This window comes from Trichosurus vulpecula, chromosome 3 (assembly GCF_011100635.1).
Source record: "Trichosurus vulpecula isolate mTriVul1 chromosome 3, mTriVul1.pri, whole genome shotgun sequence".
In the NCBI taxonomy this organism is placed as follows: Eukaryota; Metazoa; Chordata; class Mammalia; order Diprotodontia; family Phalangeridae; genus Trichosurus; species Trichosurus vulpecula.
In genome coordinates this window covers 188,684,856-188,799,703 of record NC_050575.1, presented here as the reverse complement: position 1 = coordinate 188,799,703, position 114,848 = coordinate 188,684,856, and the positions used below count along the sequence as shown (strand labels likewise).

Genomic DNA, 114,848 nt, shown 5'->3' with positions numbered 1-114,848 from the left:
AGAGTTTCCTGAACCTGAAGTCAGGAAGACCTGGGCTTGAATCATGCCTAGACGTTAGCTGTGTGAACCTGGACATCAAGAGGGTGTGGTGCAGCCAAAAGAGCTTTTGGATTTGGAGAGAGAAGACTTGGGTTTCAGTCCCATTTCTGCCACTTATTACTTGTGACTCTTTTCAAGTCGTTTAACTTCTCCAGGCCTTGATATCTTCATCTGTAAAACAAAGGACTAGATGGCTTCTAAGAGCTCTTCCAGGTCTGATTCTATGACCCTGTGATAACTCTGAGCCTTAGTTTCCTCATCTGTAAGAAAGGGATAATAGTACCTACTACACAGATTTCTTGTGAGGGTCAAATGAAAGGTAGATAAATAGATAGAGATGTTATCTATCTGTCTATAGCACTTTGCACACCTTAAAGCCCCACGTAAATGTGAGCTATTAATTATCTTGCCCCTAGGGAAGGAAAAACCTCAGCCTGACGTGGGCTTAGATGACACAGTCTGCGATTTAATATGGAGTTCCCTCTGCTTCTGGAAGCCATGGTCCTACTGCCCAGTCAGACTTGCACCTAACGGAGGCTGCTGAGGAAGGTCGGTAATGGAGAGCTCAGTTTGGATTTGGGGAGGCTGACCGTGTTGTAAGTGACCCACGGGAATAGCCTCTCTCTTCAGGGAGCTGAGACAGACACGGAATCGTACCAATAGCTCTTCTGTTAGATGCCAATAAAGCCTGAATCTGACCTGGCTCACTGAGGGAGGGAAGAGGAGAGGCCACACTTTCCTTTACAGCCTGAGATGTGAACAGTGGGCTTCTTATGTGCACCTTGTAGACAAGGAGTGTGGTCACTGCACAGAGTCCAGAATCGTATGTCACTTCTGAAACTCTTGGTGTTTCCCTTTTCTGAAAGAGGAAAGTGACTCTTCCTTTGTTCATCAGCACAATTTATTGGACAACTGGTTGCTTGGTTGTACCGTCGTGTAGTTTAAGTTCCTGCCCCTCATAGAGCTTACAGTCTAATTGAGCTAGCACCCACATGAAGAGTTAAATAATGGTACAAGAGATTTCAAGACTACCTGATTAGCTGCCATGCCAAAGAGTGGGGACCTGCAAGTCTATGCTCCAAGAGAGGAGCAATTGCTGCCAGCCACTTAGGCTGTGTGGTCTGTCAGACTGTCCAAGGCCATCCACTGGTACGTGCAACAATAGCCAGACTTTCCTCTGTTAGCAAAAAAACATTTAAAGACAGATATTCCTACGTGTCACCTTCACCTGCTGCCCCTGTTAGTTACAACAGCAGAGAAAGCTTTCCTTGCTTCAGCTTTGGCCAGGGCTACCTGCCAGCAGGACAGCAGGGCCACAGTGCCAGGCAGACTGCAGGGTGACCAGCTGTGAGGGGTTTGTTCTTTGTGCACTGAGAACTAGGCTTTAGCAAGGAATGCAGGGGAGCATGGGGGAGGGTATCCACACGGGGTCTTACATGATTGCCAGGACCCAGATCACTGATCCACCAGCTGCTGGGGAGGGGACTGGGCCTCTCGAGTCCACTTGATCATAGTCTCGGGGGAGCGATACAAAAAGATGAGCTTGGAGAAGAGCTGCTCCTCCAGCTCATGGTCACCCATTTCCCTGACCAGGAAGATGTCTGTGCAAAGCTTGAGGATGCGGTCCACATTGGGGAGTTCCTCATACATGATGGATCGGGAGATGCCATTAAAGTGTTCCCGGATAAACTTTGCAACAACCATGACAACAGACACATACAGCCCAACAATACTGGAAGAGAGAAAGCAAAAAAGTCCTTTACTATGTGATTGGGGACAATCCAGTTGTTGCTACAATTATTTTATTTCAGGTATATGAGAACTCCCTCTGTAGATGGGGATCCCAGTCCATCTATAACTTAGTTTCAAAGTACTTGTCCACAAGTTTCAGAAGCAGGATATGAACCAAGGTCTGTCCTGACTCCAAGTCCAGCACTCCCATACAAAGCTACTGCCTGAAATTGGGGTGGCAGGGAGAGGGGGTGGTGCGTGGCACTGCTGAAAGATAATAAATTGGGCCCAAAATTGGATAGAAAAGGAAATGTATTGATTACATTTGGGAAATTCTGCAGTGTTTCCCAAGCTGCCCTGGTGCAACAACCTAACTTAACAGCAAAGCCCACAAATGTTCTGGTGAAGCTGGGTGGTTGTGAATCTAGGAACACCTCAATTTCTGAGGAATCAAAATGCAAGCAGTCCAGTTATTTCTAAAGACAAACAAAAAAAATGCCTTTATAGTTGCCACTGAAGCTAACTAGGAGTTCGAATTTTGTGATAAATACCAATTTGTATTTTTGTCATATCCTTCTGAAAAGCCCATCTGTCCTCTCATTTTTGCTCACGAAATCCTGGGAAGGGAGGGAAGGACCTCTTCTTATTTTATGGGTAGATATATTGAGGCCCCTGAGAAGTTTAATGATTTGCCCAAAGTCATCCAGCAGGTGACTAGAATAGCCAGGTCTGGAGTCCAGGGTTCCTCCCACTAGATGACAGTGAACACTTGGATATCAGCCTTCCGTTCATCTTCATTTATGTTTGTGTTCATTGCCCAGGGCTCACTAGGCACTCGGTGTTGTCGATAAAGTCTGGTAGATACTTTTTATTTTTCCCGTTCAGACTGATTTCTTTAGAGTAGGAAAATTCCTTAGTGAGGAATCTCTCAATGCAGATCAGGACCGTCTCTGCAACTTCCAGCCTTAGGAAGTTATATAGGAGAGCACTAAAGCGACCTGCCCAGGGTCAACTCAGCCAGTACGTGGGAGAGGAAGGATTTGAACCAAGGTCATCAGTAAACATTTTTGACAATGCCCTTAGGTAGTATACTTACACATGTAATATAGAGGCTCTTCCTAAAGCTCCATACACTTTTAAACTTTGATAACTTAAAGTTCTAAGGATCAGAGACTTGAGTTGTCTTGGCTTTTCCTTTGTGTGACTAGAAAAGTCAGTGCCTTTCTCTCTGGGCCTTTCCCCGTCTATAAAATGGATGAAACTGGACTCAACCCCTAAGAGCTCTTCCAGCTCTGACACTGGTTTTTTGTTTGTTCTAGCTTTAGAACTACCACCTGCCTTATCAGCACTGCCTAGCCCTTCTTTGGCATCCTAAGGACAACCTGGGCCCTCTCCAAACCGGGAAGCTCCCCCAGGAGTTACTTGATTTCTTACCCATATCCTGCAAGGAAGCCCAGGCTCTGGGGGCTGACTTTGTCATTGTAGATAATAATCTCGAGGTCCCGACTACAGCCTTGGTTCTTTGCACAGCTGGGTCTCCACTCTTGGATTACCCACCACTCAGTGGTCCCAGAGCCTGAGGATGAGGCATTAGCTTCCAGTTGCTGCAGTTGGATAGTGATATTTCGGTAGAAAGCCAGCTTGTCAATGTCCTGGGGTTTTTCAGAATGGACTGAAAGAAAAGAGGGATCCACAAAAGATTTACTCCAAAACAGACTAACCTCTCCTCACTGAGTAGAAGTCAATCCTTCAAGGACATTGACTCCATTCTCATCCAAGCCTGAAGAAAGTCCTGAGATTATACCTATGTATCATGCACAGATTTTCCATGGTATTTCCTTATCACTTTCTTTCCAATATTTTGGCCTTAGAGGCAGCCATGTTGAAGGAGCTAGAGAGCTGGTCTTAGAGCTAGGAGAATTCAGGTTCAAATCTTACCTCTGACTCACTGGCTGAGGGATCCTGGGCAAGTCACTTAGCACAAGCACTGTGTTCTAGACAGCTCTCCAAGCCTATAGATTACAGAGAAGGTGCCAACATGTATTGGTAGAGGGAATTTCCTTCATCTGGGAGTTCTCTACATCAGTGGAATCATCAGTCCAGTCCTTAGACCCTTTCTTAATCTCACACAATTTACTGATGGCACAGAGAGACTGTTATTAACAACCCACATTTCTGTAGTACTTTGAACTATACAATTTTCTTTATAAAAGCCTTATAAGGTAGGTAGTATAAGTATGATTCAGTCTTACAAGGAAATGGAGGCACACAGGTGAAGTAACTTGCCCATGACAGCTAGTAAGTGTCAGAGGAAGGATGCAAACACAGGTTTCCTGACCAGAATTTCTACACTATTTGGATTGTACCCAAAGGCCACCAGCAATGATGAAGACAAGGACTGAGGTCTCCTAAATTCCAAACTAGTATCCCTCCTGTCCTAGGCAAATTGCTTTTCTTTGATTCTCAGTTTTCTCATCTGTAAAATAGTCCACTGACCTTACATCACAGCAGGGACTCAATTTGAATGAAATGGTGATTTGGTTTAAAATGTATTTTTGATGGTGTCAGCCATTCAAGAAAAATATTACCACTTGCTATGTTGAACAAAGGTTTATTATATACCTACTATGTGCAAGGCATTGTGTAAGCTTTGTAGTTTAAAATTATTCTAGTTCAAGCTAGCTCAGTAAGTGGTTTTGGTTGGGTGGGGACTACTTTGCTTCACTTTATGATTCACTAAAACAAATGTAGTATGTGGGCAGCCATGGAGTGGTGGAAAGGGACTTTGATCTTGTATTTCTATTGTGACCCTGGGGAAGGTAGTCCACCTCTCTGAGCCTTAGTTTCCTGTGGTGAGGCCAGTTTAGTGGGTAGTATTCCGTAAAACCTGAATCAGAGATTTGTACTACCTACCTCAATCAATAAAGCATTTATTAAAAAAACCTACTATGTGTTGGGCACTGTCCTAGGTGCCGAAGGTACAAAGACAAAAAAGGAGATAGTCCCTGCCCTCAGAGAGCTTTCTATAAGGAAGGCACTTTGTAAATTATAAGGTGATTGAGAGGTAGAGAAATGCGAACAACCTTTCCTATCACTTTCCAAGGTTTGTTATCTAAGGTGCATCTTGTCCTGCATGGTTTGGGTTCACAATTCAGGCTGATTCAGGTCCTTGTCTCTCAGGGCTGTGGTGAGAACTAAATGAGAGACCAATGGGAAAGCACCTGGAATATGTCACATTTCTCTAAGAAGCATGTTAGGGCATACAAAGTGCTTTGAAAACGTACATGGCAAACAAAATTAATGCCACTAGGTGAGAAACAGAGTGCTGGACTTGGAATCAGGAAAACTTGGGATTCAAAACTTGGCTCAGGCTCTTATTAGTTGTTTAACCCTGGGCAAGACACTTAACTGAGCCTCAGTTTCTTCATCTGTGTAATGCATTCGGCTGAACTTGATCTCTAAGGTCTTTTCTAGTTTTGAGTCTATGATCCTATAATAAGGGAGGCTGTGATCTAGAAAAAAAAATCTTCATATCAGGTATCTCCAATAAAGATGGGATATCCAAGATACATAAACAGCTAATAGAAATACGAGACCAAAGGCATTCCTCGAAAGGTAAATAGTCAAAGGATATAAACAAAGAGTTCTCAAAAGAATTGCAAATTATTAACAATATTAAATAATACTCAAAATCATTAATGAAAAATGCAAATCATTGTGAAATCTAGGTCAGTCTACAAGCATTAAGCACCTAATGTGCCAGGAGCTGTGCTAAGCACTGGGGATACAAACAAAGGTACTTCAACTCCCCCCCACCCAAAACAAAACAAAACATCCAACAGTCTCTGCTTTCAAAAAGTTCACTGTCTAATGAAAGAGCACACACACACACACACACACACACACACACACACAAACTATGTACAAATAAGATAAATAATATGTGGATAGTCTCAAAGGGAAGGCACTAAGATTAAGGAGGACAGAGAAAGGATTCTCCCAGAAGGTAGAACTTTAGCTGACACAAAGGAAGCCAGGAAAGCCAGAAGGCAAAAATGAGAAGAGGGAATGCCAGGAATGGGGCTCAGTCAGCGAAAATGCTCAATCAAGAGGTGGAGTATCATGTGCAAGGAACAAAAAGGAGGCCAGTGTCACTGGATCTGAGAGTGTGAAGAGGGGAGTGAGGTCTAAGAAGAGGGACCAAGTTTTAAAAGTCTTTAATAGCCAAGCATATATTTGATAGTTGATCCTGGAGATATCTGGGAGCCACTAGAGTTTATCCAGTAGGGGGTAACATGTTCAGACCTGCACTTTAGGAAGATCAATTTGACAGTCAAGTGGAGAATGGACTGGAGTGGGGGGAGGCTTGAAGCAGAAATCAATCAATAGATATTTCACCAGTCTGGGTGTGAGGTGATAAAGACCTCTAACAGGGTGGCAGTTGTCAGAGGAGAAAAGAGGGCATAGACGAGAGATGTTAGATGGTAAAACACAGGACCTAGTCACTGATTGGATGGGGTGGGGTGGGGTGGGACAAGGGTAAGAGTAAAGAGTTGAGGATGGGTGACTGGGAGGATGATGGTACACTTACCAATGATAAGGAAGTTAGGAAGAGGGTAGGGTTTGAGAGGAAAGAGATAATGAGTTCAGCTTTGGATATGTGGAGTTTATAATGCCTGACATGCATTTTGAGATGTCCAATTGGCAGCTGGAGATTCGAGACTAATAGTTAGGAGACAGGTCAGCACTGGACAAGTAAATCTAAGAATCGTCTGCACAGAGATAATTTAATCCATGAGAAGTGAGGCGACCAAGTGAAATAATATAGAGGGAGAAGAGAAGAGGGCCCAGAGCAGCACCTTGAGGGACACTTAAGGTTATAGGGTGTAACATAGCTGAAGATACAGCAGAGGACCCTGAAAAGGGGGAGTAATGAGATATCAGTGTCACAGAAACCTGGAGAGAAGAGTGATCAATAGCATCAAAGGCTGCAGAGAATGAGGAAAGAACAAGCCACTAGATTTGCAATTAAGAGATTATTGGGAGCTTTGGAAAGAACAGTTTCAGTGAATGAAGGCAGATTGCAGAGGGAGAGGAAATTAAAATGGAGGCACCTGTTATAGACAGCTTTTTCAAGTTTAGCCATAAAAGGGAGGAGATATATAAAAATAAAATATATCAATTAGAAACTATTCTTAAAGAAGAAAAGTAGGTCAGTTAGGTGGCACAGTGGATAGAGCACTGGCCCTGGAGTCAGGAAGACCTGAGTTCAAATGTGGCCTCAGACATTTACTAGCTGTGTGACCCTGGACAATTACTTAACCCCAATTGCCTCACCCTTCCCCCTCCCCCCAAAAAAGTTCTAAGATAGGAGTGGCAGCGTTTCCCAAGAAACAAAAAATGAGAAGAGGAGAGAAAGAATCATAGATAAGGAAAGCTTTGAAAATTGTATATTGAATATAAATATACTTGAAAAGCAAGCTGTGCACAAAAGAGACTCACATTTTCTTATGTAACCCTATTCTGGATTCTGAATGGAAATAATTGTTTGGTTCAAGAATTTTTTTTCAAGGGAAAAAAAACATATCAAAAAAGAGTTCAAGACAGCATGCAGAGATAGAACATAGTTACAAACCAAAACCAAAACAATTGTTAGTCCTCTCTGCTGCCTCCCAGGGCATCAGAATCAGTGATATGAGCAAGGCCACACTGATTTAGATTTAGAAAGATTCGTTGATTTAGATTTGGAAAGGATCTTAGAAGACAACTAGTTCAGGACACTTGTTTTATGAAGGAATAAACAGAAGCCTCTGGTGGTAATGTGACTTACCTAAGATCACACGAAAAGTGAAAGAGCCAGGATTCATCCCAGACCCTTTAAATCCAAACCCCATGTTCTTTTTGCTACCCTTCATGAAGACCTCAGAATTAGTAGTACAGTTCCCTGACCTCCCCACACCTCTTCCACTCATTCTATTCTCTGCCTTCAAGATTGCAGTTGTTTTATGTGCCAAAGCAAATTATTCCTTCCACTTTAAGCAAAGTGTCTTCCTCAGCTGGAAAGAATCACAAATGTGGCCAGGTTCTGTTAGGGGCTCAGTTGGTTCAAAAGCAGACTAAAAGGTCCATAGGAAAAGAGGCTCCATTAGTGTTAGTAAGAACAACAAGTTTGGGGCCATATATGAAGCTGAGCATTGGACTGAATGCCTTACCAACTTCCAACCGGTGAGCAATCTTAGCTTCTGTTCCAGCTGTTGTCCTCAGAGCTTTGGGAATCAAACCAGGAAGAGTTCTGCAATGGGAGAGAAGAAAAAAAAAATTCTTAATTCATTATTTTGTTTTACTTCTTATAATGAGCACAACATAACATATGCTGGTAAGCTGATGGTAATGCTATTGGCTACTTAAAGAAATGAAATTATTTCTTACATCATCTTCTTACATCTCAATCCCTACTTCCCCTCCTCCTCTTAAACATCAATTTAAGAGTAACCAGGGATCCTTTAATTTAGAAGTCAAGAGTTTGGTAACTAGATTCATTCTTTTTCCATATAATGAGATGGAAGGCTTCCGGCATTCAGTTGCCTGGATTTTGAGGTACTAGGAAGACCAGAAGCCACCTGGGTCAACCCTGAAACCTGACTGAGGTACCTGTCATATGCAGGAAGCTTTAAATGCCCAACAGGTAAAGTGGAAACACTGGAGTTTATTGAGTAGGGGAGAATGAAATCATCAGATTTTCTCTCTAGGAAACTGAATTTTGTAGCTGGGTAGAAGATAGACTGGAGTGGAGAGAGAGCTGGGGTCAGGAGACCAATTAGAAGGTGATTACAACAGTCTAGATGTGAGGTGATGAGGATCAGAAATAGGGTGGTGACTGTATGAGTGGAGAGAAGGAATGCATATGAGATATTGTGGAGGCAGAAATCAAAAGATTTGGTAATGGACTGGATTTGTGGGATGAGTGAGAGTGAGGAGCTCAGGGTAATTGCCAAGGTTATAGGCTAGGATGACTGGGAGGATAGTCAGGTTCACAACAATAATAGGGAGGTTTGGAAGAGGGGAGGATATGGGGGGAAAGATAATGAATTCTATTTTGTATTGTATTAAGTTTGGGATGCCTATGTGACATCCAGTTTGAGATGTCCAAAAGGCAGGTGGCAATGTTAGACTAACTCAGGAGAGAGAGAGAGGCTGGATATGTAGATCTGGGAATCATCTGATAACTGAATCCATGCGGCTGATGAGATCTCTAAGTATAAAGCAAAAAGAGATCAGGGCAAAGTCTTAGGGAAGAGCCACAGGTCATAGGTGTGACACTGATGAACAAGCAGCCAAGGAGATTAAAAAGGAGCATTTGAACAGATAGAGGAACCAGGAGAAAGAAGTGTCATGAAACCCTAGAGATGATCAATGGTATCAAAGGCTACAGAGAGGTCAAGAAGGATAAAGACTGAGAAAAAGATTTGACAATAAAGAAATCATTAGTAACTTCAGAAAGGGTGGCTTCAGTTGAATATGTCTGAAGCTAGATTTCAGAGGGTTTAGAAGAGAGTAGAGGAAGTAGAAGTACTTAGTATAGATGACTTTCTCAAGTCGTTTAATTGAGAAGGGGAGAAGAGGTATAGGATAATAACTAGCGGGGATTGTCAGATCAAATGAAGGTTTATTTAAGGATGGGGCATGTTTGTAGGCAGCAGGGAAAACCCAATAGATAGAGACTGAAGATAAGACCATGAATGGGGTCAATCTTCTGGAGAAGACAAAAAGAGATAGGATCAACAGCTCATATAGAACAGTTGGCTTTGGCAAGGAAAAGGGCCACTTCTTGATCCAAGACTGGATTGAAGGAGAAGATTGTGGAAGAGGAGTGCTGAGTGATGAGAGGAAGTGCAGGAGAGGGGGAGGGAGGAGAAGGGAGGGAGGGAAAGGCTCTTGAGGAATGACTTCCATTTTTCTTTTTCAGGGAAATATGGGGCAAGGTCCACAGTAAAGGGGGTGGGGGGAGAGGCTACTGTAGGAGGCTTGAGAAGAAACAAGGCTAGGAACAGTTGCTTTGGAGATCGAGATAGCAAATTAATTAGGGATGAGTAGATTCAGTTGAGATTAGATAACATAAATGTGTAGTTGGACCCATTCAGCATGGTTTCATGATTTCTTTCAGCTCTTTCCCATTCCAGGATGGGCATAGGTGCAAAATAGATGGATGGTGGGGATAATCCTGGGGTGGGATTTGGCAGGGTGTGGTTGGCAATAGAACAAGATGATAAGAGATTTGAGAGTAGATGATATTATGGAATTGGGTTGGTTAACCTAGGGGTTGAGATTGGGAAGGGAGGAGACTGTAGCCAGTGTAAGCATAATGGCCTGGGAAAGAACTGAGGAGTGGAGGGAATGAAGGTCTCAGTGAGTATGAAGAACAAAGTTAGGGTATAGACAAATATAGAATGATAAAAGATCATGATTGGATAAAGGAATTCTGGGAAAGTGAATGTGAAAGAAAACACATACCCATGGGTGATGGCAAGATCAAGGGAATGACCATCTCTTCATGTAGCTGAGGTGAAGTCAAGAAGTAGGTCATAAGAATTGAGTAGACTGAGGAACTAGGAAATTAGGGCATTTGTAAGATGAGAGCAGGACATAGAGAGGAAAGACTCTGAGCCAGGTACTGAACTCATTAAGGAAGGATGAGAAATGTCTTAGGAGTCAAGAGATAACAACCACTAGGTTATAGAATGGATGATAAATTTGGATAACATGAAGAGGAGAGTCTAGAAATGGCAACTGGGGGAAAAGAGTACTCTGATTCTCCCACTGTGACCTGATGAATGAGAAAAAGCCTAGTCAGTACTGGAATTAGGATGAAGGTATTATTAGAAGGGAGCCAGTTTTCGATGAGTTCCAGAAAAACGAAAGAAGAAAGGAAGAGGTTTAAGATGAAGAAGGTTTGTTAATTACAGAGCAGGTATTCCAGAAGGCACAGTGGAAGGTGTGGGCTGATCCAGAGTGGGACAGTGGGGTAGGGCTGAGTTTGTAAGAGAGCAGCCTGTTGGGGTAGAGGGACCTCAGTACCTGGGGGTTAAGCATCACTGGGATGGGGCAAGTATAAAAGGATGGAGTGTGCTAATCTTTGAGCAATGAGTCTAAGCAGAGTATCAGTGGTTAGAGAGAAGGATATTGAGAGGTTCATGATTAGATCATTTGAGGTCATCCCTCAAGGCCCAGCCTTGTAGCAGGTGGTAATGTGTTCTTGGAGGCCACCTCATGGGTAAGATTCCTGGGAACTATTAGGGGAGGGTGAGGAGAGGAGTTCTTTTTTTTTCTTAGTGATTATTTAATATATTTAGTTTTCAGCATTGATTTTCACAAGAGTTTGAATTACAAATTTTCTCCCCATTTCTACCCTCCCCCCCACTCCAAGATTGTGTATATTCTGGTTGCTCTGTTCCCCAGTCAGCCCTCTCTTCTGTCACCCCACTCGAGGAGGGGAGTTCTTGAGCAATGGGGATGAGTTTGCCTCAAACTATCCACATCCTCACGTGGGACCCTTGTGAAACATTTGTACTTTCCTTGCAACAACCTATGAGATTAATGGTGCTAGTATTATTATGATTTTATGAAGAATGGCTGCTGTGCTTTGGAAATGAAAGGGAAGAAAATGGAAGAACAAAAGAAAATCATTTTAAATGGTGGTAGAAAATAATATGCCAGAGGTTGGAGTCTTCAGAGGGTAGAGGAAGAGACCCTAGGTTCAGTAAAACCCATGTTTTCTAGTCCCAAGGATGTATTGGAAAAGAAACTTCATTGAGTATTTTAAAGGGAATAAGGACAAGAAGCAATATTGGTTTAAAGAGAAGTTGGCGCATCTACTAGAATCACCAAGTCCCATGGTTATAAAGGCCCACAGAGATCAGCTTAATCAAACCATATACAAATGAATGCCCTCTGCAACATTTCTAACAAGCAGTCATCCAGCCTCTTAAACTTGGATGCTTCTAGTCATCAGGAACCTACAATTCACTTTGGGACAGTTCTGATTACTAATATGGCCCAAACCTGCATCTCTGCTACTTTCCCCCATTGCTCGTAACCTTAAATCCTAGTAGTAGTAGCTGCCAGTTCCAGTTGGGCAACACAGTTCCTCCCTCCCTCCCTCCCTCCCTTCCTCCTTCCTTCCTTCCTTCCTTCCTTCCTTCCTTCCTTCCTTCCTTCCTTCCTTCCTTCCTTCCTTCCTTCCTTCCTCTCCCCTTCCTCTCCTTTCATCCACATAGGGAATCATACCCCTAACTGTGGATGCTCTGCCCAAAGGAATATAAATTTTGATCACTGAAACCTAGTAAGATATCTTGGAGTTTATGGGCTAGATTCCCTTTTTTAAGGACCGTGCCTTAAAACCAAATCACTCTGGCTCTCATTGGTTGGCCAACAATAGGTCCAGCCAAAACCTCACTTTGTCATTGTTTGGATTCTGATGGCTCAGAGTGAGTGTAAATAGTAATTGTTCTGTTTCAGCCAGAAACCCTGAGGATCTTCCTCTCCCAGACTGATTTTATTTATTTTTTAACTCGGTAAAAGAGGCCATTCCTTGCCTCATTTTTACCTAGCCTTAATCACTGAATGGGCATCGCCTCAGATAAACTGAGACCCGGAACGACCTTAGCTTAAAAAGGCCAAGGCCTCCCACTGCCTCAGAGCCATCTTCAGTTATCCTGATCTGTGTCTTGCCACTGGACCCAGATGGCTCTGGTGGAGAGAGTGAGGCTGGTGACTTTGCACAGCCCTGCCTCACTTAAATCCAATTCATTTGCAAGTCATGACATCTCCTTCCTGATGTCGTGGTCCTCTTCGAGGATGAAGGACAAAAAACAAATGACAAATACTAAAGGGAAATCTGAATTTGACCATACTCTGTCTATATCAGGAGACACAGAATTAGTGTCATCAAGGGAAAAGAGGATAGAAATTCAAAAAATAACTTTTGCTTTCTGTGGCACCCACACATATTCTGTTATGCTCAGCAAAAAGGCCACAGCTTAAAGGAGCTACACAAAGAGTCTGGAAATACCTACATGGGCTCGTTCCTGATGTGGGTAAGCATTTGGACAATTTGGTCTCTCATTTCCTTATCTTGGTAACACACGGTGTACTTGCCGGATGCTTCAACATTCTTGACTATAGACACATTCCTGAAAGGGGAGGATGAAGTTCAGCTAGGAATGCTGAGCTAGGCCCAGCTAAAGTCCACAGGGTGGAAAAGGCTGCTTCCTGCCCCACTCCCAAGCTCTGACTCAAATTTTGCTTCCAGCCTCCCAGCCCCAGCTGCTGCAACCAGGCAACCGAAGGGAAATGAAATCTTAATTGCTTCTAGCCTCAAAACATGAGCTGCTCTAGCCCAGGCACATCCTTGGGGACACCCCACCCAAGCTGCCCCAGCACACATGAGCCAGAGGAGATGGGGAGTGGCCACAGAGAAAGGACCCTGCTGGAGGAAGCTTGTTTTCTTCTCCATTCCCTACTCTTCTTGCCTCAGTCGAACTTGGATCATAGATAGGATTAGTGCTGGACGGGGGTTTTATGTTTAAACCTACTACCACCACCCCCTTACTTTATGCATGAAGGTGGGGGTGGGGTAGGGGAAATTGGGAGGACCTGCCAAAGGTTTATAAACAATAAATAACAGGGCTGGGATGTGAACTGAGGTCCTTTGACATCACCCCTAAATTCCTACACAGGATAGAAGTAACTGCTTCCGAACAAATTAAATAGGCACATTGGCTAAAGGTTAAAAGGTACTAGAAATTAGGCAGTGTGGTAAAAGGGGGAAAACCTCCACTGGATTTATAATCGCAAGACCTGGGTTCAAATCCCAGCTCTGCCACAAATGGGTGACTCTACCCACCTCTGGGGAAAAAAGCTGCCTGAATGCTTTCTGACACTGACTTGTAGGTCAGTAAGCAACTAAAGAATAAATCAAAACTACATTTATTAAGTACATTCCTCTGTGTAGAACCGTGCAAGAGATTGAAGTCCCTGCTGAAGATCCTGAAATATCTGCCTTTGGGGGCTCAGACATGCAGAAAATGCCCTGGATGGGATAGACAGTTACCTCTGAACGGTCCACAACAAGGTGACATAGAGAGCTGTGGCTGTGGAGAGCTCGGTGATCATGGCTGCCCGGTTGGCAGGGCTGATGTTCCAGAGCAGGCTGGCATGACTTTTGATCTTTGCCACAATGATGTCCTCGGCATGATAGTTTGATATGAACTGCATGGCAGCCTGGGGTTTGGGGAAGGGAGGAAAGGGAAGGGAGAGCAGGGAGTGTGAACTGTTTAATACTAGGACACAAGCCCTAGACCATACAGATCATCCAGGGGAGATGGTCCTCAACAGGGGTTTGTGAATGGTTTTTATTTTTGTATTTTGATAACTATATTTCAATAAACTTGGTTTCCTTTGTAATCCTATATATTTTACCTTATGCATTTAAAGACATTATTCTAAGAAGGGCTCCAAAGGCTTCACCAGACAACCAGAGGGGCACATGATGCAAAACAAAGCAAAACAAAAAACCCAGTTAAGAACCTGTTACAGTAATTAAGGTGGGACTCTCTACTGTTTTCTCTTGGAATGCTGAAGTAATCAAAGACCTTTGATGAGTCTTGCTTTTCAAATGTAATGGCCAGCAAAGTGGACTTTTTGCTGTCTTTGTTTTGGAAGTGCTGCTCAGCTCTAAGGAATCTTTGATTGAATTGAGAGTCTTTGATGACCTGCTTACATCAAGGGAAGGCCTAGTTCACTGTGAGTTTGAGTCTCATGGTTGTGACTCCCTTAGACCCTGAAGAAGCATTTAGGTCACGTGGGCTTGAGTCACATGGTTGTGATGCCCCTGGACCCTGAGACATGTATATAAGATCTGAAGTTGGCATTTTGTCTTTGGGGGCACACTTATTAGAAGAGTGTTGGTGATTTGGCCAGACAAGACTCTGGGTAGCTGTTAGAGCCCCCCCTGCTTTGAAAACCCAGATGTTGGTACCTCTCTCTCTCTGGTAACTATGTAATTCCCTGATCAGATTTCTGTGTGTTTGCTCTTATGTAATATATGCTTGTAATTTCTGTTTGTATTCTCTCTGAAGTTCAGGGTGCTGGCTTTTCCTCCTGAACTAAATGAATGGTATATGTATATTTAATTAAAGTGATATTGTTAACCCCTTAAAGTTGCTTTCCTTAGAAAAGCAGATCAAAGAATCTGTGCTAGCAGCTCTCCTGTGTGCTGGTGTTATTGGTCTCTCACCCCCACAACATCTGCTACAACATTACAGAACCCCTGCTCTAAATCAAGCCTTTCACTATACCGAAGCAGATAGGTGGCTTGGTGGAGACTGTAGGACTTGGAATCAGCAAGACTGGAATTTGAATCCTGCCTCAGACACTTAACTATCTGTGTGACTTTGGGTAAGTCATTTAACCTCTCTCAGGTTTAAATTTTCTCATCTGTAAAATGGGAGGTAATAACAGCTCCTCCCTAACAAGGCTGTTGTGAGGATCAAATGAGGTAATGAGGGAACATATGCAAATTACCTGGTAAGCCTTAAAGGCATATATAAATGTTAATGATGATAATGATGATACAACTGAGGCCCAAAGAACAGAAGAAACTTTGCCCAAGGTCACCTAGCAAGTTAATGGCAAGGATGATAATAGATCCCAAATCCCCTGCCTTTTAGCCCAGGGATTTTTCCATCATGCCGCATGAAGAATGAAAGAAAAAAAAAATCAAAATGCAAAAGCATTCTCTTCTAATTCGAAAATACAAGGTCTCTTTAACCATCCTTAAGGGCCCTCCAAAAGAATATACAGACTCCTGAGGTGCCTTCTTGGTGTTTGGCTAGGCAGTTACCTTCCCACCACTAAGAGAGCTAAGATAAGGGAGAAAAGACCAATGGAAGGAGAATCGAATTCCTCATGAGCGGATGATTTCTTGGTGCTTTGAGAGGCACTTACCGGATGGAAAGCATACTGAGCTGTCAGGTTGTCAAATGCTTCCTGAGAGAAGGGGACAAGATTTTGCTGCTGAGAACTCATGGTAAAAAGAGTCTAGGGAAAAGAAAATGACATTGAAGTGCATCCATTTGGTAATGGTCATTCGTTAAGTATACACAGTGTCCCAAAAGTTTTAGTGCACTTTTAAGTTGTAATAGCTATTAAATAGCTTTAATATTGATATTTAATATTGAGGTTGAATAGTTTTGAAAAGCTTTAGTACTGATTAACATATTTTTTAATAGCTACTAAAGCTTAAAACCACACTAAGACTTTGGAGACACTATGTATACTAAGCATCTACTTAGTGTATCCAGCTTTGGGCTACTCACACCGTGGAGACACAAGGAACCTACTAGAGCTTCAGGGAGAATCAAGAGTCACAGAGGAGACAAGACACACACACACACACACACACACACACACACACACACACACACACACGTCAAGTGACAAAAAGATATGTTCCAATAATAACTTATATTTCCATTGTGCCTTAAAGTTTATGGCACACTTCTTTCACAACAACCTGGTGAGGTGGGTAATGGCAGAATGACTATCTTCATTTTTGAATGAGCAAACTGAAGCCTGGATTAGTTATGTGGTGTATCCAGAGTCCTTAGAGCTATGACATGCTGGAATCTGGACTAGAAGCCAGATCTTTGGACTCCAGTTCTCACTCGATTTCCCACTATGCTGTGCTGTCTTTTTTCTATGCTTTTGGATGTGAATAGGTGCTAAACTGTGTGGTTCTGCCCCTAGGTGGTGAGAAAAGAGGGTTATCAGTGTGTGCTGGAGTAGTCAGAGATGGCTATGGGTCCCAAAGAGTGCCCAAAGAGGCAGTAAGGAGGGTGAAAAATTCAAGTAAAGAAGATGGATGGGATAAGCAAAGACTCCAAAGCCATATTGGACGTACTGTAAGCAGGAACACAGTGAGAAGACCCACTTGGTTGGAGTAGAGGGTTTGATTTACACAAGAACGAGTGAGAAGGTTAGGAAAGATTGGCTGGAGACAAATAATGGAGATCCATGAAAGCCAATCTAAATCCCACTCCCCCACTGCCACCATTTTCTTTGCTCCTCTCCCCATTTCCTTACCTCATAACCACTGATGGAAATTTTGATGGAGACATCTAGGGGCTGGTTGGTCACTCCCCCTACTGACTTCAGCAGAGACATGAAAACCAGTGGGAACCACATGAGGAAAACTAGTGCCAAAGTAATGACACCGCCCTGTCCATACTTCACGATCTTCTTCTTCCGCTGCCCTGGTAGATGGGGGTATTTCTACAGAGGAGAATAAGGGTGGCCGAGGAGGAACAGAGAGAAAGGGAAGAACACAGTTACACCAACTAGGGACGTGAAGGCCTGCTCTCCTTGGGCTGGACAAAAGCAGACTGGCAATAATAGTTTAAAATGGCAGGGGCAGGAAGGGTGTGTAATGAGGGAAGGTTGATCCAGGGAATTCCATGAGCCCAGGAATAATCATGCCCAGGGTTGAGGCCTAGTTAGGTCCAAGCTGAGAGCAAAGATAGCACAGTAATGGCTATTGGTTAAGTGTGGAAGGATTTAGGCTGAGCTATCAATTCCTTAAACAGAGTGTTAAACAGAGATCTCAATGACAGAGATGGGAGGGGCTCAATGCCAGGGTTGAGGAATAAAGGATGAGGGGAAGGGAAGGGTATCATTTTAGGAAAATAGAACTTATAGGTGGAAGGAAACCCGTTTCATTTTACAAATAAAGAAACTGAGGCAAGAGGGAAGATGTGTTTTACTCAACATCACACAGGAATATTTTTCAAACAAATAATCTGACTCCCAATTCATCACTCTTACCACTCTCCTACACTACCTCTCCATGCCTCCTCGATGGATAGCAGCTGATGGGAATGGGTTGGAATTTACAGAATGACAACCAGCCTGGTTGGTAACCAGACCGTTCCACATCAGGCTTTGCAATGCGCCACAGAAGCAGCCAATCAATCTCACATAAGGCAATTACTATGACGTAGTTAGGTGGCACAGCAGATAAAGTGTTGGCCCTTGAGTCAGGAGGACCTGAACTCAAATCCAAACTCAGATGTTTACTAGCTGTGTGACCTTGCACAAGTCACTTAATCTTGTTTGCCTCAGTTTCCTCATCTGTAAAATGAGAAGGAAACAGAAGGAAATGGCAAACCACTCCAGTATCTTTGCCAAGAAAACCCCAAATGGGGTCAGAGTTAGACATGACTAATCAACAACAAAAAAAAAGTTGGGAGGCAGCTTTGTGGCTCAGTGGATAAAGCACTGGGCCTGGATTCAGGAAGACCTGAGTTCATATCCAGCCTCAGATACTTACTAGCTGTGTGACCCTGGGCAAGTCACTTAACCTCTGTTTGTCTTAATCCACTGGAAGAGGAAATGGCAAACCACTTTGACAAGTATTTTTGCCAAGAAAACCCCATATGGGGTCACAAAGAGTCTGACATGACTGAACAACAACATGATTGCACACCTTCTCAGATTCCCTCCAGCATTTCATGATGAAAATACTGGCATACAGGTCCTCCAGGCAGATCCAACTAGACAGGCTGAGGACAGTGTCAGTCCATATCCAGTCCATAACTGCTCTCAGCTCCAAAAGGAAAGGCACAATTCGAAAACTAGAAGAGGAGACAAAATCCTGGGATATCTGCTCCATACCTGCCATCTCACCCCTCAAAGTCCCAAGAACTGAACTCTGATCCATTGCTTGAAGGGAGGAGAGTTGTCACTCCTAGAGCAGATGTTGGTCCCCATTCCAGATGTTTCTAAACCATCTTACCATGTTTACATTGTTATTCTTCCTATATTCCTCTGAATCCATTCCCTATATATGGAGGAACCTCAACAGGGAAAGTGTATTTGCAGGTGAACCAGCCAGATGGTGGTGCACCCCAAGGGAATGTTTGTGAAATGCAAAAAGCAAAAGAGAGGAGGGGCAACAAGGGGAATGCATATGGCACACGATTATTCTTAAAATCATTTCACAGAATCTCAGAGTTGGCAAGGACCTCAGAGGTCACTTTGTCCAACCCCTACTGGAACAGACAACCCTTCTACTGGTTATGGGGAGCTCACTACCTCCCAAAGCCGATATTCCACTTTTGGACAGCTCCAGGTGCTAGGAAGCTTTCCCTTTATATCTAGCCAAATTCTGCTCTTCTGAAGCATCTACCTACTGCTTTTATTTCTTTCCTCTGGGATCAAGAAGATCACATCTAATTGCTCTATCTCATAACGGTCCATCAGATATTGAAAATAAAAGTGTCCTGTTTCTCACTTTACCCCCAAAGTTCTCTACTCCAGACAAAACAGCATCAGTTCCTTCAGCTGAGACTCATGTGTGTGACGTCTTATCGCTGTCTTGTTTGCCCTCCTCCGGCTACTGTCTGCATGTCAAAGTCTTTAAAAATATGTCATCCAGAACTGAACCCAGAATCCTAAATGCTATTGGACTAGGATAGAGGAGAGCAGGGTTATCACCTCCCACATCCCAACTTCTGTTCAGAATGTTTTTGGTCCTGCAGCCAAAACTCACATTCACATTTTGGTCTTCTACATGATAATGTTGACTCATATTGTTTGCACTTCATAGAAACCCCCCAGGCCTTGTTTGTATCTGAACTGCTGCCTGGCTTAGTACTATTCCCTTGGAGGGATCTGCCCTAGAGTCCTCCCATGAGTAAGTTGTGAGTCATCGAAGACAACAGATGTTACTCAATTGTACATTTGGACACCAAAAATTTCACTCTAGTCCCTATGTCCTTTTGGAAAAATCATGGGATGGCTGAAGATTCAGTTCTGGCATAAATATCCCTGAGATTTTTCCTGTAAATAACCATGACAACACAAGGTTTTGTGGAAGGCATGAAGTCTTCTTATTTACCCTTGAAATAGGAAGAGGTTAATAAAATTGAAGTTTTTGGTCAGAAAATTGCCCAGGATACGATTTGGGTAGCCACATTTGATCTGATAGGCTGACAAGCCAAAGTAAATACATTTGACCAGGTACCAAATCTGAGCCACGTAGTTTGCACTGAACCTCCTGCAAGTAAACAGAAAAATCTGTTATTGTTAAACTCCTGAAACCTCAGTTTTCCGCCTGTGTCATGGAGAGAATAACCCCTGCCTTATTGTTGTGGTCTGGAAAAACTTTTTTTTTTTCTGATTTAATCTTTCTCCATCCAATAGGCTCTCTGTGCCCAAACCATGCCCCCTCCTCCTGCCTGATAACTTCTCTCTCTAGCTCTGCCCCTTTTCTGGGAAGCATAGCTAATTAACATTTCCCTACCGGAGGGGTGGGAAACCAATTAGACTTATGGCATGCCCCAACCCACTTCCCCATAAAATACCAGAGCAACCCTCACCTCAGAGCCTCCCTAACCTTGGAGCTGCCCTGAAGCATAGAACAATGTTGAACTGAGGAGTCCAAGACCATTTGTGAATTCCTCCTTCTGCTGTGACCCGAAGACCATAAGGCCAAGGCTTTTGACATCATCTCTGTATTCCTGCCCCAGTCCAGCTTTATAAAGCTTGCCCTAATACCCTTTCCTAGTTATCCTAACTCTATTCTCTGTGTTCCCTTGGATGGCTAAGTCACATGGCCTTCCCTTTTCAATGTTCCCTTAAATGTGCCCCAAAAAGGAGCCTACTGCTTTTAGCATTAGGCTCAATGTCCCAACTGACTCTTCCATCAAGTTCTTTTTAGTCCCAGAAACAGATCCTCTGAAAGACAACAGCATAGGCATTTTAGATTTGGAAGAGACCTTAGAGATCATCCATTTTACAGAAGATGAAATGGAAACAGAGTCACAGGAGTTGAAGTGATTGATCCAAGGCCATACACATATTGAATAGGGGTGCTGGGTCTTGAACACACAGGTCTCTGAATTTGATCAAAGTCTAGTACTTTTTCTGCTAGAAAGATAGATAGATAGATAGATAGCTATATGTAAACATGAACAATATTGTGATAATAATTGTTCTTTGTGTGATGGAGAGGGAGATGTGGCAATCCTTATACTGAACTATACCATTTGAATGGGTCTTTTTTGGTCAGAACGCCTGGAATCCTCTTCTACTTTTAATTCTTTCTTTAAATTATTATAATAAACTTTTAATCTATTATAGTATAGCATTATAGCCTTTTAATTCTTTTCTTTTCCATTTCTAACAAAGGCTTCTCAGTGTAGGGAAGGCACTATAATAGGTGTTAACATCATAGTTTACCCAGGCAAGTACTTTCTGTGTTAAGTTTATTATTCCCCTGACTTACTTAACTGGATCACTAAAGGTCATCTAATTAGCTCTTTACTGACTTCCCAGCAGAAACCAGGGAAAAATATATTCCGCTCCAGTCATAGGGCACTGCCAGTGGCTTTCCCAGGAGAGGCATGGTGGTACTCAAAGGATGACCAGCCTCCAGCGATCTTTACCACAAGACATTAGCACCAAGCCTGGTCCTGCCACAAAGCCATATCCCACCACCATTATTAGATCCTGAAAATCTTCAAGTACCCACTCAAGACAGTTTTCCAACCATGACTGGAATGCTCTCCTTCTTCACCTCCACCTCCTGGCTTCCTTGACTCAGCTCAAATCTCATTTTTGCAAAAGGCCTGTCCGTATCCTCCCACGGCCTGTGCCTTCCCTCTGAGATTGCCTCCCATTTACTCCATAGACATCTTGTATGTATATAATTTTGTATGTTGTCTCTCCCATTAGAATGTGAGCTCCTTGAGAGCAGGGACTTTTTTTCCCTTGCCTTGTATCCCCAGAGCTCGGCATGGTACTTGTCATATCATAAACCCTTAATAAATGCTTGTTGGCAAATTGAATGAGGTTTGAAGCTAAAAAATGAAGACATCTCCCCTGTCCTGCTGCTATCTAGGAGAAATCTTCCAGCCTCATGACATTGAGCTTATGACGGGTTCCTTTGAGCAAGTCAAAAAGATTGTACCTCTCTCATTTCAGTGAAAAGTTTGTATGGCTCAAGGAACATTCCTCCTCCTTGTTCTCACTGTGCACTCAGAGGAGTGCCTTGCACATAGTGCTTAATAAAAGTCATTAGATTCAATTGAGTTGAACTGTCTATACTATTCATACTTAACCACATGGGAGCATTGAGTACTTTGGGTTTTTCATGTCCTTGGAAATAGAATGAAAGATTTTCCCCTACATTGATTTTTTTTGTCCCCCATCAGAAATACCTCTTGGTTACTTCAGGAAGAATGAAAAACAGCCAGAAGTGAACTCCGATGACAAGGACAACCTGAAATACACACTTGCCATACATGTTCTTTCTCAGGTAGATGGCACGGTCCACAACCATGCTGCCGAACTGGATAAGGATCATTGCCAAGAAAGTTTCTGGCACCTGGTCCTCAGAAAGTGTCTCAGAAAAGTCAGCAGCTGAGTATTTCTAACAAGATGAGAGATACCGGTTAGAAAAACACAATCTTCAGGGTATATGGAACAGCTGGTAGAAACAACCCACCCAACTGAGTTAGTCCTCCTTAGATACCTTCGTGATCAGGTCACAATCTTGGTCAGAAAATTTTAATGGCTCTCTAGTTCCTATATAATAAATGCCAAACCCATTATCCTTACATCTAAGACAACAGGATAGAATGATTTTTAGAGTAAGAAGAGACTTAGAGGTCATTCAGTTTAACCACCTCATTTTACAGAACAGGAAACTGAGATCCAGAGAAGTTAAGTGGTTTACCAAAGATCACCCAGATTGTAAATGTCAAAGCTGGGATTTGAACCCAGGTTTTACGTTTTAAGTCCAATGGTCCTTCCTCCTCCTACTTCATACTCTCAAACCCTTCCACGATCATTCTGCAACCTTTCTCTTCAGATCTGTGTCCACTCCTACCTAACATAAGCCTCTGCTCCTACCAAATTGGTCTCCTCACAGTCCCCTGGCTGTACCTTACACTTCACTGTTATATCTGTGTCCATACCATTCTCTCAACCTATAATGGCTTTTATCCCTCTCTCTCTATTGAAATTTTTTCCATCCTCCAAGGCCCATCTTAAGCACTAACATCTACATTAAATCCTCCCAGCCTGAGGTCAACTCTCTCTATCTCTGTTTCTCTCTGTGTGTTTCTGTCTCTGCCTCTCTCAGCTGCCACAGTACTTTCTGTTCAATAGAATGTAAGCTCCTTGAGGGGACGAATCACTTTTTCTTTTTACTGTGCATCCCCCATACTTAGCAGAGTGCCCTGCACACAGTGTTTAATAATAATCATTAAATTAAATTGAGTTGAATTGTCTATACTACTCACTTAACTACAAATTATAGTGCCTTGTCTCCTTCCTTCCTTCTTTCCTTCCTTCCTTCCTTCCTTCCTTCCTTCCTTCCTTCCTTCCTTCCTTCCTTCCTTCCTTCCTTCCTTCCTTCCTTTCTTCCTTCCTTCCTTCCTTCCTTCCTTCCTTCCTTCCTTCCCTCCCTCCTTCCTTCCCTCCCTCCTTCCTTCCTTCTTCTCTCCCTCCCTTCTTTCCTCCTTCCTTTCCCTTCCTCCTTTTTCCTCTTGTTTATACCTTCCATACATTTCCTCAAGGACAGAGACTATATTCCTTTTTCATCTCGGCATTCCCACAGCTTAGCAACACTTTTCACTTATTCAAAAGCAAGATGAAGAACAGTCAGGAGTTAATGCCAAAATGTCTCAACCAAAGTAAGCGATTAATAAATATTTGTTGAATTGAATTCTCTCCAACTAAATTCTATAACTCTTAACATCATGAATTGTGTCTTCCTCTTTGTATTTCCCACATTGCCTAACACTGTGTTCTGACCATGGCAGATATTTAGTAAATCCTTGATGATGACAATGGGCAGAGCTGTAACCAAAGTTCTGGTGCCTTGGGCAATCGGTACAGAGTGTGCTGGCAGCCTGCTTAGGACTAGAGAGCCCAGAAAAGACCTAAGGGAGGGAATACAGAGGATCAGGGTATAGAAGGAAGCAGGTTGCCTCAACTCAAAAAGATTCTATTGCTTCTTTCCTTTCCTCTCCTTCTCTTACCCCAGACACTTGTCTTGGTGCCTCCAGAAGTTGTTCTATTTACTCCCATGGTGAGCCAGTAGTAGGAAGCACAGAGCATAAATAGAGCTGAGGGGGAAGGACACAAATAGGGAAGGAAGAAATCATAAGCAAGCCGATCTGCCAGGACAGCAGAGAGTGATCATCAATGCCCAGATGGCCAGTGGCCACCACTTGTCCTGCTTCCCAGCTTTCACTTTAATTAACAATAGAAGCAAAACAACTTAATATAAGCCTTGGACATAGCACAAAAAACAACAACCATTTCAGTAATGGAATCTGCAAAACTGGCATTTGAAGCAAAAAGATTTCTTTGCTGCCATTCAGCAAGCCAAGGGCCAGACTCTTCTTGCAATGTTCCCAGTTCACCCTCCTTAAAAGTGTGGCAGTAGAGGGGAGCTCCAAGGCTCTGAGAAGCCCCGGGGGAAGCCAGAGTGCTGAGTCATGCAAGTTGGAAAGAGACTGTGCTTACTCCAAAGGCCCAGTATCCAAAGATGATGATAAGAAAGTTGATGCCCTCCACCAGGAACATGAAGGCATAGACATCACACACGGGGCTGAATTCTGGGTGGATGATGTTGTAGAAGAACTGTCTGATGGGCCAATGGATCTGGAGGGCACTAGGGAGCCAAAGGTAAATGCAATGATGACCTATACCTGAACTATACAGCTCATCATAGACTGTCAGAATAGAAAAGGACCTCATGGTACAGTCAATATCTTCTTCTCACCATCATATAGGGCTTCTCATGTCTGCTAAGTACTTTACATATGTTAACTTATTTGATCCTCACAACAGCCTTATCAGGTAAGTGCTATCATTATCCCCATCAGCCGTAAACTGAGGCAAAAAACAGTTAAATGATTTGCCCAGGATCACACAACTAGGAAGTCTCTGAGGCAGGATTCAAACTCAGGCCTTTCTGACTCCAAGTCCAACTTCAAGGATGCTGTAGCCCCATCTTTAGCAGCTACAGCTCCTCAAGACCCAGAAATGACTCCTAAAAGTTCTGGTTACCAAAGTCTATGGCACGATCAAATGGTTCAACATCAGAAACAGATACGGTTTTATCAAGTGAAATGATATTAAGGAGGATGTATTACCAACCGTATTGCTGTTGCACCCTAAGGACTATGGGATCTTTCTGTCTTTCAGCTGAAACCATTAATATGTCTTATTTCACACATTAGAATAAGAGTTCTTAGAGGGCATAGACTATCCTGCTTTTCTATTTGTATCTTTTGTACAAAGTAGGTGCTTAATAAATGCCTTTTCATTCATTCATTTGATGAATGAATTTGAGCTGGAAGGATCCTTAGACCATAAAATGTCAGAACTGACATTAATCTTAGCAATCACCAAGTCCATTTTACTCCCCCTATTTCTCAGGATCACTGCCCAAGGGTCACTTGATGAGATAGTGAAAACATCAGAACTTGAACCCAGGTTCCCTGATTCCGGGTCTAAGGCTCTTCTTTCTATCCTTTCCTCTAACAAAACCCCTCTCAATTACGTTTGAGTCACCAGCTTTCTGGATTTCACCAGCTGTTTCTTCAGCATCCTTGCAGCGAGCAGCCTTCCATTGATTGGAAATTTCCTGAACCAGCTCCTTATCTTCCTGGGTCTTCTGTCCTGGGATTCCTCTGAGAAAGACACAACATAGCAGCAATCTTTCTTCTAGGATCACTTTTGGAATCTCTCTCTCTCCCCAAATCCTAACCTACTTGAGTGTAACAATCTGGCTTCTTTTCTGCTGGAGGGAAATGCACATGCCTGATTTAAGGGACAGAGCCATATTCTTTAGAATAAAAGTCTCACTTTGCAGCCCCAGTCTTGCTATTTATTGGTCTATAGATGCCTTTCAGAATAAAGGCAGGGAAGTGGGGTGCGGAGAGGGGGAAATGGGGTAATAGGGGAGGAGTAAGGACCAGAGGAGGCTAAAAGACTGAGAGCCTAGCCAGGAACAATCCTCCAGGTCAAATTCCAGTCACAAAGGAACTTTTCCAAGGGGTACTCCCATTGTATTATGCAACTAGAGACTGAAGATGGGAAGGAAATGATGCGGGGGGGGGGGGAGGATGATTGGATGTACAGCTAGATAACAGAATCATCTAATCTGGGGGTTCTTAACCTATTTTGATATCTGTATTTCAATGTAACTGGCTGCCTTGGTAACCCCACGTACTTTATACATTTAAAAACATTATTCTGAGAAGAGGTTCATAGGCTTTATCTGTCCATTAGGCACACAAAGTTAAGAACCTTAGATCTAATCCAACCTCTTGACTTACCAGAAGGTGAAACTGAGGCACTGAGAGGTTATCACTGTAGAGCCAGTTTTCAAACTATAAAATGAAATAGTCTGAGCCATCCTGGTGTGATAAATAGGACACTGAACTTGGAGTCAGGAAAATTTGAGTTAGATCTTACTTCAGACACTTAGCAGTGGTATATAACCTTGGAGAAGTTACTTAACCTCTGGGCCTCAGTTTCCTCATCTATATAATTGGGGGATTAGAGGCTATGGCCTCTAAGATCCCTTCTATCTCTATTTTTTTTGTCTTTTTCCCATTATTTATTTAACATTTTTAGTTTTCAGCATTAATTTTCATAAGAGCTTGAATTACAATTTTTCTCCCCATTTCTCCCCTCCCCCCACTCCAAGATGGCATATATTCTGCCAGTTCCCCAGTCAACCCTCCTTTCTGTCACCCCACTCCCCCCATCCCCTTTTCTCTTACTTTCTTGTAGGGCAAGATAGATGTTTATGCTCCATTGCCTATATATCTTATTTCCTAGTTACATGCAAAAACATTTTTTTCCTTTGAAAATCTGCTTTTAAAACTTTGAGTTCCAAATTCTCTCCCCTCTTCCCTCCCCACCCACCCTCCCTAAGAAGGCAAGAAATTCAACATAGGCCACATGTGTATCATTATGCAAAACCCTTCCACAATACTCATGTTGTGAAAGACTAACTATATTTTGTTCTTTCCTATCCTATCCTCCATTATCCAATTTTCTCTCTTGACCCTGTCCCTTTTCAAAAGTGTTTGCTTTTGATTACCTCCTCCCCCTATCTGCCCTCCCTTCTATCATCCCCCCCTTTTTTTATCTCCTTCCTCCTTCTTTCCTATGGGGTAAGATACCCAATTGAGTGTGTATGTTATTCCCTCCTCAGGTCAAATTCATGAGAGCAAGATTCACTCATTCCCCCTCACCTGCCCCCTCTTCCCCCCCAACAGAACTGATTTTTCTTGCCACTTTTATGCGAGATAATTTACCCCATACTATCTCTCCCTTTCTCCCTCTCTCAATATATTCCTCTCTCATCCCTTAATTTGATTTTATTTTTTTAGATATCATCCCTTCATATTCAACTCACCCTGTGCCCTCTGTGTGTATATATATGTATATATATATATGCATATTCCCTTCAGCTACCCTAATACTGAGGTCTCATAGATTATACACATCATCTTCCCGTGTAGGAATGTAAACAAAACAGTTCAACGTTAGTAAGTCCCTTGTGATTTCTCTTTCTTGTTTACCTTTTCATGCTTCTCTTGATTCTTGTGTTTGAAAGTCAAATTTTCTATTCTTCTCGGGTCTTTTCACTGAGAAAGCTTGAAAGTCCTCTATTTTATTGAAAGTCCTCTATTTTATTGAAAATCCATATTTTGCCTTGGAGCATGATACTCAGTTTTGCTGGGTAGGTGATTCTTGGTTTTAATCCTGGCTCCACTGACTTCCAGAATATCATATTCCAAGCCCTTCAATCCCTTAATGTAGAAGCTGCTAGATTTTGTATTATCCTGATTGTGTTTCCACAATACTCAAATTGTTTCTTTCTGACTGCTTGCAGTATTTTCTCCTTGATCTGTGAGCTCTGGAATTTGGCAACAATATTCCTAGGAGTTTTCTTTTTGGGATCTTTTTCAGGAGGCAATTGGTGGATTTTTTTCAATTTCTATTTTACCCTCTGGCTCTAGAACATCAGAGCAGTTCTCCTTGATAATTTCTTGAAAGATGATATCTAGGTTCTTTTTTTGATCATGGCTTTCAGGTAGTCCAATAATTTTTAAATTATGTCTCCTGGATCTATATTCCAGGTCAGTGGTTTTTCCAATGAGATATTTCACATTGTCTTCCACTTTTTCATTCCTTTGGTTCTGTTTTATAATATCTTGATTTCTCATCAAGTCACTAGCTTCCACTTGCTCCAATCTAATTTTTAGGGTAGTATTTTCTTCAGTGGTCTTTTGGACCTCCTTTTCCATTTGGATAATTCTGCCTTTCAAGGCATTCTTTTCCTCATTGGCTTTTTGGAGCTCTTTTGCCATTTGAGTTAGTCTATTTTTAAGGTGCTGTTTTCTTCAGTATTTTTTTGGGTCTCCTTTAGCAGGTCATTGACTTGCTTTTCATGGTTTTCTCACATCACTCTCATTTCTCTTCCCAATTTTTCCTCTACTTCTCTAACTTGCTTTTCCAAATCCTTTTTGAGCTCTTCCATGGCCTGAGACCAGTTCATGTTTTTCTTGGAGGCTTTTGATGTAGGCTCTTTGACTTTGTTGACTTCTTCTGGCTGTATTTTTGGTTTTCTTTGTCACCAAAGAAAGATTCCAAAGTCTGAGTCTGAATCTGAGTCCATTTTTGCTGCCTGGTCATGTTCCCAGCCAACTACTTAACCCTTGAGTTTTTCATTGGGATATGAGTGCTTGTAGAGTAGAGAGTACTTTGTTCTAAGCTTGAAGGGATGCGCTGTTGTTTTCAGAGCTATTTCTATACAGCCAGCTCTGCCACACCGGTGCTCCTCCTCCCCCAAGAACTGCCAACCTGGACCTGACTCAGATCTTAAGCAGGCTCTGCACTCCTGCTCAGATCTACCACTTAATTCCTCCCACCAGGTAGGCCTGGGGCCAGAATGAACTGCAGCTGTAGTTCTGTAGCTGCACCACCTCCTCTGTCCCGGGGGCGGTGGCCTAACCGCAAACTCCTTTCACTCTGTCTCCCACAGTTTTTCCCACTAACCTTCTCTGTTGTCTTTGGTGTTTGTGGGTTGAGAAGTCTGGTAACTGCCACTGATTCAGGATGCTAGGGCCTGTTCTGCCAGGCTCCCAGTCTGGTTGGTCTGGGTGCAGCCCATGCTGGGCTCTGCTCTGCTCCGCTCTGCTCCCAGCTCCATGCATGATAGACCTTACCCAGTGACCATCCAGGCTGTCCTGGGCTGGAGCCCTGCTTCCCTCTGCTATTTTGTGGGTTCTGCAGTTCTAGAATTTGTTCAGAGCCATTTTTTATTGGTGTTTGGAGGGTCCTGGGGGAGAGTCCTAGGCAACTCCCTGCTTTCCAGCTGCCATCTTGGCTCCACCCCCCTTCTATCTCTATTTTTGAAACCTAGGTCCTTTGACTTCATATCCTTCCCTCATATATTTCTCAAAGAAGCTGAAGGGGAAGAAGTAGGAGAAAGAGGAGAAGGAGAAAGAAGGAAGGGAGGGAATTGAGGAGTTGGTAGTGAGGAAGCCCAGCCAAGATTGCTAAGAAAGCCCCTACAAGGAATGAGATTTGGGGAATTATGAATGATGACATAAATCTTGAGTTTTTAACAATTTCTTGTTTTTTCAAAGCCCACCTGCATCCAACGGTGTTTGTCTCTTTCTCCAGAAAGCCCACAGAGAGGGGGCCGGCTGAGGAAGAGGATAAGACTCTGCCTGCCAACTCTGGGGACAGTCCCCTGCCTTTCTGCTGCTGTGTCTTTGATTCTTGGACTTTTTAATCTTTTTCTTTTCTTTGCAGTTAGCCTGGCCAGAGGACGGCTCATCCCACAGTCCTAGACTCTGGATGGAGGGAAAAAGGAAGGAATCTGAGGATATATTTTACTGATCTCCCTCCCTCCCCCTGCCTCAGTCCAAAATAGACACACCCTTGGGCCTAAGAGAAGGACAAGCTATGGACGAATGGGGAAGAGCCAAAGATGACACTGCAGGATTCAGTGGGGGGACTCAGAGGCTGAAGGAACCCCAGGAAAACAACCCATGAATCTCAGACTGGGAGCTGTGGTACCCCTCTCACAACACCCCTTCCCAGCCCCAGCCCTGCCACATAATTCTGCTCAACTAAAAATGGATGTGTAGTGTTATAGAGAATATCTGAAATTCAGAGGTTGAACAGGAGGACTGGATTGAAAATATGGTGGGATGCCACCCCACTGTGAGAGAAGGGAGCAGCATTACTTGAGAGCTTCTGAGCTCTCTGGGGGCCAGGCTGCCCAGGGGATGAAGAAGAGCTTCCCCAGGCCTGAGTCTGATAGAATGATCCACCCTTGGCTTCCTTTAAGCCCCAACTAAAATCCCACCTTCCACAGGAAGCCTTCCTCAACCCCTCTTAATTCCAGGGCTTTCCCTCTTTAAATTATTTCCTATTTATTCCATTTATAACTGACTTTGTATATAGTTGTTTGCACATTGTTTCCCTGTTAGATTGTAAGCTCCTTGAGGGCAGGGACTGTCTTTTGCCCCTTTTTGTATCCCCAGTATTTGACACAGTGCCTAGTACACAGTAGGTACTTAATAAATGTTGATTGAATGAGTGAGTGAGTGAATGAATGAATGTCCCTGGAAAGGGTGCCAGTACTTTGGGGAAGGCAAGGCAGGAGAGGGATCTAGCCCCTGAGACTCTGCTAGAAGGCCATGCCTTCCTGGGAATGCCTCTGCCCACCCATTGCCAGGGCTGTTTTTTTCCTTGAAAGCTTTTCTTCTTAAACCCTCAAAGTCAGCTAAATGTCAGCAGCTGGGCAAAGACCATTGGACCAGGAGTCAGAAGAAGTGGGTTCTTGTCCCAGCTCTGACACTAACTCTGGACCACTGTCTGTACCATTGAAATGACAAGTCTGGTGCCTACCCTCGATCTCCATCCCATTCCCATCCCCTTCCCTCTCCCTGGGATTAACTAATTTTGGGTTAGGGCATCTGTAAAATGAGAGCAATGCCTACCTCACTGTATGAGGTTAAAAGGGGCTAGAAAACAGACCTGTGATTTCATTGATATAGGGGAATTACAGCTTAGACAATTCCCTCTGTAGATACAGGTCAGAACTTAGTCTACAGTTAGTAGTCTTAGAGCTCTACTGAGAGCACTGAGCCATCTAGTGACCATCCAGGGTTACATGAACAGGCCTTGAACCCAAATCTTCATGTCTTAGAGACCAATTCCCGAACTCCCAAGACCAGAACTACAGGATTAATTAGTTTAAATAGGAAACTACCAAATGGCTTGCTTCCTGGGGGTCTTAGGGGGATGGGAAGCCTCCCCATCAACGGTCTCATGGGGTGCCCCCTCTTTGGTAGTGTCTGTCTCTTCCCCCAACTGAGAACACTCTTCATTAGGCTTGCTTGTCCTGGCAAGGTTTGTAATTCATGCTACAGGTACAAAAATGCCTAATTTATGCCTATGGCAGGGAAAGAAAGAGGGTGTGTGCTCTGAGGTGTGTATGAAGAAATAGCATAAGGAAAGAGGAGAGGGAGGAATTTCTTTGTATTTACTTCCCGTCTTAAAGTCAGAATTCTGGGTATTCATCATTGCAAAGAAATCTCATTGAAGTGAGCTTTTGGGGAACTTTAGTTTCCTAAGGATTCCTGGCACCAAGCCCAGTGGGATTATATAATATAGTTAAAATAAAAATTAAAAAGTCCAGAAACAAGCCTGATTTAAAACTGTCTTTAACACAGACCTAAGCACCAAGTGAAAAACACCAATGTCTTCAGGCCAGGCATTCTGACCAGGAGTCAGAAATTCAAATGTATTTAAGTTTCAGTCTTAAAGGCCTTTGGGTAGGGCAAGCAGCCAATTTTGTGTCTCAGCTTTCTCATCTGGAATATGGGTGTTAATTTGAGCCTGTTTAATGTGGGAGCTGTGAAGTTCAACTAATTAATTTTTTTTTCATTAAAAACAAGAAAGATCTAAAAAGCAAGAGTTGCCATAAAATGATAAAATGAATGAAACCATTTGCAAAGGACATATCCTCTTCTGGGACCACTTACCTTCAAGACTGACCTATGATAGAACAAAGCCAACAGTTGCGCAAGGTCATAGTGGACATAGCCACTCTTCTTTTCAATCCCAGCTATATTTGGCAGAGAAAATGGCTTCTCTCCATGTATGCCTGCATAGAGCTTTGTGGTCCAGGGAAAGAATCCAAACTGTGAAAAATATTTGACCACTACTGTTGCCTAAAGAGAGAGAAGGGAAAGAAGAGAACACATAAAACCAGCTGAAAGTATTTATTTAGTCTAAAATTAGTCTTTCATAGACCAGAGAGTTCTCTAAAGAGTATTATCTGTAGAAATGAGAGAGAAAAAAATAACCCACATCATGCTGAACTCTCTGGATACCACTGTCTGACACTGCTGAAGTCCATAAAAGAGAAGGGAAGTAACCATGGGCATGTTTTTTCTTCTTGCTGGGCCTCAGTGTCATCATCTGTAAGATGTTCAGGTTGGATTAGATGACCTCTAATGACCCTTCCATCTCCAAACCCATAATCCTATGCTTTTGTTCAGCCTTCTAAAATTTCTTTGAGACATTTATTCTTTTCCTATTTGTGTGTGTCTTGGACTCTAAAAGTCCACACTTCCCAATTTCTTCTAGTATTTATTGCCTGTACATTGATCTGGCATAATTCTCAAATAGTATAGACAAATTCCAAGGCTCTCTCAGCCCACTACCCCAAAGCCAAACCATTCCTCATGATAGTTATGCTAAGAAACTACCCTCTTTTTAGGCTGAAAATGCTTTTAAACTAGCTTTGTCACCCAAAGCTCTACCCTGGTCACCCTATGCTTTTTCAAACAGCCTGACTGGACTAGTACTCTTCTTCTACCTGGAATCCTACCTTTCATCTCTGCCTGTGAAATTTGAAATCTGCCCCATCCTTCAAGATCCAGCTCAAATATCACCTTCTCCTCAAAGTCTTTTCTGATCCTCCGTAAGATAGAGGTGACCCCTCTGGCTTCTGAACTCCTACGGTACTTATTCCATTCAATCTTGTTTTCTGTTTACTTCTATACTTACTTTATAATTCCTATTAGACTGTGTGCTCTTTCAGAGACCGAATCATTCATCTTCTGTCTTCCTGCTTTGATAGTCCCAAAGATGCTTCTTTCAGCATAAAGAAAGTCACAGCTAAAAGGGATGTTAGAATTCTATGCAATGTTAAAATGGTGGTAGAGAACTGGACTCAAAGCTAGGCAGACCTGGGTTTGTGTTGTGCCTCTCATATATACTCAGTGGGTGACTTGGGGCAAGTCACTTAATTTCACAGTGGCCCAGACTGCTCTCCATGGCTAAGAGCTGCAGAGGAGGGGTCAGCTTGCATTTGTACAGGGAGTTTTCTCACTGGAAGTTCCCAATGAAATCACAAGTGTAGTCTCTGTCCCCATGAAATGTTTAAATGTCTCTAATTCAATTCAACAAACATCTATTAAATGCTTACTATGGACAAGCCTCTGTGCTGATGCTATAATTTTCTTTTTTTGAGGGTCCAGCTCAGTAATTTAATTGGTGTAGAGAACTTTCATTGAGAAAATTCTCTCTACTGATATAGACTGAAAATTATTTGAATGACTTACAGCATTAGACATTTGCTAGGGCACTAAAAGGTTAAGTGACTTGCCTAGGGTCATATAGCCATATGTGCCAGTTGGAACCATGCTCTTTTTAACTCCAAGACCATTCAGCCATCTAGCCAGTCAATCAATCATTCAGGCGATAAACATTTATTGGTGTGTATGGCGTATTCAGGAGGAATAGCATCTTTGGTGTGAGGGCTTGCAAGACCTTTTTCAAGGTTGCTCATCCACTGTGGGTGTCCACCTGATTCATCCAACTCTCACCTGCAGCTCCCTGAAGCTGTAGCATAAGCAGCAGCCACAACCTGGTAAACCATCTCCTCAGATGGGCTAAACCAAGTTAAGGTAACTGACAGACCTCAGACCTGTTGGCGAATTAGGGGGATGTCTGCCCCAAGCAGGTGAAGAATTTCTCTGGTGGAATGGGTGGATGAGAACAATTTTTTCCAATGGCCATGAACACAGCTGAAGCAGGTGCTGTGGAGTGCTTAGATCTTTATCAGACATTAAAGACACCAAGGTCACCTACTGCATCCAGGGCCATTGTGGTTGTCTTGACTTTTGCTTTGCAGCTGGAGTTTGATGACTCAGGAAGAGAGAATGAGGCTGATGACTTTGTGTAACTCTACCTCACTTAAATCTAGTTCACCCTTAAGAAATCACCCCCATGATGTCATTGGTCCTCTTTGAAAACAAAGGACAAACAACAATTAAGTGCTTAGTATGTGCCAGGATTGTGCTAAGAGCTAGGGATACAGAGAATGACAAACACACACAGACACACACAAGCAGCCACCGCTCTTGAGGAACAAACATTCTAGTGGGGGTGACAACATGTTAGCATTAAGACACATACAAGACATGTACAGAGTGCCTGAAGGTAATCAGAAAGGGGAAAGTCCTTCCCATTATGCCACAGTGCCTTTTTACTGTAACTATCCTTTAGGAAAATCTATTTGTGATTTCATTTTTACTCTTGAAAGCTAGAGCATTGTATGCAAGGTCGGAAGGGGAGGTTAGAGATGAGAGAAGTATAGCAAGTGATAGCACAGTAGTATGTGAGTGCTGGGCAGCTGGGTGGCACAGTGGATAGAGTGCCAGCTCTGGAGTCAGAAGGACCTGAATTCAAATTTGGCCTCAGACACTTACTAGCTGTGTGACCTCGGGCAAGTCACTTACCCCTGTTTGCCTCAGTTTTCTCATCTGTAAAATGAGCTGGAGAAGGAAATGGCAAACCATTCCAGTATCTCTGCCAAGAAAACCCCAGATGGGGTCACCAAGAGTTGGACACGACTAAAATGACTCAACAACAACAACAACATATGAGTGTTATCTTCTGTTGGTCTTACCTCTGTGTAAAAGATAGCAGCCATCCAGAAACGTTTAGGAGGCCTTGGAACAGAAAGCATAGCCCACAAGAAGCACAGAATGGGGAGCACCAGTGTCAGAATGGAAGCTGAAATCGTGTGGTTGAGAATGATCACGAAGTAACAGAGCATTTCGGACTTGGACTCAATCAGCTTGTACAGCTCCAAAGTGAGCTTCGCCACTTGGGGGAGGCTCCTGTAGAATTTATCTGCCTCCTCCAGCTCATGGTCATAAAACACCCTGAAAGGAAGAACCAGTCCAGTTGGAACAAATTGAGAATATCCCTAGGTAGCTGCTTGAGAGGGGACATAGGGTAGTCGAAACACCACTGGACTTGGAGTCACAATGCTGCCACTGCTTGCTTCATAGGAATGTCGTAAGGAACACTGTAAAACTTGAAGCACCACATAAGCCGCTTTCATTGAGAGGCAGCAGGAGAAAGAGGGCTGGATTTGCAACAAAAGGTCTTGGGTTCAAATCCTAGCTCTTCTATTTACTACATATGTAACCTTGAATAAGGCATTTCCTCTCATCTGTAAAATGTTGATGTTCAATTAGATGATCTCGAAGATCCCTTTCAGTTTGAATTTTAAATCTATAATAATAACTACAGATGCAGATGTGCCCTGCTTTAAGAAGACCTTTGATCTAAAAATCTTTAAAAAAAAAAAGAAAGAAAAGAAAGCTAATAACCAAGAGATGATAATCTATTGTATAGAAGTATTCCTTTAAATAGAGAGTTTCCTTAAGGCATCTAAAATATATAATTTATAAAAGCTCTATTTGCTCAAAATTTATATGGCACATATTTTCAAACAAATGATTTTTGAGAAGCAGCATAGCAGATAGACGATTGGCCTTAAAGGCAGGATCCTGAATTCCAATCCTGTCTATGACACATTCACACAAGTGACCTTGGGCCAGTCACTTAACCTCTCATAGTTCTGATGGTAGAGAAAGTTTCTTCATCAGGGAGTTCTATGAACCAATGAAATCAAAGCTACAGTCCCTAACATTAATTTGTTCCAAAGACCACTTGTCTCTAGCTTCCTGGGGCCATATATCTTACCTCTTTAACTCAAGTAGAGTGGTTTGGACTGTCCTTACTGAATAAGAGCAGATAACCTCATTCATAATGGATCATAGATAGCGCTTGCATTTTCCTCAAAAACTCTGATCAATGCAATAACCAACCATAATTGCAGTGTCCAGAGAATGAAGTATGTTCCCCACTTCCCAACACTGCAGTGATGGATTCAAGATGGAGAATGAGACCTCCATTTTCAGACACGGCCAATGCAAGATTTTATTTTGCTTGACGATGCATATTTTTAACAAGGGTTTTTGGGTTTTTTTTGCAATTTTGGGGGCAGCAGATGGAAAGAAGAGAAAACAAATGCTTGTTATTTAGAAAATCAAATAGGAAGGAAGGGGAAACAAGAAAGAAAGGAAGTGTGGGAAAGAATGGGAAGGGAAGGGAAGGGGAGGGGAGGGAAGGGAAGGGAGGGAAGGGAAGGGAAGGGAAGGGAAGGGAAGGGAAGGGGAGGGGAGGGAAGGGGAGGGAAGGGAAGGGAAGGGAAGGGAAGGGAAGGGGAGGGAAGGGAAGGGAAGGGAAGGGGAGGGAAGGGGAGGGGAGGGAAGGGAAGGGAAGGGAAGGGAAGGGAAGGGAAGGGAAGGGGAGGGGAGGGAAGGGGAGGGGAGGGAAGGGAAGGGAAGGGAAGGGAAGGGGAGGGAAGGGAAGGGAAGGGAAGGGGAGGGAAGGGGAGGGGAGGGAAGGGGAGGGGAGGGGAGGGGAGATGCAGATGGAAAGAAGAGAAAACAAATGCTTGTTATTTAGAAAATCAAATAGGAAGGAAGGGGAAACAAGAAAGAAAGGAAGTGTGGGAAAGAATGGGAAGGGAAGGGAAGGGAAGGGAAGGGGAGGGGAGGGGAGGGGAGGGGAGGGGAGAGGGAAGGAAACAAATAATTTTGCTTTTTAAGGAGTAGATCTCCAGCTGTCAACAATGGGAAGGGAGTTTTTCTTATCGATCTCGTGACTCTTTTCTTCATCTGTCCCACTGAGGCAGTAACCAAGTCTTTGGCTTCTGATAAGGAGCTTCTTTGTCCAGCTTGCACTGAGCTGCTGTAGGGTGGGCTGGCTACTTGACAGACAAGTCCTGAGACTGGCTCACCTTCATCTTCCTCACCCAGGCTTTCCTCATCATCACTTGCATAGTCATCACCCATCTCTGAGAATTTCCTAGGCCCCCCAAATATCACACACAAAAACACAAGACACAAAAACTTTTGAAAGTAAATACATTAAATTCACATTAAACAAATTTCAAAAATCACTGAATGGTTGTTAATTGATTAATGTAGGAGGAAAACTGATGGCCTAGGAATCAGAACGTTGTGTGACCTTGGTCAAGTTATATATGCCCTTGGGACTTCAGTTCCTTCATCTGTAAAAAGATGGGTTTGGAGGTACCTGTCTCTAAGGGCCCTTCCAGTTCTGATATTCTATAAGTTATAAAGCATTTTCTGGAATTTTCTTACTGACAAAATTACCTTCTGATCATTTGGTTCCTTTAAATCTTGTTGGAAAGATTACCAACTCAAAATCAATTTGGATTATTTGTTTTTGTTTTTTCAAACTAGGGGGCAGGTTACAGCGTAAATAGAACTAAAAACAAGAAAAGGTAATTATAATGAGCAAACAACCCCAGAGAAGAGGTAAGAAGATGCACTTCCCCTCTCTTCTTTACAGAGATGGGGGACTCTGGTTGTAAAATACCACCTTTGTTGTGTTGGATAGTATTGTAGGTAATTGTATGTAAAGGACAGCATTGCTCTCCAGCTTGGTTGAGGTATTGGTTAGTTTTGTTGAGCAGATTCCCCCTCCCCCTGCCTTTTTATTCTTCATCATATGGAATGGCTTTCTGGGAAGAGGAGGGGAAAGGATATATCCAGAAATGAAAGCAATATAAAAATAAGCTAATGATAATTTTTTTTAAAAACTAGGTTGCAGGGTAAATTAGGGTAAATTATTTTTATGCTTATCTGAGCCAATATTTTTTGGCTCAGGGTTCAGTGTGATGACTTCAGCAAAAGTGTGCTTTGAAAACATTATTCTGACTTCCACTGTTTGCATAGCAAAATTTTGACCTTAATAGACTCTAAGCTTTCAGCAAGGCCTTTTCACCTGGGTAATGCGTTCTCCTCAAGTGATTGTGAGTCTTCTCCAGTTGGGGGATGCCCCATTGATGATGGCAGGTCTTCAAGGTCATTCTTGGCAAAGTCCTTCCCCAATCTAGCCTGTAACTGAGTCTCTTCCCTGGGTGATCTCTGACTTAAGGCATATTTATCTCTACATTGATTGCCTGGAGGACTCATCTCCTCTTCTGACTCATCTGGTGCATTGTCCTTATGGTGCTCAGGTAACCCAGTATCAGGTAACCCCTGATCTTCTGCTCCTGGCTCTCTTTCCTTTATTTTGACAGGTGTGGTTTTCTGTTTCTCCTGAAGCTTTAAGTGGTAGTATCTCAAAATGTCCTCTTTGGTGGCCTTTTCCCCCTACAATGACATTTTACATTCTCGTTTTACAAATAAAACATGGCGCTTGGGTTCTATTAACAGGAACTAGACTTGCCATTTCCCACATCCATATGTTTCCAGAGGACATCCCCTATGCCATGAATATAGCAACTCCTCAACTCCACCCTTCAGAATCTTTCTCTTCCTTTAGGGTTAAGGCTAGTTGCCAACTATAATACAACAACAATAAGAATAGCAGTAATTTATATAATACTTTAAGATTTGAAAAGTGCTTTACATACATTATTCCATTTGATCCTTACAGCAAGCTTGTGAGGTAGGTGCTGTATTACCCTTGTTTTACAAATGAAGAAATGGTGGCAGAGGGAAGTTAAGTGACTTGTCCAGGGTCACACAGCAGTATCTGAGCCAGGATTTACACTCAGGTTTCCCTGACTCCAAGTTCAGTGCCCTATATACTATAGTATCCAGGTTGCCACATGAAACCTTCTCTGATTTTCCCCACCAAAAACGATCTCCCCTTTCTCTAATGTCTTAGGGTACTTTGTCTGGATCTCTCTTTTAACCCCATCACTCTCTACATTGAGTTATTATACTTATCTGAATCCTTCTGCCCCAGTAGACTGACTATAAGTTCTTTGAGAGAAGGGACTCTCATTGAACTAGTAGAATGATATGGTTGAAAGGGGGCTGGATTTGGGATCAAAGGATCCGGGCTCTAATCTTAGCTCTGCTGCTTACTCCTGATATGACCACAGGCAAGGAACTGACCCTTCTGGACCTCATTATCCTCATCTGTAAAATGAGGGGGTTGAATTAGATGACCCATATAAGGTTCCTTTGGGCTCTAAATCAATGGTTTTGTTTCATTTTTGTTTTTGTGTCCCTAGCAACAACTTGTAGTGGCTTTTACTAGTAAGTACTTAATGTTTTTTTGAATCAAACTCTCTGAACACTCAAAGTACATCAAAGATGTCCAAACAATTTGCTTTGGGGTGGAATCATTCCCCTCCTTGAAGAAAAGGATGCTTTGAATTAAGTGCACCAAGGGAACACCTCACTTTTCTCTCCAAGACTCATCTGAGGTTGCTGGTTGCACTTGGTGGAAGAATGGGTTTTGTTAAGCCTTTGATCTGAACATGCAGAAATCTGTTCTTGGGGAGGAGTGACAATGAGCCTGGTCACAAAAGACATGAATCATTAGCCAGACTGTGGAATGATGTGTCTGAGCTGAACGACTCAAAGAACTTGACATCATTCGAGAGTAGCCTCTTTGGCACCCTGTGACCCTTACCTTACTGAGCCTTCTCAGTAGCATGCACCGCTCCATTCTCAACACGGTGTTTATTTCCCAACTATCTTTGTACAAGGACTGCACTGCTGCTATGGTGTCCTCCAGCAGCACCTTGCCAAAGACCCATAAAAATTTGACCATATCAATTACTCTCTGTGTTAGAATTTCTGTGAAGGGGAAGAGAAAACCAGGAGGGAAGAACAAATCAAAACTCCAAATACTTGTATAAAAAAAAGCCCCTTTATATGTATTTCATAGACTCTCAGTACTGAAAGTCAAAACAAAATTGAACATATCCCAGTTAATTAGGGAAGAAAGCCTCCTAGAGCACCAGGACTTTATATTTCCAGCATGAGCTTCATGAGATAGGAAAACTGGGTCTTTTCTAAACTTTATGTTTCCTTCAGTACTGAACACAGGGCTCTGTACGTAGTATGTGCTTAATAAGTGTTTATTGAGTTGAATAAATTCTCATTGCTTAGACAAAATCATCAAAATTTCCCCAGAACCAACCTGGCAGACCCAGGATGGACCCTGGGAAAAATGGGAAAGCAGGGATATTTGTCTTTGATATCTACCCTCCTCCTAAAGTGTCTTTTGTCTCCTTCCATGTTCAACCTTAATGCCTCATATAGATATCCAGTGTACCTACCTGGTCCATGCAAGCTTCCATCTTCCTTCTCAGAGACATCAGCATCAGTATCTTCATATTTCTCCAGACTTCTGTCTTTTGATCCTACAGAAAGATAGACATCACTTGAAATCATCTGTTTTATTCCTTATTATCAAAAACTTGGTTACATTACATTATAGGGGGTGTATATATGTTGGAGAGTTGGGGTATGGAGTATTGCTAGTGGCTAGGGAATGATTTTCAACGCTAGATGAACATAACATTTTTGGAATTACACTAAGGACATAGCACCCAGTCATCTAATTCTGTTTCCAGACCACGTAAAGAGTAAAACCTTTCAAATTCTTACATTAATTTATCACTCATTCTAAAGTGCCTATCTCTGATGGATACTTTTCTAGGCAAAGATCTGATTGTTACAGACCACATCCTTAACAATTTCCAAAGTCCTCAAGAGATGAGAAAATGCAACTCCTTCCCTTCTTTGCAGAGGTGGGGGCTGAGAGTATGGAATATTGTATACACTGTCATACGTGGTTGATGTGTTGGTTAGCCTTGCTGGGTTGCTTTGTTTTCCTATTTCTTCTTCATTTTCTGGTATAAGGTGTGACTCTCCAGGTAGGGATGGGGAAGGATATATTTTAAAATGAAGGTGATAGAAAAATAAATTTTTTCAGTAACATTTGAAATATTTCTAAAGTTCCTTCAGATCTATAATTCTCTGTACTTTTCATAACCCAAAGCTATAATTATGGTGTAAAATAGATTTGTAAAATTCACATGTCCCTACAAATTGCCTCAGGTGAACAAACTATCCTTTAGAAAAATTCCAGTCTTTATCATGGGCACCGACATAATGATAATCTCTCTTTCTTAGCCCTTATTAAAAAAAATAGCATTCCTATATGATCATGATGTAATCATTTCTAGAGCCCAATCTATGTATTGCTAATTCACAAATCAAAAATCTCAACTGTTTAATTTCAATTGTTCTTCTTAGACCAGTGATCCATCAAAGCTATCACACAGCTCTCTGCTCTGGAATGGATGGATACCTCTTTGGCATTGTGGCTCCCACTCCTCTCTCTTTTCTTCTCTCCTGAATGTCATTTCATCTTGCTTCCACAGTCTGAGAGCTGATGCGGAATTATTTGCCCAGGCATCATAAGCGAGCTGGAGGGAGAGACAGAGAGAGAGAGAGACAGACAGAGACAGACAGAGAGAGAGAGAGAGAGACAGAGAGAGACAGAGACAGAGACCGAGAGAGAGAGAGAGACAGAGACAGAGAGAGACAGAGAGAGAGAGAGAGAGATATCTTTACTTTTATCTCTTTGGCAGTTTCAGCCAACATCTGTCTCATCTATACTCCCTCCTTTTTTTTTTTGAAAGCCACAAAATCTAATCAGAAAGCTCTCTAACTATATGGTCTGGTTGTCAAGTCTTAAGTAATTTGAAACAGACAAATTGAAAATAATAAAGTGAGATGGAAAATCGATGTCATATTTGTTCCAAGTAATTTCCTCTTAGAAAAGAAATGATCTTAAGGAACAGGTCCTGAATTTAAAAATGTTTCCAGTTCCACTCAGATATTTGCACACCACGGTAAACTATGGACAAGATTCTCTGGGTGAACCTGTGACATGTTCCAAAGAAAACCCAGAAATATGAACTATAAAAGCTGAGGAAAACATGTATATGTCCCCTATACTGACTGTCAAATGAATAACGGGCAGCATGGTGTGGTAGAAAGAATGATAGATCTGGAGTCAGAAGACCTGGGTTCAAATACCCGCTCATTGTTGTCTTGGAAAAGTCACTTAAAGATATTTCTCAAAGGCTCAATTCCCTCCTTCAAAAAATGATGGAGTTGAACTAAGTGGACTCTAAGCCCTCTTTATGGCCCTATGAATTTGAAAGGAGGCACAGAAATAATTGTTCCTGAAGCTTTAAGGAGAGAATAAATTAAATGGACTATTGGTTCTTTCAAATGATCTAAGATTTTTTGATACCACTTAAGATGAGGGAGGAGAGCATATATAGGAGTAGTTCATAATCCACAAGGCCAGAGAAATGGTCAGTGGATACGAGAAGTGAGAGGGCAGTAGTGACTGTAGAGAGAGCCATAGAAACAAAGTCAGAAGAGAAGCGAAATCCCACGGGGTCAAGGAGTGAGAAGATGGGGGAGGAAGCATCAAGGTTGGACTGCTCTTGAAAAGTTTGAGAGATAGAACATGAGTTTGAGGAGAACAGAGGGTTGAGGTAAGACTTTGGGGTTTTTTACGGATAAAAATTCACATTTTTATGGTACTTTAAAGTTTATGAAGCATACTTCTCTCCACATCCAAGAGATGTAAATAGTACAAGTGTTATTATCCACATTTCACAGGCCTGGAAAAGTATTGTCCCTCTCAAGATCCCATGACTAGCAAACATCACAGCCAAGACATTCTCCTCATACCGGATCTAGAGCTCAGTGGATGATGCCACGCTGACTCTCTTTGCCTTTTCACATAGGAAAGACCAGAGTATTTTTGTGCCTTAGTCTCTCCTTTATTTTGTATAGATCAATGCAATCCACGATTCCTGTGTTGTAGGCCAAATGGTTTATGCTGAGACGAAAGGGCCAGTGACTTCCTTTTATGAAAAACTAGGATTTATTCCCAATTGTCCCATCTTTTTCAAATACCTAGAAGTCTGCCTCAGGCTGAAAGGGCATATTCCAATTTCATGCCCTGATTACAAATAAACACACACAAAGATCTGGAATTGTGGGTCTTTTAAAGAACAGTTCTCTTCATATTTAGAAATTCCCCAAAATTAACTCAATAAACACATAATGAAAGCCTGCAATGAAGTAGTCTGACACATTGTTATGTTATATGTGTATATATGACATACAGCATATGTTATATTGTATATCAGCTCATGTTCCCATTGCACACAGTGAGAAATGTGTATGTGTATATATACACACATATATGTATACATACATACATGCATGCCTACATACTATATATGTACACACACACACACACATACATACACACACACCATGCCAGCCTGGTATGGTACAAAGACCACTGGATTTAAATTGATAGGACCTGGATTCAAATCCCAGTTCTGGTTCTGCTATTTTCTACCCATGTAATCTTGGGCAAGTCACTCGACTTCACCAGGTCTCAGTTTTCTCATCTGTAAAATGAGGTGGTTAACCTAGATCTGAGATTTAAAATCAGCATAAGGAACCTCAGAGGATATCTAATTCTACCCCTTCATTTTACAGATAAGGAACTAAGGTAAGTGACTCGATCATGGTGATGGGAGGTAGTAAGAAGCAGAGCCCGAATATCAGCCCAAATCCTCTGACTCCAATTCTAGTGCTCATTCCATGGAACATCATATCTCACCAGGACATTGTGCTTATGACACAAGTGTTTTTGGAAAAAGCAATGTGTTTAGTGTCCGGGGACCTGGGTTCAAATCCTGATTCTGGTATTTTCTAGATATGTCCTTGAATGAGTCATAATATCTCTGGATCTCAGTTTTCTCATCTATTAAATGTAAAGAAAGGAGGGAAGGAGGGAGGGAGGGAGGGAGAGAGGAAGAAGGAAAGAAGGAAGGAAAGAAGGAAGGAACAAAGGAAGGAAGGGAGGGAGTGTGAGAAACATGGTTTTGGGGATCACTGGACTTCCTAGGCAGGGCCAAAGTCCTGAGGAAGACCCCTGTGATAATCCCTAGGGAAGGTTGTGCAGACCACAGGACTCCCAGAGGAAGACCAAGTGGTAGCCCCCCTTAATCAGTAAGGATCATAGGGCCTCCTAGGGGGTCAGACCCTAAGTAGGACCCAAGTGATATCCCCTTAAGAAGGCTGTGCAGACCACAGGGTTCCCCAGGGGAATCCTGAGTGGTAGCCCTCTTAACACTGCAGTGGGGATCACAGGACTCCCCAAGGCAGGGTCAGGAAATCAGCCTGAGTGGAGCTTCCACTGCTCATTGCTTTCCTGGTTGCAGGACCTTGGGAAGATCCATGTGATTTTCCCCTTCTCACCCAAAGAACTACAGGACCAGAGAGGGCAGAGGAAGGCATCTTATTATGCTCCTTGAGATAGAAGGCATAGTGCTGGCATAGCACTACCTGGAACACTCACACCAATACACCTGCAGGAGCCAGGGTAACCATTCCCTCCACTCCTGTGAGAGTTATGGTTAGTTTACATTTTTTACTTTTTACATAGTTTTCCTAGGTTATACAGTTTATGTAGGTAGGATAATAAGGATACAGAAGCAAAAGTGAAGTTAATTAGATTTTCCTTGTCTTAGTTTAGGATTAATCTACATTCTTTTACTTCCCTTACCCTCCCTCTTTAATATAGGCAAATTATGCAAATCAGTAGGCCTGGGCTCTTGACCAAGACCAGACCCTAGATAAGCTTGAACTGGTTCAACCGGTTTGGCCTCTCTAATTCCCCTGACTGCCTTCTCAAAAAGCATGCGCATGGGTACAAGCCTCTGACCTCTCACCTGACGGACCTTGAGGCCTGATTTCTGCTAAAGCTGGGGTGGAGGAGGGGGAAGTACACCTTTAGTTCTGTGGAAACAAAACTCCTCCTCCCATTTCTTACAGAAGGAAGGAAGAAGAGAAGGGAGAGAGGAGGGAAGAAGAGAAGGAAGGAAGGAAAAAGCATTTATTAAGCACTTATATTGCTAATCTCAGGGAATACAAATGCAGAAAAGAGATAGCTCCTACCCTCCAGGAACTTATTCTTTAATAGGGAGAGACAACACCTGTCCGGGAGTGGTAGCAATGAAAGGGTGTTTTTGTCTGGTAAATCACAGGAATGATGAGTAGAAGAATTAGGACAGCTAATTGATAGGCCCTTTTGGAGATGGAAAAAATAATATTAACACTACCTATCTTACACTGTTGTTGCCAAAAGTGTTTTATGAACCTTAAAGCACTATCAGGAAGTGAGTTATTATTAACAAAAATAATAAACCAGTATTGTAATGGGACTATTGAATGGATAGATCAGGGACATTACCCAACAGATACCTGGAAGGCAGTTTCAGGCTTTGGAAATGTTTCTTTCTTTTTTTCTTCTTTTATTTCTTCTTCTTCCTCTTCACTGTCAGACTCAAAAAGGCTATAGCTCCCATCCTGAATCACTTAAAACAATTCCAAAGAACACAAGAATATATAGTTTTGTCTCTGTACGCATCCCAGGAAGGTTTATAACAAAAGTCAAGTACTATCCGAAATCTCTCTTGTTCTAGTGATGTTACAAGACATTTCATTTTTATGAGACTAACCCCTCCTGATACAGTCTGAAGTCTCAGCTCTCCTCATCTAGACTGAGCTGCATTGGTACTGATGGACTGAATTAGTCCCTGGGGGTGTAGAGGATGTAGAGCAACTAGGGGGTGCTTTTCTTTGTCATCTGTCATCACAAAAAGCCTATTATCCATAACATAGAAAGTCTCCATTCATTGCCCCTTTCTTGGCACAATCAGACTGCAGATATTCTATAGGTATCAAAAAATGAAATGCTATCTGTTTGTATATGAGCCTGAGGCTACTAAGTCACCAAGACATGAGTTTTTGGGTTCTTCTCAGCCTCACAGTCCTGGTGAATATCAGGCCACGGGACCCAGATGGCTCTGGAGGAGAAAGTGAGGCTGGTCACCTTTGGGAGTAGCCAGGCCTTAGATCAGTAGAGAGAAGAGAGTAGGTTATTCCAGGGAGACATCACAGCAAAAGGGATTGGGGTGGGAATGTGAAATAGCAACCATGGTTTTGGGGGTGAGGTGGGGAGGGGAGGGGAGAATTGGAAGGAGAGAAGAAATTGGAAAGTAAGAGGAGCCAAACTATGGAATTATATGAATTATACATATCCGAGGTTGGAAGGTCACTTCTTAGCAACGTTCTCTACTGGACAACTCATATTCAAACCTCAAATTTAACAATGCACACTCAGAACATGGTCATTTTATTCAACTTCATTTCTTGCTCTTCCTGTTGGTCATGTTCAAAAGTGAGGGATTTGCACTGCCATCTACACTTTTTAGCCCAGGTCCCTTTGTATATTATAGCATAGAACATGCTTTAAGACAGATGGCTAGGAATAGAGCTTTAGCTTGGGACCATGGAACAGAGAAAAAAGTAACCCATGAAGCTGGCCCACAAGGAAATAGAAAACGTTAAAGCTGATGATAATGAACATTTACAGAACACTTTAAGGTTTTCAAAGGATTTTACAACTATTCTCTCATTTTATCCTCACAATAACCCTTAAAGGTAAGTGCTATTATGATTCCTATTTTACAGCTGAGGAAACTGAGGCAGACAGGTTAAATGACTTGCCCAGAGTCACACAGCTAGGAAGGGTGGGGTTTGAACTCAGGTCTTCCTGACTCCAGGCCAAGCCTTCTATCCTTTGCACCCTCTAGCTGCCAAGGCCCCTGCCTCATTAGCCCTGTGTAATAACCCATTACGCTCATTAGAATCTCAGTCAACTTACTAGAAGGATGCTTCACCCAAGGTTGCCACCAGTTCTCATCTTTTTTTTTCATTATGCTCCCATCATCTGCAAATAGAGTAAAACCTCACTAGATGAGATACCAGTCATTGAGAATTTGGGTAATTCCTCCCCAAAGAACTAAAGCCTGCCTTTCTATTAGTAACTTGATAGGATTGTTTTAGTTAATTCAAACTGCATGACAATTAGGTTCTCACTTTGGGTGAGGTACTGCCTGTTCAGTGAATAGGGCTCTTTAAGAAGTTAATCAAAGCATGGCCCCTTTAATCAAAACTCAAAAAAGAGAAAAAGTCAAACTAGGAGCAGAAGACCCTCAGGCTTCCTGGCCAAAAGAGAAACAGTTACTATTTAGAATTTACATTCACTCTGTGCTAGGAGGGCTCCCTATTGTCCAATCTATGAGCTCCAGAGTGAACAACAGCCATCTGAAATGTACCTTCCTTTGGGCAGAGGTGGGTAAGAGGGAGGGAGAGGAGGAGGGAGAGAGAGGAATCAGCCTCACAGTCCTGGTGAATATCAGGCCACGGGACCCAGATGGCTGTGGAGGAGAAAGTGAGGCTGGTCACCTTGCACAGCCCTCCCTCACTCAAATCAAAGTCGACTGCAAGTCATGTCATCATTTCTCTGATGTCATGGTCCTCTTCAAGAATGAAGGACAAACACACAATGACAATTAAAACTCATTCTTGCCTATTCAAAAAACCAGATCCCCTGGGTGCCTCTATTGAGCGATACTTTGCAAAACTACTTTGGGATATTTTATATGGCTTTAAATAGTGAAACTACATTATGTTAAATAATTTTTGAAAAGATGCCTTCTAAATTCAGACTTGTCACTAATATAAACTGTTCAATCTAATTAGTCTTAATTGGTGAGGTCAAATTATGTACTCAATGTAATTTTTGCTTAATAAAAAGAAATGTTACTGCTCATGATCAAATAAAGACATGAATTTTTTTTAATCCCCCAAATTGGTTCAATTCAAGAAGAATCCATGATGTGAAAAATTAACTTTAGAAACATGTTCTATTCTTTGATTTAACACACTGATTCTTTGAGGAAATGTTTTGGGAAATCTCAGGATTATAGCCGTCAAAGCAGCCTTTGAATTTCTAGGAAGCCCTACTGTATATAACCAGGAAAAGGAAGGGCCTCCCTCTGCTGGAGGCCCACAGGTACAGTAGAAAAGGTTCAGCATTTGTACTTGGAAGACTTGGAAGTTTGCATCCCAACTCTGCCACCTATTATCTGTGTGGCCTTGGGCAAAATGATTTAACCCCTCTGGGTCTCAGGCTCCTCCTCAGTAAAATGAAAGGGTTGGACCAGATGACCTCTATAGACCTTTCCAGCTTTAAACCTATTATCCTATGATTTTGCACTAACAAAGGGGCCTTTTCAGATTTGGGGGGGGGGCCCTTGGGTCAGAATTTAACACTTCCAATGCTGTTTCAGAGACAAATCTGTAAGTACCTGAGATAAGTGGAGAAGCCGCTCTCATGTAGACCCATTGTGTGACATTTCTAGAGGCTCAAGTCTACCCCCTTTCTTACTCTCAGAGAAGAGGGGCTTTATATGGCAGATGATTTAATTTCACTAACTCAGATCCTAGAAGTTCTTTTAAGTCACCTGAGATGGCTGAGTGCACCAATCCTTACCTTGTGTTTGTCTTGCTTCTGGCTTGGGAGAATGACTGTCTTTAACCATTGAGGCACCAAGGGTCTTCTCGGTCTGCTGCATACTGTCAGTTTTCTTCTGTTTCAATTTGATTTTCTCCATTCTGGCAATTTAAGACAAATTCTGAGAACCCATCCTTCCCCCACCACCCCACCACCTCCTCTCTGCCAAATGGGCCCCATTTCCTGCCAAAACTTCTTGGTCCCCCATTTTCTTTTCAGAATTTATTCTCTCTACTGATAGCTAAAGATGGAGGAAAAAAACTCCATAGAGCCTTTGGAAGGAGTAGGAAGGCCTTAGATCAGTAGAGAGAAGAGAGTAGGTTATTCCAGGGAGCCATCACAGCAAAAGGGATTGGGGTGGGAATGTGAAATAGCAACCATGGTTTTGGGGGTGAGGTGGGGAGGGGAGGGGAGAATTGGAAGGAGAGAGGAAATTGGAAAGTATGAGGAGCCAAACTATGGAATTATATGGATTATACATATCCGAGGCTGGAAGATCACTTCTTAGCAACGTTCTCTACTGGACAACTCATATTCAAACCTCAAATTTAACAATGCACACTCAGAACATGGTCATTTTATTCAACTTCATTTCTTGCTCTTCCTGTTGGTCATGTTCAACAACGTGAAGAAAGGGTGACTTAAAGGGGCAGTATGGTACAATGGGGCAGCTAGGTGATGCACTGGATGGAGTTCGGGGCCTGGAGTCAGGAAGACTCATCTTCCTGAATTCAAATCTGGCCTCAGACACTTATTAGCTGTGTGACCCTGGGCAAGTCATTGAACCCTGTTTGCCTCAGTTTCTTCATTTGTAAAATGAGCTGGAGAAGGAAATGGCAAAACCACTCTAGTATCTTTGCCAAGAAAACCCCAAATGGGATCATAAAGAGTCAGACGTCACTAAAGACAACTGAAAAACAACAGCATGTTACAATGGATAGAATGCTGGATTTGGTGCCAGAGACTTGGGTTCAAATCTTGACTCTGCCAGTTACCACCTTTTGGACCTCAGGCAAACCATTTTTCCTCTCCTTGCCTCAGTTTCCTCTTATATACTATAAGGAGATTGGTCTCAGTGACCTCTAAGTTTCTTTCCAGCTCTAAATACATAATTATAAAATAGAAAAATGTACTGCCTAATAGCAATAGAGAACAAACAATGAAGAAAGTTGACCTCATGTGGTTGGTTAATCTTTCCTATGTAGGAGCAGGATATAAAGCATTGTTTGATCAACGTACTGTTTCATCATGAACACTTTTGACTTTTCCTCTTCTTCTTCTCGAAGCACTAAAAACTTTTTTAACTTCAGGTCAAACATCTCAGCTCCTCTAAGTATACAAAAGAAACATTATGTTATCCCAGTGTATAAAATCCAGGCAGCTTGTCTGGTGTTCACTGAGACGTACGAGACTATTTTACCTTGTGTTGGAGGAATGCATTCATCAAGGAAGACATCCATCGAGTAAGACAAATAAAGCTTAGTGTAGGAGAAATGCACTCTACCAAGAACTAAGAGACCCAGGTTCTAATCCCAGCTCTACCATTGATCTTGAGCAATCATTTTACTTTTCAGAGACTCAGTTTCCTTTTCCATGAAATAAAATCATCCAAAGTTGAGCCCTTTCCACTCCTCAGTATGTACTCTCTGATCCAGTGGCCTTCTGGCTGTCCCACAAACTACATACTCCATCTCTTGGCTCTAGGCATTTTCTCTGGCCGTCCTTCATACCTGGAATGCTCTCCTTCCTCTGCTCTGATTATTGACATCCCTGGCTTCCTCTAAGTCCCAACTAAAATCTCACCTCCGACAGGAAGCCTTCACCAAGCCTTCTTAATTCTAGTATCTTCCTTCTGTTAATTATCTACTATTTATTCTGTATATAGCTTGCTTTGTATATATTTGTTTGCATGTTGTCTTCCCCTGTTAGATTGTAAGCTCCTTGAGGGGAGGACTGTCTTTTGCCTCTTTTTGTATCCCTAGCACTTAGCACAGCACCTGGTACATAGTGAGCACCTAATAAATGTTTATTGAATTCAATTGAATCCCAGCTCTGAGATATGACAATACTCCATATTCTGAGATATACTCTGAGATATGACATTTCCCACCCTGTGCTCAGTGGCATGTGGCCCATGTACCTGGATGCTAAGATCTCAGTGGCTTTTAGATCAGCCACAACATAAAGATGATAGTAACTTGTAAAGATCCTCCTCTGGATTAGCAGGAAGGTGAAACATATAGCATCCCACAGGATCCCAGCATCCTTTTCTGGAGGTTCACACCCTTCATCATCAGGAACGGCTACACAAGAAAAATCATGAACATTTATAAGCTTTTCTGCGAAGACATAGTTGGAATAGTAGATATAAAAAAGTATTACTGTTGTCCTCTATTTCTACCCTCCTCTTTCCGCATGGCTATGAGCAGGGGTAACAGTTATAGAGCTTAGGTACACCCTCTCATCATTCCTCCTTTACTCATTTTTCTCCCCTTCTTCTGCCAAAGCCTAAAGTGTTAGCTAAGTGAGTAGGAGGGTGGGGTATGGACGGTAGGAAGGTGAAGGAGAAGTGAGATCAGGATTTGGAGACATAATTAGCACTTAGGGGAAGTGATCAGAATTGGAAAAAGACAGTCCAGTCCTTCCCCACCTTCACCCCTAATCAATTGATATTAGCCATTCTGTATCTATTGCTGTGTGAACTTGAACAGCTATTTTGCCTCTCCTGTAAAACAAGAATGAAAACATTGAACTGACAGAAGAAATGGTACAAGGACAGATGAGAGAAGAGAACTTTGAACTCTTTAGGAGGCAGATATAGAAAGTCAAGGTGTTCTATAAAACCCCATTCCCAAGATCAAGTCAATTTTATCTGTCCTCAGGCAGAATTGTGGCCTTTTCTTCTCTAAAGTGGGCGGGGTCCTGTGCAACTAGCTGAACTGCTTGCACCTAACACAGTGCCTTGAGGAGCTGTCATTGGGGAGTGGTCAGAACACTGGACAGGTCTGATGTCACATTGACATAACCATGGACCTGAAAGAAACCAACTTGACTAGAACGTTCCTCCAGGGCCAGGTCAGAGAAGTATACACCTTTTTCTCTTTTGTTTTGTTTTCATTGTATATGACATTTTAAAAAGCATATGATATGAATTACATGAAAGTAATTTAGGGAGAAATTTAATAGGAACTTAAGAGAAAAATCACGCCGCTCACTGTACTATAACATACTTGTAGGTGCACTTAATATGAGCTCTACTGCTGTGAAAAATATAGCTCATGTAGAGCTGCGGATGAAAGATTTGTACATTCCAAGTACCTCTTGAATACTCCTATAAATACACATATCAAGTTTAAAAAAAATCAAGTGAAGGTGTCAAACCTATTTAGTTGCTTTTATCTTTAGGAAGAAATTCTCATGGGTAAAGTTTTCTTCTTTATTTCTTCCTTCCCTTTCCTTCCTTTCCCTTCCTTTTCCTTCCATTCCTTTCCTTTCTTCTTCCTCCCATCTTCCTTCCCTCCCTCCCTCCTTCCTTCCTTCTTTCCTTTTTTCCTTTCTTTAGCCTATTATCACAGGGATCTAGTGAATATTCATTTACTAAGTGAGCTCATGACTTTTCTTCTGAAAAAATGGATGTATCCACAATTTGGGACCAGTTTCTAGCTTGGTTTCTCTCTTATTTAGAATATGAATTGTGTATAGTAAATCAAGCTTGCATGAAGCTTTTGCTCAACTTGCTTAGTCTTTTTCCTTTGGAAAGAGCGGGTGAGTGCAGAGGGATGGGCACTGATGCCAGAGATGAGAGCAGTTGGCCAGGTACTTACACCAAGGATGAGAAGAGCAAACTGAGTACTTACACAAGCTATAGCCTCCTACTGTGCAGTAGATGCTAAAACTGTGAACAAACCAGCAATGAGAACTCAGTAATGTCTCCAGGTAGGCACAAGCTCCAATCTGCAGTCAGACAAGGGACACAAGAAATGCTCAGTACAGAATCACAAGACCTCAGAGCTGAAAGGTGATCTCAGGGGGTCATCTATTCCAAAGCTAAACTGGATAGGAATCCTTAGCAGTCCACAGAGACAGTACAAGGAAAGGACTGGCTAGGAATCAGAAAACCTGGGTTCAAGACCCTACCTTATCATCTGCTACATGACCCCAGAAAGTAATTTAAGCTACGTGAGCCTTCTTTCCTCTTCTGGAAAATAGAGACAACGATACTTGTCTCGCCTCACAATAACCTTCTCAAGGTTATTGTGAGGATCAAGTAAAATAAGAGATATGAAGTTATAGCAATTAAGCACCATCTGTGTGCAAGGCACTTATTCTTCAGCAGTACTTAGACCTGTGATTCCATTGATATGGGTGCTTTAGTGCAGACCAGAGCCCCTCCATGCCTTAGTGGATGCTTTCATCTACAGAAAAACAATTGCCACCTTGTGGCCAATCTTTTGGTCATGAACCTCTCTTCTATTAGCTAGACTCTTCCTGGACCACGGAAACACTCTCCATCACTGGAACAGCCTCAGAGCTGTTCCTGATTGGTCTAGAACTTGCTAGAGCTTGTACCCCACTCTTGCAACCTTCCAGAATCCAGGGTCACCTCCAAGCCAGGATGAGGCTTTGAAGGAATACTTTAAATATCATGCAGATTTACAAAATTTTAGCAGTGGACTCTGAGAGGCAATGTGGTCATAGTGCATAAAGATTGGGACTCAGAGCCATGAAAACTGGGTTCAAATACTGCCTCTGGTATACACTGACTGTGTGTGACCTTTGGCAAATCACTTAATTCTCTAGAGAACTCTCTCAAACTACATGTTGCAGAGAAGGTACTGGAAGGGGTCCACTTTCTTATATGGCAGTTTTCTATATCAATGAAATCACAAGTCTAGTCCCTAATAATTATCCCTAATAATAGGTTCTAGACCTCCTTTGTTAATTCATAAAACATTCCATTTCCCTCTACCATTTTTGTTCCTTCTACCGTCACTCAGATTCATAGTTCTTAGTGTCAAAAGTTTCTTTAAGAAGTACGTGCTTTATGGTGACATTTTAGGCATTCTTTAGTGTTTTATAGGGTTAGGGCCTGTGCTTGTGATTTCATTGATTTGGGAACTCCCAGAAGGTAAAACCCCACCAGTGCAAGTCAGCACGATCTCTGAAATGTATAGTCTAATAGAGTTGTCCATTAGTACATTGAAAAGTTGAGTGGTTTGCCCAGGGTCACATAGCCAGTACATGTCAAAGTCAGGATTCAAATCCAGTTCTTCCTGGTTCCAAGGCCAGCTTTTATTGACTATGCCACTGCTTCCTCCTTGGGGTTTTCTGCCTTGGTTAAATAGATGGAAAACATGATCTCTTAAGATCACTATTTGTCTTGGTAATGCTTATTCATTTTTTTAAGTCTTAAGGTAGCTGAGCTAAAAAAAAAAACAAAAACAGAAACGATCCCCAGGAGGCTATGTGAAGGTATACACATACACTTAGAAGGTTCTTCATGGCAATCACTAGAGCAGTATATGTAATCAGGTAGTCCCATCGATGGAGAATAATTTTCACGGGTCTCAATAGGAGGGCCCTTCCATGGAGCATGAAGTAGAAAAAGGCTACCAGGTAGCCAGCACAAAGGATGTTGATTCGAGTTGTCCCTGCGAGAAAAACCAGGCAGAGTACAAACCAGAGGTGGTAGCTGAACACAAGGACTTTCACCATATCCAGGTAGGACCTGGAAGACAGAACAGGTGAGTCAAAATCTAAGTAGACGTTTGGACTTTCATAGGGTGAGACATTATTAGCCTAATTGACCTGTAAGGTCCCTTCCAGTATTAAGATTCCATAGGTCTTGGAATCTGAGAGTTAGAAGGGGTCCTCCTGCCTAGCGGAGAAATCTCCTCTATGAGTTCCCCTACACATATATATTCAGCCTCTTGTTGAACACGTCCAGGGAGAAGGCACTCACTACAAAAAGAGAGGCAGTGTGATGTGGAGGGAAGAGAATTGCATCTGGAGATGGAGGACCAAAGGTTCAAATCCTGGCTCTGACACTTACTAACATATCAGTCTGGGCAACTACTTTCTCCTATCTACGCCTCAATTTCCTCATCTATAAAATGAGGAATTGAACAAAATTATTTCTAAGGTTTTTTTCATTTCTAAATCCTATGATTCCACGGCCCAACAAAAGGAAGGAACACAGAAATATTCTTAGAAGTTAAATAAAATAATCTGGGAGCATTAGAAAGCAATTTACTAAAAAGATGGGACTGTAATAATAGCTAATAATAATAGGTGGCATTAATATAGTAAGTTAAGGTTTACAAAATACTTTATATGTTATTTCACTTGATCCTCACAGCAGCCATGTGATATATATGCTATTATTACCCCAAATTTATGTTTGGGGAAATTGAGGCAGAGGTTAAGTGACTTTCCCAGGGTCACATGGTTAGTAAGCATTGGAGACAGAATAAAACTCAAGTCTTTTGGACTCTAGGTTTGACGCTATATCCACTGCCCCACCTAGACATAGGACTAGATTTGAGGGGAAGGGGGGAGGTGGGGAAGTTCAGAAAGTAACCTTGACTATTCAGAGGAAATTTTATAAAAACATTAGGAATGGGATAAACCAGAGAGGGAATAAAGGGTGAGCCATTCTTCTGTGGTTTCACTGGATTCTGGGTCTTACCTGCAGTAAATAAAGTTTGGTATTGTAGTGAATTGACTGAGGTCTTCTGGAAGCAAATCCCGGCTTATCTCCACATTATCTCCTACCTGCATTCTCACAGAAGCCTTATTCTCATCTTCGAATACTTGCCACTGGAGAGAAGCAAAGAGCAGAAGCAAAAAATCATCTGTGGAGATATGTAGGAATGGAATTAGGTGGTCCGCTCCACATTTAAACAAGTATTTGTACAATAAGTTCTACTGAATCACTCTTCATGGGTCAAGTCCTTTAGGGGAATAAAACTTTATACTTAAATAGTCCCAAATTACATTGCAAACTAATTCCCTTATCACCTCCCTTTTGGGAAAGGGAGAAAAAACAAAGAGGCAGTTGTGATTTTCACTAAGTAGGACAGTAGCAATATTACCAAAAGGTCTGTGTGGAGTTACAACTAGGGCAGGGCAAGCAAAGGCTTTGCTCAGGGCGTAGAAATTTAGAGGCTGCAGATAGTACTGTAGTCTAATCCAAGGAGCAGTTCAGAAATAGTTTAGCACCTAGTTTCAAGCAAAATAAGTTAAAAATAGGAATTTACTTGATAAGATTTACTCCCCTCTCTCCATCACTACTGGCTGCAGCAACCTATGTTAGTTCCTCCCAGTCCTGAACTCGCTTGCTTCCCCACCAACCTTGTTGCCAGAGAGTCTCCCTAGAAATAGCCATGCAGTATCTTGGTACATCCATTGATCTCCCCACCCTGCCTCTCAGGTGTTTTGTGACACTCATCCCAGGCACAGAATGGTTAGTTATGACTCTGGGTCTATGCAATAGAGTAGATTTCCTGCTCCAAATGTTTAACACAGAAGCATAGAAAGCCTATGATACATGGGATGTGGGTTTTGAGTTGACCATCCCATCCTCAGCACCACCACCAAGTTTAACAGCACAGTATTCAAAGTAATAGATTGTGTGTATGGTTAGGAAGTCTGCTAGGAGGGAGTCCAAAGAATCTCAGTTTTAGAACTGGAAGAGAGCTTAGAGCTCACCTAGTCCAATTCCCTAATTTTCCGATAAGAAAACTGAGGTTCTGAGAAGAAAGTGCTTGGCTCAAGGAGGCAGAGCTGGTGAGTAACAGAATCAGTGCAAGAGCCCACTTCTCAGACCAATGCTCTTCCCATTAAACCACATTGCCAGGGATTGTTAGGGGATAGAGGAATGGAAGAAGAGATTCATCTCTGATTCTTCTCTTTCACAAATAAGTGAACTTTAATAACAGGGCTAATCGTTTTTAGAAGGATTGAAGCCACCTATAGCAAAAAGTACAAGAATGAGCTCTTTTGGAGACAAGAAAGTTCTCAGTTTCAAAATACAGCTTTGGAACATTATAAATATGAAATATTTGTTTTCCCCCCAAATTGCCCACTGGTGTCTCTTCTGTCTCACAGCTCATAGCGAAACTGCATTTGAAAAATCTGATTGAAAAGCACCAGCGCAATATTTAAAAGGAAAAACCATTTCAGATTCATGATTTTAAACTATGTGAATTATCTCACATCACAAGGAGACCGGAATACTGTATTCTAGTATCGGCATCTTCTCAGTGATTATTGGGGGAGAACACAGAATCATAGCATCATAGAGCATTAAAAGTGAATGGGATCTTGTTGTTCATCCTGTCTGACTCTTTGTGATCCCACGTGGGGTTTTCTTAGCAAAGATACTGGAGTGGTTTGCCATTTCCTTCTCCAGCTCATTTTACAGATAAGGAAACTGAGGTAAACAGAGTTAATTAAGTAACTTTCCCAAGGTCACACAGCTATAGTAAGTGTCTGAAGCCATATTTTAACTCAGGTCTTCCTCCCTTCAGGCCAGGCACTCTATCTACTGTGCTGCCTAGCTGTCCTTAGAATGGGACCTTAATGGATATCTAATCAATCTATAAGCATTTATTGAACACCTACTATGCACTACACTGTGCTAGGAATTGGAGATTTGAATTATTTTTTTTTATCCTACTTACATTTTACATTTTATACCTAGAAGCAGCTAAATGGTGTAGTGAATAGAGTATTGGGCCTGGAGTTGGGAAGACCTGAGTTCAAATCCAACCTCAGATACCCATATGACCCTGGGCAAATCACTTCTCTGTCTGCCTCAGTTTCATCAAATGTAAGATAGGGATAATAATAGCACTTCCTTCCCAAGGTTGTTGTGAGGATTAAGTGAGATAATATTTGTAAAACACTTAGCACAGTATCTGGCACATGCTTAATAAATGCTTGTTTCCTTCTTTCCTTGGTTTTAGCAGCAATGGAAAGCCCATGTCCACCACAAGATGGAGCCACGTAAGATGGAAACACTCCTTTACCAGACCCTGCAAGGCCCAGTTAGTCTGCACTGTCCTTTAGGACCATGCCATGCAGAAACATTAGCCACTCACACAGCAAAAAAAGAGCATCTGGTTTCTTGGCAAAATCTGGGAGATACAACCATTTAATGAGATTTGAATGGATTGCTGGTCTCATGGATCTCCATGGGTAATCTGTAGAACAAGGAGCAATTTTCATGTTATTACCATTATATTTTTAATCACATTGAGTCAACATTCTGTTAATGCATTTTTTCTCTGATCTCTCATTATGGTGTATGGGGGTGGGGTGGGCAGGATATAGGATCATAGGATTTATTTACAGCTGTAAGAGACTGTAGAGATTAAAAGATGATAATGGTAGCATAGATTTAAAATCAGAAGGGATGTTAAAGGCCATCTGGGGCAAACCACTCATTTTAAAGAGGAGGCCCAAAAAGATTAAAGTGACTTGTCCAGGGTCACACAGGCAGTTAGTGACAGAGACAAGATTTGGACCCAGGTCTAGTAAGACAAGAGCCAAATCATCCAGGCTAGGATTTCTTAATCTTTTGTTGTGTCATGGACCCCTTTGGCAGTCTGTCAAAGCCTCTGGAGCTTGTGTTCAGAATAACATTTTTAAATGCATAAAATAAAATACAAAGAATTACACAAAGAAACTAAAGAAAATAAAGATGCGATTTTTCCCCCATCCAAGTTCTCAGACCCCAGTTCTGTGGACCCCAAGTGAAGAAGGCCTCTTATTTAAAAGAGGGGTTTGTGGGTTCTCAAAATACGTGCCTGCGGAGTACAGGCTCTGACAGGCCCCACCAGAGGGCGAAGGCCTCGAATAAGACTCAGTGTCTGACTGTATATGTCTTTTGTTGGATTCCCAGCCTCACTGGGGTGAGAGAGGTTCCAGAAGGTGGCCCCTGGGTGGTGGTCATTCTCTCCACAGCAACTCAAAAGCTCTCTACGAAGGTCTGCAAGTTTCACACTATAGATTTTTCACAAATAGATTTAGAGCTAGAAGGAAATTTGGAGGCCATTGAATCCAGCTCCTTTATTTTACAGATGAAGTAGTTGAGGCCCAGAGAGGTTCAACTTTGAGTCACACAGCCAGTAAATGTTTGAGTCGTTATTTGAACTCAGGCCTATCCACTGGGCCTCCACTGGTGTGACACTCAGATAGAAAAGGGGGCTAAACAGTATAGGAGCATCCTATGGGGGCCTATTAACATTATCTGTGTTTTGTTGTATTTTTATTCATTTTGTTAACTATTTCCCAATTATATTTTAACCTGACTCAGGGTGTATTTGGGAATGTCTCAGTCCCAGGAACATTCCAGATTGTGTATCTGACACCTCTGTTTTAGGCCTGCTAGCTGGTAGTGATTAAAATGAGATAAGGGAAGTAATACTGAGAAATTAACATTGGTAAAAGTATTATTATTGAATCTCTGCTCTAGTTTTGTCCATCTGAAGCAACATAATATAGTAGAGAAAACACTGGAAAGCCAGGGGAGCCAGCTACATGACCTGAATCCGACCTTCTACCTCCAAGCCTTAATTTTCTCCCCTGCCAATATGAGCCTGATGTCACCTACTTGAGGGCTGTACCCACAGAGTCGTTGTATTGTCTGAGGCATAAGATTTAAAACCATGCCCAGAAAAGTTGAAAGTGCTAACCAAATGCCAGGGAGTTTTGTTTCTATTAAATAATTTATTTAAAATAATAATATTGAACTCGTGGAGTCTGAATGCAAATTGAAGCATACTTTTTCTCCCCACTTTCTTAATTTTTATTGCTTTTTTAGGTAACGTGGTGAAGATGGAAATATATTTTGCATAATTTCACATGTATAATTGATATCACATTTCTTGCCTTGACAATAGGAGAGGGAGGGGTGGGAGGGAGGGAGAGAATTTGGAGCTCAAAAATTTTTTTTAAATGCTAAAAATAAATAATTCAAAAAATCTTAAATAAAATAATGCTGAATATAAAACAACTAAACTTGCTTAGTAATAAAAGGATCACAGGATCATAGACCTAGAGATTGAGGGAACTTTTAAGGTCGTTTGGTCTAGCCCTCTCATTTTACACACGAGGAAGCTGAGTCCCAAAAAACTTAGATGACTTAGCCAAGGCTATACAGGCGACAAATGGCAGAGTTAAGATTTGAATCAGGCCCTCTGATTCTTTTTTTTTTCTTTTTTGGAGGGGGTAAGGCAGGGCAATTGGGGTTAAATGACTTGTCCCAGGTCACACAGCTAGTAAGTGTGTCAAGCGTCTGAGGCCGCATTTGAACTCAGGTCCTCCTGACTGGTGCTCTACTCACTGCGCCACCTAGCTGCCCCATAGGGCCTCTGATTCTTAATGCACCATGCCACCTTACTTAATTGCTTACCTGGGTATATTCCATACTCACATGTCATATGTTAGGTGGTACAGCAGATGAATGGCTAAGCTTGGAGTAATGAAGACCTGAGTTCAAGTATGGCTTCAGACACTTACTAGATGAACGATGCTGGGCAAATCACTTAGTCCCTCCTTGCCTCAGTTTCTCCATCAGCAAAAAGGGGATAATTAATAATAGCATTTACCTTACAGAGCTATCATGAGGATCAAATGAATAAAGTGGTTTGGAAACTTTAAAGCCCTATATAAATGTCTATTTTTGTTCTTATTATATAAATTAAATGGAAATTATTTATTTACAAGGGAGATCCAGACAAAGTGCTCTAAGAAATTTTATGAGAGGAAGAGCCCTTTCAGCAGAGAGGATCAAAGGGCTGCTTCCTGGGGAGCTAAACGCATGAGAGAGGCCGTCCCTGGCACAAGGAGAGTGCAAGGTCCCTCCTCTGAGATGTGAGCTGAAGCATCTGACGAGCTCACCTTTGCAAAAAGCTGGAGGGATTCCAACGCACAGGAAGTACTGAAAAGTCATAAGACTGGCAAGAAACCCACAGTATCTTGGCCAGGCCTCAGCAATTGCTTTCCTCCTCCGAAGACGCAGCAAATAAATTAACGAGCAGATGTGGACCAGAGAATAAAAATCCATGCGCTGTCCTGTGACATTGAGAACAGCAACAAAGCACATCTGGAAGGCAAATATAAATTTAATAAAAAAAACTGAATAAAAAAAGTGAACTAATAGGAATAGGACTATTTCAGTGCCAGAACCAAGAAGCTGTTGGGTATTTAATTTGTTTCAAATCCATTTAATAAGAACTTACTAAGGATCTAACATGCTAGGAATTAGATGGATCAGTAGATGGAGTGCTGGGTCTGGAGTCAGAAAGACCCTATTTCAAATCTGGCCTCAGACACAGACAAGGCCTGTGCGACCTTGGGCAAGTCACTTAACCTCTGGTTGCCTTAAAGGCAGCCAGGTGGCTCAGTGGATAGAGTGCTGGGCCAGGAGTCAGGAAGACCTGAGTTTACAGGCTCTCAGACAGTTACAAGCTGTGTGACCTTGGGCAAATCACTTAACCTCTGGTTACCCTGGAGGCAGTTAGGTGGCTCAGTAGATAATTGTTTGTCCTTCCTTCTACAAGAGGACCATAATGTTAGGAAGGAGAAGTCATGACTTGCAAGTGAATTAGATTTAAACCAGGGAGGGCTGGGTTCAAGTCGGGCCTCAGACACTTACTAGCTGTGTGACCCAAAGTAAGTCACTTAACCTCCATTTGTCTTATTCCACTGGAGAAGAAAAAAGGCAAACCACTCCAGTATCTTTGCCAAAAAAACCTCATGGATGGGATAGTCCACAGGGTCATGAAGAATCAGGCACAACTGAGTGACTGAACAACAACAACACACTAAGTGTTGTTGGGGGGTACCATGACTGAGAAGCAGCTTAATGGACTGAAAAGACCACTGAGCCTAGGGTCAGATGGCTTATGTTCAAATCTCAGCTCCCACCATTATTGGCTCTCTGATCCCAGACAAATCCCCTAACTTCTTTGAACGTGAGTTTTCTTGTATAAAATAAGACTCCGATTACAGATTTCACAGCATTCTTAAATCTTATTTTATTTTTATTCTGAATTTAATGAACACCAAGAAGATCATTTCCATAGATAAAGTAGAACAGAAAAAGAGTATTGTATAGGAAACTGCAAATCTCTATTAATATAGTTTGGCTTTAAAAAAAAGTATGTAATAAATTAAACACGTGACTTTTAAAGCTGTCCCACTTCTCTGTGTTTCTTTCTCATAGGATTCTTGTAAGGAAAGTGCTTTGTGAATTTTAAAGAGCTAGAGAGGTTCAAGAGCTCCTTGGGGAGCTTACAGTCTAGTAAGGGATAGTTAACATGTATAAGACACTTTAAGGATTGCAAAGCACTTTTCAGATATTATCTCATTTGAGCCTCATGACAATTCTGGGAGGTAAGTGTTATTATCCCCTTTTTTACAGATGAGGAAACTGAGGCAGAAGCTAAGTGATTTGGAGAGATGAGCAGTTCACTTTTGGACATAGGGAATTTAAGATGTCTAAGAAACATTCAGTTTGAGATCACTAATGGGCAGCTGAAGGTTAGGAGAGACTTCCCTAGGTTTGCACAGCTTGTAAGTGTCTGAAGGAGAATTTAGACCTATGTCTTCCTGATTCCAATTCCACTCTCCCTATCCACTATATCAATAGAAATGAATTTAATTTCTTGGGGTTAACGAAGAGACAATAGGAGTTAGTAGATTAGCTCCTGCCTGAAATAGCAAATTTCTCTAAGCATAATTTATGTACTTAGGAGGCGAATTGGCATCTAGTTCTGCCACAATCCTAGTCATTCATGCCAGAGATCCAGAAGGCAGCCTTATGAAGCTGGAATATAACCTTGGCTCTGCTGTTTAATATCTATGCAGCTCTGGGCATATCACTTGACTCTCTAGGTCTTGGTTTCTCCATCAGTAAAATAAAGGGGCTAAACTAAATCAAGGGCTCTTAATGTGGCTTCTGAGAACCTGCTTTTTAAAAAAATTTTGATAATTATATTTCTACATAATTGGATCCCTTTGTAATCCTTTGCATTTTATTTTATGCATTTAAAAACATTACTCTGAGAAGGGGTCCATTAGATGGACAAAGGTGTCCAAGATACAAAAAACCTTCTGAATCCCTGCATTCAATGATTCCTAAGATTTCCTAAGATCCTAAGAAGATTCCTAAGGTTTCCTCTGGTTCTTAAGCTCTATGTTAATGCTCCAGGCAAGAAGGGGGATAAGGAGAGGGTGTCTCACCTCTAGCCCGAACTTATAGAAACCATAGTTGATGAAATATTTGACCGAGCTCAGTAACCCGTCATCCAGGTGCTTTCTAGTAACACCATCAAAAATGCTGCCCAGCAGGGGTTGTTTCAGCTGATTGTGGTGCCGGTAGAATTTCTGGTGCCTATACACGGTGGCTTCAACTGCCGTTAGTGCCAAGATGGTGAGATGATTCTGTTAAGTCAGAGTGATGGGGAGCTGCGTGTTAGCAAGGAGGCACACCAAAACTAAACCAACAACCTGAAAGTCACCCTCAGCCTCCACACTAGTTACAGGAATAAAATAGTTCACCTGACACCACTTTAGCTCAAGAACATATTTTCAAATGAAAATATTCATTTTTTAATGTTTCATGTGATTGTACACATATAACCTATATCCAATTGCTTACCATTTTAGGGATGGGAGGTTAGGGAGGGAGGGAGAAAATTTGGAATTCAAAAAAAATTTTTAAAAAGGAATGTTAAAATTTGTCTTTACATGTAATTGGAAAAAATAAAATAGTATTAAAATATTCCTTTTTTTGTGACCAGTACTTGCAAGAGAAAGTGAATATTTCAAACACTGGGCTGTCAGGAGGCCAGAGAAGTTCTGAACATTTTCAGCGCTGGAAACATTCTCCAATGACTAATCTATCCATCTTATAATTGATCTAGGGAAAAATACTTAGTAAAATTATAACTACTGATGAGCCAAAAAGTTTTTAAACTAACTATCATTGATTCCCTCACTTTGCTTGATTATATTTGATAGTTCTTGTCAGCATCTCAGTTCAGTGCCGATGCCCAATTTTATGTTCCATGCAACACCAAGCATGTATCTGGCTTTTGGAGTCGTAGCTAGCTCAGTGCAATGAGGGCTTTGCCTCAGGGTGCCGATTTGGGTGGAGGAGGGCATTTCACCATCCAAGAAGTATGCTTCCTGCCCTACAGTAACCACCATTCTAGGAACCTATCACTCTGCTCCGGATTTCTCAGTCTGCCTTCCCCTCACCAGCTCCCTTTAGGGCCTGGGCCCATCTAGGGAAATACCACCATCCTTTTGTGCTATCATATTCATCCTTCACCTCTCCCCTACCGAACTTGACTTGGCCTAAGAATTCCTCATTCCAGTTATTTGGGCTTTCAATATACTGCCGGTTACTGCTGTAATGAATTTTGTTGTAAAAATAGATTGATGCATCTAAAAATAGTATTCAGTAAGAGATGCCACTACTTCGAATCAACCATAAGTATCTTTTCTTTCCTATACAAGAGAAGGCTGTGTAGCATAAAAGCACTGGATTTCCCGCCCCTTCCCCCCAGATATTAACTGGTGAATGATGAAAAACAAATGCTCTCCAAGTTTAATTGTGAGTTATAAATATCCTTCATTTTCCCCCACAGATAAAGGACACGGACATGAAAGTGTTTCTCTTATTAGATTATTTTCCCTTAACTATGCTACACGTGAGCCAGTCATTCCAGAGCAATTTTAAAATAGGAACTAGCTCTTTAAGATAAAGAGTGATGCTTTTTGCGAGGCTCAAGGCATCCAGGGGTGTTACCCATCATCTGAAACAGATTGAAAGCAGAGCTGCAGTGCAGCCCAGATCTACTTCCTTGCCAGCCATAAATCTTACAGATATACCTTGCTTCAATTGCCTTAAAAAATCTTTGAAATGCACCTTCTCATCTGCAGACAAGGAGATGGGAATTAACAAGATCCCTCTCTGCTCTTAGGTGCTTGGGGATCTTTAGACTGCCTATTTTGTAAGTTTCTAGTCTGGGATCTTGAAATTAAACAGTACTCCGTTGGGGCCTGAAACTTTTTACTTAGAACCCAGGCCAAGCGCCGTTTTTTTCTAGCTTTAGCTAATAAACTGCTTTTAGTGTCTTTGGCTCCTAATCTAGTCTTAGTTTGCCCAGCTGCTGCTGAAACTGCTGATGAGGGTCAAAACAGAGATAGGGAATAAGAGGAAGTTTGTTGCATTGAAAGGAGACCTGGATTGGCAGTCAGAACACCAGGGATCAAATACTGGTGTGGCTATTTATTGCAGGTGTGACATTGGGCATGCCACTTTCCTTCTCCGGGCCTCAGGTTTCCTCATTGATAGTGAGAGGGGTAGGTGAGATGGTAGAACAGTTAGGTGGCGCCATAGTACACAAAGCACTGGGCCCGGAGTCAGGAAGACTCATCTCCCTGAGTTCAAATCTGGCCTTGGACACTTCCTAGCTGTGTGACCTTGGACAAATCACTTAACCCTGTTTGCCTCAGTTTCCTCATCTGTAAAATGAGCTGGAGAAGGAATGGCAAACCACTCCAGTATCTTGGCCAAGAAACCCCCAAGGGTAGTCACAAAGAGTGGGACATGACTGAAAGACAACAGATGAGATTACCTTTCATCTACTTTGTATTTCTCTTGCATATATCCAGTAATTTACATGTTGTCTTCCTGATTATAACATGAGCTCCCTGAGAACAGGGGTTTCCTTTTGCCTTTCTGCCTAACCCCAGTGTTCAGCACAGTGCCTGGCAGATAGAAGGCACTTAATGAATTGTTCTTTGACAGACTGACTTCTGAGATCAGCTTGAAGCTCTCCCCAGGCTTTTCCCCCTGATTATATAGCACATCTCATAGAGCTACTAGGAATGGCGGCACATACCTGTAAATCTTATTATGTCTGAGACTGGTGGATTGTTTGAGCTTGGAAACTCTGAGCTAAAGTGGGCTAAAGCTGTTTATGTGTCTGCACTATGTCCTACATCAATGTGGGGAGCCCTGCAGTGGGAGGGAGCACCAGGCTACTTAAGGAGAGAGAAATCTGCCCAGGTCTGGTCAGTGGTGGGAGCAAGCCTGACTGAGTGGCTGCTGAATTTCTAACGTGGCAAGATAGGTGGACTGAGGAGAGAGAGGAGAGAAGAGAAGGGAAGAGGAAGAGGGGGATGAGAGGAGGAAGGGGAAGTAGAGGAAGTCGGGGGGAGAAGGGGAAGGAGAAGAGGAAGAAGAGGAAGAAGGGGAAGTAGCGGGAAGAAGGGGAAGGAGAAGAGGAAGAAGAAGAAGGAGAAGAGAAAGGAGAAGAAGAAGAGGAAGAAGGGGAAGGAGAAGAGGAAGAAGAAGGAGAAGAGAAAGGAGAAGAGGAAGAAGAAGGAGAAGAAGAAGAGGAAGAAGGAGAAGAAGAAGAGGAAGAAGGGGAAGGAGAAGAGGAAGAAGGAGAAGGAGAAGAAGAAGAGGAAGAGGAAGAAGGGGAAGGAGAAGAGGAAGAAGAAGAAGGAGAAGAAGAAGAGGAAGAAGGGGAAGGAGAAGAGAAAGAAGAAGGAGAAGAGGAAGGAGAAGAGGAAGAAGAAGGAGAAGAAGAAGAGGAAGAAGAAGAAGGGTAAGTAGGGGGAAGAGGGGGAAGGAGAAGAAGGAGGAGGAGGAAGAGAAGGAGGAGAAAAAGGAGAAGGAGGAGAAGAAGAGGAGGAAGAAGGGGAAGTAGGGGAAGAGGGGGAAGAAGGGGAAGGAGAAGAGGAAGAAGGAGAGGAAGAAGGAGAAGTAGGGGGAAGAAGGGGAAGAAGAAGAGGAAGAAGAAGGAGAGAAAGAAGAAGAAGAAGGAGAAGAGGATGGAGAAGAGGAAGAAGAATACCAGAGTGTTATTTTTTTAGGCATATCCACTGGACAGTTTTCACTTACCTTCAGGCAAGGTAACACTTTGGCGTCACACTTTCTTAGTCCCCCAAACCAATATGCTGGATCAATAGGGGAAATATATAAGAGAGAAGACTCCTGCAACTCCTCCAGGTTGTCAGGTGGAAGGGTTCCATTTTGATATAACCCCTAGTAGGAAACAGGGAAGATAATGACATATGTTAGTTTACATCTTTATACAATACTCCAAGTATTTGAGATTGTAGGATCTCCAGATTGTAGCTCCAGAACTGGAAGGAACCTCTGAGGCCATCTAGTCCAACCCCTTCATTTTATAGGTAAGGGAACTGAATCTCAGGAGTGTTAAGTGATTTGCTCAAGGGCACGTAAGTAGTGTGCATCAGGAGATGGATTTGAACCCAGGTCCTCTGACTCCAGAGATGGTGCTCTTTTCACTGTGCCGCACTACTTCCTCTTGCTCATCTTAGTCCTTCAAAGGGGAGATAGAGGAAGAGGTGACCCCTAAAGGCTTATGTGGAAAGAACACCGAGCTGAGATTCAGGACACCTGGGTTCTAGTCTAACTTTGCCTCTAACTTCCCATGCCAACCTCTCATCACCTCTTTAGGCCTTGGTGAAACCTTCCTTCATTTCTCCAAATGGAAGTGATTTCTCCATACTTACCATGTTCTAGTGTGTATTATATTTGTCTCTGTGTGTGTGTGTCTTATATCACCTGAATGCCCTGACACCGAGGAGCTGTGTCTAATTTATCTTAGGTCTTCCCAGTGCCTACAATGCAGTGCCTATTGAACACTTAATAAATGTTCATTGAATAAATACATAGATCTTAGTTTCCTCATCTGTAAGATGGTGGGAACCAAGGGCGGAATTCGAACAGATGATTTCCCAGTTCTAAGATTCTGTAAGTCTATGGGCTCTCCTAATAGACTCTGCCTTTGCTGTCACTCAGGCTGTCCACCCTCTAAGTCCTTAGTATTTCTTCCCAGTAATACAGTCTTAGAAAGTAGCCCCTTTCCTTATTTTCCTACTTCCTTCCCCAGGAGTCAGGTAGCAGTAGCATTACACCTTCAGGTACGTTGCTTTAAGTACGCAAAAACTTCCTTACTCCTGGTATGAGAAGTCATTCTCATGTTGTGAAAGACTAACTATATTTCCCTCCATCCTAGCTTCCCCATTTACTCTATTATCTCATTTGACCCTGTCCCTCCTCAAAAGTGTTTGCTTCTGACTGCTCCCTCCCCAATTTGCCCTCCCTTCTATCATTCCCCCTTTCCCCCTACTTTCCTGTAAGATAAGATCGATTTCCATACCCAATTGAGTGTGTATGCTATTCCCTCCTTAGGCCAAATCCAATGAAAGTAAGCTTCACTCATTCCCTCTTACCTCCCCACTTTTCCCCTCCATTGTAAAAGCTTTTTCTTGCCTTTTTTATGTGAGATAATTTACCCCATTCTAACTCTCCCTTTCTCCTTCTCCCAGTACATTCCTCTCTATCCCTAATCTATATTTTTTAGATATCATCCCATCATATTCAACTCCCCTGTGCCCCTCTGTCTATGTATGTATTCCCTCCAACTACCCTAATACTGAGAAAGGTCTCATGAGTTACGAGAAGTCATTCTCAAGAGACAAGGCACTGAGGGGCAGCTAGGTGGTAAAGTGGATAGAGCACCAGGTCAGGAGTCAGGAGGACCTGAGCTCAAATTCGATTTCAGACACCAGATGTGTTACCCTGGGCAAGTCACTTAACATTGATTGCCTCTGGGGGGGGTGGGGAGAGAGAGAGAGAGAGAGAGAGAGAGAGAGAGAGAGAGAGAGAGAGAGAGAGAGAGAGAGAGGGAGAGAGGGAGGGAGAGGGAGGGAGAGGGAGAGGGGAGAGAGAGGGAGGGAGAGAGAGAGAGAGAGCACATTGAGGTAGAAAGAATGCTAAGCTTGGAGTTAGGAGAGCAGAGTTCATTCACAACCTGGCTCTAACATTTACTAAATGTTGTTGTTATTTGTCCTTCATTTTCAAAGAGGACTATGATATCAGGAAGGTGATGCCATGACTTGCAAGTGAATTGGATTTAAGTGAGGCAGGGCTGTGCGAAGTCACCAGCCTCACTTTGTCCTCTGGAGCCATCTGGGTCCTGTGGCAAAATATACATCAAGACAACTGGAGATGGCCCCTTTACTGTCTGTATGACCCTGAGCAAGTCCCTTTACCCTTAGTTGTCTCATAACTCACAAGGCTGCCATGAAGAAAGTATTTTATAAACTTTAACATGCTAGATAAATGTGATTGCTTGTTATTCAGGGGGCATATCGCATACAAGTAGGCAGTTAGAAGTATTCGAATAATTTTTTTTTTTTGGTTCTGGACCCGTGATGAGCTCCACCAGTGCTGATCAGCCCGTAGTCATCAACTGGGACTCTTAGTTTCCTGAGGCACTGGGAGGTTGTGACTTGCTCAGACTCAGAGCCAATTTTTCCTGCCTCAAAGGCCAGCTCCCTAACTATTATGTCATGCTGCCTCTCAGGTAGAAGAGAGCAAGAATTCAAACATGTCTAGCTTTGTTGTCTGTGCTTTGTTCATAGCTCCTCAGAATGCAGGGATCAGAGTTACTGGGTGATCTCTACAATCTCCTCCTGATCTAATGTTCCATGTTATAAGGTCATTCCTAAGGTCTCGTGGTAGGTCACCCTATTCTTTGCCAGGGTTCTCACCTCAGTGCAATTCGAAGAGTAGGTCAGAGGTTTGACAAACTTCAGCTGATACATCATTTTGCAGATGACCATCACACAAGCCCAAAGCGTGCAGATGTGTGATGCGTACAGGCGCAATTTGGAATATGGCAATGCGAACACCCAGACGATGTAGAAAAGACAATTCATGAAGGAAACCTGGAATAAAGATTTTGGTGGGTGTTAATTGGATCTTGTTTTCTATTTTTCTGTGCACGTGAATCCTGCTGACTTTATAGGTTCGGGATCAAATGGTGATGTGTTAGGAAGGACAGAAATATGCATTTAGATATGCTCAACTGGTTCTCATCTTGAGGTCCACCTGGCTCTCAAAGTTCTAAAAAAATCTGAATTTAAACGTCCACACATTAGAAAAAAAAAAGCCTCTCTACAATTCCCCTGAAAGGCAGTTTCCTCCGGATCACTAACCTCCTGAAGAGTAATCCAGATGATCACAGTGGAAACAACCTTAATGATGTGTATTTCCAGGAGTCTCCATAGTAACACTTGAGTTCCATTAACTATTTCTAGAAGTTTCAGAAAACCAGTAGTTAGCTTGTCAATCATCCAGTCGCAACCTCTTGTTTCTTTCTCTGAGGAGAGAGGAAAAAATGCTGTGGCTTAGAAGTACTATTCTAAAACCTTATTAAGACTAATTGAAGCCATTGGTGAAAAGTCTGAATTGTGGATTGTTTTTAAAGACATATCATTGAATACTTTGAAATGCATTTATAATAACCAGAATGAGGCTCATTAAACATGCCAAATAGAAGTCTTTTTGGACCTGCTTTAATGAATAGATCAGATGGTTGTAATTAGCATATTGTTTGTACATAAGTGTGTTTGAAGTGCTTAAAACACTTTTTTCTCTTTAATAGACTCAGATCTTGATGAAACTCAATTTCTCTTATTTGGTAAGCTCTTTACAGAAGCTCACAACAAGGAGCTACCTTATTTACGTTTACAGTCTTCTTCCCCCAGCCTCATACTATTCTATTCTATTCCTCATACTAATATTCTATTCAAAGTAGCATTCATTTGCTGAGTGAATGAATGTGCAAGCCCTTTCTCTATACATAGGAAAAAATAGACTTCAGCCTTTTCCCTGTCAGAATTAGCATATATTCCTAATTAGCAGTGTCTGATCTAATAAGGTTTGCCTACATATGTGACCAAAATGACTTAATAGTTAGCATTAGAGGGGGAAAAAAGAGTACAGGAGGTGCTAGGGGAATATGACATTAAATTCATTCAATTTCCGAGGCAGCGTAGGGAAGAGTTTTAATTTTCTCTTCCTAATTAGCTCTCTGAATTAAATGTGGCCTCTGTTTCCTCATCTGTAAAATAAGGAGGTTGGACTGGGAGAACTCTAAAGTCTCTTCTAGCTCCAAAATGGTATTAATACTCTTCAACCCCATCCATCCTTACCTGTCAAAATATTACCCATTCGTAGAATCATAGATCTATAGCTGGAAGCAACCTCAAAGGCCATGTAATCCAATTCCCTCATTTGACAGATATGGAAACTGAGGCCCAGAGAGGGTAAATGACTTGTCCAGGGTTCTACGGCTAATAAGTATCAAAGGGTAGGATTTGAATCCAGGTCTTTCTGACTCCAAGTCAGTGCCTTATCCTCTACACCATTCTTCAAGGTCCAGTTCAAATGCCTCCTCCTCCATGAAGCTTTCCTATCTTTCTGCCACGAGTGATTCCATTCTCCTCTGAACCACGGCATTTTGTATTTCTTTAACAACAATTTACCAAATCCTCTTATATGCTACAGTTCTTTTTGTTTGGGTCTACCCAGACAGTTAGGTGACCTAGTGGAGAGAGCTCTGGGCTTAGAGTCTTATGGACTGTGTGACCCTAGGAGAGTCATTTAATCTCTTTCTGCCTCTGTTTTCTCATTTGTAAAATGGATGAAATTGTAACATCTACCTCCCAGGGTTGTTGTAAAGATCAAATGAGTTAATACTGGAAAGGCACTTTGTATACCTTAACAAAGTGTTACATAAATGTCAGCAATTACTGTGCTAATTATTACTTGATTGTAAATTCCTTAAGAGCACTATATCTTACTTACTTTTATATTCCTCATAACTCCTCTCTTTTTACTCTGGGACTTGCACAAAAGGAGCACTCAATAGTTATTTGTTGAATTAAATTGAATTTATTGAAAAAAAGAAAAGATGGTGTGTTGAATTAGCCTAACAATTTTGAATTGGTCAGATCTGATTGAGGACTTGGCAGGGGTGGGGGTTGGGGGAGGGAACACGGTTTGCTGTTTGCTTGGTTTTTTTGTTTGTTTTTGTTTCTTTGAGGGGGGAAAGCAGGCCAATTGGGGTTAAGGGATTTGCCCAAGGTCACACAGCTAGTAAGTGGGTCAAGTGTCTGAGGCTGAATTTGAACTCAGGTCCTCCTGACTCCAGGGCTGGTGCTCTACTCACTGCGCCACCGAGCTGCTCCAGTTGCTTGGTTTTTTATACAAAATTAGTCATTTGCCTAAATGATCTGGTTGGTTAATGTTATGTCCTGTCTAGGGATCAATGTGGCCCGAAGGAAAGAACGCTGAATTTGGAGTTGGGAAACTTGAGTGTAAATTCCATCTCTGTCAATCACTATATGACCTCAGACAAACCACTTAACCGCTATGGACCTCAGTTTCCTCACTTGTAAAAATGAAGGGGTTTGACTTTATGACATCTAAAGTCGCCTTCAGCTCTAAATCTGTGATCCCAATATACATCCCAAAGTCCTAATGACAGAAATCAACTTCCTGGTGTGATACGGTGTCAGTTTGGCACAGGTGAGACCTGGGAGAGTGGAGAATATCATATATGACCTATCGCTGAAGAAGATTGGCTCTCTAACCTGCTGGTCCTTTCTGCTCTGGCTGCAAATTTTCCTCCTGATTCTGTTTTTCATCCACTGTGATGGTGTCTAGATCATTCATGGAGTTCTGAGTTTCATCAGTTTTCTTTCCAGGCATCAGACTGCAGAATACAAAAAGAGTGGGCTTAGACCATTTTAAAACACATTGATTCATTTGCCAGCTTCCTCATTTGTTGGGTTGGGTTTTTAAAGGTCACAAATGAAATGGGTCTTCATCACCGGTAATGGAAAAAATGAGCTGATTTATTTATTCTAAAGAATTTTAAACCTCTATGACCTGCTTCCATTAACATTATTCTGAGTTACATCAACATTTTTCTCATGCATGCAGGAAAGAAAAAAAAAAAACCTGACTCCAAATCAAGAAAGTGACCTGGTGGCCTAGAAGAACTGAACTACAAGTCAGGATACTCAATTCTGAAATAAAAATCATTAGCTTTTTGGCCTTAGACAAACCACTTAACCTTTTTGGAGCCTCAATTTCTGCAACTGTACAATACGGGGAACAACATTTATACCAGAGGTTCTTAATCTTTTTTGTATATGCCATGGACCTCTTTGGCAGTCTATCAAAACCTACTGACTCCTCAGAATAATGTTTTTAAATGCATAAAATAAAATACATAGGATTACAAAGACAACCAATTATATTGAAACATAATTATCAAAATACTAGCAAGAGACATTCACAGAGATTAGGTTAAGAATCCCTGCATGCTAGCTTCCCTGTGAGGTTGCTGTGGGAACCAAATAAATAACATATATGAGAACTTTTGCAAACTAACATATTGGAGCTGCATGTAGGTAGCATGCAATATATCAAAGTGAGCACAAACTGGAGGAGAGGCTATTTAATCCTTACCTATTCTGAAGTTTCCAAATTGTCTCTTTGAGCCTACAAAAGGGAAAAGGAATAGTTTATCACATTTGTATAATTTATTGGCTAATTAATTCCCTTGTTTCTAAGGAACCGTCTCTCTGAGTCCTGCTTCCAAATATTACCAATTTCCCTCTCCTTCCCTCCAAGGTACCAATTTCCCAATCTCACTCCATGTAAGAAAAGATAATAGAAGGGAAATTATATTTGTTATATGCACCTATGGCATTATCTGCCTGCATGGATTATAAAAGGATGTGACTTCTGATTGTGTGATCTAAGCCAGAACTTCTTGGTGGACATTGCCATGGGTTCCCTCTCCTGATTTTACTCCTTTTATGTGGAAACAGTGATGTGCAGCTAAGAGCTGAATGAGAAATTTGTTAATTATACCAGCCTCCCCTTCTCCCCTTTGACCATTTGTTTACTGGGAACTGGAATTTATTCTTATAAATTTGTATCAATAGTTTTTTCCTCTTCCACTGCCCCTTCCAGCTTCTTTTTAATGTGTTATCTTCCCTCATGAGAATATAAGCTCTTTGAGGGCAGGGATTGTCATTTTTTTTGCTTATCTTTGTATTCCCAGGCATAATGCCTGGCACACAGCATGTGCTTAATAAATGCTTATTCACTGAGGCTGAGACAGCTGGTTAGAAAGTTTCTGCCAAAGGTTAAAAGAAGAGACTTACACATCTGCCAGAAGATGTACGTCATTTTCAATCGTCTTATTGCTAGGAAATACAGAACAGTTATGTTGGTAACTGATGCCATAACAAATGATACTGTAACACAATGGCAACCCATTTCAGAAATATTTTCCCCCCTCTTCTTTGGAACAAAATGCAAGAGCCAGCCTGAGGAAGTATTAACTCTTTCAGGGCAGGCAGACAGGTCTACAGGCTGGGAACCACGTGACCTAAAACTGAGTTTCACCTCCAGGAGATTGGTTGTTCTGTATTCATGAGTAGGTTCTGAATGGACTCTTTTATGAAGATGGAGTCATAGCCTACCATGTTCACTCAAAGTGAGCTCTGGGCTTCTTATGTAATGCACTTCCTTTACTCTGTAGAGGGGGACAACTTCTGGGGATCTCCCCTACTGGACTCCCCAGACTGACTTTAAATCTGAGTAAGAGGATGAACTCAAGTTGGGAAAATCATGTGTAATGAAGAGTACTGGTGTTTGGAGGGAGGACACCAATATTCTCTTACATTGTGCAATTAGGCATCTAGGTAAGGCAGTGAATAGAGCACTGGACCTAGAGTCAGGAGGAAGTGAGTTCAAACCCTGCCTCAGACATTTACTAGCCATGTGACCCTGGGCAAGTTTCTGTCTGCCTAAAGTGGAGACAGTAATGGCATCTATTTCCAAAGACTGTTGTGATGACAAAATGAGGCAATAGTCATATAGCACTTTGACAACCTTAAAGGGTTGTATAAATGCTACTTATTATTATTATCAATGGCTCATACTGTCTTTCTTTTCCATCCAGCTGGTTAGATCTTTAATAAAGTCAACTAAGCAGGTCAAAAAGGAAAAAAAATAGGGGCATAGAGAAGATAATGGATAATTCCACAAAGACGGAGAAGCCATAATTTCTACAACAAATTTAAAAAAATTTAAAAACCCACCCCAAGTCAGAAGATAAACAGCAATTCTGTTATTACTGAGACCTCTCTCCTTAAATTTTCTCCTGCTTGTTTATCTGTTTATCTGTTGTATTCTCTCCCCTCTTTTAGAAGAATAAGAACCTCTTAAGGAGCTATTTCTTTTTTCCCTTTGGATTCCCAACACCTGGCTTAGTGCCAAGTACAGAGGAGGTACTTCATCATTGTGAAAATGAATCGAATGGAATGGAATGGAATGTTTGTGGCCGGGGGAGGGGAATTCTTAATTTAATTTCTTGAATGTAGACTCTTTGTATATGTTTTGGGCTGTCCAGTGCTGTCCTGGTGATGAGAGTACCTGTCAGGTGTGCCTTCCAAACTGATGGCAGTATTATTCAGGCTGGTGATCTTGAGAAAGTCTTCATTAAAGTAATGCAGCTGAAGGATGCATGCCAGGAGAAAAGCCGCAGGAAGCATAATCTTTGCAAACAGCTCCACTGTATCAAACTGCTCCAGCCCTATATCTCTTAACCTGGCAGGGCAAGTGAAAGAAGGAGGAGGAATCATTTGGGTAGGTCTGGAGGCTCACGCATGTTTTTTCACCCCATAAAATAAGGACATCTGCCCATTGCATCTATTGTCAACACTCCTCATTGATGACTCTTCTCCTCTTATGAATGGTGAATAAATTCAGTTTTTCTGCTAACATACTCCCTCTCCCACTATAATATCTTCATATAAAATGACTTCATACCCCACAGCCTCACAGTCACGAGTTTATTTAGCTGTCAACCAAGGGGGAGAACTGATCTCTAATGACTTAAAGGCTTTTCAAAAAAAGGTTGATGCATGCTGCCCATCTGAAGATTCAGCTATGTTTTATGTTTGCTCATATATTCACATATATGGATCTAAGGGCAGGATTAGACCAGAGTGACAATGGTGCCATGTCAGAGGTGCTATAGGAATGGAGGTGATTAGAAACTTAGCTTTTGTAAGGCAACCCTCACTAACATAACTTCAAGATAATGTATTAATCCATCATGGCCAATGCTCTGCTCCCTCCCAGGTTTCAAAACCACACTATAATGTTGCTTGGAGGCTATACATTGTTCTTTTTTAATATATATTTTCCTTTAAAATAGATATTACATTATATCATATCATATTATATTTTCTTCCATTCATTCCTGTAACAAATAATTATAAAAAGAAAGAAAAAAAGTAGTTCAGGTAAATTAACTGATATTTTGACTTAATCTGACAGTATATATAATGTTCTATCCCATAGATCATCCACCTCTGCAAAAAGAAGAGGTGGGGGAGGAAGATGAATTTTCTTTTCTCTCCTCTCTTGAAATTAACTCTTTAAGGGTAAGAGTGAGTAGAGGGAGGAGTGACTAATTTGATCATTAAAATTTCACAGTGTATAACATTATTCTTATGGAACCCAAAGTCTCTTGTAATGTTGTTTCACCCAACATTGTGTTTTCTCAAGACAAATTAGTGACATGGTACATGGCATGTCTGTACTCCAGAATCTATGACTGAGATAAGGTAAGGCAATGAATTTTTTTCTTCTTTGCCTCTCACTGCCTTCAGTGAGAATAAAGAAACATGGCATTGTCGAATCCCAATCTTCTGCCAGAATACAGCAGACACATTTACGGGTCAGGAAAAGAGGAAAGGATGCAGTCCAAGCTGTGATCCCAAATGATAAACAGAATGCATTCTGTTTCATCACCAGAGTAAACCAATCCAAAGACTAAGAATGGGAAACTGAGGCCAGGGCAAATAATCTAAAGCTGGAGGGGTGGGGAAAATCAGCATGAATCAGAGTCAGGAAACACTACTGAGAGAGGAATACCAAGGAATTTGTGAATGACAATTTGTCTTATGCACAGTCTCAGGCCTCTGTTGTTTCCCTTTATGAGGGCAGTGTGATAGCGCCAGCTGTTCCTTGCTTAGCGGCATCACAAATGTTGGGGACCCAAAAGGGTAAAAGTGGAAGAGGGTGCAGGGAGAGACTGGGCACTCTCTGCTCTGACAGGTGGCTCCCCTGTGCCTTAGCTGCCAAGAACAACTGGGTAGGACAAGCTCGGCTGTGACTTGGATGCTTCAACTCTGAGCAGCTGTAGCCAGGACATTTAAGGGAAGTAAGCTGTGGTATGTGATTGTGATGGAATGCTACTGTGCTATAAGAAATGATGAGTTCAGTGATTTTAGAAAAACATGGAAAGACTTGCATGAAATAATGAAGAGTGAAATGAGCAGAACCAAGAGAACATTGTATACAGTAACAGCAGTATTGTTTTAAGAACAACTTTGAGCGAATAAGTTATTTTGACTGTTACAAATATCCAAATTAACTATAAAGGACATATGCAGAAAGATACTCTCTGCATCCAAATAAAGAACTGATAAATAGATGTATAGAACAATTTTATGTGTGTATTACATATATATATATATATGTATGCACACACATATGTGTATACCTATTTGTGTCTAATGGTAGCCAACACTAGGGCAGGGAGGGGGGAGGGAAGAAAAAAGAAATTTACATGATAATTTTGTTAGATATTTGAAAGGAAAAGCAAGTTGTATATAGAAGATTCACAGTTTCATACGCAATCATCTTTTTTATTGTACCGTTGAATTGTTTTTATTGTATTGTATCATATCGTATCGTATGGAAATCCTTGCTTTATTCCATAAATTAAAAATGAAATAAAACAATTTTTTTTTTAAAATGGGGAAGCAGAGCTAGCCTACTGTGCTGAAGGCCTTCTCTTTGGGAATGGTATCAGTGAGTAACAATGCTTGTGCTTCTGAGGTTTGGGCTGGGTGTCTGTGTGCCTGATGTTAATATCCCAGAGGCCTTGTGTTCCTACTTTGGGGGAGGGCTATGAGGCAAAATTAGTCACTCTTCCCTCTAAAGTGAGTTATCGCTGTGTGAGTGATAATTGGAGGCTGGCAGGTAAGCACTGTCAGTCTGGCCAAAATGGGCTTCTTACTGTACCTCACACATAGCTTTTCATCTATGTGACTTTGCTTAGCCTGTCCCTCATGCTTGTGTTGCATGCCTTTTTACATCTGCATCTTAGAATCCCAGGTTTCCTTAAAGCTCATTGGGCTTTTTCTGATCTTCTAGGTGCTAGCTCTTCCTCCCCCAAATTACTTTGTGCTTATGTTTGTATTTATTAATTTATGTTTGTATATATCATTCACATATACATACACATACATATATACATACACACACATACATATAATATGCATATATTATATATAATGCATATATTGTATATAATATGTATTATGTATATTTAAATAAATCTATTTATAAATCTATTTATGCATTTATATAACATATTCTACATGTTTATAAATGCACTTATACATTTATATAACATGTTCTATAGGCTTAAATATATTTATATAATCTATTCTCTCTCTACATATATATTTTCAAATGTACACATGTTGTTTCCCCTCAAAGAATGGAAGCTCTTTGAAGGTAGATCCTGTTTTGTTTTTGTTCTTTGTATCTCTAGCACCTAACACAGTACCTAGGCCAGAATAGAAGCTCAATAAGTGCACATTGATTGATTGACCCTGATGCTGCGCCAGAGGACTTTTGTCTTCAAATAAATAGAACCAAAATAAACCATTTTCCTGGATGGAAGCTAAGTAGAATTTCTATGTGCTTTGCTGCTGAGTCCTTAAGGAAGAAGCCTAGCAACATGGGGTAGAGTAGAGGTAACTGGGAACACCACTCCCCAGTCCAGGGGCAATAGCCTGAGGATCTTGCCAAAGGGCTTATTCGTTCTCAGAACTACCATTGCACGGACCTGGCACGCACAATACTTCCTATATCAATGAAAATCACTGGGTTCCTGTAATGGATTGCTTTGTTATCTGTTCAGATTAATATTTCAAAATAAGGAGAGTAGGGAGGATGTTAGTTTAATTCTGACATAACTTCAACCACCATCTATCTCCCAAACCCTCACAGTTCATGGAAGATAGATATTCTGGGATTCTTATATACTCCAAAGGGCATATTGACTACAAATACAGCTGGGACTAGAAGTGAGCAGGATTGTCCATGAGGGGCAGCATGGTGGTGATGGTCATGGGCCTCACAAATGGAATGATTTTTAATTTTATTTCTTATTATTGAACATATTTTAATGCCACAAATATCACTCTCCATTGTCAAGTGATAAGCCAAGTCACACATGTTCCAGGGATGACTCACAGATCTTAGACATGGTTGGAAACATAGAGTGGAGAGCGGGAGGAAAGGCACAATTCTCGAACCTTGCCTAGGGGACACAAATGCCTCGTCCCAGATCTGCCAACAAGCTGCAAAGATAAAAGCTCTTACCCCTCTTCTGACAGCCCCAGTGTGTGGATTAAAAAACCAGAAATGGTTTTAAACTGGTAGCCATAGACAGCGATAAGAACTACCATGGAGTAAGAGACCACAGCCATCCAGAAATACTTCAGGTTTCGCCTCCAGCAGCCATAGTGAATCTGCAACCAGACACATTGCATGAGTTAGTGGGGACTGCAGTATATTAGAGACACTGAGGACAGCCAGAGGCGGCTCTCACAGGAGATGCCAACAAGCACTGGGAAGCCTACAGACAGCTGGAGCAGAGCTAAGCAGCTTTCTCCATGATAGTCCAAGTTGGCAGCAGAATTCTGGATTGTCAAAAGATGTCAAGCTGTCACAAGGCATAGAGAAGAATCTTAGTGTTTCTTTGAGCTCAGAGACTAAAAAATTCAATGCTCAGCAAATAATACAGCATCTTTTGAACCCAACAGCCATGGGTTATTGTTTCCTCACATTTTTAATGGAAGTGGAAAAGTTGGAAGTTTAACAGAACAATCTTTGTCTCTGTCCCTTTCTTTTTCTTCTGTCTCTGATATCCTCCATCCCTCTCTGTCCCTGTCTCTGTCTACTTTGTCTCTCTTTGTGTCTCTGTCTGTGTCTGTCTGTCTGTTTCTCTCTCCATCCTTCTTGATTATACACATTTGATTTCCAATCTCCATGTTGGTGATCCTGGGTAACTTGAAGGGATTAATGATCTTCCTGTTTCATTTATGGGTAACTTGACAAGCCCAGTATGTTCCTTAATGGACTCACTCTATGCTTCATACTTTTAATTCATTGAGATCATTCTTTTTCTTAGTTTCTCTGCCCCCTCTTCTTGTTTTCTTATAGATCATCCTTATCTTGCATCCCATAGGTATATTGCAAATAATAACAGCTGATATTTACATAGGACTTTAAGTTTACAAAGTGCTTTATAGAATATTATCACATTTGAACGTCACATTAGCCCTGTGAGGCAGGTACTACAGACATTGTTATCCCTCTTTTCTATATTAGCAAACTGAGGCTCAAAGAGTTAAAGTTACTTGCCCTGGGTCCCACAGCTTCTAATTATCAGAAGAGGGATTTAAACCCAGGCCTTTCTGACTCGAATTCCAGTTCTCAGTCCACTATACCAGGGGTAGGCAAACTATAGCCTGTGGGCTTGATATTTTTGTATGGCTCATCACCTTAAAATGGTTTTTGCATTTTAAAATTATTTGATTGTATTTAAAACACAGAAACCATTTTTAATTCCCTGGCTATACAAAAAATAGACATAGGGTCAGATCTGGCCCTTAGGTCATAGTGCTGAGCCCTGAACTATACATGGAAGTGAACAGGTAACCAACTGAGAAACATTGCTTCCTCCTGCCTTCTTGAATGTTAACTTTGCAGCCTACATCTTAGGATCTCTAGTCCTGCTTTGGATTGGATACTGGTTATACCCAATCTCAAGTTCAGGTAGTGCAGAATTAGGTTAAGACACAATGATCTTAACCCTACTGGCTTGTGCAATAGTATATCTGTTCACTCTCACCCTTGAATAGTTCATTTCTGCTCCCTCCTCAACCAACTGGCATGTTTCACATCCCCTATGTCTGTTTTCTCCTATCTTGTTTCAGTTGCCTGACAGCTATAGTAAGTGTGAAACATGGCCAGTAGCCTAAACTTTTGGCCTGCAAAGGATAAAGTGGTAGCCCTGTGCTAGGGGAGACATAAAGTGTAATTAAGAAGCAGCCCTTGTAGTGTCCAGGCTTAACATAAGGATCAGATAAACAGGAAGAACTATACAATGACACATAACAAATGCTTATAAAGGGATGTAAACAAAGTCCTATGTGAGGTGTAAGGGGCAAAGGTCATACTAATCAGGAGGATCAAAGAAGACTTCAAGAATGGAAAAGATCTCTACAGAAGAAGAAGAGAAGGGGGAGAGATTTCAGGCACAGGGAACAATGTGAGATTAATAGTTAAGAGGAGTTTCTGCTTGGCTTCCATAACTTTTGGGAACCCTGGGCCGTCTTCGCATGACAATGAAGCAAAAAGGGCATCTATGTTTCCCACGGCAAGGGAATTTACCTGATACAGGGCCACACAGGCAAGAAAAAGCACAATGTAGAGGATCTTGTAGACAACCACCTTGCCATCAAAGCTGACAATAAAAAACATGCTACCACAAAGAAAGATCCAGTATTTAACCAGGATTCCGGTAATGAAAGAGCCCAAGAGATTCATCAGAGCATTCGTTTGTTTGTCTTGACCTATGAAGACAGTGAGAGAAGCACGATATAAGACCATGAGTTTAGAGCTAGAAGGGCTATCCAGTCCAACCCTCTCATTTTACAGATGAGGAAACTGAGGTCCAGAAAGGTTAAGATAACTTGCCCAAGGTCATAGAACTACTAAGTGTCTAAGGCATAATAAACCATCAATCTTTCCTGATTCCTAAGTCCCCATTCCTAAGCTACTACACCAGATATAACAGCCGTCCATCTTATAATTACCAAAACACCTACTGTGCTTTCCAAAATCCTGATCTCCATGTTACTAAGCTGCTGAGACAATAAGAAGTGCCATCAAAATTGTTGTATCTATCCATTAGACACTTAGTAAGTGCTTGTTGGTTGACTTCCACTCTACTATAATGACTCTTATTTCATAGTAAGTCGTGGTTTGTTCCTCCCTTTTCTGCCCTTACCTCATATTAAATCAGCAAGCTGGGCCACATAACAATGGTTCACGCCTTAATTCATTTAGGATTTTTATCCCACTCACTTTCTAAAAATGTGTATATATTTAATTTATGAAATAACACAAGAATTTCCATAACATAGTAGAATTTAAAAAAGATGATTGCACATGAAACTGTAAATCTATTATCCACAACTTACTATTTTTTTAAAATATGTAATAAAGTCATCATGTAACTTTTAAAAACTTTTTTCCCTTCCCCCCAGAGATGGCTGACATTAGAAACAAAAGTGTGTGTGTGTGTGTGTGTGTGTGTGTGTGTGTGTGTGTAATCATTCTATACATGCTTCTATTTATCATTTCTTTCTCTTGATGCAGATAGTGTCTTCCTTCATAGGTGCTTTTTAGTTAATTTGGGTATTTGTAATAGCCAAAATGATTTAGTCATTCAATGTTCTTTTTAAAACAATGTTGATATTACCTTTATGAAAGGATTTTGTGCCCAGAGCATTATTCTTCTTTATCTCTGCCTGTTGAAATCCATCACATTCTTCAAGGACTCATTTAAATATTGTCTTTGAAGAATTTCCAGATTCCCCTAACCAGTAATAATTTTTCCATCCTCTGGATTTCTATAATTTTTAAAAATCCTTTCTATACATTAAATTCTATTTTGTTTTGGAGCCATTTTCACACAGAACTTTAGATCTAGAATGGACTTTAGAAATTCTAAAGATCTAGTAGAAGTATTACATTTTACAGAAGAAGCAGAGCCTGAACAGAAGTGAAGTTACCTACTGAAATTCACAAACACAAGTTTTAAAATCAGAATTAAAACCCAGGTCCTCAGTTTCCAAATCCATTGTTAATATTAATGATAATGATTAATAATAACAGTAACTAGCATTTGTATAGTTCTTTAATATTTGTAAAGTGCTTTACATATGTTGTCTCATTTAAAATTTTGCTCTTTCAAGTAGAATGTAAACTTCTTGAACACAGAAACTATCTCACTTTTGTATCTTAATTTGTATCCAAAGTGCTTAGCATAGTGGCTGGCATAAATTTATCTACTCATCTCTCATTCCATCTATCTATCTAACTAACTATCTATCTATCTATTGATCTATGTATCTATGTGTGCATCTATTTTTCTATGTAGATATCTATCATCTATATATATATACCTGACAATACATAAAATCTATGTATTTACATATTTAGCTATGTGTCTATGTATCTGCCATCTGTCTATGTATTGATCTATGTATCTATATGTGTATTTATGTAGATATGTATGTATCTACCATCAATATATGTATATATTGATCATCTATGTATGTATGTTTCTATGTATCTATCATCTGTCTTTGTATTGATCTATGTATCTATCATTTATGTATCTATGTATGTATTTATCTATGTAGATATCTATCATCAATCTATGTACATATCAATCATCTATATATGTATCTATCTATGTTTCTATGTCTATTTATCTATCATCTATGTATGTATGTATTTATATCTCTTTGTAAGTATCTATGTATCTATCACCAATCTATGCATATATTGATCATCTCTGTATATACTTATAATCTATCTATGTATCAATTTATGTATATATGTGTCGATCAATCTATCCATTAGCTATTTAGCAAATGCTTGTTGGTTGATTTCCACTCTACCACAATGCCTCTTATTTCATATTAGACTATGAGGTTCTTGAAGGTAGGGACCATATCTTATTATCTTTGTATCCCCATAGAGTCACCAAATTTGAGAGCTAGAAGGGTCCTTGGAAGTCATCTAATCCAACCCACCCAAGAAAGGGATCCCCACTACAATATACCTGACAAGTCTTATCCACCTTTGCCTGATGACCTCCAAAGAAGGGGGAAACTCCCACCTCTTGAGAGGGACAATTCTACTTTGGGACAGCTCTAATTGTTAGAAAGACTTCCTGGCATCAAGCCACAGTGTCCTTCTTTGTCAGTCCCACTCATCGTTCCTGATGGGCCCCCAGGACCCAAGAGAACCAGTCTAATCTCTTTTCCACATGACAATCCTTCAAATGCTTGAATGCAGCCACCATATCCCCTAAATCTTCTCTCATCCAGACTAATCAGCCCCAGTTCCTTCAGCCAAGCTTCCTGTGATCTAGAGTAACTTAGAGTAACATGGAACAATATTTTAAGCAGGCATGATGCCAAAGGTGACCCTGAGTTCCTTTCTTGATCGCCTCAGCTACTTTGTTAAACCACATGTCAGTGGCTTCTACTGAGATCCCAGGGCCCCCACATAAAAACACTAGAAATGGCTCCCTTGCCCTTTGTTAATTAAAAAAATCATTCCAAGGAAGAGAGGGGGTACTTTCTCTCAAAGGTTCCCCCCAATGTAGGGACTGCTTGGGCAGCATTTGCATTTGTCATACTACGTCCTTACCACATTCATCACCAGTCGCTCCCTGTAGAGCCTCCTCCTTTGCCCTTGCCAGTGACTGTCTCTCTGTCATATACTGCCTCAAGAGAAGCCAGAAAGAAAATGCATAGCAAGTCTGCAATTGAAAACAAATGAAAACCATTCTTTGCTTATTCAAGGACTTCCTGGAATTAGAAGTTGTTCATTTCTACCCTGGCGGCAACTTTCAGAAATATATCTTTGAAAGGACTGCTTAGTCTCCTCCTCTAGGATTCTGTGATCACCACTACCCTCATTCTTCAAGTGAAAGTCACCTTTCTCTCCTCAAGGACCACTGGTAACAGGGGATCAAGCAGGGTCAAGTGATACCACCCATCTCTATGCCTCCAAAGAATCAATACAGCCGTAAAATCAGAGGTAAACTGAGGGATCATCTACTCCTCTTTATACAGCTGATGCAATTGGGGTCCCAAAAGGGAAAGTGACTTACCCAATACATCAAGTTGGTGGCAGAAGCATGGCTAAAACCTCAGTGTCTGAAATCCCAATCTAGGGTCCATTCCATTGCATGCCTCCTCAGGAATAGTGAGCTATTCATAGCTTATTGAGCCCTTTTTTCATCATCACTATAATCATTATTTCCTGTTTCCCATCTGCCTTCACTGGCCCCAAACTGCATTCCAGTCTTTCCTTCCCACAATGGCCATAAAAAGGCACCATGCTATTTAATGCCAAATACAGAATTACTGAAGAGACAAAGTTCTTACCTTGACACCAATATGGAAGCAGGGCTGGGGATAAGGCTTTAGATCAAAGTCAATGAGGATTGAAGTGGAAACTCCTGGAAATAATTCTTCCTGGGAAACTTTAAGAGCCACAAAGAAGTTGAGAAGAATGAGGATGTTTGCATAGATGACGAGGAAGGGTGAGCTGAGCAGGGCCAAGCGTCGCCTGTTACGAGCCATCCAAATGATGCATGACCAGATCAACAGGACAAAAGTCAGCCAGCTGTTGTGAGTGATGCTCCAGACCTGCAGCAAAGTGGCAGCACAAGAGTCCAGTTGGCTGGAATCTAAACAAATGCATCTTGGGAAGAGTAGACACATTTTGTAGTGTCTGAAACATAATCCTCTTGAGGCATCTCTACGATCATGTCACTCTTCTACTCCTGAACCTTCAATGACTCCTTATTGCCTACCAAATAGAGGATGTAAGCCCCTGACCCTAGCATTCAAGGCTCTCTACAAAATAGCCCCCACCTTATCTCAATACTCCTCTTCCTGTACTCTACATTCTCAGCAATCTAGACTACTCTCCAGGCTACCTTCTCATGTTACCCCTACCTCCATGTCTAATTTCATGCCATCTCCCTTCCTTGGGATAGACTCTCACCCCCATCTTCATTTTTTGAAGTCTGTCCTTTCCTTCAAGGCCCAATTCAGATACCACATCCTCCACCAGGACTTCTCTGATCACCATTACCCTCATTCCTCAAATGAAAGTCACCTTGCCCTCCTCAAATTTCTGACTGCAATTTGGTTTCATCACTCCATTTCAATTGTCTCACTCTCCCTTGCATCACAGTTATTTGAATGCCTGTCCTTTTCTCCATTGGGCTCTAAGCTCCTAGAAAGAAGACCTTGTATTACATCCATTTTTAAAACCCCGGCACAGGGCCTTGAACACAGACAGTAGAGGTGCTTAATAACATCTTAACTGAATTAAATTGAATTGCTGAATAAATATTTTTTTGAATTTGTTAAAGTAGAGAAGATTTCATAGAACTGTGATAGATTCTTGGTACCACTGAGGGCCTTTAAATGCTCTTAACAACTTTCTAAGATCATCACTTACAGAGAAGGTCATGATCTGAGTTGATAGAAGTTTGCTCACCTCAGAGTTCCCTATACCAATGGGATGACAGGTAAAGTCTCTATCCCTACATAAAACAAGATTTTCTCTTATTTGTCCTAAAGAATAGAAGAAGAGTAAACATAACAACAACAAACCCAAATAAATAAATAAACAGAAGTTTCATCAGTCTTGGATCTTACCATCATAATGATCAGTGCTGGGACATAACTTTGACTCATAATGAGATGGCCAAGGACAGAGAAACTGCTGGGCTCTTTGTCCTTAGGTTCTGTCTCCTCAGGGAAGGTCCTGCTTCCTACAAGTAGCATAGATAGATTTATAGATACCAGGGAAGAAGACTGAGGGGGTCAAAATAGACTTAGCAATCCCAACTGTTACAGAAAACATTTGGTTGTCTTTTCTGAGCATGTCTTCTTATAGTATAAAGACCCCCTTTCCATCTCCTGAAGGATTCCACCTCCCAAGAAATCTTCACAAATTCCTTCCCACATAACCCACATCAACAACATCTTGACTTTTGTCTTGCCACTGGACTTCAATGATTCTAAATGAAAGAGTGAGGTTGATTACTCTGCGCAGCTCTGCCTCACTTAAATCCAATTCATGCACAGGTCAAGACATCACCCTGATGTCATTGGTCCACTTCGAGAACAAAGGACAAACAACAACACATCAACAGCTTCAAAGGAAATACGATGTATTGGTCAATGTGTTGGTTTATTTTTCTTTGCTATACTTCTTTGTGACAAAGCAGATCTCTACTGGGGGAGAGGGGATGATCCACTGGAAATGACAGGGATGTACAAAAGAAGCAGGGAACATCAGGGATATTTAAGAAAAAAAACATCAATAAAGCAGTTAAGGTAACTAGTACAGATATTGCTAGCTCTATTTTACAGATGAGAACTGAAAAGAGCACAGAGAAATTAAAGAATTTCCCAAAGGTCAAGGCAGTGTGATGTAGTGAACAGAGCTCTGGACTTAGAATAAAAAAATCTGAGTTTGACATGATTTATTTAGTCACTTAAAATCTCTACAAATAAGCTTCCTCAGCTATAAAAAGAGAGGGTTGAATAAATGTCTTCTACAGTCCCTCCCAGCACTCAACCTATGAGCAGTGATCCATGTTCCAGGGCACATAGCTAGTAAGTGTCAGAGCAAGGTATTCTGACTCCAAATCCCTTGCTCTGTCCACTAACATGCAGCTGCCTGTTAAGTCCGGGTGGGGGCTCAACACCACTTTCCTAGATCACCATTGAATTCCACCTATCCAAGAAAAAGAGTCTTACCATGTTCTGAATCACAAAAGACAGGTGAATGTACACCACAGCTTGGGAGCTTATATTCTTCACATTTAAAAAGTGGCACATCCTGCCAGCTCTCATTTGGGAGAACAGTCAACTGGTGGTAAAAAAAAATAGAAGTCAGGTAAGGCTATTGGATCAACAATCGCCAAAGATAACTTTTAAATACTGCATGATGCCCAGCCACCCCATGGATTTAGGTCATATATGTCCTTGATGATATCCTAATAGGTTGCAACCTGATTTCACCAACCAATACCTCTTTCCGTTCCCTTTTGGGTCATTTGCAATTGTGATTCTGTACATGCCCAACCTTCCAACTCTGGTATTTCATTGTGTTGTAGATGTGGCCATGGGTTCTTGCAAACCATGTCAATGTACTTGAGTTCTGAAAAATCCTGGCAAGCTGGGAAGATGAGTATGGGCATGATGATACATTGTGTATTTGACATGGGAGGGGCAGGCTAGCTGAATTCAGGGTAGCTGATCACCAGGATGGCTCCTGGGAGATGAAATTTTTTCACCTGCTCTCAAAGATGGTCAGCTAAGACATAGAGCATTTGTAGTCTGTGCAGGCAAAGGAAGTATGAATGCTAGCAAAACCATAGATTTCTGATTTCGAGCAATATTAAATTGTTCCGAATTGGTTGGAACAAGACTAGAACCGAACTACCCTGGCACCCAGGCTCTATCCAGTTTGTTTAAATCTAATACCTAACACAATAGTTTGTTCATTACAGGTGCTTAGCAACTATATGCTAATGGTAATGATGTTAAATTTGAGGAAGAGAAAAAAAACTTTAGTCAGCTAGGAAACTCTCTTTACAATTTAGCTGGAATACAATGTGTATGAAGGGGAGTAATTTGCAATAGATCTGGAAAGGGAAACTGGAATTGGGTTGTTAAAGACTTTAAAAGCTATGAGGGATTTACATTTTATTCTAAATTTAATAGGAAGTCATTGAAGGTTCTTGTTGTTGTTCATCCTTCGTTTTGGAAAAGGACCAATGACATCGTGGGGTGACGTCTTGACTTGATCATGAATTGGATTTAAGTGAGGCAGGGTTGAGCAAAGTTGTCAGCCTCACTCTCTCTTCCAGAGTCATTGAAGTCCAGTTGCAAAACAAAAGTTAAGACATCTGGTGCTGATCCAGGGTTGCAGAATTTTAAGAAGTACTTAACAAACACAATCATTTAAAGATACAAAGTGGAAACCACAAATTTATGTAATTGAGTCCAAAAATATTAAAGTTTACCCATCGCAAAACTGCCCCCCAATCTCCCCCTGAACTCCCCCCACCATTTTCAATGTATTTACTATTGATGCTCTTCCCTTTTTTCATTTTTTCCACCTCTTTCACTAGGCACTAACTCAATACCCAGCCACCACTGCCACAGGATAAATGGGAGTTCTTCCTTTTAATATAGAATTACAATCAAGCAAAATAATTCAACCCATTGGCCAGGTCTGAAATGTTAGGCACTTCTGGGGAAAAGCAATATAACGAAACAGTTTTCTGGCCAAAGAACTTCCAACTCCATAAAATGGAATGATCATTTCAGTGCCCACAGACACTCTGGTTTTATGTTTTGCACCTAACCAGGATCTAACATTTCATTCTGCTAACTACTCTGACTGGGCAGCCTATTTGCATGGCAAGATCTTTTCTATTCTCACTTGCTATTGTCAATGTAGGTTTTCCTTCTATTACAAGCCAATGGCTAATTCTTCCTGCAGAATAAAAATGTTTTGTAGAAGCTCATTGTGTTGGTCTATCATCTCATTAGTTTCTTTACCCTTCACTGCTAAAAAAAAGGCTGTAATTTTTGAAAAACGTAGGGAGATCCAGATAAGAATTCAAAGATCCAGACACAGAAGCTCACTTTCCTCTTCCTTCTTATTCTACTCTTTCTCCTCCTCTTCCTCCTCCTTCTTGTACCTTTAAGCAACACTGGCCCCTCAGGGTTTTTTGCACTACATAACATAGCAGTCTCCCTCTTCTAGCTGAGAATAGGGATTTGTTGGTGAACTTCAACCAACTTCTTGATGGGGTAGGGGGAAGAAGTGATGTGTTCAGACTTGTGCTTTAGGAAAATTATTTTTGGCAGATAAGTGAAGGATGGATTGGAAAGAGGTGAGACTTGAACCATGGAAACCAATTAAGAGGCTATTATAACAGTTAAGGTGAGAGATGTTGAGGGTGTGAGCTGGGGAGGGGCAGCAGTGGTGATGAGTAGAGAGGATAGGATGAATACAAGAGGTGTTGAGAAAGCAGAATCATCAGGTCTTAGCAACTGTTTGGCTAGAGAGGATGAGCTTGAGAGGAAAGAGTACAGGTTGGTCCAAGGTTGTCAATCAGGATGACTGGAATGATGGGTGTGGGCTTAACAGAAACTGAGAAATTTGGAGGATAGGTGGGCTTGGTAGGAAAGATAATGAGCTCTAGTTTGAACTATTGAGTTTGAGATGCCTGTGGGACATGGAATTGGAGATGTCTGTTTGGTGATGAAGTATAGGAGCTCAGGAGAGAGTTTATCAGGTGAGGATTCATTCAGTAATAGGCAGAGGAAGAAGAAAGGAGTGGTAGAAATTGTACATCCCCTGTTCAGGAGTATTAAGACAGCTATTTGTTAACCTGACAACAATAAAGAGGTTTTGCTATCTTCCTGGGGCATCTTTCCAAGACACAACAGAAACTCTCCCAAGATAAATCAAAACAAATGACAACTACCCACTTCTGGTGATTTACTTGGGCACAGATAAAACTTCCAGAAAGAACCTAAGAAGTATTACCAATGATTATGAAGTCTTAGGCAAGAAACTAAAGACCATAAGGGCAAAGATTATTTTGCCCATTGAAGACAAGGATTGCAAAAGAGAAAATTAATTTGGGGAGTAAATATCTGGCTAAGATGATAGTACCTGATAATATATTTGGGATTTCAGGGATTATAGTGTAGGGATGATAGATTCCTGGCTAGAGATAGAGTATACCTAATATAGCTGGTAACAATACATTTGTCCTGTGTCTTGCAAATGTAATTTAAAAAACTTGAAGCAAAAAAGATGGAAAATAAGAGATCAAAGAAAGAGGAGAGAGACCCATATGTATAAAAGCTTTTATAGCAGCAATTTTTTTTAGTGGCAAGGATCTGGAAACTAAAGGGGGACCCATAAACTGGGTACAACAACACAGTACAATGCCTGGCACATAGTAGATGCTTAATAAATGTTTATTAATGGATTGATTGGCTGAACAAATTACAGTTTATGAGTGTAATGAAATACTGTTGAGCCATAAGAAGCGGAGAAAGAAACAAATGCAGATGCATAAGGAACTCATCGACTAACTTGGATTTAAAAAAGAAATGGACAGAAAATGGAAGCAAGGCCAGGTAACAATAAGATAAATTTTAAAATATTTATTAAGTACCTACTACATGTAAGGGACTGTACATACAAATACCTAAAGGTGAAATAGTCCCTTTAAATAGTAACCTTTAAATAGGAGGATATACCACATATAGGGTAGTGGAGACCAGGGAAGGGAGTTTTTGTCTGGAATTTAAAGGGGTTGTGAATGGAACCATAGGTAATTCAGTTATAATGCCCTTTACATTAGCAGGGGTAGTATTGATTGGGTTACTGTTTACAGAGCAAGAGATAGAAATGAAAGGACAGAGGGGCAGGGTATTAGGAAGGCAGAAAGGACAAATAGCAAATCATATGTGTGTGTCAGGCACATAGAAAGCGCTAAGGAAATATTTATTATGCAAAGTACCTGGCACATTGTAGGTGTTTATAAAATTCTTGTTAATTGACTGAGTCAATTATATGTCATCTTTCTAAAGCACAGGTCTGATATCATGTCACCCCCTCTGTCCCCAAACCTTCAATGTCTTCCTGTTGCTTATAGAATAAAAGGTAAAGTACTCAGCCAAACATTAAAAGCTCTCCATACTTTTTGTTCTACCTCCCCTTCCAGATTTATTTTACACTATGCCTCTGCATTCATTCTATGTTGCAGCCACACTAGATTACTGCCACTCCACCCCTTCACTCTGTGCATCCACACAGGTCATTTCCTATGGCAGTAATAAATTCCTTCCTTGCCTCCAGCCTTCAGAATCCTCTCCCTTCAAAACTAAGCTCACTTGCCACCTCACCTGTGAAGTCAGCTTTCCCTGATCCTCTCAGATGAAATAGTTCTTCAGAGGATTTTAGATTTTTCTCTTGTCCTCTTCATATTCCAGTTTGTATTATTCTCTGTAGGTATACAAGATCCTCCCCAATATTGACTATGAGTTCATTGAGGTAAAAAACTGGGCCTCTTATTTTTGTATATATTACTCCTCCCTCAAAAAAAAGGTCTTGAACTAAGAAAACAGTTAATAAATGTTTGCTGTTGTTTAATTAATGCCATACCCAAAACCTCCCATCAGCTATGAAGAAGGAATTTCCTTGTCCATTTTTATGAGGCTCCATCTGATTTTTAAATCCTCTCCTTTTTGTTAAGTCAAGATGGTAGAATAGGGGTACTGACATATTTAAAATTCAGGGCTCTCAATACAAAGTTTAGGAAAAATGCTCTGCCATACAGGCATCACTGTCTCCAGAAATGTCCTTGTGTTGCACCCAAGGTCTGCAAGAGGAGTTGTTACACATAAGCATACATGCGAATACCCTCACCCTGTCCTCACTGGCAATGGGCCACAGGATACAGTTCAGTTCCACTTCATTGTAGTCTGTTGAAGAATCTGGAGTAAACTCTTCTATCCATTCTTGTTTCTGTGAAAAACAAAATTTTAAAATAATAACTCCAATGAGGCCAATAATATGGAGATTATGATTGAATTTTCATTCTGCATTCATTAGATTGGGAGCTCCTTGAGGGCATGGACTGTCTTTTACATTTCTTTATCTCCTCAGTGCTTAGTGGCACATAGTAGGTACTAAATAAATGTTTATTAATTGGTTGATTGACTTGCTACATGACTTTGGGGAAAATCTTTTAAGCTCTCTGATTCTCAATCTATAATGTGGAGAATTTTTATAGAGCGATAGAATTACAAGGTTAAAAGGGAACTTAGCCATCACTGAGTCCAGGGGTAGAGTCTTTGTTCTAGTATACTTCCATGGCTAGAGAACCCGAGTGGGGGCTCTGAGGAGCTTAAAAGCCCTGTATTAGTATAATGAGCCTAGGAGAGTGGCTAACTGTCACCTTGGTAGACAAGGAAAGCCTAGCCCCTGGGAGATGTTGAGGGTACTGGAAGGAAGCAACTGGAATAGGAGTGTGGCCAAATAAGAGGTTATGACTATGGAGTTTACTTTATTGTGTGTATTTATCAAACAGCTACTGTTTGCTGGGAGGCAGTTTATTAATGTAAAAAGAATGTTGGTTTTGGAGTCAGAAGACTATGGCTAGAACCCTGGTTCTGCTTGTATAATCTTAAATAAGTCACATTTGCCCTTTAGGCCTTAATTTCTCCTTTTGTAAAATAAGAGGGTTATCAGGGGTAGGTAACCTGCAGCCTCAAGGCCACATGTGACCTTCTAGGTTCTCAGGTGTGGCCTTTTGATTGAGTCCAAGTTTTACAGAACAAATCTTTTTATTAAAGGGTTTTGTTCTGTGAAGTTTGGATTTGGTCAAAGAGCCACACTTAAGGACCTAGAGGGCCACACGTGACCTTGAGGAGGCAGGTTCCCCACCCCTGGACCAGGTGATCTCTAAGGTCCCCTTCTAGTTCTAGGTTATATGATCTTTGCCTTTGTTCCCATCATTTATGTTTGTGTCTCAATGCTTCCAGGGGTTCCCACTGGTACCCTGGGCTCTCCTTCTCCCAGTGGCGGCATTCAAGGCCACATAGGTTTCTGATTCCTTTCCTGGGAAGCTTCAGAAATGGGACAGATAACCACCTAAATAGGTGGGTGTGGGAAATTCAGTCAGAATCAGAGATTCACAGAGTTTTGTAACTGGAGGAAACATTAGAGATCACCAGTTCAGTTCAACCCACCCCACCCCAAGATATGTAGAAATCTCTTCTCTAACTGGTCACCCAACCTCCGTTTGAGCATATCCAATGGCAGGGACCTCACTACCTCTTCTGGAATTTCCTATTATTGGATAGCTTTAAAAGCAGGAAAACTCTTCCTTATAAGGCAATAAAATTTACTTACCTGTAATTTCCACCTACTAATTGTGATTGTACCTTCTGGAGCTAAGAAAAATAAACCTAATCCTGGGAATATTGAGGATAGGGTTTATGTTGCATATTCTTCCATTCTTCAATCTAAGCACACCCACCTCTTTCAACTCCAAATGTTCTTATTTTCAATGAAAATAACACTTCTAGTTTTGAGATCTGTTCATAGCCATGGGATCATAGATCTCAAATTGGAGATCTCAGAGATCATCTGATCCAAACCATTCTTTTTATGGATGAGGAAACAGAAGCCCAGGGCTTGAAGCCGTGCAAGTAGGAAGCATCAGAGACAGTATTTGAACACAGGTCCTCTAACTCCAGAGCCAATACTGAGTGCCTACTACAGGCAGGCACTATACTAGGTACTGAGGATATAGAGACAAAAGTGAAATGATCTTTGCCCTCAAGTAGATTCCATTCTGCATTCCAGTCTCAAAGAGTGCTCTGCACATAGTAAATTATGAACAAATGTTTTCATCCGCTCATACATAACACTGAAGGGACTAAGCTATGATGGTATATGCAGCCATTCACCCATTAGTATAAATTAATCAGATTATTTTCCTCTGTCAAAGCTGGGATTGAGGATTGAGAAGGTGGTCTCCAGACGTATCTACCCTTCACTTTGAACATAGACTAAACCATTCACTTACACATTTATTCACTTACACTTATCCTTGGATTTGGATTCCATTGATGTAATACCATGATTAGTACATAATAGGATAGAAGCAGAATGAGAGGATTTGCAAACTCAGGCCAGCTGAGCTCTGGGTGGATGTGGAGTTTCCAGGATTCTGTCCTATTAGTCTTAATGACAGCAGTCATGCCCAGCAGCCTGAAGAGAGTAGAGACAAAACCCAGTGAATGGCTTTAAGCAACAATGTTTCCTGTCAATTAGCGCCTTTATTTTGTTATCAGCGCTACCTGTGTGGATACATCTACCCTGTGAAAGTTTTCTCTGTGAAACAATTTTGCCAGATTTTTAAACACATTTTTCAAAGGATGGAGAGAATAAACCGGTAACCCAGCAAAATTCCCAACTCTGTTTCAGACTGTAACATAAAATGTCCCTTGAGGAAAGAGAATTTTTTCTTTCTTTCTTTTTTAATCTTTATAGCCTTAGTTCCTAGGACAGTGCCTAGTACAAAGAAAGCACTTAGAATAGGCTCCAAAGTCAGAGGATCTGAGTTCAGACTCAACTTCTAATGCTTCCTACCTGTATGATCTTGAGCAAATCCTTTAAGTTCCCTGGACCTCAGTTTCCTCATCTGCAAAATGCAGGGTTTGAGCTGGATGATCTCTAAAGGGCTTTCTAGCTCTAGTTCTAGATCACAGACAGATCTGAGCCGGAATCGTTATCTTTCACATAGCAAGGTAACACCACTAGTGCATTATCTGTACAATGCTTACTGGTGGCTTTCCAGCAGCGAAGAGAATCTTGTACTGAATCATCTGCACTTCCTCCCCCAATTCTCTCTATGATTGCCAGAACCAACTTCAATGTGATGGCTCTGGCTATGTCATAGTCAGTCAGGTGAAGGGAAAACCTAATTGGCTCACATGGAGAATGAACTCCAGACTTAGGCCTCGTTAGACAATTCCAAACAATAAAAATTTCCGATACACACCCTGCAATCCTTCCTGCCCTTCCCATTAAAATCTAACCTTCTTGAAGGCAGAGTTGGATTTGTTTTTTATTTTTGTTTCCTCAGAACTAATCATAGGGCCTTGAATGTAATGGATTTTTCATAGATACATTTGTTGAACTGGATTATAATTCTGACTGGGCTCAAAGGCAGCAAGCCTTTGATTTGAACCCTTCCCCTTAAGTGAGAGAGACAATCTAAAGCTCAGGGTGCAGCCTTGGCTTCTACCTGGCATAAATGTCTTCAGGTGGGACTAAGTCTTGAAAGTAAGGCAGCTGATACAGATAGAGGCTCCCAATGTGGCCCGCAGTGAAAATGGCCAGGGAAACACACATGGTGCTGAAGGCCAAGGTGCCCACTTCACGATGACAGGACCACCAGGAGCATATGCCCAGGAAGGTGACAAAGTACACAGCAGATGTCAGTGAAGGGTAGATGATCCCTAGGGAGAGAGACAGATTGGGCTTGAAGTGAAGAGTTTAAACCCTAATCCTATTCACACTCTTATTAGAAAAACAACCCACAACAATGTGTCTGGGTGGTCATCGATACAGTCAGCAGAAGCTGGGTGGCCCAATACAGGACTTTTGTTGGAGTGACATTATCCAAAATGTTTAAAAGAGGCTATAAGATATAGTGGAAAGAATATCAGATTCAGAATCAGAAGACCTGGGTTGGAATGTTAGCTCTGATGATTACTAACACTGGACCTGGAATCAGGAAGACCTGAGTTCAAATCCAACCTCAGATACTTCTTAGATGTGTGACCCTGAGCAAGTCATGTAACCTCTGCCTGCCTCAGTTTCAACTATAAAAGAGGGATAATAATAGCACCTACCTCACAGGGTTCTGGTGAAGATAAAGTGATATATTGGTAAAGTGTTTAGAACACTGCCTGGCCCATAGTAGGTGCTTCATAAATGCTTATTCCCTTTCCTTACCCTTGTTCAGGGCCAGAGACATAGAATTTGAATCCCGTTTCTCTGAATCTAAATTCAGGGATCTTTCCACTGTACCGTACTGCCTCATTTCCTCACTTGTAATAGGAGGTGGTTTGACTATGTGATCCCTAAATTCACTTTAAGCCCTGACAGTCAATGATTTTGTGAGGGGAAGGGATCATGGAATGATAGATTTAGAGTTAGAAGAGACTTTAGAGGATATCAACTTCCTCATTTTACAGATAAGGAGACTGAGACCTAGAGAAGTAAAGTGACTTGCCCAGGGTCACGCAACTACTAAATGTCTGATGAAGTATTTCAACTCAGCCCTCCCTGATCCTAAGCCCAATGTCACTTAGCTGTCTCAGAAAGTCTGCTAGTTGTAGGTAAATTGACCAGGTTATACAGCCTTGGTGGCTTTTGTTAGTTTGAATTATTCTCAGAGTAAGAGTCAGACCCAAGAAAGCCTCTGGAGGGGGCAGCTAAGTGGCGCAGTGAGTAGAGCACTGGCCCTGGAGTCAGGAGGACCTGAGTTCAAATGCGGCCTCAGACACATGATATAATTACTAGTTGTGTGACCTTGGGCAAGTCACTTAACCCCAATTTCCCTGCTTTCCCCCCTGCAAAAAAAATAAAAGAAAGAAAGCCTCTGGAGCTTCTATAGGGCATCACTTCAGGTTTCCTGAGAAAGCTCTAAGTTGGACTTTATGGATGATGGTTTGAGCAGCCCAAGTCCTTCCTCTTCCATGTGGGTTTGAGCAGCCCAAGTCTTTCCTCTTCCATGTAGACCCCCATGTTACCTGACAAGCCCAGGAGTAGGGTCACCAGGACCTTCCCAGCTATTGCTACAAGGGCGTCCAGTATTGTTTTCAAGTGGGCAGTGATGGCAGTGATTTTGCCTAAGAATTCTGTCATCTTCCCTTTGGTTCTTGCTTCAGAAACACTTTCCTCAGAGGATGTGCTACCGTCGGAATTACTGTCATCGATATCCAGATTGATTTCATCTCCCTGTGAAAAGAATTCAAACTACTTTCTAGTCTCATTACACATTACTACCCTTCCCATACTCCACAGTCCAGCCAAACTGACATGGTTGATATTCCTTATACAGGATACTTCATTGCTTTTTTTTTGAGCCTTGTACTGGCAGCTCTCTATGCTTCCCTCTGTTTCATAGAATCCCTTAGAACCTTCAAGACTTAGCTCAAAATCCAAACTACCAATAACCATAAAAAGAAATGCTCTAAATCATTAATAATTAGAGAAATATAAATTAAAACCACTTCTACTTCATACCAATTAGATTGGTAAAGGTGACAAAAAGGAGAAAGATGAATGCTGGAGGGGCTGAAGGAAAACAGGTAATTTAATGTACTGTTGGGGAAGCTGTGAATTAGTCCAGCCCTTCTGGAAAGCAATCTGGAACTATCACCCCAAAATTATTAAGCTGTGTATACCTTTTGACCAATGAATACCATTACTAAGTCTGTTACCTAAAGAGATCAAATAAAGAGGAAAAGGACCCATGTGTACAAAAATATTTATAATAACTTTTTGGTAACAAAGAATTGGAAACTGAGGGATGGGGGATCATCAATTGGGAGATAGATGAATGATTTATGATATATGTATATGATGGAATACTAAGAAATGATAAAGGGAATGGTTTCAGAGAAATATGGGAAGACTTGTATGAACCGATGCAGAGTGAAGTAAGAGGAACCAGGAGAACAATCACTTCAGTAATAACAATACTGTAAGGATAAACAATTATGACACACTAAGGAATTTTGTTCAACACGATGACCAGTCACAACTCCAAAGGACTCATGATGGAATATGCTATCCATTTTCAGACAGAAAGATGATGGATAGAGAGATTGAGGAATACTTAGGCAAGGGTGGGGCAGCAGAAGTAGTTATGGCCAAAGTGGAAATTTGTTTTTCAGCCCTATAGATGTTTGTTATGGGGAAAAAGACTCAGTTCAAGTACCATTTTTTACACAAAATATTTCCAGATCTCCCTGTTAGTGCCCTCTCACCATAAACTACCTCGTTTGTATATATTACCTGTACTTGTGTCCTATAATGAAATGTAAACTCTGAGGTCCAGGGCCTTAAGAGTTTTATTTTTGTGTTCTCAGCACCTAGCATGGTGCCTGGCACAAAGTAGACAATTCATAAATCCATCAGTCAATAAATATTTATTAAGGACCTACTATGTACTAGGTACTGTACCAGATGCTTGTGATACAAAGGTAAAAGATAGTTCCTTCCCTCAAGTAGCTCACATTCTAATAGGATAGACAAGATGCAAATTACTACATATGAACAAGCTATATACAGGATAAATGGGAAATAATCAATGGAGGGAAGGCACTAGAATTAAGTGGGATTGGGAAAGGTTTCCTATAGAAGGTGAAATTTTATCTAGGACTTGAAGGGCACCAAGAAAGCCATCAGGTAGAGATGAGAGGAGAGAGTATTCTATACAATTCTATACAAAATACTATTTGAATTGTATGGAGTCATTTAGAAGAGGTATGGAGAAACATCCTGTGAAAATGTCCAGAGTCAGGTGAGAGAGTGCCATGTTCAAGGAACAGTAATACATGCTTTTTCATCTATTGATTGAGGGAAAGTAGAAGATAGCACATCACAATCCTTTTACTCTCTTAGATAGTGAATAGAGTAAGGAGTGGGATCTATTTAAGATTCACAGGATTCTGTGACTTGCATGTCTAATGTGGTATAAAGGCTGCAACTGCCTTCTTTGCCCTCCTTCTTTCTCCTTCTCTATGGGATAAAGCTGGACCTGTCCCTTGATTTCCTGGCCCAGGACCAAGAACTCCACTAGACCCCATTACCTTCACCAAATAAAGTCCAACTTCATTGTCAGGCCTAAGATAGCATGGAGTTTCACTCACTGCCTCTCTCTCCTCCTCTGTCTCTTCCTCCACCTCTTTGCTATGGAAGGGTGAAGGTGACTCAGGAACAAGGGGTGTCACCAGCTTTTGGCTCCACCTTATGATGATAAGAGATGTGACCAGCATCCAAATATCTGGACCCAACAGACGCACAATATTCCCAGCATCCACCTGGCTGAATCTGTGGAGGGAAAAATATAAGTCAAGTAGAAAACTTTCCCTGAGCTATTTTGGGGAGGAGTGGGGGTAGGTAGGAAATGATGGTGTTATTTTTCCAACTCATGGATTTCACGGGAGTACATAGAATTTAGAGCTGTAAGGAACATTGGAGGTGGAGCCTACCTTATCAATTTTACAAATGCAGATACTGAGGCATGGTGTAGGGGGAGGGGAGTGACCTACCCAGCATTACACAGGTACTAAATAGCAGAGCCAAAATTCAAACCCAGCTCCTCTGATTTTCAATCTAGGGCTTTTGTCACCATACCATGATACCAGTTATCAGAAGGAATAATTTGCTAGTTTGTGGAATATATAGATTTCTTGCTTTGTCTTTCTTTTGGCTATCTGCCTTTTGGCCCTAATCCTCAATTTGACAAGCTTAAGTCTCCTTCCCCACTGTCATCCTTCTTAGCATCTTCCCAAATGCCACTCATCCCTCAAGATCCACTTCAAGTCCCCCCTCCCCTTTCCCCAAGTACTCTAGCCCATCTCACTTCTCCTGTAGCATTCTCTGACTACACCATGTCATGGAGCCTTAGGCAATATTATCTTCTAATTGCTTCAAATATGTATGGGACTTGCCTTCCCAACTAGACTGTCATCTCCTCCAGGGAAGAGCTATCATCTTCTTCTATACCTCCCAACATCACCTAGCACAGAGCTAGTATTCAAGAAATACTATTTGAATTGTATAGAATCATTTAGGGCCAGTAACTGCCTGTTACCCTCCTTTACTTGTCAAACCCATTCTTACCTTAGAATCCCCAAATCCCCAAGTACCACTTCCCAAACTGCACCTGTGAGAAGACACCAAAGAGTCTTGTTCACATATATTGGGACTTGTTATTTTCAGATCAACCTTTCCTATGACTCTGGCTCTTTCTTCTTGCTAGCCTGTGTGTTACTGTTAGAAGTGGGGCAGAAAGAGGCGGGCTGTATTTCTTGGTCCTACTGGTGTGTTGATATTTTCTGCATATAGCATATGCTTAATTAATCTTTATTGAAGAGAACTAAATTTTCAGTGGAGCATGAAACCATCCCTTTTCTTTTTCCTTCTTGAGAATCTATAAATGAATTAATTAAACAATATTTATTTAGTGCTCACTATGTGCCAAAAACGGGGAGTAAAAATAGAAAAGTGACACAGCCACTGCCTTCAAAGAGCTCACATTCTGACCGGAGGAGACAACATAGATGGGAGATTCTATATAGACACTCTTCCTCCCATTCCCAGGGCTCAATAGTTGGAAGACGTAGAGATCTTAGATAATAGATTTAGAGCTGAAATGGACCTTTGAGGACATTGAGTCCAACCCCCTTCATCTTATAGATGTGGAAAATGAGGTACAAGAGTCGTAACCTAAATTGATCAGGTGACAGAACTAGTAAGTGCTGGATGTAGGACTTGAACCCAGATCTCTCTACCTTCAAGTCCAATCTGGCCTCTTGCTGGAGTTACCATTTGGGGCCTTCCTAACAGGGACTTTTATCCCTTGCTGTCTTCATCACTCCACTCCAGTTTCTTCTCTCGTGCAAGTTATTCTATGATTTTGGCTGCTACTCAGCCAAAGCACTGCCGGGAAGGATCAAAGAAAAAAGAAAAGGAGGTGTGTTCACCTTAGAAAGCCTTGGGGAAAGGAAAGTGGCACATAGAAAGGAAAGAATGATGAGACTTTACTCTTCCTATTGCTGAAATTAGGGTCCACTTTTAGTTCTGATTCTCTTGTGCAGCAAGAAATCAAAGTGTATCCTTCCTTACCATCAAGAGGCATGAAACGAAAAGCCATCTGAGAAGCCACTTGTATCAGGAGGAAGAGGGCACTGGTGTAACAGATTGCTCTCAGCAGATGCTTTGTACTTCCTAGAAAAGGAATCAGGGAAAATTAAGGGTCACACTATCCTCAGGAAAACCTCAGTGCCTGCGCTTGTCAACTTAATCTCTTCTCTATATATAGTGCATGCCCCAGGCTGTGCACACACATGCATCTTGTACTCTCACCAGGGAAGTAAAGCCATAATAGACAGAATAGTAGGATCTTCTAGAGGTGGGATGGGGTGGGTAGGGGGAATGCATCAGAGGGAACTGGCCATGTTTCCTTTATCATAATATCTCCTATTATCAATAGACTTTAAGATTTATAAACTGCTTTCCTTACAATTACCTTGTGAGGTGGGTGGTGCAGACATTGTCATCATCCCCATTACACATGGGGAAACCAAGGCTCAGAAACATAAAAAACCAGCATACAGTATCAAAGCAAATATTTGGATCTTGATCTCCTGGGTCTGAGTCCAAAGTGCTTTCTTCTGTTCCTTGGAAACTTTGTGATTCTTTTCTTCTTTTTTAAGGAGGGAGCCCAGATTACATTCACTGAATCACCTCACCAACTGAGACTTAAGAGAGGTCATTTTGAAATAGTCTTCTAGTGTAATTACAGAAAATTCCTGTTTTCCAGTGTGCAGATTTAGATCAACAGAGAGATACTAGGCATGTAGAACTCCTCTGGGCCTCCTCTAATGAACATATAAGAATAATGTGAAGTTGGTTTATATGTCAAATGGAAATGAAAGCTTGCAAAGTACTTAAAATGATTTCTTCTCCTTAGGGGATTAAGCCTTCCTCCTAAAGTTGAATTTTTTGTCATGCTATTAATTTGCTGAATACATTCTCTTTTTAGAGCCTTTTGTCTCTGATCCTTTGATCACTTTATCACAGAAAGCGCCAAAGTCAAATTTTCATCTAACCCTTCACCAAACAAATGAGATTCAAATTCAATTATAAGACATTTGGAAAATATTCTCTCTGTACATAACTCTTCTAGTGCTTTCTGTATTGGATTTTTCTATGCAGACAGCTTCTCTTGTAATCTGTGTCATTAATAAAGGTTCTACTGTGGTGGCACAGAGATCTTGGCTGAAGTCCTTGCTCTGATTCTTCCTTTGTGTCCCTAAAAGGGTCAATTAACCTTTCTGTGTGTAAAGTGGGGTGAATAGTGCTTGCCCCTACTTACCTCAGAAGGGAGTTGGGAGGAGAGCACTCAAAGTTCTGCATAGATGTGGGTTTTATTATTTATAAAATGAAGTATTCACTATTGATCACAGGCTATTAATGATAATAGCTCACATTTCTAGAGCATTTTTTAAAGCTTACAAAGCACTTTCCTCAAGGTAGCCCTGACTGGTAGATAGTATGACTGTTATTAAATCCTCTCTTACAGACATTAGTGACTTAGAGATAGTAAGCCACCTGTATAAGATGACACAGCAGTGAATCAGTGGGAGGGCTAGCACCTAAACCAGATCTTCTAGACTTCCAAGTTTCTTACTGTTATAACCAGGGAGCTTTCTGAAAAGTTCAACAATCAGTCTTTTGTTCAAGTCAGTGTCTATATGACCCTTCCTCAGTTGTACTATTTTGCAGAGAGAGGACACAGGGTGGAACTGTGATTTCACCCATGTGGGGAACTTTCAGTGTGGAGACTTCCTCTACCAAATGCCGATTGGCAGCTCATCCTTCTCTGTCTTAGAGCTTTTTTGATCTCATGCTCACATCAGTTTTAAAAAATGAACATACAATCCAAATATGTACATATTTACTTATTCATGTGGACAAGTACTACTGTGCTAATTGTGTATATTAGCAAAATAGAAATTTAAGCGCATGAGCTAAAGACAAAATAATGCTATATCCTAGAGTCAATAGGAAGCCCTTGAAACTTACTGAGTGAGGAGTGGGAATGACATGGATCAGCCTGTGCTTTAGGAAAATCACTTTGGCAACTCTGTGGATGGGAGAAGGGAGTAGGGGGAAATGGGAAAGGATATGGCAAAAATCCAAGTGAGAAGTGATGAAGACCTGAACTAAAGGTCTTGTAGGGGTAGAAAGAAGGGGACAGATGTGAGAGATGTTATGGAGATAGAAACAGCAATGTTCGGCAACCACTTAGATATGTGGGCTGAGAGAGAGGGAAGAGTTGAAGATGAAACCAAGGTCAGGAGCCTGAAAGACTGGAAGGACAGCAGTGTCCTCAACACAAACAGGGAAGTTTGGAAAAGGGGTGGGTTTGAGAGAAGAAGAACTATAATGGGTATCTGCAATGGAGACTGCAACTTGATCATACCTTTCCATCCTGTAAAACTCACTCAAAATGAAATGGAAATTGGGGGGAGGGGCTCTTATTCCCTGCTCCTGAGCCCAGAGCCCTCCCTACGAGGTGCTGTGCTGAAGCCAGAAAGTGACCTGGAGGACAGGGGCTGGAAAGCTTAAAAAGGGAGAAATTTCCCTATATAGATGCTGTTAAAGAAAACTATTGAGTTATAACTCCTCTGGGAGGTCATGCCTGGCTCAGAATGGTTGGGAGCTTCTACTGCTAAAGAAGGGAAATACTAGAGGATGAAGTCAGGTATGGTTGTGTTGGAGACTAGCCCCACCTGATTGTCTGTCACAGGGAGAGTGTCATGCGACCTATTTTCTCACCTTCAAATTGGTTGATCAGCTCTACTTTCAAGACCACTCCGTTTTAGAAAATCGCCAGCAGGCACTAGGTTAAGCAACTTTCCCATGGCCCCATAGCCAGTTTGTACTGGGGGAAGGCCTTGAATTCAGATCCTCTTAACTCTAAGGCCTCAATCCTCTGTCTACTAGGTCAAATTGCCTCTCACTGTGGTTCTATATCCAAGATAAAGTTGTCTGACATTCATGGTTCACAACACACTTTACATATATAATCTATTTTGTTTGCCATATCAGTCCTATGAGCAGGTATTATTAGATATCTTAGAGAGTTGGTTGAGGCTGGGAGGTTAAATGATTTGCATATGGTAGCATGACTAATGTCAGAGGAGAGATCTAATCCCAGGTCTTCCTTATCATGAATGACACTCAATCCACAGCCTCTCATATGAGGTAGGTACTATTATTATCTTCATTTTACAGATAAAGAAACTGAGGCCTACAGAGGCCTGGTCCCACAACTAGCAAGTAAGCAGGATTCGAGCCAGTCACTGGTAAGTCCAAGGCCAACACTCTTACACTGGCTTTAATTCTGGCTTTCCCTTCTCTTATGAACCCTCAGCTTCCATTAAAGTATTTACAAGCTAAATTCAGAGCTGAAGTTACTATTAGCATGCTAATATTCATTGTTTTGGTTTTGGTTTTCCCCAGGGGGGTACTGTATAATACATACAAGTTGAGAACATAACATTCTATTTTCTTTATCTTACACTGAAAGCTTTTCAAGAGAGTGTTTACCTACCTTTCATTGAGACAGCTGAGGGTTTAGGAAAGAGTGGAAGGAGGAGTAAAAATATAAGGTAGATAACTGACATTCCATTGTACCTAAATGATATAGCTGTAGTAGAGAGAAAAAAAACCAAGATGTCAGATCCTTAGCAAGCAATAGAACAAACACCATCCCCCGTCCCCTGCCCACACTGAACCCCCAACCCAGTACTCCAATACATTCCAATTGTTGAAGACTGTCCCTTCCTTCAAGGCCCTACAGGTGCTGCCTCCTCCAAAAGCTCTTCCATGATTCATTTTCCCCCCTCCCTTTAAGGTGAAAGGGATTTCTTCCTCCTCTTGTCTCCCATAGCCCTTTGTGTAGATTTTGTATTTATCCCACTCTTCTTAGAATCACAGTCAAAATGTCATACCCCACCAATTATATTTTAAGTGTCTTTAGACCAGAGTGCATATCTATATTTTTGTATTTCCAGCCCCCAGCATAGGGTTTTAGGCAGGCCAGCCAGTTGACCAATATTTGTTGAATTGAATTGGGACAGATGTGATGGAATTTCATTCACATTCATTCTTAAGGCAGGGTTTCTTCATCTTTTGTGGGCCATGGCCCCCTTCTAGGGAAGCCTATGGACCACTTCTCTGAAGAATGTTTTTAAATGCATAAGACAAAATACATAGGAATACAAAGGAAATAAAATATATTAAAGCACAGCTATCAAGGTATTAAAAAAAAAGTTTACCAGACTCCTCATTAAGGACTTTTGCTTATAGCAGAGGTTAAAGTAAAGGCTACAGGAGGGTGAATAGAAGAACCGGGTTTGAGTCCTACCTTTGATATATATATATATATAATTGCAAATTACTCAGTGCTAGTCTAGGCAATTCGCTAAGACTATGAGTTATGAAAGAGGAACTGAATTGGTAGAATGAGTTTCCTTACCTGTTAAATTCATGATAAGTATCACTGAACTTTCAGTTAAGAAATCTCATAGATTTTTCTAGCTCTTTGCCCCATTTGTAATGAACTATTCCAGTAATTTTGGGCTGGCCCATTTTTTCAGTCTTTCTTTGACAATATGGCCATACCTGTCATCTACTTAGCCACACAAAATATCACTTCCAAGTGTGGCTGACAAAAGCCAGAATTTCTATCAAGCTGAAAATAATTTTCCCAATCACATTATAGGGCTAAAAAAAAGTCTTACTTCACTAACGACGACTAATTGCAAAGTCAGGTTGGATGCAATACAGCATCACTGGTGAACAGAGGGCAGTAATTTGGGGAAATTGGTACATAAAAAGATTTGTAGCTGTGTGATGTCCCACGTTCTCTGCTATCATCCTTGGTTGGACTATGTACATAATTGGGGACATGGTGACCTAATGAAAGAATTGTCCAGGAAAACAAACTCTGGCCACAACTATTGTGATACTGCAGGTGAATTCTCTGAATAATCATCTCATATCTTTTCTTTATATGTGAAGATACAGTCTAAAGTTGTTAGTTTATTTACAGGATCATAGTATCATAGATGGAGAGTTAGAGGGCACCTCAGAGGTCATCTGTTCTAATCCTTTCATTTTACAAATGAGGAAACTGAGGCCCATGAAGGTCAGTTGACTTGCTCAAGGTCACATAGATAAGCAGCAGAAGCAGTATTTGAACTGAGGTTCTCTGACTCCAGACTCAGGGCTCTATTTTTGAGGTCGTGTCTACGTAACAATTGGCAATGTAGTCAAAGAATCAGTAATAAACTGTACACATAACAAAATGGGACTAAATTTTTAACTGACTCTATTGGCTATGTTGATGTCCTATAGATACACCTTTCCCTCCCCCAACATCCACAAAGCATCTACCATGATACTAAGTTAGGAAAGTTCAGAAAATGTCCTAAATAGAGACTGAGCTTAAAAAACCTGGCTAACTTTGAATCCAAAGGCTACCTTTATTTCTCCATCTCCTAAACACACTAGAAGGGCAACAGAATGTGCTTCCAATATCCTATAATTGTCCCACATTCCAGAAAAGGAGATTTTTAGTTGATATTTCCAGACTGAAGGTCTCCAGTGTATCAGGGTAGCAGCTGTATCTCTAGCTAGAAATAAAGTAAAATTGCTGCATTCCACAGAGCTATGGAAGACACTGTACAGAAAGTTTTCTACCCCAACTACTTTGAGGAAGAAATTCACCCACACTTTGTGATTTTCATCTCAAAAGGAAGAAGGCAATCTTACCTGCAATCAGGGAGAATGGCAGAAGAATTCTAAAAGTGAGCGCAGAAGTGACATCACTGGCCATGATCTTCAATCTGTTCACCAAGAAGGCCAGGAGCGCTATATGTTGGCTCAGCCCTGTAGACTAGATCCTGGTGGAATGTGGAAAGGCTTCACCACCTCTTCTTCAGGCTGCATACTTTGCTTTTCACCACCAACCTTTGTCCATGGCCAGAGAAAAAAAGTCAAATGTATATCAGTCAAATTTAAGAAGAGAATTCTGGGAAGGCAACTGAGGGACTAAGCAGAAGGGGCTCTGCACTAGTTCTCATGTGCTTAGCCAGTGGAAAAAATTGATCCCTTCTTTGGCCTTTCCCCCTTCATCTAGCCTCTTCCTTTCTTGCTGAATAAGTGTTCTTCAACTTTGCTCTTAGAAATCATCGATCTCTCAACACTCTTCTTTTCCAAAGTCTCAACTCCCTCCTTTTAGGCTGGAAGGAGTCATAGTTCCCAATTAGAAGCTAATGTGGAAAATTCATGAACCCTGCCAGTAACCGTCATCATCTGGGACGTTTTCAGGTAAACAACGACGACAAAACGATTCAATGTTTTCACTAGTAGGAGACATTCATAAAGCACATAGTGGTCTCAAATATTTTACGGGAATTATCTCCTGGGGATATTGGAATAGCGGAATTAGTATAACTGAGTTCAAATTCCACATCAGATACTTATTAGTTGTGTGATCTTGGTGAAATTCCTTAACTTCTCAGAGTCTCAATTTCCTCATCTGTAAAATGGAGATAATGATACTTATACAACCTATCTCACCAGGTTGTTGTGAGGAGAATCTTAATGGACTACACAAATTAAATTGCCATTGCCAATTTATTTATTACTACTAATGATTCTCATAAGAACCCTGTGAGGTAGGTCTTGTGGGTATAACTCAGGGGTGGGGAACCCGCAGCCTCAAGGCCACATGTGGCCTTCTAGATACTTGGGGGTAGTCTTTCGATTGATTCCAAGTTTTACAGAACCAATTCTTTTATTAAGGGGATTGGTTCTGTGAAGTTTCAGTTCAGTCAAAGGGTCACACTTGAGGACCTAGAGGGCCACATGAGGCCTCGAGACTGCAGGTTCCCCACCCCTGGTATAATTATTCCCATTTTACTGATGGAAAAAATAGGAATAGAGAGGTTAAATGATTTTCCTAACATTACACAACTGGAAAGCAATACAAGCCAGCTTAGGTTTTCTGACCTTAAATCCAGTGCTTTTCCCAGTAGCCCAATAAAATAAGATTGTTGAGAATAGGAGTCGTATTCTCTGCATTTGTCTACCAGGTCTGTAGCACAGTGCCTGGGTCACACACAGTGTGTGCTTCATAAATGTTTGTTAATTGGATTATAATAGCTAGCAAATACACCACAGTTGCCTTTCTAGTCCAACAACAAGCACTTTAAGTGCCTACTAAGTGCTAACTCCTAAGCATACAAAGGCCGTATGAAAAATGACCTCTGAAAAAATTGTCTTGGCAACTACCCAACTTGACCTCTACACCTTAATTTGTTATTTCACTAAAATTAGAATAGGATTGGTCCTCAGTACTTGGAGTCCTTGGTACTGATTGGCTAATAGACAAACCCGGCCCCAATTCTCGAACTAAGTGATTCCCCATTCTACTGGGGATGGCCTTATTTATGGATATCTTAGCAAGGTTGTGGCCTCGAAGATGTCATTTGAGGGATGATAGGAATTTTCTCCCATCAAAATAAGTAACCTTCTATTTCCCAGGAATGTTAAATTTGCTTTGCTCAAAGTTTAAAGTGTGTTAGTGACCTGAAAGATAGATGCCAAGATTAAGTAGGTCTTGTGCCACAATGTGTTGGCAACCAAAAATGGGCTCCTTAGCACTTAGTCAACAAGTGCCCTTGACTAGTTTGGCTTTTTCCCCTGAACTGAATGCTGTTTGTATGTTGGACTGGAGTAAGCTTGTCGGCCCCTTCACCTTGCTTCCCTTGCTTAAGCTGATGGAAAGAACCTGTGCTTTCCCGGTCAACCCCTTCACCTTGCTTAAGCTGATGGAAAGAACCTGTGCTTTCCTGGTCAACCCCTTCACCTTGCTTAAGCAGATTGAAAGAACCTGTGCTTTCCCCGCGTACCTTACACCCCCGCAGAAGCCGGATGGTTAAAAGCAGCTCCCGTTGGAGCCAGAGGTTGCTATAGCCACAGCCACAGCCGAAGCAGGAGCTGCCAGTGGCAGAGCTGACCTACGGGAGGAAGCTGAACAAGGACTTCAGGCCAGTGGGTAATCTTTTTACCATAGAGGGGGAAGCATAATTTTGCTTTATGCAATCATGCTTCTCTGTAGCCTCCTGGTTACTCTTTCAAGGTGTACTTATTGGGCCTGGAAGCTTTTGATCAATGTATCAAAATGGGGTTGCTGGTTCATGGGTTGGTTACTGTGGAGCCTAAATATATGTTTTGATTCTTCTGCGTTCTACTTTGAGAGTTTCTTATATCCAGCGGTTCCGAACCTTTCAGACATATATATGATCCTCTTTGAGATTATAAACTCTGCCCTCCTAATACACACAAAAAATTAGAAAAAAATGAGGGTGTAAACAGAATCCTTCTGAGAAAATGCCACATGATGATGTTCCCTGCAAAGCCATAAGGTTTGAATATGTGGGATGAGTGAGAGTGAGGAGTCAAGAATTACACTTGACTCTGGAAATTACCTAGCCTGACCAATTTTGTGCAACCAGCCCAACTTTTCTGAAATTCTCTGTGCTTTAAAGTTGAGAGACGAGTACACCATCCTCTGACTAAATCCTTTCTGTATATTCATGCAGTTTATACTGGAGTGGCTTTAGCTTACATCAGATTACATAAAGTAGTACTATGGCCTTGTAAAGCAGTATATAAACTCTAACTCCTCTGATTCTGGGATATCTTATCTGGAACCCATTATCTGAAGCATCTGGATAATGACTTGTAGATGGAGGTCACTCAGCAAAATAGGAAAGCTTATTTAAGCTTCCTTGGCTAGCTGAGAATATATGGCATTTAAGGCATAATTAACTTTGGAAAATGGAAAATATATTTTAAAATGGTAGAGAAAATAAGGGTCTTCATTTTATAATGAGATGAGCAGACCCAGAAATTGTTTGTGGATTTTATATACATTAGAATATTTCTCAATTTACCTTGCCACCTCCTACCCAACCATCAATGCCTTCCCTGTTACAAAGAAATATTTAAGCAAAATCTGGCCAACAAAGCAACCATGACTGATATATTATATATATGATACACATATGCATATGTATATATGTGTGTGTGTGTGTGTGTGTGTATACATATATATATATATGAATAGATAGACCATAGAAGCAAAAGTTTGTATTGGACAATTACAATTTAGTTCTCCAGTGCCTTGTACAGGCCTTTGCATATAGTAGGTGCTCAATAAATACTTATTGCATTGAAGATACTGAAGCATAAGCTCAAAGAGATTTCTTTCTTCTGTACACAAGATAAAAAAAATCCCAAACTCAGTCTTAATTTAAAAATATAATTTGGGTTAAGGAGAGCTGTAAATATTATCCATGTAAGGAGAATATTGATTTGAGTGCTGTTGCTGAAATGCTGGATAAAAGTGAGACGTTCCATCTTGTTGAGTGAAAATCATGAATAATCTGCATGGCCCTAGAGTTATTTCCCAAGGGCCTATCAAGAGTTTAAAAGAATGTACACACCCAGTCCAAATATCAGGGCAAATGGATACCACAAAAGAAGCAAAATGTTTCAAAAGACAGATTTAATTTAAAGGATTTTTCCTGCATTGACTGGATGAATTGTGGGTCTGACTCACAAAAGAGCTAAAACAGCCCTGAAACAATAAGCTAGATACTTCCCTTCCCCCCCCCCATATACATACATACACACACCCTCACCTCTTACACTCACACAAAAATACTAAAAAAAAAAAAAAAACAAAACCCACAAATCCCAAACCAAAAACCTTAATATTTCCCTTAGAATGCTTGCCTGCAGATCATATGGAAGTTGCAAATAATTGGATAACCAGAAGATGGCAGCAGCAGCTTGTAGAACACCAGAAAATGGCAGCTCAGTAGAAAGAGCAACGCAGCTGATGACATCAGAAGTTCTCAGCTTATCGCACCAATAGCCCAGAAGATGCTGCCAGCTTTCGAAGCAGAGAAGTATTCTGGTTGGGCTCCACTCCCAGGAGGTTGCATCTTCCAAATTACATGTGTTCCTGTCTCCATACCAGTGGCATGGGAATCTGTGGGAACCTGTGCCCCCATGAGTATGTGTGGGGAGGAATGATTTTCTTTGTTGTTTACCTTACTGTTCTGTTTAATTAAATGCTTCTTTTTGATGTTAATGTGTCCACTGGTTTGGTTTGGTGAGGATGCTGACCCAAAGCAAATGTTGAACCTGATTGTCCCTTTAGGAAACAATCATCTCAGAGATTTAAAAATAAAAAAAGCATTGTATTCTTCAAGTTGGTTTTACCTGCTTCATTTTAAAGCAAAATTACTGGTTCTGATTAGGATGATCACTTGTCAAAGTGTCAGGAATAACCTTCCTCACCTTACAATTAGTGTAATGTCTTATGGAAGGCTTTGATCTGTTGAGACACAAAACACAGCCTTGAAACATGTGTTTGAGGCTTTGTGGTTTTGTTATGGGACTGTTTTAGGAACAGGATCTCCTACATGTCAATGTTTGGAAAAAAGTTGAGATCCAATCTCAAGGCTACAATACGTTCTTCTAGGATGTATAAAATGTCCTCTAGTAATCACAAGTTGGCTGAGAAGCAAAAATATGCAAGGCAATAGTCTCCAAGTTCAGGAGCCTTTAAAGGCTTTTAAAACCAGGTCCTACTGAGTCCATTTCTGCAATATTTCTCACACCTGTGTCCTCTTCTCTATTCCCATTGTCCCCACCTTATTAATGGCTTCTCATTACCAGCAATATGGTGTAACAAGTCTTCTCTTATTCTCTTCCTTCTCCAATCTATGTTTCATAGCACAACCAGAATAACCTTTTGCACAGAACTGGTCATGTCACTTCTCTGCTCAGAATTCTTCAGTGGCTCCCACTTTTGAGTAAAGTTCAAATTCCTTAATTTAGCATTTATAGTACTCCACAATCTGATGCCACCCTACCTTCCAAGCCCTATCTCATCCATGTTCCAACCATACCTGTCCACTTTGTAGTCCATCTTTGCTTGTACTACTCCTTATGCATGGAATGTTTTGTCCCTCACCTATGGAATTCACCCACCTGTCTCTTAAAGTCTAACTCAAATGCTACCTTTTTGAGGAACCCTAATCACTCAATAATGACTTTTCCTTTTAGCTCTCACATAGCATTTTCTTTTATACCTTCATGATGAATTCAACATGTAATATTGATTATTATAGTCATCTGTGTTTGAGTATTAAATAGCAGTGTGCTTCAAAAAGTATTTCGCAAGATGTGGAAGCCGTAACAGAACACAATACTTCCTCTGAGATCTGAACAGGGCAGAATATAGTGTATGATCACCTTGAACGTTTTGGGCACTACAGCTTTCTCTTTAAGATTTACTTCCTAACACTAAATTTAACAAATACCAAATAAGATGAGCATTTCCTTATGTATAATAGAACATAGAATACGTCTCTATTATATACATTACATATTATGTACAGCTTACTTTTCTTTTAAAAATATATAATAAATTTAACAAGTAACTTTCAAAGCTTTTTTTGCTAGTATAATTCTTCCTGGCCTTCCAAGCTGTTCTTTTCTGTGCATTAAAAAAAACCAAACTTTTGTTTATTTTTTAAATTAAATGTTTTTTTCAATAATCAAGCATTTATTTTTTTTTTCCTCTCCTACCTTCACCTTCCCAATGGAAAAAAAAAGAAAAAGAAAACTCTTGTAATTTGTTAAATGGTCAAGCAAAACAAATTCCTATATTGGCCATTGTCCAAAAACATCTCATTCTGTATATTTAATTCATTACTTCTCTGCCAGGGGGTGAGAAGCATTCTTCATCATCAGTCCTCTGGAATTGTGGTTGATTATTTCATTGATCAGAGTTCTGTTTGTTTTTACAATGTTGTATTTATTGTATGTATTATTCTTCTGGTTCTGTCTACTTCACTCTGTAGCAGTTGATAACAAATACTCCCAAATTTTTCTGAAACCATCCTTTTCATCATTTCTTATAGCACAATAGTATTTCATTGCATTCATATACAGAATGTTTTCAGGCATGGAGACTCCCTCAATTTTCCACTTTTTTATCACTACATAAAAAGCTTCTATAAATATTTTTGTCTATGTAAGACTTTTTCCTCTTTGATCTCTGGAGCATAGGCCTAATAGTGGCATCCCCAGGTCAATTTAGTAACTTTTGGGCATAGTTCCAAATTGCTTCTGGACCAATTCACAGCTCTACTAATGGTACATTCACAATGTGTCAATAGGTCTGATTTCTCTGTTTCCCTTTTTGTCAACTTTGCCAGTCTGAGTGTGAGATGAACATCGGAGTTGCTTTAATTCTTATTTCTCTAATGACTAATGACTTGGAGCAATATTTCATCTTGTTCTTGATGGTCTGGATTTCTTCCTTTGAGAGCTACCTAATCATATTCTTGGACCCTTTATCTATTGAGAAATTGCTTTTACTCTTACAAATTTGAATCATTTCTTTATAATATTTTGGATGTGAGACCTTTATCATAGAAACTTGCAGCAAAGGTGCTTTTCCCAGTTATTAATTATTTCCCTTCTAATTTTATATGTATTGGGTGTTTTAGGTATAAAACCTTTAATTTCATGTAGTCATAAATCTTTTATCTTATCATAAATCTTATTTTTTATCTTCTGTGATTTTATCTTCTGTGATCATCTCTATCCCTTGTTTGGTCACAAATTTTCTCCTATCCATAGATGCAAAATACAAAATTTTTCCTTGCTTCTCTAATTGATTTATGAAGTGACATTTTATACCTAATAACATCAGTTTGGAGCCTATTGTGGTACATAGTATGAGATGTTGTTCTATACCTAATTTCTGCCAGACCGTTTTCTATTTTTCCAAACAATTTTTGTCATATAGTGAGTCCTTAACCCAGTAGCTGGGGCCTTTGGGTTTATTGAACACTAAGCTGCACTGTGCTATGTTTTGGGGTTTTGTTTTGTTTTTTTGCTTCTGTATATTGTGAACCTAATCTGTCCCACTGATCAAATTTTCAATTTTTTAACTGGTGCTGAATAGTTTTGATGATTACTGCCTTGTAGTATAATTTGGTCCTCTTCTCACTTTTTAAAAATTACTTCCCTTGAGATTCTTGATCTTTTGTTCCTCCAGATCAATTTTGTTATTATTTTTCATAGCTCTACAGTAACCCTTTGGTAGTTCAATTAGCATGGCACTGAATAAATAAGTCGATTTAGTATTATTATTTTTATTATATTGTCATGGCCTATTCATGAGCAAATCATATTCCCATATTTATCCAATTATTTAAGCCTGTTTTGTTTTCTGTAGAAGGTGGTTTTTAGTTGTGTTCATATAATTCCTATAGCTGTGATTTGGTAGGTGGACACCCACACATTGTGTATAAAATTTGTTATTTGTATATATATATACTTTGTATATAATATTTTTATACATGCTCTATGAACAAAATTTGTTATTTTGAATGCAATATCTCTTTGTATCACTTCCTACTGGACTTTGTTGTTAATACACAAATATTATGATCATTTGCATGGGTTTACTTTATATCCTAATACTTTGTTGAAGTTGTTGTTTCAATTAATTTTAGATGAATCTCTATGGTTTTCTAAGTAGATTTTATCTACTTAGATTTTAAATAGATTTTATCTACTCTTATTGTAGATATTATCTACAAAAGACAATAATTTTGTTTTCTCTTTACTATCTTTTCATCTCTTTTTCTTATCTTATTATTATAGCTAGCACTGATAGATGACATTAAACAATAATGGTGATAATAAACATTCTTGATTTACCTCCTGATCTCAAGGCCTCTAGAATTTCACTGTTACAGATAATGCCAGTCTTTTGTTTTAGGTAGATACTATTTATCAAATTAAGGAAAAGTCCTTTTATTCCCATGGTTTTTCATATTTTATTTAA

At 41.1% G+C, this 114,848-nt stretch overlaps 1 protein-coding gene across 1 annotated transcript; it reads right to left on the bottom strand.

The window, feature by feature from the left end:
- Positions 1 to 1,494: 1,494 nt before the first annotated feature.
- On the bottom strand, positions 1,495 to 106,736 carry LOC118842337 (piezo-type mechanosensitive ion channel component 2-like). The gene is made up of 39 exons (XM_036749897.1): positions 106,673 to 106,736; positions 100,952 to 101,053; positions 99,947 to 99,989; positions 98,971 to 99,151; positions 96,844 to 97,051; positions 95,331 to 95,544; positions 94,123 to 94,291; positions 91,940 to 92,038; positions 84,838 to 85,101; positions 84,095 to 84,167; positions 81,038 to 81,219; positions 78,962 to 79,110; positions 74,964 to 75,100; positions 73,490 to 73,515; positions 72,064 to 72,169; positions 69,622 to 69,785; positions 69,151 to 69,351; positions 66,491 to 66,592; positions 62,812 to 63,012; positions 60,466 to 60,670; positions 57,663 to 57,764; positions 55,247 to 55,412; positions 54,043 to 54,286; positions 52,416 to 52,512; positions 50,699 to 50,861; positions 49,798 to 49,887; positions 36,853 to 37,119; positions 34,862 to 35,120; positions 31,926 to 32,114; positions 24,364 to 24,501; positions 22,047 to 22,258; positions 19,724 to 19,882; positions 18,311 to 18,458; positions 16,912 to 17,100; positions 15,775 to 15,867; positions 13,880 to 14,049; positions 7,983 to 8,062; positions 3,205 to 3,442; positions 1,495 to 1,771 (listed from the first exon to the last, which is right to left on the bottom strand). The coding sequence occupies exons 1-39, from the start codon at positions 106,734 to 106,736 to the stop codon at positions 1,495 to 1,497; spliced, it is 6,171 nt and encodes a 2,056-aa protein (XP_036605792.1).
- Positions 106,737 to 114,848: the final 8,112 nt, after the last annotated feature.

Excerpts from the sequence above, each read along its gene's own strand:
- LOC118842337 (XM_036749897.1), bottom strand. The coding sequence starts at position 106,736 with ATGGCCAGTGATGTCACTTCTGCGCTCACTTTTAGAATTCTTCTGCCA. Across the intron at positions 69,786-72,063 it reads AGAGCAGAAAGGACCAGCAG|AGAAAGAAACAAGAGGTTGC; the intron begins GTTAGAGAGCCA and ends CTCTCTCCTCAG. Across the intron at positions 24,502-31,925 it reads ATCATAGGTCAGTCTTGAAG|ATCCATTGGCCCATCAGACA; the intron begins GTAAGTGGTCCC and ends AGTGCCCTCCAG.